Below are 144,179 nucleotides of genomic sequence, written 5' to 3' on the forward strand. Positions count from 1 at the left end.
AAATACCTAGGTATTCCAATTACGAACAGCTTAAATTGGAAGGAACACATGGAAAATGTTGTGGGGAAGGCTAACGAAAGACTGTGTTTTATTGGCAGGACACTTAGAAAATGTAACAGACCTACTAAGGAGACTGCTTACACCACGTTTGGCCGTCCTCTTTTAGAATACTGCTGCGCGGTGTGGGATCCTCACCAGATAGGACAGACGGAGTACTTCGAAAAAGTTCAAAGAAAGGCAGTATGTTTTGTATTATCGCGAAATATGGGACAGAGTGTCACAGAAATGATACAGGATTTGGGCTGGAAATCATAAAATGAAAGGCGTTTTTCGTTGCGACGGAATCTTCTCACGAAATTCCAATCACCAGCTTTCTCCTCCGAATGCGAAAATATTTTGTTGACACCGACCTACATAGGGAGGAACGATCACCCCGATAAAATAAGTGAAATCAGAGCTCGTACGGAAAGACTTCCTCTGATCTTGACTGTAGAAGTCTGCATTTTGGCCCTTTAGGGAACATTCTACGTCGGAACTCACCTAATTGTTAATGAGGAAATGCCAGATACGATTACGAAGGATGAGGCAAAATTTGATAGCACAAAGAAGCAGCTTGTGTGTCTGTGCCATATACGGAATGAACTGCGACTTTATCGTTGTACCAACGACATCTGATTTGACAGCTTCCTGCCGTAGTTCGCGTTGACAGCCCCCGTAACCTCGTCTGCAGATTTCGGTGGTATGGTCCTGTGGCGGTTTGCCTCCCGCGAACATGGTCCGTTAGCACCATTCCATGACAGTCCCGAACGACACTCAACAGCACCTTGTCAGCGAATCCACAGGTTATGATTGCTTTCCCCGCTCCTTTGTTTAGGAATCAAAGTGATATACACAGCACTCGTTCGTGGTTATCAGGCGGCTAATGAACTCATTTGGAATGGCCCAATACAGTCGCAACATTTCCGCTGCTAGCACGACTCCGTGTACTTTTTGAAAGGTTGTGAGTAGTTGTGGAACGGAGCGAATGGTGGCCATTGCCATATTCAATATGTCGTAAAAATGTTGGCTATTGATCCATGACTGATTTTCATTTTTCCATCGTCGCATCGATAGTGACACGCCGGCCTTCCAACACGAGGCCCTCCACTTCTCTTGCGGTTCCCTATTCTTCACAGAGTGAGATGGTCTGCAGCTTCGTTCTTCACCATTCAAACTTACTTTGACCACACTGGAAGAGTCTGCGGCCCCCTAAGCACTGCGCCATATTATGCAACACTGTTGTCGTTCCGTTCCACCAACTCGGCATGGATCGTAGCAGTGTTGTTTCCCTTAGAATGCAGAAAATGAATTATCACAAGATACACTACCGGCCATTAAAATTGCTGCACCAAGAAGAAATTCATATTATAAACGGGTATTTATTGGACAAATATATTATACTAGAACTGACATGTCGTTACATTTTCACGCAATTTGGGTCCATAGATCCTGAGAAATCAGTACCCAGAACAACCACCTCTGGCCGTAATAACGGCCTTGATACGCCTGGGCATTGAGTCAAACAGAGCCTGAATGGCGTGTACAGGTACAGCTGCCCATGCAGCTTCAACACGATACCACAGTTAATCAAGAGTAGTGCCTGGCGTATTGTGATGAGCCAGTTGCTCGGCCACCATTGACCAGACGTTTTCGATTGGTGAGAGATCTGGAGAATGTGATGGCCAGGGCAGCAGTCGAACATTTTCTGTATCCAGAAAGGCCCGTACACGACCTGCAACATGCGGTCGTGCATTATCCCGCTGAAAAGTAGGGTTTCGCAGGGATCGAATGAAGCGTAGAGCCACGGGTCGTAACACATCTGAAATGTAACGTCCACTGTTCAAAGTTCCGTCAATGCGAACAAGAGGTGACCGAGACGTGTAACCAATGGCACCCATACCATCACGCCGGGTGATACGCCAGTATGGCGATGACGAATACACGCTTCCAATGTGTGTTCACCGTGATGTCGCCAAACACGAATGCGACCATCATGACGCTGTGAACAGAACCTGGATTCATCAGAAAAAATGACGTTTTGCCATTCGTGCACCCAGGTTCGTCGTTGAGTACACCATCGCATGCGCTCCTGTCTGTGATGCAGCGTCAAGGGTAACCGCAGCCAAGGTCTCCGAGCTGATAGTCCATGCTGCTGCAAACGTCGTCGAACTGTTCGTGCAGATGGTTGTTGTCTTGCAAACGTCCCCATCTGTTGACTCAGGGGTCGAGACGTGGCTGCACGATCCGTTACAGCCATGCGGATAAGATATCTGTCATCTCGAGTGCTAGTGATACGATGCCGTTGGGATCCAGCACGGCGTTCCGTATTACCCACCTAAACCCACCGATTCCATATTCTGCTAACAGTCATTGGATTTCGACCAACGCGAGTAGCAATGTCCCGATACGATAAACCGCAATCGCGATAGGCTGCAATCCGACATTTATCAAAGTCGGAAACGTGATGGTACGCATTTCTCCTCCTTACACGAGGCATCCCAACAACGTTTCACCAGGCAACGCCGGTCAACTGCTGTTTGTGTATGAGAAATCGACTGGAAACTTTCCTCATGTCAGCACGTTTTAGGTGTCGCCACCGGCGCCAACCTTGCGTGAATGCTCTGAAGAGCTAATCATTTGCATATCACAGCATCTTCTTGCTTTCGGTTAAATTTCGCGTCTGTAGCACGTCATCTTCGTGGTGTAGCAATTTTAATGTCCAGTAGTGTACTTCGTTTTATCAGTGAGCTGCACCATTTTGAATTTGCTCCTCTAGCAGCATGCTGCAGAACAATGCCAATGTAATTTCGATGTGTACCAGTGTTTGGAGACATGTACCTGGAAGTAAAGAAGTAGTAAAAAATGGCCGGGCGGTCAATGGACTCGTGGGCTGAGATGGCAATTAAATTTATTCTACCGATTATGGACATGACACTATTCAAATGATTAGCATTACAGATTAGTACATGCACAGTGACTGTGGAAATTCAGTTCAGATTAGCGCCGTCCTTTGTTGCAATCAGAGTGGCTAGACGTCGTGGCATAGAATGAAAGAGCGCCTGGATCTGCTGCTGGGGAATACTCTGCCACGCGGTTTGTAGGCGCGTCTCCAAAGCATCAACTGTGGCTGCAGGAGGGACTGAACGAACAAGCTGCCGACTGATCGTATCCTAGACATGTTCGATAGGCGATGTGTCAGGCGAACGTGCAGGCCATAGAAGCTGTGGTACATGTCGTTTTTCGAAAAAGGCTTCCGCATTCCTTGTCATACACGGCCGGGCGTTGTCCTGCTGAAACATGGAATGTGGAAGGCCTGCAGCAGGAGCGTGCCTCGGACTGTGAAACTTCCATGATGACGCTCATCTCAAGCTGTGGTCACACTGTCTGTTCCAGCACCCTTTTATCGCCGTGTGGGGTTCTGTTCTCTCCTTTCGTTACACATACGCCTCACTGTTCAAGCAGCGTGCCCTGTACGGAAGGATAGACCCGCCTGTCGGAGACCAATCGTTCGCATGCCGATGTTCCACCATGTGTTGGAGGCCAGGCCTCTTGCCACTTGGCTACACGTTTCCTCTGCGTATGACGGCTCCACACCCTCTAATCGTTGAGTACCACTGACCTGTCCGGCCATACAAAAGAGCGTGCTGTTGGGACTAAATGCTCGCCACCTCTCTGCCTTTTAAATTACTTATTATGGTTTCTCTGTCCTACACGTTCTCTCATCATGGCGTGTTGCAAACTATTTTGAGTGTTCCACTTTTTACAAACAGAAGTGCATACAAACATTTCATCCGTTCTGAGAATCGAGAGTCTCGACAACTTTTGACTATTATCGACAATGACGCAGGTGAGATATCGGTCCCACGGATTCCAAGACTGTCACGAATGTTTTCCATTTGAAGTCGTCTGCCTGTTCCAGAGAAAAATGACTCTTAACAGGTGGACCGACATACAGACAGACAGACAGCTAGATAGCAAATGAGAAATTTTTTTTCCTGTGGCATAATTACATATTCTCTTGTTTCGAATTTTTTTCCTACACTTTCCCAGTAAAATCTTACTTCTTGCCAAATTTCATGATTCTAGGCCAGCGGGAAGTACACTACAGGTTTTGATGAGTGCGTTTGTATCAAAATATCTGACATAAATAGCCGTATCTTTTGATTGCGTTGACTTAGATACTTCACTTTTTTTATATCGCCAAGGAGCAGTGGATCTTAATATGTGACATAATTTTCAACTTGATATGTCTACCCATTCCCGAGCAAAAGCACTTTCAACAGTCGGACAGACAGGCACACAACCAAGTAGTATTATAAGGGTTCCTTTTTTTCACGTAAGGATACGGAACTCTAAAAATTAATTACGAAACATTAGGTTTTCGAGATCATAATTAAAGCTATATAACTGCCCCTTGTATTACTTGACAATCGAATATGCTGTTTATAGAGTGAAATTACTGTCGTCCAAACGAATTTTGCGGCAAATCTCCTGAACATAAAGCAACTGGGTTACAAATCTTAGAAAGTAGTACAGCTAAAACCCCCATTTCAGCGGTTTTTTCCCGTCTGTATTCCCATCATATCAAGTGGCAGTGAGAGTCACTGCCTGTCAGTGCTGCGGTAGTAGTGTACACAGCTGACTGTCTTCACCAGTTGTGTCATCGGATAGGTGATGAGGATGTGACTCACACAGATCTTAAGTGCGGTATGTGATGTGAGGTCTAATGCATCAGGTGCGCGTCTCATCCATTCATTAGTGTCACATATTTCGAGCACATGCTGTAACCATGTAGCTTTGTCACATAAAAGACAATATAAATAAAACACAATGAAAAACTTGATTAGTTCGTTTTATGACAAGACACGTTCTATACATGCTTTACCTACACTACTGGCCACTAAAATTGCAACACCACGAAGATGACGTGCTACAGAAACAAACTTTAACCGACAGGAAGAAGATGCTGTGATATGCAGAAGATTAGCTTTTCAGAGCATTCACTCAAGGTTGGCGCCGGTGGCGACACCTACAACGTGCTGACATGAGGAAAGTTTCCAACCGATTTCTCATACACAAACAGCAGTTGACCGGCGTTGCCTGGTGAAACGTTGTTGGGATGCCTCGTGTAAGGAGGAGAGATGCGTACCATCACGTTTCAGACTTTGATAAAGGTCGGATTGTAGCCTATCGCGATTGCGGCTTATCGTATCGCGACATTCCTACTCGCGTTGGTCGAGGTCCAATAACTGTTAGCAAAATATGGAATGGGTGTGTTCAGGAGGATAATATGGAACGCCGTGCTGGTTCCCAACGGCCTCCTATCACTAGCACTCGAGATGACAGATATCTTAACCGCATGGCTGTAACGGATCGTGCAGCCACGTCTCGATCCCTGAGTCAACAGACGGGGTCGTTTGCAAGACAACAACCATCTGCACGAACAGTTAGACGACGTTTGCAGCAGCATGGACTATCAGCTCGGAGACCATGGCTGCGGTTACCCTTGACGCTGCATCACAGACAGGAGCGCATGCGATGGTGTACTCAACGACGAACCTGGGTGCACGAATGGCAAAACGTCATTTTTTCTGATGAATCCAGTTTCTGTTTACAGCATTATGATGGTCGCATCCGTGTTTGGCGACATCGCGGTGAACGCACATTGGAAGCGTGTATTCGTCATCGGCATACTGGCGTATCACCCGGCGTGATGGTATGGGTTGTCATTGGTTACACGCCTCGGTCGCCTCTTGTTCGCATTGGCGGCACTTTGAAGAGTGGACGTTAAATTTCAGATGTGTTACGACCCGTGGCTCTACGCTTCATTCGATCCCTGCGAAACCCTACATTTCAGCAGGATAATGCACGACCGCATGTTGCAGGGCGTGTATGGGCCTTTCTGGACACAGAAAATGTTCGACTGCTGCCCTGGCCATCACATTCTCCAGATCTCTCACCAATCGAAAACGTCTGGTCAATGGTGGCCGAGCAACTGGCTCGTCACAATAAGCCAGTCACTACTCTGGATGAACTGTGGTATCGTGTTGAAGCTGCATGTGCAGCTGTACCTGTACACGCCATCCAAGCTCTGTTTGACTCAATGCCCAGGCGTATGAAGGCCGTTATTACGGCCAGAGGTGGTTGTTCTGGGTACTGATTTCTCAGGATCTATGGACCCAAATTGCATGAAAATGTAATCACATGTCAGTTCTAGTATAATATGTTTGTCCAATAAATACCCGTTTATAATATGAATTTCTTCTTGGTGTAGCAATTTTAATGGCCAGGTGTGTTGATGGAATCGGAAAGAGACTACCAACATTGTCTGATTGTTGTGGTTTAGAATTCTTTGAAAACGTGGTTTCCGCATGCGTCCAGATGAAATGTTTATTTACATGTTTATTTTTTCTGTGAGCAATATTATTTACGTGATTCTTCAGTTTCTGCCGACATATTTGTTGGTCGAACAGTCCATAGGGTACTGCTGGTTCATGCTGTCCAATGGGCGCAATATTTCGGAGATCGCACATGTCGACATCATCGGGTGCGCTAACGAACTGAGCTCCTGAGGGCACGCGGCCGACTAATACCCCCTTGTCCCCCATAGCCGCTCCCACCGCGGTCCGCGCCCGCAGCTGCGCGTCGGCGGTCGCGGAGACAATAGCGTCGGCGTCTATGATAGTGTCGCTAGAAGTGGTCCGTCCGTCCCGGTCGCCTGATCGTTTTGTTTACTAACTCTCCTCTTAATGAAACTCAGCGCTGGTTCCCAAGCCTTGCCAAGACTATAGTCGCAGTCTCGGGTGATGAGAATTTCTGTGGCATCTTTGACGCCCAGTATTTGGACGTCTGTGCCAAGATACCAGTACGTTCGTATTGCATCGCCTGATTCTCGGACAAATAGTACTTTGCGACCGCTCACGTGCTGGGATACATCAGTCGAATGTGCCTCCGGTGTTCTCGGCAGCGATCTTCGACGGTGCTCACTGTCTGTCCAATATATGTCGCACACTGACACGGAATCTGGTATACGCCAGCCATCCTCAAACCGAGATCACCTTTTACGCTTCCCAGTAATGTTCGTTGTTTACTGGGCGGCCAAAATACAGTTTTTACTCGGTTCATCTTGAATATGTGTCCGTTTTTTCCCCACAGTGCGCCAGTGTACGGTATAAAGGCAGTGGCTGCCTCTTCCTACATGACTTCTTCCGTCTCCACAAGTTGTATCGGCGTGGTGGTGCGGAGAGCGCGCGTGATCTGCCCTACTGGGTACGCGCTTTTCCGGAATATATTTCTGAGGTGTTCCAGCTCCTGAGGCAGACTCCCAGCGTCTGCGATGGTGCGCGTTCTGTGAACTAGCGTTTTTAGTACTCCATTCCTCCGCGAAGGGTGGTGACAGCTGTCTGCATGCGAATACAGATGAATGTGCGTTTTCTCCCGATACACACAGTGGCCCAAGACGCCATCAGCTCTTCTCTTGATCATGACGCCTATGAATGGTAATCTTTCTCCTACTTTGGTCTACATGTTGAGATGTATGGATTTCAAATGTTTAAGGAAGTCAAGGAGTCTCTTCCTTCCATGGTGCCAGATGACGAACGTGTCATCCACAAAACGGAAAAAAACACATGGTTTTGCATTTGGATGACGCCAGGGATACTCCGTATACAAATGCACGACCACAGGTGAGAATGGGCAGCCCATTGCGAGTCCCTTCGTTTCTCCATTAAACAGAAAATACATGGGGGTCAGGATACGCCTAAAAAGGTCGGTGATCTTATAGTCAAATTTCTGACCAATAAGCTGAAGTGATTCTCGTAGAGGGAGCCTGGTGAATAACAAAACGACATAAAACTCGCCATGATATCTGAATATTTCACCCTGTAGTTTTCGAGGCCGTAATGAGAGCATTTCGCCACATATCGTGGGTATTTACGTCAGATATTTTGCCAGCAAATATGTAGGTGCGATAATGTTGCTGGTTCAAAATGGTTCAAATGGCTCTGTGCACTATGGGTCCCCTAGAACTTAGAACTACTTAAACCTAACTAACCTGAGGACATCACAAATATCCATTCCCGAGGCAGGGTTCGAACCTGCGACGGTAGCGGTCGCGCGGTTCCAGACTGTAGCGCCTAGAACCGCTCGGCCACCCCGACCGGATGATGTTGCTGGTAATGTGGCGCAACGGCACCCTATCTTTAGGGACTTAGGGAGACCATAAAGTCTTGGCGGTACAGGAAATTGAGATAATAGTTATTTGGCGACTGCCTCTGGTAAATCCACGTCCTCGTGTTCGTCAGAACACTTGACGATGGCGTCATGTCTGATCACCGAAATATTGTGCCCGCTGGACACTATGAACCGGCAGTACACCCGCGAACTGTTCAATCAATACTATTTATGCTTGAAGAATACATTTTCCTTTCTGCAGCAGAGTGCGCGCTGATCTGAAACTTCCTGCAAAATTAAAACTGTGTGCAGTATGGGGACTCGAATCTCTGCAAACAGTCGAAGGCTTAGGTCCCAGTTTCGAGTCCCGCTCTGGCGTACAGTTTTAAACTGTCAGGAAGATTCATTATATACGGTGTCTGAAATATGTATGTTTTATATGTCTATAAATGTTGTATACGTATATGAGCGTGAATACTGTACGTGTAAATTTCTGGAATTTAAGTACTATTCCCAGATAAATTAATAAGAAGTGACGTTAGAGGAACGGGGAGACGTAGACGGCTGGACAGTGAAGTCAAGAGAGGAGGAGTGTTTTCGCAGACTGATTGATGACTTGTTGTGCGAGAGACAAAAATGGTTCAAATGGCTCTGAGCACTATGGGACTCAACTGCTGAGGTCATTAGTCCCCTAGAACTTAGAACTAGTTAATCCTAACTAACCTAAGGACATCACAAACGTCCATGCCCGAGGCAGGATTCGAACCTGCGACCGTAGCGGTCTTGCGGTTCCAGACTGCAGCGCCTTTAACCGCACGGCCACTTCGTCCGGCCTGCGAGAGACATATTATTGGTTGGTTGAAATGGCTCTGAACACTATGGGACTCAACTGCTGTGGTCATCAGTCCCCTAGAACTTAGAACTACTTAAACCTAACTAACCTAAGAACATCACATACACCCATGCCCGAGGCAGGATTCGAACCTGCGACCGTAGCAACAGCAGCGGCTCCGGACTGGAGTGCCTAGAACCGCATGGCCACCGCGACCGGCTGACTTATTATTATAGAAGACGTTAGCAAATTTAATAACCTGTGCGGAAAATGATTTAAAATGAGTCTACACTTTCGTAGGTCGAAAAGTAGCATTTAAAAGCAATTACTAAAGAGTTATTTGAAAGATCATGCATACAGTGTTGCGCAAAGAAGAGCACTTGTAAGGCAAGGAGTAGTACGTGGAATTCAATACAGTTCATAATGAATAAATCATTTTATTTTGAAAGAAACTGTATGTGTGACATGTACCAGTCAAACCAGTGCTTGTCTGAGTTTAATGCGCAGCTCAGTGAACATCCTGGCATAATCTGCACTTCATATAACTGACTTTCAGAAAATGACAAAATAAAGAGATTCATCACTCATTTACCAGAAATCCACAACTTTAACAGCGAATTTTATAATATTAAAAACGTAACTTGGCTACTTCTTTGGTCACCGAAAATTACACTACCGCTCATTAATTTCAATACACCCAATAAACGACATAAAATTCTCTTTAGATAAGGTCTAATACCGTGGGAACGGTTGAGGAAGCAAAGGAATAGTACAACAGTTGTATATATGTCATGATTTTTGTTTGTGGTAATCGAGATACAATAGTATCCAACAAACAATATTGTGTACATAAAAGTTACGTACCTATCTGACATGTTTGTTTACCTATTTGCCGACGGAGATCGCTTGGTGCACCTGTGTTGTTCCCTGTAGTAATGTGATATCCGCAGTGAACGGCAAGCATTCAAAAAAATGTTCAAATGTGTGTGAAATCTTATGGGACTTAACTGCTTACACACTACTTAACCTAAATTATCCTAAGGACAAACACACACACCCATGCCCGAGGGTGGACTCGAACCTCAGACGGGACTACCCACACAGTCCAAAACTGCAGCCCTTTAGACCGCTAGACTAATCCCGCGCGGCACGGTAAGCATTGCTACGATACATAACATGTGGTTCCTGTACGAAAGTTCCTTCCTGACATTGCATTGTGCACATGGCTCCACGAATGGAGATAACCATAGAAAAACGTGCTGCAATTTTATCACTTAACCAAGCAGGTTTATCCATGCGCCAAATTGCGAAACAGTGTAGTTTGTCTATAGGGGGAGTGCAATACACCCTTCACCGCCAGAAGGCAACAAGTAGCAATAAGGACATACCACGACCAGGACGACCTCGTAAAACAAATAAAAGTGATGATAAATATATCAGAATTATCAGTAAGAGAAATATATTCAAAACAGTGCCCCAAATTCGTGCAGAATTGGTAGAAATGAATACGACAACAATATCTGTTGCAACAATAAAAAGGAGACTGACTGAAGCCGGTTTAAAAAGATGTGTCACAGCAAGATAAACCCTTCTAAGTCCCATAAATAAACAGAAGAGACTTGAATGGGCTAGAAAACATTGTAATTGGACATCGGAAGAGTGGACGAAGGTGTTATTCACCGATGAATCGAAGTTCGTGATTTTTGAAACCAGAAGGAGAATATTTGTTCGCCGATTTGTAGGGGAAAGGTTAGCCCAGCAGTGTGTTCTACCCACAGTTAAACGCGGTGGAGATTCTATCATGGTTTGGGGATGTTTTGCCGGAGATAGAGTTGGCGACATTGTGAAAATAGAAGGATGTATGGATCAAAAGCAGTACCACCGCATCCTTCAGTATTATGCAATACGAAGTGGATTGCGTTTAATAGGGAAAGGGTTCACCCTACAGCAGGATAATGAGAAACAGAAAGTACTGAATGATATGGTATGGCCGTCCCAAAGCTCTGATTGTAATCACATTGAAATGGTCTGGGATGAAGTGGACAGACGTATCAGGGAAGTTAATACGCGCGGCCGCTACGGTCGCAGGGTCGAATCCTGCCTCGGGCATGGATATGTGTGAAGTCCTTAGGTTAGTTAGGTTTAAATAGTTATAATTTCTAGGGGACTGATGACCTAAGATGTTGAGTCCCATAGTGCTCAGAGCCATTTGAATCATTTTTTTGAAGTTAATACATCCAGCAAGAAACATTTCTGGAATATTGTTAAGGATGTGTGTAATCATATAGATTCACGATACCTACAAAAACTGAATGACCGCACGTCTCAAATTTCTGAGGCAGTCATTAAATCCAAAGGAGGATACTTTGATGAAAGTAATATATTAAGATTGTGATCGTATTATATATGTGGATGTTAATATAATTATATTTTGTGAAAAATAACGTTTGATTTGTGTTGTAAATCTGAAATACCAGGGTATACTGAAATTAATGAGCGGTAGTGTATGTCAGTAAGAAGAAGCGAACAAATTAAACTTTGCTATGTGTACTTCCAGAGTGTAGCAAGCATTTATATTTTGAACAATACACAATTTCAAAACTTCATTTTCTATTTAACAAAACAAGATATTTGCTTAGAAGCATTCTCTTTCGTGAAATTTGACGAATATCTATTATATTTACTTGCTCTTTCGGGAGTGCGGGTGATCAAATGGTTATAAAGACACTATCTAGAAGTTCGATAAAACCTTGTACCTGGTAGTAAACTAACGGTAAATTGTTAGTATCCAGCAAGAATACTGATTAATGACGCAGAGTATCAGAATTTTACCAGCAGATACTACACTCCTGGAAACTGAAATAAGAACACCGTGAATTCATTGTCCCAGGAAGGGGAAACTTTATTGACACATTCCTGGGGTCAGATACATCACATGATCACACTGACAGAACCACAGGCACATAGACACAGGCAACAGAGCATGCACAATGTCGGCACTAGTACAGTGTATATCCACCTTTCGCAGCAATGCAGGCTGCTATTCTCCCATGGAGACGATCGTAGAGATGCTGGATGTAGTCCTGTGGAACGGCTTGCCATGCCATTTCCACCTGGCGCCTCAGTTGGACCAGCGTTCGTGCTGGACGTGCAGACCGCGTGAGACGATGCTTCATCCAGTCCCAAACATGCTCAATGGGGGACAGATCCGGAGATCTTGCTGGCCAGGGTAGTTGACTTACACCTTCTAGAGCACGTTGGGTGGCACGGGATACATGCGGACGTGCATTGTCCTGTTGGAACAGCAAGTTCCCTTGCCGGTCTAGGAATGGTAGAACGATGGGTTCGATGACGGTTTGGATGTACCGTGCACTATTCAGTGTCCCCTCGACGATCACCAGTGGTGTACGGCCAGTGTAGGAGATCGCTCCCCACACCATGATGCCGGGTGTTGGCCCTGTGTGTCTCGGTCGTACGCAGTCCTGATTGTGGCGCTCACCTGCACGGCGCCAAACACGCATACGACCATCATTGGCACCAAGGCAGAAGCGACTCTCATCGCTGAAGACGACACGTCTCCATTCGTTCCTCCATTCACGCCTGTCGCGACACCACTGGAGGCGGGCTGCACGATGTTGGGGCGTGAGCGGAAGACGGCCTAACGGTGTGCGGGACCGTAGCCCAGCTTCATGGAGACGGTTGCGAATGGTCCTCGCCGATACCCCAGGAGCAACAGTGTCCCTAATTTGCTGGGAAGTGGCGGTGCGGTCCCCTACGGCACTGCGTAGGATCCTACGGTCTTGGCGTGCATCCGTGCGTCGCTGCGGTCCGGTCCCAGGTCGACGGGCACGTGCACCTTCCACCGACCACTGGCGACAACATCGATGTACTGTGGAGACCTCACGCCCCACGTGTTGAGCAATTCGGCGGTACGTCCACCCGGCCTCCCGCATGCCCACTATACGCCCTCGCTCAAAGTCCGTCAACTGCACATGCGGTTCACGTCCACGCTGTCGCGGCATGCTACCAGTGTTAAAGACTGCGATGGAGCTCCGTATGCCACGGCAAACTGGCTGACACTGACGGCGGCGGTGCACAAATGCTGCGCAGCTAGCGCCATTCGACGGCCAACACCGCGGTTCCTGGTGTGTCCGCTGTGCCGGGCGTGTGATCATTGCTTGTACAGCCCTCCCGCAGTGTCCGGAGCAAGTATGGTGGGTCTGACACACCGGTGTCAATGTGTTCTTTTTTCCATTTCCAGGAGTGTATTTCCTGTTAAGTAAATTTCACATATGTCGATGTTGCGATCTTGGGTACATTTTTATGTATGTGTCATAAAATAAATTTTATGTTACAATAAAGAATAGTGAAGGGCGGAAAAAGTAACGAAGAAAAGTACAGTTATATCCCCCCCCCCTCCTCCACCTTAGTGGCTTAATGGGAACTAGGAGAGATGAGCCTCTTCAGGGCGACACACACCTGTTAATTAGGAATGCCGATACATTTTGGTTGCTGACAACACATCTAGCAATGAACTCAAGAAGTTCAGAGTAGATATCAGAAATAGAAACACAGATGAGGTATGTTAACAGTCCAGAAGGGTGCAATGAGGAAGAAGATGCCAGTGATGAAGTGTAAACAGCTGCAATAACGCCGATGGCGAGGGAATGAGTGTCGTGATGTGAGATGCAAGGGATACTAACCACGAACAAATGACTGAATATTATTCAACAAGTAACGTGGAAACACTGTGAGATCATTGAAGTGTTATGTTGTCTATTATATAGCAGTAAACGTAATTGTAAAGTTATTTAATGTAAAAACATTAGTAACTAGTAATGGGATAGCATGGTCATCAACGACAACGGAGGGGTATCTGTTGAGAGGCCAGACAAACGTGTGGTTCCTGAAGAGGGGCAGCAGCCTTTTCAGTAGTTGCAGGGGCAACAGTCTGGATGATTGACTGATCTGGCCTTATAACAATAACCAAAACGGCCTTGCTGTGCTGGTACTGCGAACGGATGAAAGCAAAGGGAAACTACAGCCGTAATTTTTCCCGAGGGCATACAGCTTTACTGTATGGTTAAATGATGATGGTGTCCTCTTGGGTAAAATATTCCGGAGGTAAAATAGTCCCCCCATTCGGATCTCCGGGCGGGGACTACTCAAGAGGACGTTGTTATCAGGAGAGTCGAATTAAGTCGGGTGATGCTGAGGGAATTAGATTAGGAAATGAGACACTTAAAGTAGTAAAGGTGTTTTGCTATTTGGGGAGCAAAATAACTGATGATGGTCGAAGTAGAGAAGATATAAAATGTAGACTGGCAATGACAAGGAAAGCGTTTCTGAAGAAGAGAAATTTGTTAACATCGAGTATAGATTTAAGTGTCAGGAAGTCGTTTCTGAAAGTATTTGTATGGAGTGTAGCCTTGTATGGAAGTGAAACATGGACAATAAATAGTTGGGACAGGAAGAGAATAGAAGCATTCGAAATGTGGTGCTACAGAAGAATGCTGAAGATTAGATGGGTAGATCACATAACTAATAAGGAAATATTGAATAGAACTGGGGAGAAGAGGAGTTTGTGGCAGGACTTGACGAGAAGAAGGAACCGGTTGATAGGACATATTCTGAGGCATCAAGGGATCACAAATTTAGCATTGGAGGGCAGCGTGGAGGGTGAAAATCGTAGAGGGAGACCAAGAGATGAATACACTAAGCAGATTCAGAGGGATGTAGGTTGCAGTAGGTACTGGGAGATGAAGAAACTTGCACAGGATACAGTAGCATGGAGAGCTGCATCAAACTAGTCTCAGGACTGAAGACCACCACAACAACAACAACATTAAAAATTGTGATGACTGTGTTTTCCGGAAAGCTCAGTAGTTGGGGAACTCGTTATAATTACGATAGTAAGGTTACTCCAGTATCAAATTGATTTTGTATGTAAATCCTATGCGGAGCAGTGCTGGCTTACTGGGTCACATACGAACCGGAGGGCTACTCATACTGTAGTATACAAATGATCTACATAAGGATTACATTTCTAGTGAATGCACAGTTCGATGTAAGTGTACGCTATTTTTCCACTCGTTGCAGAGAAGACTCTAGGAGATACCGAGGCAAAAAGATCGAAAAGCAACATAAAGAAATCCATGTAGTCGGATACGTTAGAAGCAACTTAACAAATCGTTTTTGTTTCATTATTTATTTTCATTTCAAATTCTTCCTCATTAATTAGGACTTTTATAAAGACGGGAGGCTAGTATACCCAGTAGCACATAATGTTTCCTGGTCGGTGTATCAACCTAGTGACCGATTTTAGAATCAAATGAAGGAATGTGCACTCGAGACCGCCATAAGGAGTTTCTGAGATTTTCTACTGGTCGTTATGAGACATTAGACTTTTTGTGCAATATTTGTAAATACCTTCTAAGACAATAGAAACGACACAGCACGAAAGAATTATCCGAAGGGGACGACAACTGATGGACGCGACGTACATGTAGAGTCGAACAAATGATTACAATCTCAGAAAAATTGGGTGTTTTATCCAAGAGAAAGAGCATCACGAATTGAGCAACTCGGTAACGTGTTTGACCACCTCTGGCTCTTATCCGGGTAGTTATTTGGCTTGGGCAGTTCGGAACCGCGCGACTGCTACGGTCGCAGGTTCGAATCCTGCCTCGGGCATGGATGTGTGTGATGTCCTCAGGTTAGTCAGGTTTAAGTAGTTCTAAGTTCTAGGGGACTGATGACCACAGTAGTTATGTCCCATAGTGCTCAGAGCCATTTGAACCATTTATTTGACTTGGCATTGTTTAACAGAGTTGCTGGATGTTTTCCAAATTATGTCCAACTGGCGTGTTAGATCGTCAAAATCCCGAAATGGTTGGAGGGCCCCGGCCATAATGCTCCAAACGTTCTTGACTTGGGTGAGATCCGGTGAACTGACCGTGCTGGTCAAAGTAGGCTGTGGCGAACACGGATACAATCAGCAGACATTTTCGTCGTGTGCGGGCGAGCGTTATCTTGCTAAAATGTAAGCCCAGAATGGCTTGCCATGAGGTGTAGAATATCGTCGACATACCTAAGTGTTGTAAGGGTGCCGCAGATGACAACCAAAGTGATCCGGCTATGAAATGAAGTGTCACCCCATACAATCACCCCTGATTGTTGGGCCGTGTGGCGGACTGCAGTGACATTGGTGTCCCATGGCTGACAGGGGTGTATCCAGACACGTGTTCACTGGTGTCAGGGCACAGTCAGAAGCGGGACCGATCACTGAAGTCAATGACATTCCAGGCAGAATGTGCTCGACACCATTGCAAATGGGCTTGCACAGGGGTGCCATGAGCTCATCCCTAGGGTTACCAGACGTCCGGAAATTCCCGGACATGCCATACATTTTAACCGTTTGTCCGTCGTCTGGGAGGAATTTTTGAAAAGTCTCTAATGTCCTACATTTTCAGAAACAAACAGTGATCGTTAGAAATGAACTGGCAGCTGTGAAAATAGAAACGAATAATTGGTTATTAGCCGCAACTGCAAGTCGCTATGGCAACAAAGCTACAGTGATACAGCGTATACATTCCATAGTAACAAAAAACGATGGCTGTAGCTACACAGCGTTTGAACTCTGGGTTATAACGGACTTCGGTGTCGGCCGTGTCTGCGTGCTGTGCAGATGATGGTAACGGTGCGATGAATGACGGGAAATCGAGACAACGTATCATAATATAGACACGAAGAGCCAATGACTTGATTTTCTCTCTCTTCCATTTGCAGTTTGGTTATCGAAGATTAAGACTGTGGGAAGTCAACAGTTAATTCACAGTCCTTTCTTTACAATCCGAAATTCCGGAACGAAAACGCAAATTCAGTGACGCATTGTTGCTAAAGTACAAGTGTTTCAAGGCAGGAAGAAGCGAATACGAAGCACAATGCCTTATTTGTCCTCCAGAAACATATGTTTCTGTTGCACACAAAAGTAAGGTTATCAAATAGTTTTTTTTATCTTTCGTCTGACTTTGATCGGCATATTGCTATGGCGATTATTTAAAGAGTTTTAATTTATAATTGCCAATTTTGGTATATTATCACTATATTAAGACGCAAATGTTTCTTTTCTAGGTGCACAAGATTTGGAAGTACACTTGTCTTCCAAGAAGCATAAAACATCTCAAAATTCTGCCGGTACTTCAGATATTAAAGGTTTCTTTGCTCAGTCCACACAGTCAGCATATATTGTTAGCACTGCAGAGGCAACGCTTGAATTTCACGTTGTTAATCACCAGGCACCATACAAATCCATGGGCTACACGCCGAAAATAAACGCAAAACTATACAGTGATTCTAAAATTTCGAAGAAAGTTTCATGCGCTAGAGCAAAGACCGAAGTGATTATTAACAAAGTCCTTGCACCACATTCTGTTGACGTGGCGATACAACGTCTAGAAGAAATTTCCTTTTTGGGGGTTAGTACCGACAGCGGTAATCATGGTTCCCAGAAAGTATTCCCTATTTCTATGCAATATTTTGACCTTAAAGCTGGCGGTATGCAGACAAAGGTAATTGAAATTAAAACTACGTCAAATGAAAGTGCAGAAACAATATCATCAGATGATCAAGACACTTAAGTAGGGGTAGGAATAGAAAAGAAATGTGTCGCATTTGATGTTGAAAATACGAATACAAAGTTTGGTGGTGTAAGTCGACCAGAGGGCACAAATGTATTCACCAAACTAAAGTCCTATATTAATGAAAATTTAGTTGGAGTGTGTTGCCCAGCATGGGTCGGATATTTTAAGTGTAGATTTAGTGTGTATTGTTTTCAAGCTGTACACCTCCTTTTCTACATATACAGTAAGAACTGATGAAATCAAGCATTATTGTGAGTTTGTAGAAATCAGTTACAAACAGCTTCTTAGTCACAGTAAAACCAGGTGGTTATCTCTGTTCCCTGCACTTCACAGAATAATTGAAATGTATGAGGCTTTAAAATATTACTTCTTGTCTGTATCCAAGGCTCCTAAAGGTCTAAAGATTTTCTTTGAAAACACTTTGAGTAAGGCTTACTTATATCACATTCATTGATGTATGTGTTCCATCATGGGATACGACAACTTGAAAGTGAACAAACATCCATTGTTGACATGATCGCAATTTTAGATAATGTGTGTTGTCTTCTTAAGAATAGGTTAGAGAGTAATTTCATGCCACTAAAGACGAAAAAGGTCTTGATAAGTGCTAGGAAGGAGCACCTTGATAAAGAAGCTGACAATTTTGAGCAGGAGGCTGTTTCGTTGTATGGCGAATATCTGGGTTATTTAGATAAATGGTGTGTGTCCTTTTCAGAACTCGGTTGTTTTAGGTGGTTAAATTTAAATGATAAAGTATGCATGGATGATGTACAAAAGTGTGTACAGTTCTTGAGTGATAAAGGCACTGTAATATATGATGTCAAGTGTTGTGATAAGTAATATGAACCAGTTTTTGCCACATCATAGCTCTGAACTTGATTGTCCTGTAATGATAAGTGGGTTAGATATTTTAGTGGTAGCAAGCATGAGGACTGCCGTTCTGAACTGCTGAAACTAATTTAGTATTTTTTTGCTATCCTGCACATAATGATAATGTTGAAAGAGTATTTTCACTAATAAGAGCACAGTGGACAGATGACAGGAACAGATTACCTGTTGATTCAGTCAAAGGCATTGTTTTTGAAAGTATAATTTTAAAAACTTCAGTTGTTTGGAATTTTTTGATTGCATTTCAAACAAGCTAAATGTTTTGCACAGGATTAGTTCTTCAGATAAAGATAAATGACTTCTGTTGATTGTCATATTTAACATTGTATGTGCCAGAATTAAAAAATATATAAATGTATATGCCTGTGGGTATTATAAATAGCATTTAAATTTGAAATTTACGTAATTTTTTTCATTGAGCGATAATGTCCTACATTTTTGACGAATGTCCTACACTCTTTACCAATGTGTCCTACATTTCCATTAGATAATCTGGTAATCCTAAGTCATCCTCCTTTCTGTGAGCCGCCTATTAAGGGTCCCTGTGGTCACTGAAGCTCCAGCTTCACGTCGGATCGACCTTAGTAATGAATCCGGGGCTCTGATTGCCTTTTAGGAGATTGCTCGGTCCTCACGTTGTGTCGTCTCTCTAAGGTCTATCGCTTCCCTCTTGACCCTGTGTTCAATCATAGTTCACCCATTCCCGCCAATATCATCGAACAGTGTCATCATCACCTCTACTCAAATGTCGAGCGATTCGCCGATTACTTCAACTGGCTTCTCTGAGACCAACTGTACGCCCTCTCTCAAATGCTGGCATCTGCGTATATCGTTCACGTGCCTGTCGGCCAGGCATAGTTATTGTCCAACTGAGTACGCGGAATTAAATTTTCAAAGACTTTATGCCTGATGTCGACGTGTTCCCTGTTTACTATCCTTGACAACTGCGTGGTGAATTTGCGCTGCAGGCTCACAGTTCATCCATCGATCGCATTTTCCATCGATATGTGTATGAATATCAGTTTTTTGTCCAGTTTTCATGACTCCTTCGTGGTGCGTGTTTTTATTCTTCTTCTTCTCTTAAAGTGTGTTTTGAGCGCTACACATTTGCTGCGCTGTATAATATGTTTAAACTATTTGGAAGCTATTCTTAATTGCTTAGTTCTAAAATTTTATGGTGAATAAAATTCTGTATATTTTTAAAACCAGTGATATAACCAGTGGACGGTTAAGCGATCTTCGTCGATCGTGCTGTATTTTATACCTTGGAACGGAAGGTCTTCTACCAGTAACCATGTGATATTTGCATATGAATTGAGTTTCTTCAGATACTCAACACTTTTCCATCTCTTCAAAATGGAAATTTGTGATAGGTGCCAATAGCTTCCGTTTCAAAATGAATGACTTGTGACTGCTTTTTGATAATGCTTCTTCTTAAATGATTTAATTTACTGATTACTGGTGTCTGGTAAAGTAATAATGTAAGTAACAGATAGACCATTAAACACAGTAACGACAAGATTTTCTCGATTTCAATACTTTAAATTCAACAAAATATTTTTCTCCGAGGCACTGGAGCATATGGAAACTTGGAATATTTTTTCACATTTCGGAAAATCGTACTTTTCCGATGTAATTTCAGAAAAATGCTGCAGCAAAGAAAAAGTGAATACTATCACTTAAAAATGGAATAAGAAAGTACATTAATCTTCTATTACAGGGAGAGGCGAAAGTATGAAAATTGTTCCAAGGTCCAACACGGTCCACTACTTACTGTTAAGTTACATCCTATAAATTAATGACTTTAGTATTGCGTTATTAGACCTAATAACTTTAAAAAATACTATTATGCAAAGGACAATAACGTATTGTAGATCCTGTTTTAGTCACACAGCAGAACAAGTTTTTAGAAAATAGTAAAAATGTAATGATAATAATAATAATAATAGTAGGAATAATAATAAGATTATCTTCAATTCCACACTAATACTAGTTAACAAAGCTGTCATTTACAACATGCAGAACAAAACATAAGTCATGTTCTGGGTGGCTTAATAAATATCAGTTCACATTGTGTAAACCTGCTCCAAGTCCGAGATTACATAGATTTAAGCAATTTCGGGATGTGAAATGGTGAGATGTAATCTGCGTGCCGCGTTGTGTAGTAACATCTCTCATGAATATTTTGCCTGAGTGCCTATTTTCGTAGTATTATTAAAATGCTTGTAATTTATCACTGATAAACACTTACCAGTGAGCATCTCAACACTATTAGGAGCGCCTAGTTACCTCAAAAATCCTGCTAGGCGTTAAATCGATTGCTTTTTTGTCCTATATGTTTGTCTCCGGAATAGGCTCACTGCGAATCTAGCGTAAAATGATAAAACACCTTGAAGCTAATAACTGCAGCAATCCTTTCTCTATTGCTACTTCAATTATCTTTACCTTGTAGATGGACATAAATATCACGTATCTTTCTATGAAGTCAACCTAAACGCTCTGCCAGAAAACACAATATATCTCATATCAGAATACACCTCCAAACAAAGAAAGTGAGCCGCTCAGAAGGAGAGGAGGAAAAGCAATGAAATCTGACTGGATGAGTGGGTATCTGATGTTGCGATGATAACAAAATCAAGTAAAATTTACAAAGAGCTTGGCAGTATGTGCACACTTATCCGTTAGACGTTGTATCCACTCAGGCCTAGATGCGTATACTGGATCGGTCGGGGAGGGTCTGATAAAGTCGATGTACAGTGACCATCCAAAACATTTACTATCACAGCCCACCGGGGCGTTGGATGCCGCCTGTGGCGTTGCGGGCACATAACGCGGTAGCAAAAGTATGTAAGCCGAGCAGACACGGTCGGGGGACTACCCTAGCGCAGATATGGGCTGCAAATGTGGAAATCTTTCAGATAAGCCACTCTGACAAACGGCAGATTATTATTACGCAGAGTCTGCGAACGAGTATCTCGGAAATGACGAAGCTGGACAAATCTTTGCCTGCTAATGTCGTGAGCACCGATGGAAAGAGGTAGAAGGACAGTGAAACTATCACTAGGCGCTAAATAGTTGGAAGTCCACGACACTTCACAGAATGTGGCGTTCGTAGGCGTGGCTACTCTGTAAGGCAGAACAGATGGTGAGCTGTTGGCATCTCTGCCGAAACAGCACAATGGTGGCACACGCACAAGTGTTTCGGAGCACACCGTTCATCGTACACTGTTAAACACGGAGCTCCGGAGCGGACCACCCCTTTACGTGTTCACATGTTGAGGCAACGACACCGTCGGTTACCAATGCAGTGGGTGGGCACTTGACCATCGGGATTCAACAACTGATCAATAGAAACATGTCGGCTCTTAGGTGAATCACATTTTTCTACACTAGATAGCCGATCGTCTCCACAAATGCCGTCATGGAGGTGAACGGCGGCTGGAAACATGCAGCGCAGGACAGACGCAGGTGGTAGGAGCAGTCTTATGCTACGGGAGACAATCTCCTGCGCTTACACGGCACCTGTGCTACTGATCGAAGACATGCTGACAGCTGCGAACCACCTGCATCCCTTCACGCTTGATATCTTCCCCGAAGGCGATGTCATCTTCCAGCAGAACAATTGTCCCTGTCTCGGAGCCAGAACCGTGCTAGACTGATTTGAGGGACATTGTTGTGAACTCTCGTTGATGTATCGTCGACCAAATTTGCCTGATGTAAATCCTACGGAACCCGGCTGCGTCACTATCGGGCACCATCACCGCGTGCACAAGTCAGCGGGTCGTTGTTTACGTGAATTACACGATCTGCGCGCAGATATGCAATATCACATACCTTCGAAAACCTACCAACAATCTGTCAGATCGCTGATGCGCAAAATCAGTGATGCATTTCGTTCCAAAGTGGGAAAAGCAAGCTATGAAGCAGTTGGTTACAGTGTTTTGGCTCATCAGTGTAACCTCTCCTGAGTCAGACTGGCCCACAGCTGTTGTAAGTGGGCCGACCGGTGTGGCCGTGCGGTTCTAGGCGCTTTAGTCTGGAACCGCGTGACCGCTATGGTCGCAGGTTCGAATCCTGCCTCGGCCATGGATGTGTGTGATGCCTTTAGGTTAGTTAGGTTTAAGTAGTTCTAGGTTCTAGGGGACTGATGACCTCAGATGTTAAGTCCCATAGTGCTCAGAGCCATTTGAACCATTTTTTGTTGTTGTAAGTGGCCCTAGATATCCTGCCTACTGGTACTGGAATGGAATTGACGTCTGAGCTGGTCCCACACTAGTTCTACACATATGGGGACGTCGCTAGGAACGGCAGTACCTCAACACCACACAGACAGTTCACAGAGACACAATGCACACCATTCGTCGGCAGTCCATGCTTCACAGTTATGGCACCATTCCAGAAGTATGGCTGGTCGAAATGTGCAGTATCCAGATTTATGGGGCTTTCGAATGTGACGGTGGCGCCATGTTGGACTGATGGGAATGGATAGCACTCGTCAGGGTTCCCATCGACAACATTGCGCATGTCCAGAAGAGAATGGGGCCCAGGCTGAGAAGATTATTGAAAGAAAAGTCAAAAATAGTATTGGAAGATGTAAGAAGATAGGTGGTAGAGGTCGTCTGACAAATGTTGAAATAGATTACAGAATTATTATGGCTTGGCCACAAGAAGAAATGTAGCGAATTTAGAAAACATGAAAAAAGCTGTATGGGCTATCTTTTTCCATAAGCTTTCCACAAAGGAAATCCAGTGCACGGTCTTTGCCCGAATGATCCTCACACTTGGTGCAAGCACAGGAGAAGTGCAGATATGGCTACAAACATTCTCTACCTGCATCAGTAATTAATGAATTGAAACCCATATTTAGAGACATTTATAAAGATACCTTGTTGAAGAAATGTCTTCATGGGAAAACCCAAAATTTAAATTAATTTGTGAGTTCTGTCATTTGGAACTGGTTACCGAAAACTGTATTTGTTCAGTTTAGAACCCTCAAATTTGGTGTTTATGATGCTATTTTATGCTTCAGTGATGGTGTAATTAGAAACCTAAATGTTTTGGAATTATTTGGCATAAACTCTAGTGGAAATACTGCAAAATCCTTGGTGCAAATAGATAAAGAGAGAATCCGCAAAGCAGGTATTGCTAATTTAAAATGCACAAAAGAAGCCAGACAGAAAAGAAGAGGGACCAAGGGAAGAGAAGAAGACCAGTATGATTCAGATGATGCTCAGTATGGTGCAGGAAAATATTAGTGGAAAGTAATTCTCATCAATAACTATACTAGAATTACAACATTAAACTGTAAATGGATTTTTCTCAAAGCTACATTTTTTTACTTTCAGGTACCATTATTTGATAAACTAATGGGGTTAGAAACATGAAATTTAGTCAATTTGTACTATAAACAAGTAAACTGAGAACCACCAAATAATCATAAACTGTTTTATAATAATTAATGCACAAAAGAAAGTTAAATTTTACAAGTGAAAGAATAAAAAATTTTTCTTCAACACCGTAAAGGTATCATGTTCATTTTACTTGCAAATTGAGGCATATATTTTATATATGCGCAGTAAAAATTTCATTGCTTTATCACTTACGGCTCTTTTGAAAAGTGTACCTGTTCAAAGGGTAAAATAGCATTGGCAGAACAGGGATAAAAATTGCCTCCCGTCTCCCCTTAGATCAGGTGATCTGGACGGCCAGGCTGTAGCGAAACAACAGCTGATAATTGTGGCATTTCCAAAATTCCTCTGCTGCAGCCGCTTCACTGGTTGCGCAATATGCGGAGCAGCGCCAACGTGCATAAAAATGATCCTATCCCCACATGCATGCTGTTGAAGGGTTGCGCAAAATATTCTCATAGTGTGTACTAGTGATGGTACAGGTAACAGGACCCGCACTACTCATCTCCTGGAAAACATAAGGCCCTTCTACAAAATATGTCATCAACCCACACTGTACAGTCACCTTTGCAGAATGAAACGGTACCGGTTAATGCGCAGGCTGACTTGTGGCCCATATTGCGGAATTCGGAGTATGTCCTTCTTGGGGATGGCAATGGGCTCCGCCGGTTCCATGGCTGTTCATTGTCCGCTTTGATACGAGAAAGATATTCCAGGGCTAGCAGCTCGCAGGAAGAAACTCGTGAGCGTGAGCGATTTTGTACGGATAGCAATGCAGGATGTTTTGTGGGATTTTATGCACCGCCCTTGCAGACACGTACAACGTTCGCGCAATTTCCCATGCACACCATCGCTCCGCCCCTACTGCCGTGCTGTGGCCACATCTTCGACAGATATCGAAACAACTGCTTTCATCTCTCTCTGCCACATTGCACTTCAAAAAAACGTTGTCTCTTGTAATCATTTCTCTCGTCCCGCAGACGACATCGGACCAATTGTTCTTTTCATACCGTTGAGTGTCCGCAGGTTCTGCAGGAATAATGGCGCAAAGTCATCGTTCTTGTAAAGGAGTCTTACCAGCAGCTAGCCATCCTTCATGGGGCGAGTCATGCTGAGCGTCTCGGACGCAAACTGAGGAAGATCCGTGTGCCGCGCTTTTGTTGGTGTGCATATTCTGAGGTTTACAGCGTCATCTATTGGTCAAATTTATCATAATTTTTTTCTTGACGTTTCACCCTGCGTCCACAAGCTGCAAATTTGACGTCATTCTGAGCAGTGGTTCTCTTTCTACAGTTTTTAAAATATAGTTTTTGAAACTGGAATTTTCATTATGGAAACTGTGTATATACACTACTGCCCATTAAAATTGCTACACTACGAAGAAATGCAGATGACAAACGGGTATTGATTGGACAAATATATTATACTGAAACTGACATGTGATTACACTTTCACGCAATTTCGGTGCATAGATCCTGAGAAATCAGTAACCAGAACAACCACCTCTGGCAATAATAACGGTCTTGACACGCCTGGGCAATGAGTCAAACAGAGCTTGGATGGCGTGTACAGGTACAGCTGCCAATGCAGCTTCAGCACGATACCACAGTTCATCAAGAGTAGTGACTGGAGTATTGTGACGACACAGTCGCTCGGCCACCATTGACCAGATGTTTTCAATTGCTGAGAGATCTGGAGAATGTGCTAGCCAGGACAACAGTCGAACATTTTCTGTATCCAAAAAGGCGCGTACAGGACCTGCAACATGTGGTCGTGCATTATACTGTTGAAATGTAGGGTTTTGCAGGGATCGAATGAAGGGTAGAGCCACAGGTCGTAACACATCTGAAATGGAACGTCCACTGTTCAAAGTGCCGTCAATGCGAACAAGAGGTGACCGAGACGTGTAACCAATGGCACCCCGTACCATCACGCTGGGTGATACGCCAGTATGGCGATGACGAATACACGGTACCAATGTGCGTTCACCGCGATGTCGCCAAACACGGATGCGACCATCATGGTGCCGTAAACAGAAACTGGATTCATCCGAAAAAATGACGTTTTGCCATTCGTGCACCCAGGTTCGTCGTTGAGTACACCATCGCATGCGTTCCTGTCTGTGATGCATCGTCAAGGGTAACTGCAGCCACGGTCTCCGAGCAGATAGTCCATGCTGCTGCAAACGTCGTCGAACTGTTCGTGCAGATGGTTGTTGTCTTGCAAACGTCCCCATCTGTTCACTCAGGGATCGAGACGTGGCTGCACGATCCGTTACAGCCATACGGATAAGATGCCTGTCATCTCGACTGCTAGTGATACGAGGCCTTTGTGATCCGGCACGGCGTTCCGTATTACCCTCCTGAACCCACCGATTCCGTATTCTGCTAACAGTCACTGGATCTCGACCAACGCGAGCAGCAATATCGCTATACGATAAACCGCAATAGCGATAGGCTACAGTCCGACCTTTATGAAAGTCGGAAACGTGATGGTACGCATTTCTCCTCCTTACACGAGGCATCACAACAGCGTTTCACCAGGCAACGCCGGTCAACTGCTGTTTGTGTATGAGAAATCGGTTGGAAACTTCCCTCATGTCAGCACATTGTAGGTGTCGCCACCGGCGTCAACCTTGCCTGAATGCTCTGAAAAGGTAATCATTTGCACATCACAGCATCTTCTTCCTGTCGGTTAAATTTCGCGTCTGTAGCACGTCATCTTCGTGGTCTAGCAATTTTAATGGTCAATAGTGTATTTAAATTTGCGCCCTCTCCGGCTTCAAAACAACGTACAACGTAAGTATATAGTGCCACTTCCTTTCTCTTTTTAACCTCAATGGTTTTTGCTATGCTTAATAACAATCTCTAACCAAAGATAATGTTTGCGTGGTACTAACATCGTTGGTACGCGAGAACGCGCACGCAGAGAGTTGTCGAAAATGGTCAGTGGCTTTGGGCGGACGTGAGTAACGACGAAATCGAGAGCTGAAATTAGTGTGTGAACTCCATGGTGATAAAATGTTAGGCATGTCATCGTGAAGATAACGCACTAACGTAATTACTTGGGAAGAGTTTGAAAAGGAGTTCTGTGTGGCCAAATATATTTAATTCTGATCTTAAAGAGAAGTAGAGCATTCTACCTAATGACTGTCGTTAGCATATCATTACGTCACGTCTACAGCAGCTCCACCTCAAATTAACGCTGTGCCGTTTCGAAAGTTTAGAAATATGAAAGACTTGTCAGCGTATTTGATTCAGTTTACCGAACATTATATTTTTTGGTCCAATTTTATTCTCATAAACATGGACAACGTGGTTCAAAGGAGTAACAGCTATCGGATGCTACAACTGGGTTAATACGGCCTACTATTTTGTTAATGACCGGTTCCTACTTCATGTAGAAGTTATCTTCAGAAAATGGCTGTAGTGGTTAATAAAAAAAGAAAAGAGAGAAGAAAAGAAAAAGAAAAAAGGTTGAAAATGTGGGAAGAAATCGTAAGTGAAAATGGTTTTTTTTTAAATCTTTAATGACCATGAAAAAAGGGAAAGAATGAAAAGCAAATCGGACTTCGTATTACAGAAAAGCTATCGGACTTCGTTATTCGGAAAAGCTATTGTTGGGGTGGTCCTTGTGGCGTTTTTGAGCAAAAGTTAAACCAATTTCCACTACAAAAAGTATTGAAAAAGAACAGAGAATAACAAAATGTAACTGACAGGGGGAAATGACGTAGATAAGAGTTCATCCTTTACCAGGTAAACTTGTCTTCTTTCGTACGGCGTCCAGGTCTTCAAAAATCTCCTTCAATTCTGCGTGAAAAGTCTGCTCCGAAATCTTGCAATTAGTTTCATTGTCCAGGAATTTGTAATGTATACAAAACCGTCTGGATCTTAAATACAATTTATTTTAGTTGCTTCTCTCCATCCTCCGAATTTCGTAACAACTTCCACAATGTCTACACATTACAATCAGATCAAGACTAGTTATTAAGTTTTTTACGTCAGCATCAGATCACGTCTGCCTTCCGCTTCGGCTATCAAGAGACAATTAAGAAACGAATAGAAAACAAAAAAAAGTTACGATTTTAGTAGTTTCCCTGCCGTCGAGCGCTCATACCGCTGCGACGGGATATTTTTTATCTGAGGGAACGAGTGTAGCGCGGCGAAATTCAAAGTCCCGCTACATCGCCCCCTCGACTGTCACGCTAAAACATTTAGCGTGGCAGGCCAGCAAACCTAAAAGTCAATATATGCATATTTTCATTGGAAAGGCCACGTGCATCCATAGGGGATAATCTTTCCCAACACTTACTTTCTAAACCTATATACTAAATACAATTATTACAGTTTGGATCCTTTGTACACAATTAATATATATATTTACATACAATTTGTTTGAATAAGCTGCTCGCCAGCGCAGTTAATGTTGTGTGCTCCCAGCGTTGGTTTCCCAATGCATCTCTGGCAGCACGTAGTCTGTGCGCACGCGCAGTAGCATCACTGAATTTCGCGTGCGGCAGTTTCAAAATCGCTGTGTTATGACAGTCTCGAACAGTATTCACTCTCACATAGTGTTCATTACAAGTTGTTATTCCAGCATAAATGGCGTGTTAGGTCCGGTGACACCATAAGATTGAGAGTGTGCGTGATCTGAAGTAATGTCCATGTCTTCTGTTTCGACACGACACTCCAGGTCCTTGTGCGTTTTCATGACTATTGTTCCCAGGGCATATATGGTCGATGTAGTTTTTAGCCTCCACATCGCCAAGGACAGGTGCTGAGTTTATTGTCTCCAAAGCATCTGAAGGCCGGCCAGGAACAACGGCGTCGATGTTCGCAAAGGTAGGTGTTTCACCACGCTGTTTACACTTGCCAACAAACGTTCATTTGCAGTGTGAAAATCCTCATTATCGTAGCAGTAAATTGCAGTTTATATCGATTTACAAACAGTTATTTCGTTTATGCACCATAAGTTTCACAAATAACACAAAATTCGTCGTTTATAACGTTCACAGTTTAACACAGTTTGCAACACTTTTTTGCCATGTTTACATTTTAACAAAGTTCACTTTGTCCAAGCATGTTTACATCGTTAATTCTGAAAGCTTACATTTCGTGGTCACATTTCAAAATATGTTGACAATATGCAAAGTTTTAATACATATACAAATACATATAAATTTACAAGAATCTGCATGTGAAATATTTACACAAAAAAATTATACTAAGTCCCATTGACTTTCTTTTATTGGGGTATTAATTTTTTTTTTTCAGGTTTGGGCGTGCCAAGGGATATCAGACTTAACATTTAAAGCACGGGCTTTCCTTCATTTATTATTTATCTCTTTTTTTTTATTCCATATCTTGGCTAGTGGTTGATCAGGCTTGTAATGCCATACTCAGTTTTCTTCATGTCTTTTTATTCATACCTGAAAGTTTACTGTCACACAATATATTCTTACATTCCATAAACAAACAATACCCAGCTGCAGGAGGTGGTAGGATAATGGAGAAAGAAAGAATGATAGACTGGAAGAAACTATTCACTACCTAAAAACTACCAAATCCTACAGCTAATACATAAAAAAAGAGAACATAATACATTATAACGTTTGCATCACCTTCAACGGGTGTGTGAAAGGAGGTGCTTACAATTTACCAAATCATGGGTAAATGTAAGTGTCCTTACGTCAAGTCTGTGTAGTGTAACATCATGACAGATTCTCTGTTTGTGTTCTGACTGTCCATATGACTAAGTGTATTATACAGGGTGATTCAAAAAGAATACCACAACTTTAAAAATGTGTATTTAATGAAAGAAACATAATATAACCTTCTGTTGTACATCATTACAAAGAGTATTTAAAAAGGTTTTTTTTCACTCAAAAACAAGTTCAGAGATGTTCAATATGGCCCCCTCCAGACACTCGAGCAATATCAACCCAATACTCCAACTCGTTCCACACTCTCTGTAGCATATCAGGCGTAACAGTTTGGATAGCTGCTGTTATTTCTCGTTTCAAATCATCAATGGTGGCTGGGAGAGGTGGCCGAAACACCATATCCTTAACATACCCACATAAGAAAAAATCGCAGGGGGTTAGATCAGGGCTTCTTGGAGGCCAGTGATGACGTGCTCTGTCACGGGCTGCCTGGCGGCCGATCCATCGCCTCGGGTAGTTGACGTTCAGGTAGTTACGGACAGATAAGTGCCAATGTGGTGGCGCTCCATCCTGCTGAAATATGAATTGTTGTGCTTCTTGTTCGAGCTGAGGGAACAGCCAATTCTCTAACATCTCCAGATACTGTAGTCCAGTTACAGTAGCACCTTCGAAGAAAAAGGGACCAAAAACTTTATTGGCTGAAATGGCACAGAAAACGTTCACCTTAGGCGAGTCACGTTCATACTGAGTTGTTGTCCGCGGATTCTCAGTGCCCCATATACAGACATTGTGACGGCTGACTTTCCCGTTAGTGTGGAAAGTTGCTTTATCACTAAACACAATCTTTGAAACGAAAGATTCATCTTTTTCCATTTGAGCAAGGATAAAATCACAGAAATCGATTCTTTTAATATTATCAGCTGCAGACAGTGCTTGAACCAATTTCAGACGATAAGGTTTCATAACCAACCTTTTTCGTAGGACTCTCCATACAGTTGATTGTGGAATTTGCGGCTCTCTGCTAGCTCTGCGTGTCGATTTTCCTGGGCTGCGAACAAATGCTTGCTGGATGCGTGCTACATTTTCATCACTCGTTCTCGGCCGTCCAGAACTTGTCCCTTTGCACAAACACCCATTCTCTGTAAACTGTTTATACCAACGTTTAATACACCACCTATCAGGAGGTTTAACACCATACTTCGTTCGAAATGCACGCTGAACAACTGTCGTCGATTCACTTCTGCCGTACTCAATAACACAAAGAGCTTTCTGTTGAGCGGTCGCCTTCTTAGCATCAACTGACGATGACGCCTAGTCAACAGCGCCTCAAGCGAACAAATGTACAACTAATTGAAACTTTATAGCTCCCTTAATTCGCCGACAGATAGTGCTTAGCTCTGCCTTTTGTCGTTGCAGAGTTTTAAATTCCTAAAGTTGTGGTATTCTTTTTGAATCACCCTGTATTATGTTGTTTTAGTGCACAAAGGGTTTCAAATGTCTGTGGGGATGCAGCCCCCTCGGCTTGTGAGATAACGGGTATTCTAGGGAGTAACAACCTGGGTGAGGTATGCTTGCTATTCTGAAAGGACCTGAATATAATAGCTGCCATTTTCTGTTCAGTTGTTTTAACTTTGTAGACTTGGGATGTGAACGCAAAAGAACAAGGTCATCAACCTGATAGGTTTGTGTATTTGTAACATGTTTGTCATACTTCTCTTTCCTGATCTTGGCTTTATTGCACAACATAGTGTATGCCTGTCTTACTTTCTCTTCCAAATGTGTATGTGTTGTGGATGCGGTTAGCTTTGGAATGGGCATAGCCCACTTTTTCTGTTCAGGTTTGTTTAATAATAATTGCTGTGGTGGGTATCCTGTCGAGGCATGAGGCAAATTGTTCACTATCTGCTCAAAGGGTGCTAAAAATTCTATCCACTTTGTGTGTTTGTGAGGTGAATGTATTCTCATGAATTGACCAAACTCTCTAAAAATCCTTCTACGGGGTTCCCTTCCGGGTGAAATGCTGATGTAAGAATATGTTTGATGTTATGTGTGGCAACAAAAGATTTCCATTTTCTTCCCGTAAAATAGGGTGCGTTATCCGTGATAATGCTGTGGGGTTTCCAAACCTTGTAAAGTAACTGTTAGTCAAACGTCTAGTAATAGCAGATGCGTTGACAGTGCGAATAGCAAACAATTTTAAGTATTTTGAGAAGACATCAAATACAGCAACGATGTATTTCACACCTCCACGAGCTCTGGGATAAGGTCCGGCGATATCAAACGATACTATCTCCAAAGGTCGGGTTGGTACAATAGGATGTAATTCATTGAAAGATGATCAGTTGGAAAATTTTGCTTTTTGGCAGATGATACATTTACGAACAATTTGCAACACTCTCCGACGCAGATTGGGAAAATAACAGTACTGTACTATTTTATCAGTGCATTTGGTGACTCCGTAGTGTCCACAAGTTTTGTGTGTGAACAGAATAAAATCGTCAACATGCGCGTCGGGTAGACAAACACACCAATGGTGCGAGTCTGGGGTACGCCTATGAAAAAGTACATTTTTGTGTATTGTGTAATATTTTTGTAAATGTGAAGAAGGATCTGTACGTAATTTCTTTTTGATATTTGACCACCTGGGGTCGCTGTCCTGAATTGAAGCAAAGTTCTTGCACATATTGCGGTAGTATGGGGCGTATGTACCATCGTACATAAGTAAGATGTTAAAGTCTGATGTTTGCTCGGAAAGTTCCGAAAAATACTGTATGCCTTGGGGCAAACGGGACAGGGCATCGGCTACTACGTTTGATTTACCTTTAATGTAAATAATTTCGAAGCTGTATTCTTGCAGTGAAAGGCACCACCGGGTGAGCCGTGAATGAAGCAATTTGCATGATAGCAAGAAAGAAAGGGCTTGATGGTCTGTGTTTATGCGAGTATGTTTACCCCAAAGAAAGTAGCGAAACTTACGGAATGCCCAAATAATGGCAAGAGCCTCCCGCTCCGTCACCGAGTACGACCTCTCGCACTCAGTGAGCGTGCGGCTCGCAGAACTTATCGGTTTGAAGGCAGATTGTCTTGATTCGGATTGAATTTGATATAGAAAAGCTCCAAGGCCGTATGATGACGAATCCGTAGCTAGGCAAAAATCTGACGTCATGTCAGGGTGGCAGAGGAGGAGTGCGTTCACCAATGCATCTTTAATAGCCTGAAAATCAGCTTGGAAAAACTCTGTCCATCTCCAAATTGCGTTCTTTTTCAGTAGAGTTAGCAGGTGAAAGCTGTTCAGAAGCTGTTTTGAAACAAACTTCCGAAAGAAAGAAGATAAACCTAAGAATGCTTTCAACTGTTTGCGGTTTTGTGGAGGAGGGAAATTACGAATAGCATCAATCTTCTTAGAATCGGGACGAATACCTTCCGGCGAGACAATATGGCCTAAAAACTTGATTTCATGCCTTCCTACTTCGGACTTCGAAAGATTTACTGTGACTCCAGCTTGTGAAAATTTAAATAAAATTTGCTGTAACAGATCAATATGTTCCTCCCACGTATTTGTTGCCACGACAATGTCATCGACGTACGCCGTGACGCGTGATAACAAACACGGGCCGAGAACGGCGTCAAGCGCCTCGATGAACACGCCCGCGCTTACGCGCAAACCAAAAGGCAACACACAAAACTGATAACTGCGTCCTTCACAAAGGAAAGCAGTGTATTTACGACTGTCATTGTGAAGGGACACCTGCCAGTACGATAAGCGAAGGTCAATATTAGTTAGGTATTGTACATTATAAAATTTTAGCAACTGTTCATCCAAGTTGACGGGTCTTGTGTTAACTGGTATAATACTTTTGTTGAGTTCACGTGCGTCTAGCACCAATCTGACATTGCCATCTTGCTTGCCTACAGCCAGGATAGGACTACAGTAAGGGGAATGTGATTTTTCTATGACACCCCAGGTCAACATACGCTCGATTTCACGTAAAACTGCCGGTTTCTTCGCACATGGAACATTATGATGTGTCCTACAATAAGTCTTATGTGGCTTAACATCCATTTTGTAGCTATAACCTCTGATTACAACAGGCCTGTCACTGAAAACTTGTGCATAATCACATAATAATTTGTAGAATTCTTCTTGCTGTTGTTTCGTTAAATAGTCAGATTCGACACATTTCTGATACAATAAATCCCGATCAATCTCCTGATAGTGTATGTAATTTAACACTTGAAGATTCAGACTAACTATGGTAGGATATATCAATTGAAATTGACTTACTTCGTAATGTTTTTGTCGTGGTTCAATCGTCTTGTTAAGTTCAACATTAATTAGTTGTTCTCCTACAGATAATTGACATATTCCATTACTTAAATTTATGATTGCTTTGTGTTCATTCAAGAAATCCATCCCTAGGCTGCAGCGTACGATGAGCTTGTCTACAATCAGAAAATTACACTTGAACTGTGTATTGGAAAATGTGAAGTTAACAAGGGCTTGCATGCGTATGTTCTTAGCTTTAGTACCTGTGGCACTAACCACGTGGCAATTCTGTACAGGTAATGTAGGTATGTTTATAATTTGTTTCAATTCATTATAGAATGCGGTTGACATCACACTTGCAGCAGCACCAGTATCGAATAAAATTTGTACATCATAATCGTTAAACTTAACCCATGCCGTAGCTTGTATGAATTCCTTAACACAACTGTCTGATTTAATGTTTATCTCGTCGGTTAATTCCTGTTCTGCTGTCATTTTGTCATCGTACCTGAGGAAACAAACCGTCTCAGCCGTTGCGCTCTTACAACACCTCACGACCGAAGCACGAGCGCTTAGCTCGGTCGTCGACTGTTTTCCGTCGTCTGCTGTGTTTGGCCGGGTTCATTGACCAGCTCCACTATGTTTACATTCCGGCCGGTTGGCGCCCACGCGTCAGCTGATGGCGCGCCGCAATTGTTATTGCTACTTCGTGGCGGGGAGTGCATAACTGTACTGGGGAACGGCGGTGGATTCCGTGGAGGGTTATGATTTGTCATGCATGAATTTTGCGTGTTCCACATATTCTGTCGGTGATTGTTGGGATTGTTATTGTTTTGGTGGTAATTATGTCTGTTATATGTCATGTTCCTGTCAAAGTAGCCCGGGTTGTACCGGTTATTCTCACGTCTCCTATTGGGGTGGTTGTTGTACTGTCTGTGATTTTCATTTTGCATGTAGTTACCATTTTGATATGGGTGATAATTATTGTTGTTATTATTATTTCTGCGGTTGTTCCTACTGTCATACACGTATTCATTTGAATATGTTTCGCGCGCAGGCATCGTATTGTGTCGCGGCGCGGACGGATGGTCCCACCAACCACCGTCACTACGGTTCCTTTGGGGTGGGTGCTGATTTTGGTTACTAATATGAGTAAAATTTGAATGGCGTGAATCGCCTCTGTAAACTACGTCCATTTGATCTAAGAAGTTTAAGAAAGTCTTAACGTCATTCTCCGGTACTCCTATTAATCTGTCTCGGTATGGAAAGGGTAAGTGGCTCTTTAAAGTGTCAATTATCGCTGGCAAGTCGGCTGGTTTGGACGAGTACAATGTCTTGTCTAGGTACCTCTCAAAGTATTGTCTTAATGTCTCTTTTTTAGGGTCATAGGCCTCGGGGTTGCACACTTCTCTCCTTAGACTATGTTGCTCATTCTCGGACCAGAATTCGTCCAAGAAGGCTTGTTCGAACTTTTCAAACGTAAGGCACCGCCGCTTCATAGCAGCACCCCACTTAGCTGCTCGTCCTCTCATGAGATTGGTGACGTATCTGATTTTATCGACTTCTGACCAACTACGTGGAAAAACACCGTCAAATGATCTAATAAACACAGTAGGGTGGACTATGTGCTTGTCCTCACTGGAAAATGTCTGGAAATATCCATGTCTTACAAACGTGTCATCGGCCATGCCGGTTGGCATAACTGTATTGACGTAGTTTGTGTCACTTGCTACTCTAGGTGTCGTATCGTAATATTGCTCGTTTGGTGGAAAAGAAGGCGGCACATTGTAATTTTGATTGGAAATAGGTGATTCCACGATAGGTGTTCTGTCTGTGTCATTAGCCATGGTTTTAGCTGTTTTGTCGTTCCCTGACGATGCGTTTGCACCAATCACCAAACACGGCACAACATTGTCTCGTAATTTTGTCACTTCGTCTTCTATGTGTTTTGTCTCGTCTTTAACATGTTTTGAAAGTATATCCTGTGTAATTGTTTCAAGTTTTTTGTCCAGATAGTCGTCACACAATTTACATTCATGTACGATTCTTTCGGCCATGTTGGTGTCGTTGTTTAGTGACGCGAGGTCCGCTCGATCTTCTAATTTTTCTATCTTTTCTTTGAGGTGGGTTTGTTCAAGAACTACCATTGTGAGCTGTTGGGTAATATTTCCCATTTCTTCAGTCAGCTTTTCTTGGGTGGAGCTGGCTGAAGTGTGGGCCTGAGCTAACTCTTCCACACGAGTGTTCACTTCCTGCTGCACATTAACTATTTGAGTTAACTGATTCTCACATCGGGTGATATTGTTTTTTGTTTCATGTGTGAATGTAACCAAAGTTTCTTCCCGTTTAGTGACTCGATAGGACAATGTCTCAAATCGCTGGCTGAGCTGTTGAGTGGTGTTATTTAATTCTGTCAACTGTTTTGTCATCCGTTCAAAATTTTCGGTCATAGCATAGTTTAATATGTCAATTTTCTGACTAACGTCTCGTTTCATGTCTGCAAATAACTCTAATAGTCGGTCCAGTTTGTCAGTTTCCTATGTCCGATTTGTGTCAAATTGCTGAATTTGTCTCATATTCGGTTCTGACATTGATGTTAACAATGGCGCTGACGGTCTAGTCTCGCGTCCATTCCACATTTCGTCATTTAAAGTCGCCATCTGTGTATTATCACAAATGTTGCGAGTTTGAGGCAAAATCATTGCATTGATCTGTGAACTCGTCCATGGAGGGAAACGCGGACTTTCTTGTTGGTTGCACGATGAATCTAGTTCACTTAACTCATCTGCCGAAACTATCTCTACCTTACCACGTTGTAATAGGATGTATAATCGTAAGTCAAAAGGGAATAATATGAGTCTGATTAATAAAGATTTGACTCAAATTTAGGTTGAAATATTTTCTCGTCAATGTAAATGATTGCTCTACTGTAAACAATGCTTGAGAAAGATGCAGCAGGTCGGACAAAATTTTTCGTAACAAATGACTGTTTGGCGGTCAAATTCACGATCTTCATATGCAGCTACAACAATACTATAATTACCACAAACTAAAATAGAGATAGATAATTTTGGAAAAATCTAGAAGAAAACTACAGGATGCGTGGAAAGGGAAAAATGGATTGTGCAGTTGGCTATTGAATGTTTGAATGAAACATAATTGTGTGACTCACCATAAAATTTTCTCTCCTGCAGCGGCTGGTCAATCACTTCTGCGTAAATCGTATTCGTCAAAATATGGATTTTCTTAATACATCTCCATCGGATAATCACCAAAAGCTCTCAAAATAAGTTTTGCATCAATATATGCCATGAAAAGAAAAACAGATTGAATTAGTTACAAAAATTCTTTACAATATTGTTGTATAATCATTTGATTAGGTACAATAAAGTTGGTGTTTTCGTTACCCTTTAAACTTCAGGATTTTTGGTTATTCTCTGTTGGGAAAAAATACAAATTAAAGTTTCAAATTTGCTCAAAAACGACACATCCGAAAATTGCGTCCTGTCGCGGGAGCCAGTTGTAGTGGTTAATAAAAAAAGAAAAGAGAGAAGAAAAGAAAAAGAAAAAAGGTTGAAAATGTGGGAAGAAATCGTAAGTGAAAATAGGTTTTTTAAAATCTTTAATGACCGTGAAAAAAGGGAAAAGAATGAAAAGCAAATCGGACTTCGTACTACAGAAAAGCTATCGGACTTCGTTATTCGGAAAAGCTATTGTTGGGGTAGTCCTTGTGGCGTTTTTGAGCAAAAGTTAAACCAATTTCCACTACAAAAAGTATTGAAAAAGAACAGAGAATAACAAAATGTAACTGACAGGGGGAAATGACGTAGATAAGAGTTCATCCTTTACCAGGTAAACTTGTCTTCTTTCGTACGGCGTCCAGGTCTTCAAAAATCTCCTTCAATTCTGCGTGAAAAGTCTGCTCCGAAATCTTGCAATTAGTTTCATTGTCCAGGAATTTGTAATGTATACAAAACCGTCTGGATCTTAAATACAATTTATTTTAGTTGCTTCTCTCCATCCTCCGAATTTCGTAACAACTTCCACAATGTCTACACATTACAATCAGATCAAGACTAGTTATTAAGTTTTTTACGTCAGCATCAGATCACGTCTGCCTTCCGCTTCGGCTATCAAGAGACAATTAAGAAACGAATAGAAAACAAAAAAAAGTTACGATTTCAGTAGTTTCTCTGCCGTCGAGCGCTCATACCGCTGCGACGGGCTATTTTTTGTCTGAGGGAACGAGTGTAGCGCGGCGAAATTCAAAGTCCCGCTACATGGCTACTGCTGGGTGGTCCTCGGATGTTCACGTGGCAACACGATCATAAAAGAGTTAACGATCGTGTTGCTGCGTCATCATCCGAGGACCGACCAGCAGTAGCCAGATGGTTCTCATTTTCCGAAGGCGACTTCTGCGTGAAGTCGAAACCGGTCATTAATAAAATAGTGTTCCGCTCAAAACTGATGTTTTAACACAAATTTATTTCTGACACATCGTTGATCACTTGCCTAATTCATCACTACCAACATTGTAATGACCGAGAGTCACATTAATGAAAAATAAATGTGCACTAAATTCATGAAAGAGCCAGAAAATAAACCTTAAATTTTGCTGCTTCCATGACAACAGGATTTTTGAGACGTAACTGAAAATACTGTTTCAAAACTATAAATATAAGTACATTCATTATTTTTCTGAGGAAGCACTTATCAAATACTAAAATTAATTTGTGCGTCAAGGGAAACTTCATATTACAAAATAACAGCATTACATAATTGTAAGTCTTAATTAATGTATTGTACGATTATTGATTTTTGTACTTCCGGCGTTGCCAGTTTCCATTGATGCTGATTGTGACGTATTATTAGTGCTCATTTATTGCGCTTCTCATAATGAGTTTTGTTTACCGTTGAGAAATGGTCAGTAAAATTTGAAGACAGTAAATATCATAGTGAAGTGGCGTTCCTATAACGCCACCGCGTTACTTGTTCCAACTAGTCGACGACTACTGATTTTGAATTAGTAGAAAGTGTTCAATGTCATGTTGTCATGTTAATTAACTTTCAAACATTTTGTAACATCTTCCCATTTCAAACGAGGTTTCACCCGTGTGTTACCCGAAACAGTACATAGTGTACAAACCGACTATACAAGTGGCTGCCAACATAATTTTCAGTAATCGTTAACTAAATTCATATTTTCGCGCAACATAGCCAGTCTCGTAACTTTCATCCATACATAGTCTGAAGACTGTGTTACTTATTCAAACGACTACAGTTTTGCGAAATCTCAATATTCATAATTAATAACATTCTCGTTAACGCCTTGCAATCAGGACAAAAAGGAATTAATGACATCATCTGCTAGTAAGCACTGATTTAAATCAATGAGTGAAGTTGAAAATTTATGCCAGACCGGGAATCTAACGCTGGTCTCCTCCTTACTAGAAAGATGCGCTGACCATGAGTCGTATGGACTCAGTCGTCACTGCAGATGCATAGACTGTCCTAGTACGAGTCCCGTCAGACCCAAATTCTCAACTTACCCACACACTACTGATGTAGCGCCACCAGTCCATTGTCGTAATTACCTGCGGAATTTCGCCGAATTCGGTAAGAGTTCGGGCGTGTTGTGCGCATCTTCACTGTATTGATCATTTGCCCATCATCACCTGAATTACACAGGTTAGTCCATTGATCGTGACCGGGCCAAATATCTCACAAAATAAGCGTCAAACGGAAAAACTACAAAAAACGGAACTTGCCTAGTTTGAAGGGGGAAACCAGAAGGCGCCATGGTTGGCCCTCTAGATGGCGCTGCCATAGGTCAAACGAATATCAGCTGCGTTTTTTAAAATAGGAACCCCAATTTTTTATTACATATTCGTGTAGTAAGTAAAGAAATATGAATGATTTAGTTGGACCACTTTTTTCGCTTGTGATAGATGGCGCTGTAATTGTCACAAACATATGGCTTACAATTTTAGGTGAACAGTTGGTACCAGGTAGATTTTTAAAATTAAAATACAGAACGTAGGTATGTTTGAACATTTTATCTCGGTTGTTCCAATGTGATACATGTGCCTTTGTGAACTTATAATTTCTGAGAACTCATGCTGTTACAGCGTTATTACCTGTAAATACCACATTAATGCAATAAATGCTCAAAATGATGTCACTCAACCTCAATGCATTTGGAAATACGTGTAATGACATTCTTCTCAACAGCGAGTAGTTCACCTTCCGTAATGTTCGCACATGCATTGACGATGCGCTGACGCATGTTGTCAGGCGTTGTCGATGGATCACGACAGCAAATATCCTTCAACTTTCCCCACAGAAAGAAATCCGTGGACGTCAGATCCGGTGAACGTGCGGGCCATGCTTCGACGACCGATCCGTCTGTAATGAAATATGCTATTCAATACCGATTCAACCGCACGCGAGCTATGTGCCGGACATCCATCATGTTGGAAGTACATCGCCATTCTGTCGTGCAATGGAACATCTTGTAGGAACATCGGTAGAACATTACATAGGAAATCAGCATACATCACACCATTTAGATTGCCATCGTTAAAATGGGGGCTAATTATCCTTCCTCCCATAATGCCGCACCGTATATTAACCCGCCAAGGTCGCTGATGTTCCACTTGTCGCAGCCATCGTGGATTTTCCGTTGCCCAATAGGGCATATTATGCCGGTTTACGTTACCGCTGTTGGTGAATGACGCTTCGTCGCTAAATAGAATGGGTGCAAAAAATTGAAACATCCCCTTTGAACAATTATACAAGACTGTGCTTAAACTGATATACAATATTTTTAGCGCAACGCAATCTGACTTTCAAAAATCCCTGCAAAAGAATGGCCCTGAGTAACATTAAACTATACCTTTCAGAAATCACTTACCTCACAAAAATCTTCATTACTCGAACTACTGCAGTACAGCGAGCGCCACTACTGCCAGCTAAATAAAAGATTCAAACTACGGAAGGCACTAACTACTGATAGGGATAGTTAGCAAATGAAAGATATTAATAGAGAACAAACAATGTATTTACCTTAGTATCATCAAAAGTCATAATATATCTAGCAGTTCATGACAAATTACAAAACTCCGCCTTCTCTCTCCCCACATCCACCACTGCTGGCGGCTCACCTCCAACTGCGCAACGCTACGTGCTGTTCACATCCAGCTGCCCAACACTACAATGGCGAGTATTACAACAATGCAAAGCAGCCACAGACTGCACACAGCACAGCCAGTGATTTTCATACAGAGGTGGCGTTACCAATAAAAAAACCTAAACAGCCTACTTACAAAATGTGTCGCCGACCCGTAATTTCTCTTGTGCCCAGTGACAGAACTGTACACGACGTTCAAAGTCGTCGGCATGAAATTCCTCGTGCATAGAAATATGGTACGGGTGCAATCGATGTTGATTTAGCATTCTCTACACTGACGATTTTGAGATTCCCGATTCTCACGCAATTTGTATGCTACTGATGTGCGGATTAGCCGCGACAGCAGCTAAAACACCTACTTGGGCATCATCATTTGTTGCAGCTCGTGGTTGACGTTTCGCATGTGGCTGAACACTTCCTATTTCCTTAAATAACGTGTCTATCCGGTGAACGGTCCGGACACTTGGATGATCTCGTCCAGGATACCGAGCAGCATACATAGCACACGCCCGTTGGGCATTTTGATCGCAATAGCCATACATCAACACGACATCGACCTTTTCCGCAAATGGTAAACGGTCCATTTTAACACGGGTAATGTATCACGAAGCAAATACCGTCCGCACTGGCTGTATGTTACGTGATTTCACGTACTTATACGTTTGTGACTGTTACAGCGCCATCTAGTACAAAGCGAAAAAAGTGGTCCAACTAAAACATTAATATTTATTTACGTACTACACGAATATGTAATAAGAAATGGGGGTTCCCATTTAAAAAAAAACGCTGTTGATATCCGTTTGACCTGCCATCTGGTTTCCTCCTTCAAGCTAGACGAGTTTTGTTCTTTGTAGTTTTTTCGTTTGATGGTTATTTTGTGAGATGATTGGCCCGGTCACGATGAATGGACCACCCTGTATATGTGGTGCCTGTTCTTCCTGTGCTCCATAGGTCGTGTGTTAGTACTGTTCGTTGGCGGTCACGCACATCCTCCCGGCTGACACCGCATAGCGCAAACTACACTGGTGCCCAAAATTAAAGCAACAAACCACTATTTCCCCATCCTGTGTCTCATTCACGATGTAATCATACAAAGTGTCAACAGATGTCCGTACAATCGTGTTCTGCACCTAAGGTGTCATTCTGGTCCACCGACAACCACGCCAACGCCGACGTCAGGTCACCTATCAAACCTGGAAACGGGATAATGTTTGCCGGCTAGTCTCACATCCACAGTCGGTGTGTACACAGTCAGAGACGGGCAGTATTGCACAGAGAAGGCCAAAAGAAGAAAGCAAGCAGGATAGTAGAAAACTGATGTGGCCCGACGGCTTAATGAAACTTTTTTTTCCGGAAGTGGCGACAGTTTATAGAGACCGAAACTGCATCCCGAAGACCAGGTCAGGGCCGACCCTGTGTGAGTTTAGAAAAGAGGACCGTCATTTGGCTGTAAGGGCAGGACAGTACCGCCGTAGTGCTGCACGGGAACTGGCATGTGAGCTCGCAGCATCCACTGAACGTGTTGTATCGAGACAAACGCTGTGCAGAAGGCTTCGGCAGAGTGGCCTTTATTGTCGGAATCCTGCTGCATGTCTACCTCTGACTCGTCTTCACAGCAGGGAACGTCTAGAGTGGAGTCATAACAATGCCACCTGAATGGTCGAACAGTGGGCCAACGTTCTTTTCACAGATGAGTCCCGATTTGGTCTGGAGAGTGGTTCTCGACGGATTCGCGTCTGAAGGGAATGTGGGACACGATTGCTAGACCCGAACATTGTGGTAAAAGACCGACATCGAGGAGGATCGCGAATGGTGTGGGCAGGGATTATGTTGATCACTCGAACATCTCTTCATGAAATTGTACAGGTGAATCGGAAGGGATTAACTGCTGTCAGGTATCGTGACGAGATCTTGGGAGCTCATGGTCGGCCGCGGTGGCCGAGCGGTTCTAGGCTCTTCAGTCCGGAACCGCGCGACTGCTACGGTCGCAGGTTCGAATCCTGCCTCGGGCATGGATGTGTGTGATGTCCTTAGGTTAGTTAGGTTTAAGTAATTCTAAGTCCTAGGGGACTGATGACCTCAGATGTTAAGTCCCACAGTGCTCAGAGCCATTTGGGAGCTCATGTGTGATTGTTGCGAGGTGCTGTGGACCCAGACTTCGTACTGACGGGCGATAGTGCTCGACGTCATAGAGTTGATGTTTTCCTGGAAACGAAAGATATTGATTACATGCATGGTGTGGCCTGCGTGCTCTCCCGATTCGAATCCCAAAGAGAATATCTGGTATGTACTAAGGAGATGGGTTGCGTCACGTCAGCATCCACCAATCACTCTCAAAGACCTCCGAGCATATCTGCAGGAAGAATAGACGCTATTGCCTCAACATGCGACTGATGACTTCAGTCACAGCGTTCCCCGTTGTTGTCACACCTGTATTGCAGCCTGAGCTCTTTAATCAGTTTTCAGAATGTGTGTGCAAATTCGTTAAGTTGGAAAAAACTAAGAATATTTTTGTATACCGTTATGCATGTTGCAATCGTTTACGTTTCTACTTGCAACCTTGCAAAATTTCCGTTTTTGCTTTAATTTTAGACACCAGTGCACATTGATGTTTTGGCTGACACTCTATCGATACAAAGTGTTTGGTATGGATCTGAGTGACTGACATCTGCAGGTTTGCGTGTAAGTACAGTATGGCATGGCCAGCGGAAGGCTAAAGCGTACACAGCGGCCTTGCAACCAAAACATTACCTCTTTTGGCACTGGACTGGTCACCAGAGAGGTCACAGGCGATAGGTAGTACGGCTACGTAAGGCCGGCAGCAGCAGTCACACAACGGTCACCACTTTGCAATGGTCAAAGTGCACTCGGCCGAAAGCTCGTGGACATTAAACCACTTACTCCACTGGAAACTCGAGAGGAATTTTATCAACAAACTAACACAGTACCCGGCGTTGCCTGGGTACCTGTTTATTCAAATCTCCAAATAGTTCATATGGTCCTTCTCTCTCCCTCTCTCTCTTTCAACCTCCTCCACCCTTTATTCTGTGTCTATCTCATCCTAGCCCTCTCTCAGTTCATTCGTTCCTTCCTCTTCTATGTATTCATCAGCTCCTTCTCCATCCTTCTGACCATCGACCCCTCCCCCCTTCTATCACCCCACCCCTCATCTCCGCCACACCGTCTCTAAGTCCATTTCCTTCTCCCCTTCTGTCTCCCCAACTTCTACTCTTCCTCTCTAGGTCCAGCTTATCCTCTCCCTCGCTCTGTACATCTCTACTTCTTTCTTTTCTCTGTCCGTCCCCTCCTCTTCGCTTTCAGTTCATTTCCCTCTTCCTCTCTCTCTGTCCAATTCCTTCTCCTAACTAACTGAGCACCTCTCCATCCTGTCCCTTCTCTGTCCATCTCTTCCTACCGCCTTCCATCTCCACGTTATCATCCTACCCAAATAGGAGGTAGCTGGTTCCTACCCCCACAGCATTTCTTTCCAAATAGTAACATAGCAACCGAGCAACAACAGGGATACAAGGGTCATTCCATGTCAAATCACCAAATTTTGGAACATTTTCCTGGTCGACCACCACGGATTTTGGGCTTATGCCCCCAATGAACACCGGTAAAGTTTAAAGTTCGTCGAAGCAATAATAGCCGAGATATAGTCACTAGTTTGACTACATGCGCGACTTCGGGCAGAGCAAATGTGAATTTCTGGCGACTTATGAGTTGTTGTATCTCGGGCAATGTTTGGTTAAAAGAAATGAAATTTGGCCATTTTGTACAACTTCATACGTTCTCTTAGAAATAATGAAAAGAATTTTACTAATCATATTCAGCCAGAAAACTTTAGACAAAATCGTCCGAAAAATTTCTATATCTCAGGACTAAACGTGAAAGTTGACATGTAGTAACTTAACGACACGAAACTCTCATATAAAAAGTTGCATTTATGTACCACTTTCTAGTACTGAATAAATAAAGTGCAAAACTGAACATTTTGTGAAAGATATAAAATGTGATATTCTCAACCTGACCCGGCAGAGGTGGCCGAGCGGTTCTGTGCCCTACAGTCTGAAACCGCGCGACCTCTACGGTCGCAGGTTCGAATCCTGCCTCGGGCATGGATGTGTGTGATGTCCTTAGGTTAGTTAGGTTTAAGTAGTTCTAAGTTCTAGGGGACTGATGACCACAGCAGTTAAGTCCCATAGTGCTCAGAGCCATTTTTTTCTCAACCTGGTTTTGCATATAATTGTGCTCCGTAAAACTTTCCCAACAGTAAAATTAGAAGGACCATTGTTTTCACCGCCAAAAAGATATTTGGTTATTCCATTCGAGCTAACAATCTTGATAATTTGAATCGAAGTTGGCAGCGAAAGTCGTGGCACGAAAATAATGTAAACTTTGGATTCTATAGCTCGTAGAGTAAACACTTGCTGAATATGAAACTTAATATGCAATAGGTTGGTTGCATAAGGATATAAAATACAAAATTTCATTCATCTACTATTTCTCAATAATCTACAAATTCGTCGAAAAAAAATGAAGATTTTTGTAAAGAGGTAAAAATAGGGTATCAGTGGTGATAAGTTCCTATTGGACCAAACTGCTGAGGTCATCGGTCCCTAGGTTTAGACACTGCTTCATCTAACTTAAACTAACTTACGCTAAGAACAACACACACACCCATGCCCGAGGGAGGACTCGAACATTCAATGGGGCGAAAACGCGCGTACTGTGGCAATGCGCCCTAGAACGTGCGACTACCCAGCGCGGCAAATACGGTATATTCGACACTTCTTTTACAAATGCCTTTTTCTAGAAAAGCAAAGCTTACCAATGTTCATTGCGGCTTGGGCGAATGTTCACATAGTTTCATCGAAAACCGTGATAGTCGACCAGGGAGGCCTAGGTGAGTTGACATGGAATGACCCACAACTAAACAATCCAATATATGTGGGAAATCGACTTCTTAAAGAATTAAGTCTATGTTGAAATAGTGTAAGCTTCCGCTAAGTTTCCAGTAACTGATCTTGGCAGTAAATTCCATTATAATTTTGGTGCAAGTTGGGGCACTTCACACGTATTTATCAGTGACAGACTAAACGTGTGCCAAGATTGGTTGACATCGATCCAGGAGTTTAGGAGAAGCTTTTTACTCATGGCTTTGCCCGCATACTCACCTGTCACGCACATTTCACATATATTTAACGTATTTCACACTAATCTGCGGACATATTGCAACTGTACCACTACCGAGTTTCGGCTTAAAGTTTCTTCTTCACGCAGCTCAGTGTTTATGATATGTTATCTTGTGGACTATGTCTTGTACACTACCGACCATTAAAATTGCTACACCAAGAAGAAATGCATATGATAAACGGGTATTATTGAACAAATATATTATACTAGAACTGGCATGTGATTACATTTTAATGCAATTTGGGTGCATAGATCCTGAGAAATCAGTATCCAGAACAATCAGTTCTGGCCGTAATAAGAGCCTCGATATGCCTAGGCATTGAGTCACACAGAGTTTGGATGGCGTGTACAGGTACAGCGCCCATGCAGCTCCAACACCATACCCCAGTTCATCAGGAGTAGTTCAAATGGTTCAAATGGCTCTGAGCACTATGCGACATAACTTCTGAGGTCATCAGTCGCCTAGAACTTAGAACCAATTAAACCTAACTAACCTAAGGACATCACACACATCCATACCCGAGGCAAGATTTGAACCTGCGACCGGAGCGGTCGCTCGGTTCCAGACTGTAGCGCCTAGAACCGCACGGCCACTCCAGCCGCCTCATCAAGAGTAGTGACTGGCGTATTGCGACGAGCCAGTTGCTACGCCACCATTGACCAAACGTTTTCAGTTGGTGAGAGATCTGGAGAATGTGCTGGCCAGGGCAACAGTCGAACATTTTCAGTATCCAGATAGGCCAGTAAAGGACCTGCAACATGCGGTCGTGCATTATCCTGCTGAAATGTAGGGTTTCGCAGGGATCGAATGAAGGGTAGAGCCACGGGTCGTAACACATCTGAAATGTAACTTCCACTGTTCAAAGTGCCGTCAATGCTAACAAGAGGTGACCGAGACCTGTAACCAATGGCACCCCATACCATCACGCCGGGTTATACGCCAGTATAGTGATGACGAATACACGCTTCCAATGTACGTTCACCTCGATGTCGCCAAACACGGATGCGACCATCATGATGCTGTAAACAGAACCTGGATTCATCCGAAAAAATTACGTTTTGCCATTCGTGCACCCAGGTTCGTCGTTGAGTACACCATCGCAGGCGCTCCTGTCTATGATGCAGCGTCAAGGGTAACCGCAGCCATGGTCTCCGAGCTGATAGTCCATGCTGCAGCAAACGTCGTCGAGCTGTTCGTGCAGATGGTTGTTGTCTTGCAAACGTCTCCATCTGTTGACTCAGGGATCGAGACATTGCTGCACGATCCGTTACAGCTATGCGGATAAGATGCCTGTCATCTAGACTGCTAGTGATACAAGGCCGTTGGGATCCAGCACGGCGTTTCGTATTACCCTTCTGAACCCACCGATTCCATATTCTGCTAACAGTCACTGGATCTCGACCAACGCGAGCAGCAATGTCGCGATACGATAAACCGCAATAGCGATAGGCTACAATCCGACCGTTATTAAAGTCGGAAACGTGATGGTACGCATTTCTCCTTCTTAGACGAGGCATCACAACAACGTTTCATCAGGCAACGCCGGTCAACTGCTGTTTGTATATGAGAAATCGGTTGGAAACTTTCCTCGTGTCAGCACATTGTAGGTGTCACAACCGGCGCCAACCTTGTGTGACTGCTCTGAAAAGCTAATCATTTGCATACCACAGCATCTTCTTCCTTTCAGTTAAATTTCGCGTCTGTAGCACGTCATCTTCGTGGTATAGCAATTTTAATGGCCAGTAGTGTATATTGAAATATTTTTACAGTTATATTCAGAGTAATATGTGAATACAGTTAAGGAAATGTGTGGCAAACAGAGTTAGTAGTAGAGAAGTAATAAATTAAAACGTGATGCCTGATGGGGCATTTTCGCTGCATGAACAGCGAAAATGTAAAGAGGTAAACATTTTTCTTCCATCATTTTGTGGAGTTTGTCAGCGAGAAAAAGTCTTGCGACGGTTTCAAATTATGTATCAAGATTGTTGCTTGTCACTGGATGCTGTCATTCTCGAATACTGGATGAATATCTTCCGGCTATTTGCGAATATCGAGCTATGCTCGTTTTCTCCCCCACTCCAACCCTTTTGAGAGGAAGAAGGTTTTACCTCCACAGTGGTTCTTTAGAGGCAGTAAATAATGTGTGTGTCAACTATGGTTGGAATGGATCAAGTGGTTTAGGACGAGATGTGAGACATATATACATACATTTATACACACATATATAAACTTTCATAGTACGAGTGGCGTTCGATAAGTAATGCTGCACTTTTATTTTCTGAAAGGAGGCTGATTTTATCCAGGATTCCAGCACAACATATTATTCCCCTCTGTTTCGGCTACAAGGGACTATTTTTCATTGTAATCTCCGTTCAATGTGACGGTCTTACACCACCTTATCGGGAGGGTCTGTGTGCCTGCATAGTATCATTCTACTTGTCGACATCCGAAACAACGTCTTGGTGAATCGGTAACCTCCCCATCATCCATGCACTGCGTCGCGCGGAGTGCATCCTCCATTGGGCCAGATAAATGGAAATCGGGAGGTGCGAGATCCGGGTTGCAGGGTGGGTGAGGTGGAACTGTCCAATGAAGGTTTGTGAGCTCCTCTCGGGTACGCGGACTTGTGTGAGGCCGTGGGTTGTCATGAAGAAGGAGAGGTTCGACACTTCCTGGCAGATTAAAACTGTGTGCCGGACCGAGACTCGGGACCTTTGCCTTTCGCGGGCAAGTGCTCTACCATTGAGCTACCCAAACACAACTCACGCCCCGTCCTCACAGCTTTAATTCCGACAGTACCTCGTCTCCTACTTTCCAAACTTCACAGAAGCTCTCCTGCGAAAGGCAAAGGTGCCGAGTTCGAGTCTCGGTCCGGCACACAGTTTTAACCTGCCACGAAGTTTCATATCAGCGCACACTGCGCTGCAGAGTGAAAATCTCATTCTGGAAGGAGAGGTTCCTTTGCATTTTTGTTGCGACGAACACGATAAAGTCATTTCTTATTTCCTGAGGGTAGCACAATTCACTTTATAGTTGATCGTTCCACTACGAGGGAGTAAATCAAACAGAACAACCCCTTCAAAGTTCCTGAAGACCATCGCCATGACTTTACCGGCTGAGGCAGCGGCTTTGAACTTTTTCTTCAGAGGAGAGGTTGTGTGGCGCCACTCCACGGACTGCCGTTTTGTTTCAGGTTCAAGCTGTTTAGTTGGTTGGTTTGTGGGGGTTGAAGGGACCAGACTACAGAGGCCATCGGTCTCTTTCTCCACTATCATGAGGATCACCCACAATGAACAAAAACAAGCAACGGAGATGACAAAGGATGACACAGAACAAGAAAGACATAGAGAAAGATCAGAAAAGAGGAGTTAAAAACAGAATGTTACAGTGGTTGGCCGACCATGGAAACAAAAAACGGAAAAACCAACCACCAAGAGACACACTAAAATGCCCAATCTAAAACCGTAGGCCAAAGGCCAGACTCAACACAAAAGAAACAGACAAACACTCAGATCGACCGATAAAAGCCCCCTGCACGAATAAAACTCAAAACTAAGCTCGCTATGGCAGCGTTATCCGTTAAAAGTGCAGGGAACGTATCAGTCTGCAACCGCGCGACCGCTACGGTCGCAGGTTCGAATCTATCCTGAGCGCAGTTAAAAGCGGACAATCTAACAAAATGTGGGGTCCTCGCGGCCCAATAAATGACCGTGCGTCATCAAGGTGTGGCCAATGCGCAGCCGGCAGGGTACAACAGAGTCCTTGCGAGAGGCCCGCAAGGAGCAGCGCCACACACCAGTAGTCTCCTTGATGATCCGAAGTTTGTTGGGCGAAGGCAGGGTGCGCCATTCATCACCACAGGTACCAAGGACCTTCTACCGCAGAACTAAACGGAGATCACACTCCGAAAGGCCAATATTCAAAGTCGGTGCACCGACAGCCTGTTTGTCCAGCGTGTCAACACGTTCATTACCGGGGATGCCGACATGACCCGCGGTCCACATAAAAACCACGGAGCGGCCGCATCGGGAAAGAGCATGGATGGACTCCCGGATAGCCATCACCAGAGCGAGGAATACACTAGTCGGTAGCTCGTAAACCGCTCAGGGAGTCACTACAGATCACGAAGGACTCACCTGAGCAGGAGCGTCGGCCGCAGTGGCCGAGCGGCTCTACGCGCTTGGTCTGGAACCGCGTGACCGCTACGGTCGCAGGTCCGAATCTTGCCTCGGGCATGGATGTGTGTGATATCCTTAGGTTAGTTAGGCTTAAGTAGTTGTAAGTTCTAGGGGACTGATGACCTCAGATTTTAAGTCCCATAGTTCTCAGAGCCATTTGAACCATTTGAATATATGTTTATATGTGTGTGAAATCTTATGGGACTTAACTGCTAAGGTCATCAGTCCCTAAGCTTACTCACTACTTAACCTAAATTATCCTAAGGACAAAAACACACACCCATGCCAGTTAGAGGATTCGAGCCTCCGCCAGGAACCATTTGAGCAGGAGCGGATATACTCTGGGGCGCGAGAGATGGTGACCAGTTCGGCAGTGAAAACACTGCAGCCAGCCGGCAATGAGCGTTGTTCAGAATGATCCCAAAGAGTAAGAGCATAACTGATTAACCCATGTTTCGTCATCTGTGACGACGTTAGACAGTATATTGCCTCACTCAGCCTCGTAACGCGCAAGCAGTTCCGCACAGATGGTCCTTCCTTGCTCTTCATGGTCTACTGTTAGGCGGTGAGGCAGCCAGAGGACTCACACAAAATTTTGAGTACCGCAACTGGGGTACGAGTGTGTCACCGCTACCAACAGAGACGTCCAGTTGAGTAGTGGGGTGTGTTGATTGTGATCTGTTTTCACCTCGAATGAGAGTTTTGGTATGTCCATCCTTTTGAGTGGAGGTCTTGGAGACCACGCCCATTCAATATTGTAAGAAAATTATACGCCTACAGCCGTCCTTGTGATCTTATTTATTCTGCAGCTACCACTTTCGGCGCTTCAATGCGCTGTCTTCGGCTCTTAGTAGGTGCTGAAGGGTTATCACGGTCCATACAGGGTGGTCCATTGATAGTGACCGGGCCAAATATCTCACGAAATAAGCATCAAACGGAAAAGCTACAAAGAACGAAACTCGTCTAGCTTGAAGGGGAAAACCAGATGGGGTTATGGTTAGCCCGCTAGATGGCGCTGCCATAGGTCAAACGGATATCAACATAGTTTTTTTAAATAGCAACCCCCATTTTTATTACATATTCGTGTAGTATGTAAAGAAATATGAATGTTTTAGTTGGACCACTTTTTTCGCTTTGTGATAGATGGCGCTGTAATAGTCACGAACTTAAAAGTACGTGCTATCACGTTACATTCCGCCAGTGCGGACGGTATTTGCTTCGTGATACATTACCCGTGTTAAAATGGACCGTTTACCAATTGAGGAAAAGGTCGATATCGTGTGGCTATTGTGATCAAAATACCCAACGGACGTGTGCTATGTATGCTGCTCGGTATCCTAGACGACATCATCCAAGTGTCCGGACCGTTCGCCGGATAGTTACGTTATTTAAGGAAACAGAAAGTGGTCAGCCACATGTGAAACGTCAGCCACGACCTGCAACAGATGTTGATGCCCAAGTAGGTGTTCCAGCTGCTGTCGCGGCTAATCCGCACAGCCGTAGCAGACAAATTGCGTGAGAATCGGGAATCTCAAAAACGTCGGTGTTGAGAATGCTACATCAACATCGATTGCACCCGTACAATATTTCTATGCACCAGGAATTGCATCGCGACGACTTTCAACGTCATGTACAGGAGAAATTACGGGACGATGACAGATTTTTTGCACGCATTCTATTTAGCGACGAAGCGTCATTCATCAACAGCGGTAACGTAAACCGGCATAATATCCACTATTGAGCAACGGAAAATCGACGATGGTTGCGGCAAGCGGAACATCAGCGACCTTGGCGGGTATGGTGCAGCATTATGGGAGGAAGGATAATTGGCCCCCATTTTGTCGATGACAATCTAAATGGTGCAATGTATGCTGATTTCCTACGTAATGTTCTACCGATGTTGCTACAAGATGTTTCACTGCACGACAGAATGGCGATGTACTTCCAACATGATATGTGTCCGGCACATAGCTCGCGTGCGGTTGAATCGGTATTGAATAGCATATTTCATGACAGGTAGATTGGTCGTCCAATTACCATACCATGGCCCGCAGGTTCACCGGGTCTGATGTCCACGGATTTCTTTCTGTGGGGAAAGTTGAAGAATATTTGCTATGGTGATCCACCAACAACGCCTGACAACATGCGTTAGAGAGCATTGTCAATGCATGTGCGAACATTACGGAAGACGAACTGCTCGCTGTTGAGAAGAATGTCGTTACACGTATTGCCAAATGCACTGAGGTTGACGGGCATTATTTTGAGCATTTATTGCATTAATGTGGTATTTACAGGTAATCACGCTGTAACTGCATGCTTTCTCAGAAATGATAAGTTCACAAAGGTACACGTATAACATTAGAACAACCGAAATAAAATGTTCAAACGTACCTACGTTCTGTATTTTAATTTAAAAAACGTACCTGTTACCAACTGTTCGTCTAAAATTGTGAGCTATATGTTTATGACTATTACAGCGCCATTTATCACAAAGCGAAAAAAGTGGTCCAACTAAAACATTCATATTTACGTACTACACGAATATGTAAGAAAAATGGGGGTTCCAATTCTTAAAAACGCAGTTCATATCCGTTTGACCTATGGCAGCGCCATCTAGGGGGCTAGCCATAGCGCCATCTGGTTTCCCCCTTCAAGCTAGACAAGTTTCGTTCTTTGTAGTTTTTTCGTTTGACGCTTATTTCGTGAGATATTTGGCCCGGTCACGATCAATGGACCACCCTGTATATATGCCGCATCAGTGGTTAACTGGTTTACACAGACTATCTCTAACTGCGATGTCAGAACTCTGTCAACTGCCAACTCACATTGATGCAGCGTGTATATGGATCGTGATATCCCCTTCGGCATGAATTAGGGCCTGAAGATGACGCATCGAAGCGCCGAAACTGGGAGCTATACAATGACTAAGATCATAAGGAAGGTTGTGGGCGTTTCATTTTCTTCGAAAGAGAGTGTCCGCACGTTCCAACATTGCAGGACTCGCAGCTGTATGTGGCCGGCCGGCAAGTGGGAGATCGGACTTTGTTGCGATGGCGACAGACGGTTCCCCCAACGACTCACTACGCTTTTGTTAACCGCCAGGTCTCCGTAGAGGTTTTGCAGGTGCATATGAATAACTGCGGTGCTCTGGTTTACCGCCAAAAGAAACTCAGTGGTAGCTGTTTGCTTGGAATCCAGCTCTGTTACAGGCGCCACTTTGGAGGCTACTTGTAGCACCGCCACGTATCGCAGTTTCATGAAATTATACGAGCTGAAGGTGGAATATTCCATGATGTTCCAGAACCAGTTTTGCATTTTATCAATCGAATTTGGCAGAGACAAAAAAATTGTTGCATTACTTATTAAACGCCATTCCTATGTATGGATATCGCAATAAAGCCATGTGTTTGTAGAAGAAAACACTTACTTTTGTTAATAGACCGGACGCTTTATTTAGAAGCTGCACGTCGCACGAGACCAACACGTGGAATCACACTGCGTTTTCGTCAATTGGCCGATCATAAATGACTGTAAATGTAGAGTCAAATGTGTGGGCAGACGGTTGAGTAATTTGAGTGGAGGAGTACGTCGCGACAGAGAAGTGGCTGCAGGAGTAGAAGAAAATCGACTCAGTGGCTGTATAGGCTGCGGAGGAACTTTTCCGCAGTTCTTTGCAAGTGTTTCCCCACTAAGGAAGCGCCGAGTAGAGGCACGCTAGACGCTGCGCGTGCACGTTATGGGACTCGGTGAGGCGGCGGGAGAATACGCGGCGGCGCACGAGAAGCGGCAAAAGGTCTGCCGGACGGAAGAGCCCCTCAGCTGACGACGGTGTGTGCGGAAGCGGCGGGCGCCTCCGGAGCGGAGGAGACGGCGGGCTGCCGGCAAAGTTTCGCAGAGGGGACGCTACGAGTCGGACCCGCTGCTGGCGCGGAAGTGGCTCGAGCGTTCGCGGTCGACCTCTGAGTGCACGGAGACGTCGTGCGTGGCCGGCGGTTGCAGCGGCCGCAGGTCGGGCGGCCTGTCAGTCCCCGCCGGCGGCGCCAGCAGCCGCGACGACGACTGCGGCGCGGCCACGGGGACGCGGTGCACTCGTGAATCGCGCGCCGTCTGCAGGGCGCTCGCCTCGTCCACCGTCAGAGAGCGCATGCGCGGCTCCATGGCGAAGAACGGCGACTCCAGCACCTGCGCAGCGGGCCCGATCACGTGGCGACGGCGCTAGCGTCAGGGCCGCGTCGCACGTAAAACAGTGAGGTGCGAACCGACGACGTACGTAAACGAGGGTAACACTACATTCACCACACGTGACGTCATTTCGACGGCACCCGTGGCCAACCATTAATTCAGGCCAAAGCACACGTCGGTGTGACGTCATCATTGTCATGTTCAACTGTCGGCCGGCACAAACACATGCTTTATCGAAGAATTCGTCGAGCTGTGTTGACGACGATGGTGATATTTGGTTTGTGGGGCACTTAACTGCGCGGTTATCAGCGCCCATACGAATTCCCAATATCTTCACTTTCCAGTCTCGCCACATTCCCGAATGATGATAAAATGATGAGGACAACACAAACACCAAGTCCTTAGGGGGACAAAATCTCCGACCTGGCCAGGAATCGAACGTGGGACTCTGTGTTCCAGCCGCAGCAATCCTAGCCACTAGACCACGAGCTGAGGACCAGCGTGGAGCTTGAAACAGTACAGTAGTTTCCGCTCTATAAGCAGCAGGTTTCGCTGCTCGCTCGCACTGAGAAATACAGAGGCGGCTCTGCCGCCAATTTTATTGCACGACGCAGCCGGCCGCGGGTGCAGCAGAACCCATGTGGACGGGTGGAAAGAAATGTGTCAGGCTTCATAATACGTATTTATATGTGACGTGTATTATGCATTTCTCGTACGTGAATGTGAATCTGCATATGAACTTTCCTAATCCTCCTCACACCTTTCCTTTACGGAAATCTTAGTTGGGAAGTATTTCTGTAGAATAGTAGTGCCAACCTCACTCCTGGGTAGGGGATCAGAGAGACATCACAGGCAGGGAAAAGTCAAAGACGTTCCAGGTCACAAGATTTGAGGTGGAGAGGTTGGTCACGGCCAAGTGGTTCGACCATCCCCTCCACCGTGGCCCGGGGAGACCGCCGGGTGCCCGCCGTATTCGGGAGGTGTTACAGAAGACAGGTAAGTGAGTAGACGTGCCCTCAGTGCGTCTGTCTCTATGTTCACGAATGGAAGAGAGGTATTTGAATATTTGTACTAATTCTTTTATTTCCAGCTTTGGATTGTGTAAGGAAATAATGTTCTCGTTTAATTTCGGAAATTTGACCCCCTGTGTTAATGTATCTGGTCCCCAGTTTGCCCGTTATCCTCCTCACATAGTGGATGTCCTATGTAAAATATTGGGAGACTTTGGTGGTATACATTTGGCCAACGCAATTCCGTCTTGCCCGTAGAAATGTGCGTGCAGATTAGTATATAATATACCCGATCTACAAGTTGTAAAATTGTAATATCTGTAAACTGGAGCAATTGCTGTAAAATAGAGTGATAATGATTAAAATAAATAGGTAATCAATTGTCATCAATCTTTATGATACCTTAAAAATCACAAAGAAGTCAAGTGTCATTTAAAATAAAAGATATAGAATGCAGGAACCCACACATCAGCGTGTGAGCCCTCCAGTCCCTTGCCTAGTATCGTACAGAAAGGGCGCGCTCTCTAGGTAGCGCTCTCAAGCTCCCCTCCCCAGTTATCCGTTGCGCAATTTTCATTCAGGGCTTGACGACATCAACTTTTATCTGGCGTCCCTAGAGAAGGAGGTTAGACGGGAAACTTTCAAGCTAAATCACTTTACTGGAGCCATCACGTGATCGCAAAATACTTCGTCGCAAAAGAAAAAAAAAAAAAATCAAATGAGCGTGTGGCATTGTTGGCCGGGAGACCCCATCCCGATAAGTTCGGCCGCCGAGTGCAAGTCTTATTTCAGTCGACGCCACATTGGGCGACTTGCGCGCCGGTGGTCAGGATGAAATAATGAGGACAACACAACATCCAGTCCACGAGCGGAGAAAATCTCCAACCCGGCCGGGAATCGAACCGGGGCCCGCTGCATGGGAGGCAAGCACGTTACCACTTTCTTTTTCATTTTGAAGTTCGTTGTTGATCCCTTCACTCAGTTTTTTTTTATTACAGAGAGCACGCAGCTCTCTGACCGAACAAGCTGAGCTACCGCACTCAGCTAACGAGGCAGACACTTCGTCACACTTGTTCGGAAATTGATGCCGAACAGTTGACGGCAGCATATGACGGTGGCAGACTGCACTGCTTGAAAAGAAAGATAAATGGAAACAATAGTGGGTGGAACCGCCGATAGACAGAGGAGGAGCTCGAAGTGTTCACCAGAACCAGCTGCGTGAAACACAGTGCGAGGACGTAAAGAACAACGAAAATTATTTGGAATCTGGCGACAAAACATTTCCATTTGCCCTCATGAAAATGGCCCCTCATATCCGCATACACGATACTCATTTATGAAATGCCATCCCTTAATTTCGTTCAACATAATTTCTGTACAGGGTGACAGTTACAAAACTACACACATCAAAAAACGTTTTGCATCACCTCGGTTCCGAGAGTTCCAGAATCTGTACAGAAAACTGGAATAGAGATCTACATAAACATCATTTCCGCCCTTTTCATTGCTCATGAAAACCACACATTCCATGTTGTACCACCATACAGCAAGACCTTCAGAGGTGGTGGTCCAGATTGCTGTACACACCGGTACCTCTAATACCCAGTAGCACGTCCTCTTGCATTGATGTAGGCCTGTATTCGTCGTGGCATGCAGTCCACAAGGTCATCAAGGCACTGTTGGTCCAGATTGTCTCACTCCCCAACGGCGATTCAGCGTAGACCCCTCAGAGTGGTTGGTGGGTCACGTCGTCCGTAAACAGCCCTTTTCAATCTATCCCAGGCATGTTCGATAGGGTTCATGCCTGGAGAACATGCTGGCCACTCTATTCGAGCGATGTCGTTATCCTGAAGGAAGTCACTCACAAGATGTGCACGATGGGGGTGTGAATTGTCGTCCTCGAAGACGAATGCGTCGCCAATGTGCCCAATATGGATGCACTGTCGGTCGGAGGATGGCATTCACATATCGTACAGTCGTTACGGTGTCTTCCATGACCACCAGCGGCGTATGTCGGCTCCACATAATGCCACCCCAAAACAGCAGGGAACCTCCACCTTGCTGCACTCGCTGGGAAGTGTGTCTAAGTCGTTCAGCCTGACTCGGTTGCCTCCAAACACGTCTCCGACGATTGTGTGGTTGAAGGCATGTGTGAAACTCATCGGTGAAGATAACGTGATGCCAATCCCGAGCGGTCCGTTCGGCATGTTGTTGGGCCCATCTGTAACGCCTGCACGGTGTCGTGGTTGCGAAGATGGACCCAGATATGGACGTCGAGAGTGAAGTTGCGCGTCATGCAGCTATTGCGCACAGTTTAAGTCGTAACACGATGTCCTGTGGCTGCACGAAAAGCATTATTCAACATGGGGGCGTCGCTGTCAGGGTTCCTCCGAATCATAATCCGTAGGTAGCGGTCATCCTTGGGCAGCCTGAGCGAGGCATGTCATCGGCAGTTCCTGTCTCTCTGTATCTCCTCTATGTCCGAACAACATCGCTTTGGTGCGCTCCGAGACGCCGGGACCCTTCCCTTGTTGAGAGCCCTTCCTGGCACAAAGTAACAATGCGGACGCGATCGAACAGCGGTATTGAACGTCTAGGCGTGGTTGAACTACAGACACAACACGAGCCGTGTACCTCCTTCCTGGTGGAATGACTGTAACTGATCGGCTGTCGGATCCTCTCCGTCTAATAGGCGCTGCTCATGCATGGTTGTTTACATCTTTTGGCGGTTTTAGTGACATACGAGTATCTAAACAGTCAAAGGAGCTGTCTCTGTGATACTATATACACAGTCAACGTCTATCTTCAAGAATTTGGGAACTGGGGTGATGCAAAAAAATTTTGATGTCTGTATATGAACAAAACGTAAATTAGTTACAAACTACGGCGTGCATAGGCTTTATTCTACATGTAAACGTCGCCACAGGTATTCTGATTTACATTATGACATGTTAGATATACCTGCCATCATTGGCGATGAAGTGTTGGAACATCGATGCTGTCAGTAACCTCCTGAACGGCTGGTTTCAGCTCGTAACGGTTCTAGCCTTATTGCTGTGCACCTTGCCTGTAGTATAGCCCGACAAAAAGAGGTCGCATGTGTTCAGATCTGGAGTATGTGGCGACAAATCGAGGCCAATGCCAGTGGCCGTTGGGTACCCCAGATCCAGAATGCCTTTCCTGAAGTGCCCCTCCATTACATCAGACACTCTCCTGCTTCGATGGGGTCGAGCTCCGCCTTGCATGAAGCACATCATGTCGAAATCAGGGTCACTTTGGGTAATGGGGATGAAATCATCTTCCAAAAGCTTCACGTACCATTCGGTTGTCACCATGCCATCAAGAAATGTCCCACCGATTATTCTGTGACTGGACATCGCACGCCACACAGTCATCCGTTCAGGGTGAAGAGACTTCTCGATCGCGAAATGCTGACTCTCAGTCCCCCAAAGGCGCCAACTTTTCTTATTGACGAATCCATCCAAATGAAAGTGTGCCTCGTGACTAAACCAAACCAACTGCGTATATTAATTGCCATCATGCCCCGTGGCCAACCGTGCAGTTTGAACGTCCTAACGCAAACCACTCAGAAGTTGTGGCGATTTTATTTCATCTAGTTCAATAATTGTCACCCTATATTTGGAGGGCCTTCAACTGTATCGTTCATGATTTAAATGATGAAACACTGCGCTAGTTACTTATTTCTTCATGCTTAATGACGCTTTTCGAGAATTTATTCCCTTTTTCAAAATGAAATATTCACACAGATATTTTATGTTGTATCTGTATGTGTGTTGCTCTGCCTTGCAGTCGCGTTTTATGTTTTACTGCAATCAGATAGATTTCTATGGTCCGATTTCCCGAAACACCACCTAAAATACCTATGTAAATATTCGTACTTGATCATGAGAATAAATTCTCGCAAAGCGTCGTGGAATAAAACGTAACTGGTATACTGTTTCATCGTTTAAATCATGAACGCTATCTCTGCTAAAGACCGTCTAATGGCTGCTAAGTTAGATTTTAGCAACAGATGAAAGCTATTCCGGCTTGCAATATAGTACTCGAATCCTTGTATACCATTTTACCTATTAGTCCAGAAACACACGAACCAATGTATACAGCGTGACTATATGAAATAAAATCGTCGTAACTCCTGAACGGTTTGCGTTAGGACGTTTAAACTGCTCGGTTGGCCGCGGGGCATGATGGGAATTAGTATGGTTTGGTTTAGCGATGAAGTCCATTTTCATTTGGATCAAAGTGGGCTTGATTCGGATGGGCTAGTAAGTAAGCAAAATTGGCGCATTTGGGCGACTGAGAATCCGCATTTCGCAATAGAGAAATCTCTGGTGTGCAATGTCCAGTCACGGAATAATCGGTGCGATATTCCTTGATGGCACGGTGACTCCGAACGGCACGTGAAAGTTTTGGAAGATGATTTCATTCCCATTATCCAAAGTAACCCCGATTTCGGCAAGATGCAAGACGGAGCTCGAGTCCATCAAAACAGGAGGGTCTTTGATGTCCTGGAGGAGCACTTTGGGGACAGCATTCTGGCTCTGGGATACCAAGAGGCCAGTGGCATGGGCCTCGATTAGCAGCCATGTTCTACAGATCTGAACACATGTGGGGATGTGTTAAAGACAAGGTGTACAGCAATAACACCAAAACCATTGCTGAGCTAGAAACAGCCATTCAGGAGGTCATCGACAGCATCTATGTTCGGACACTTCAACGGGTCATGCAGAATTTTGCTATTCGTCTGCGCCGCATCATCGCCAATGATGTCAGGCTTATCGAACGTATCATAATCTAAATCGGAATATCTATAGTGATGTTTATATGTTGAATAAATAGATTCATTTCACTTTTGTACTTTTAGAGCACACTTGGCTTTTCATCTCCATCTCCTTCCACATTTTATCTTTTTAAATGTAAGCTTAACATCGTCCACACTGCAGTAACTTCGAATGCAGTTGATTGCTGCAGCGATTTCTTTGTAAGATTCCAACAGCTTATTATGGTTTTTATAGTCAGAGTGCTTTGCGTTATGAACAATTTCGTATTCTTGACGCTTTGCAATGATCATGTGGTGGCAGCCACGCCACCAAATATACTTCGTTATTTTATAGCTTAATTACACTACAGCAAGCGAATCGACATGTAAACAACGGCAGTCGCTCTAGCTTTGATCAAAGATCTTTGCTAAAAGCTTACCTACTACACTGTCAAAGATATGACTACAGAGCTTTGATAAATATGTGTCGCTGGCCAGGAGCACTACGTCGCTGACGTCACGCAGACGTGCCTTCACGTCTGTATTTATCATTGGCCACGGACGGCACCGGTGTCAACGTGATATATGGGCGCTGCAACGAACTTGTGACGTCACACTAGTCAGCTTGTCCGTCACAATTCGCGAACTTCCTGGTCCATCAGGGACAACGGGAAATCAATATTCAATTGAAATAGTCTTAATTTTGTCGTGTGCTGTCGAGGACTAGCTTGCCTTTAAACACGCAGTCAAAAATTATTTAATTCGGCTGAAATAGTTAATCTCCCCCAGCCGGAGATGACTGCTGGCACTCGTGTAAGACCTGCAGTGTCACGTGCTGTGACGTAAACGCCATGGCCTGTCTTTCACGTGGGCCTCGGGTGCCATACGCTCTATTGAAGAGCTGCCTATCGACTTTCGTAGCTTGGAATTTTAAAGCTGTCACTGTTAAAGTAGAGCATATTTGCAGATGATGTGCTATTCTTAAACGCGATTGTCATCCACGTGAGTACTAAAAAGAATCCGTTAAACTTCAGGTACAAGAAAAATCACACGAATCTAAAGGCCGTAAACTCAGCTAAACACTTAGGGATTGTTGTTGTTGTTGTGATCTTCTGTCCAGAGACTGATCTGATGCAGCTCTCCATGCTACTCTATCCTGTGCAAGCTTCTTCATTTCCAAGTAACTACTGCACGCTACAGCCTTCTGAATCTGCTTAGTATATTCATCTCTTAGTCTCCTTCTACGATTTTTACCCTCCGTGCTGCCCTCCAATACTAAATTGGTGATCCCTTGATGCCTCAGAATATGTCCTACCAACCGATCCCTTCTTCTAGGCAAGTCGTGCCACAAATTCCTCTTCTCCCCAAATCTATTCACTATCTCCTCATTAGTTACATGATCTACCCATGTAATCTTCAGAATGCATCTGTAGCACCACATTTCGAAAGCTTCTATTCTTGTTGTGTCTAACCTATTTATCATTCACGTTTCACATCCATACATGGCTACACACCATAAAAATACTTTGAGAAAAGGCTTCCTGACACTTAAATCTATACTCGATGTTAACAAATTTCTATTCTTCAGAAATACTTTTCTTGCCATTGCCAGTCCTCATTTTATATCCTCCATGCTTCGACCATCATAAGTTATTTTGCTCCCCACATAGCCAAGAACACCTGCTACTTTAAGTATCTAATTTCCTAATCCAATTCCCTCGGCATCACCTGATCTAAATACACTACATACCATTATCCTCGTTTTGCTTTTGTTAATGTTCATCTTATATCCTCCTTTCAAGACACTGTCCATTCCGTTCAGTTGTTCTTCCAGGTCCTTTGCAGTTTCTGACAGGATTACAATGTCATCGGCAAACCTCAAAGTTTTTATTTCTTCTCCATGGATTTTAATTCCTACTCCAAATTTTTATTTTGTTTCGTTTACTGCTTGCTCAATGTATAGATTCAATAATGTCGGGGGTAGGCTACAACACTGTCTCACTTCCTTCTCAACCACTGCTTTCCTTTCATGCCCCTCGACTCTTATAACTGTCATCTGGTTTCTGTAGAAATTGTGAATAGCCTTTAGCTCCCCGTATTTAGCCCCTGCCACTTTCAGAATTTTAAAGAGGGATTATAGTTACAAATAACTTAAATTGGAACGATTACATATATTATGTTGTGGGAAAAGCAACCCAAAGACTGCGAGCACTTAGAAGATGTAGCAGGTTTACTACAGTGCACTTGTCCGCCCTCTTCTGGAATAATGCTGCGCGGTGTGGGATTCACGTCAGATAGGATTGACAAAGGACATCGAAAAAGTTCATAGAAGGGAAACTCGTTTTGTATTATCGTGAAATATGGGAGAGAGTGGCACTGATACGGTACAGTCATTAAGATAAGGGCGCTCATCGTTGTGGCAAGACTTTCTCATGAAATTTCAATTACCAACTTTCTCCTCAGAGTGTCAGAATATTCTAAGCTGGTCATGCCATTTTGATTTTTGTATGTCATCGATATGTGCGTCAGAGAGAGAGAGAAAGGAAGTTATGTTACTGTTAAACAATCTTTGGTCTTGTTGTGGCACAGTCTTCTTCTCTGCGCAGTCTGATACATTCTTAGTTGAATTTTGGTAGGTGATGGACGTATTCAGTAATGCTGTTGACTTGTGATTTATATGTTAGATGAAGAAAGACTGATTTTAAAGGATAGCAAGGATGAAAATGATGTATACACTGAAAAGTGAAAGGTGAAAGGAATATAAATTTTGAACAGTCTTTGCGTCTGCGCAGTCTGATACATTCTTCTTTAAGTGTGGTAGGTGATCTACGTATTCTGAAGTGCTGTTTTGACTTGTGACTGTGTATATCAAGTGAAGAAAGTTTGATTGTAAAGGACAAAATGGCCCTGAGCACTATGCGACTTAACTTCTGAGGTCATCAGTCGCCTAGAACTTAGAACTAATTAAACCTAACTAACCTAAGGACATCACACACATCCATGCCCGAGGCAGGCTTCGAACCTGCGACCGTAACGGTCGCTCGGTTCCAGACTCTAAGGCCTAGAAGCGCACGGCCACTCCGGCCGGCTGTAAAGGACAGCAAGGATGAATATAATGTATACAATGAAAGGTGAAAGGAATATAAATTTTGAATGATGTTATTATTTTTTGAAGAGAAGTAGTGTGAGATTATTGTCAGCTAGTTAACTTGCTCAGAGCTGAAAGATGACCATCGCGCTTCCCTGAGTCATGCATTAACATATTAATCTATTAAGCTGTTTGATTTTATAGACATTCTCTGTTAACATTGTACCCATTTTAAATCATTGTTCGCATTATTAAGCATAGTACTGTTCAGACAAATGTTATGTGTGAAGATTAGCGAAGTTTTACTCTGTCTTTTTTGAATACTTACTTCATTCTAAACTCATTGTCTTCGAATAGTTACTCTCCCCACCCCAATATTTATCATGCAACAGTTTGAATATGTTTTTATAAACAGAAATCTAGCTTAGCCGCTGTTTGATTGCTGTTTGCTGTTGTACTTTCAAGAAATCTGCAACAATGTTGTCAAGATGCGAGCTAAGTGGAAATTTTGATTAGAGCCAGATGACTGTCTCATTTCAGTTACGTATTTAATATGTATTAGTTCCTGATCAGTCAAAGGTTAGCACACGGGTTTAATTTGGATAATAGTTTGTGGACTTTTATAGAATGGGAGGTAAAGATGGGCTACATTCCAGACTGGTGCAAATGTAGTGGGGAGGTTATAATATTTTGTTGGCATCCACCCGCATCGGGAGACATAATCAACATAATAAAATAAGAGAAATCAGAGCTCGCACGGAAAGACTTAAGTGTTCGTTTTTCCCGAGCGCTGTTCGAGAGTGGAGCGGTAGAGAAATAGCTTGAAGGTGGTTCGATGGACTCTATAGTATGCACTTAACTGTGAGCTGCTGAGTATTCCTGTATATGTAGATGATTTAATAAATTAAATCATTAAATTCATTTCGTAATTATTATTCAGTTAATTAGGTTTATTAATTCTGATTTTGAGGCGATAACATCAGTACAAGAATACTGCCAAACTAGGTGGCGCAGTGGTTAGTACATTGGACTCGCATTCGGGAGGAGAATGGTTGAAGCCGGCGTCCGGTCATCCTGATTTAGGTCCAAAGATGATTCACGAGCTCTACATTTAGACTCGTCTCTCACTCCGACGGAATAGCTGGTGGCTCCGCGTTTCCTTCGACTGGTTCCTCATATTGCACTCATGTGCGCGATCAGTGTTTCAGCGCTATCCACCCCAGAAGGTACTGTCCAGCCACCAAAACTTTTCCCCAACTGAAACAAGCGATATTAGAAATCATTATGTGGTAACCAACAGCATGCTTGTGCACGGATGGGATGGAAAAGACACCATAGATGTACTCTAATAATGAGCATCACAGTTGATGATGCGAACAATTTTAGCAATTTTACAGTAACTTCAACATCGGCCAATGATGTGACAGCATGTTTCCCCAATTTCAGTATCATAGCTAAACCAACCCCTCTACACTTTGCGAGTATCATTGCGAACATGATTAGATGAGTGTGCAGCACGCCCATTCAGTGTTAATTCTCGAACACATATATCATCAAAGTATACAAGACATGGCTCCACATATCTCTATCACCTCGAGCATAGTGTTTAATTTACGACCTATCTCTCTGTCACAGAGCACTCTCGCTGTCTTAGGGTGAAATTAGAGAGTGAAAGACCCTCCTCACACTGCCATTGACCAACCCGCCCTGCAGCACATTTAGCGAATTAATCTGCAACCGACCAGAAAAAGACAGCTACACTCCACCTTTCGTGAATGAATAGAGCTTTCGATGGTGTCTTTGCCATCCCATCTGAGCACTGGTACGCTGTTGGTTACCACATCATGATTGACTGATATCGCTTGTTTCAGTTGGGGAAAAAGTTTTGGTGGCTGGACGGCACCTTCTGGGGTGGATAGTGCTGAAACACTGATCGCACACATGAGTGCAATATGAGGAATCAGTCGAAGGGAAGGCAGAGTCATCAGCTATTCCGTCAGTGTGAGAGACGAGTCTAAATGTAGAGCTCGTGAATCACCTTTGGACTGTAGTTTGGAAACCTATGTCAACGCCTTAAAACTCTTCCAATTTTCTTACGTTGTAACTGTCTTTAATTTAAAATCAGCCAATGTGTGGCGTGTTATGCTATCTGCCGTAAGAATATGATTCACACTGTGCAACGTCTACTTTCCTGTGAAAGGCCATGGATCACAACTTCTTAATATCAGTTTAGAACCTGACACTGTTCTCGAAGTCATAGCAGAAAAAAGGAAATGTTTGGCATGTGTCTCATGCGATTTAGTATAGTCTGTAGTTATGATCATTCGCCAAGAGTATGCGTGATCAAACTTAAAGTGGCCTCTGTGATGCCTGTATATTTAACAGGATCGTGCCATACAGGCAGCAGCAGTAGCAGCAGCAGTTTGAGGTGTAAATTCGGTGAGGTACTGGACATACCGTTAGCAATGCTTGGATGGCTGCATGCTGCGCTATTCTGGGGAGCATTGTGAAATCTCTTCCTCCATGCTGGACCGCACCACAGCTGTGCGTCATTGTGCTAGCATCGGTGCCATGTTAACTTTTAAATCGGATGAGCTTTTATGGTTTTAATTTTCCTCTGTTGAGGGTAGAGAATAACGATGATAGCACGTTGGGGGTGACAGATTTGAATGGACGCAGATCTGCTTTGGACTGTGGTATCTGTATCTAGTTTGGAGACGTAACACATTGCACGCATTTCACAGTACAGTCAAAATACGGTCCTGTTGCAGTAACTCAAGTCGTTCTGTTTCTACATGGGTTACAGAAGGTGGTGGATATGTCTTTCTCAGACTTGTGTACAGTTCCGACTTAAATTGGAACAATCACATGCAGTAAGCTAAAGAAATGGGAGCAGTTGCAAGATGCATAGTGAGTGACTAAAACCACATTGGAATTTTACTGTAGCAGCTAGTTTGGGGAAAGGTAACTCATTTCGAGATATGACAGTGCCAGAAATATGGTTGAGTAGTGGTGGTAATTAAACGAATTGTCTATAGGATCCAATACAGTTATGTGCTTGAATGGAAAGACACGATTCGAAATCATGGACATCATTTCTAGCAGATAGCGTAACACTAGAGATCTGGGAAGCTAGTGTACATTTTCTTACGACCTCAATCGACACATTACCTACTACTACTGTTTGTGCTCTATAACTCAGGGGGTATATCGGTTAACCTCTGGTATGGTATGGTCTCTAGACAGAATGTGCTACAAATACTATAGACTTATCTAGATGGGGCCATGTGTGGAAGTAGCATATATCGCTTACATAACACGTTCCTTAGTGCATCACTTTCAGTTGTGGTTACTTTATCACGAGGTTGCATCGTAGGCTGATAATACACATTACTATCATCACCATCACGGTATTCGTCCAGAAAAAAACAACCTCATTCAGAGGTAATGGTGCACCCCCATTCATTAAGTGGGTATTGCTTTTAACATGGATACTTGTGTGAACCTGTAGAACCAAGATCGCTTGTGACAGTAACATGCAGTAGTTGTTGGGATCGGGTATTTTTTAACATCTGGCTGATTACGTCTCGCTTTGTAAGACACAGTCACTCTGCGGGGGTTGCTGCTAACCTCCTGTGCACTCTATTGGACAGGGGATGGCGGACAGTGTCTGTGTGCATTGATTGCATTATTTTGCAAGTGGTTCAAAATGGCTCAAATGGCTCTGAGCACTATGGGACTTTACTTCTGAGGTCATCAGTCCCCTAGAACTTAGAACTGCTTAAACCTAACTAACCTAAGGACATCACACACACCCATGCCCGAGGCAGGATTCGAACCTGCGACCGTAGCGGTCGCGCGGTTCTAGGCTGAAGCGCCTAGAACCGCTCGGCCACCCCGGCCGGCTTTGCGAGTGGTCCTGTAGGTTGTGCCATGCGGTATTTGGACAGTTTAGGAGTTGATTTCGTGTCTGCACATCTGTGTACTGCGTTATTTAGGAGCAGTTTGCATGTTTGTAATGAAATTATTTCGGAAAATTAGGGGTTGTTTGCGTGTCTGGAGAGCGTTATTTAGAAGTAGTTTTCAGGTCTGCAGACTGTGTATTGTGACCCAAAGCACATCAGGGTGAGTGTTTTGCGTCAGTGATAAATATACTCCATCCCTAAATAAAATGTTCAAAAATAAATAGAGTACACTCTTCCCTTACTCTGCCCAGCAGTCCAGATCAGGCTGAGTCATTTTCGCGACGTTTTCCCCCTCCAGACCACCATCTTAGATTACATCACAAGAGGGATGACAGCACACTCTGGTGGCAGTATTGTGTGTACTAGGTCAGTTGGAGTCCAGGTCTTGTGGTGGAGACACTGCTTACAAAATAAAAACTTAGGTCCATCACAGGCAGAGTCGTTTTCACGCCCCCCCCCTCCCCACACCATCCTTGATTACGTCACAAAACGGACGACAGCGCTCTCTGGTGGTGGTACTGTGCAGTACTAGGTCAGATGGAGTCTAGATTTCGTGGTGGAGACACTGCCTGCAAAATAAAAAGTTATGTCCATGATAGGCAGAGTCGTTTTCCCACCATTTCCTCCCACCATCTTGGATTACATCACAGAATGGACGACAGTGCTCTCTGGTGGTGGTACTTAGTACTAGGTCCAGATGTGTGGTGAACACACTGTTTGACACCATCTTGGGTAACTGTACTTGCGTCATCACCTGACATCATGGCCGCCATCTTGGAAGACAGTGCCATCTGGTGGTGGCGCTGTGTACTAGGCCAACTGGAGTGTAGACCTCATGGCGAACACACTGGATGGTGGTGCTGTCTCTAATTGTTTAATAAAGACTGGTGCATGATTTCGACAGTTGACGAATAGCAAGCATGTTTGGAGAGACTTTTAGATGGATTATTATTTAGACAATTTACGAGTTGTTGGGCCCTCTGGATGTAAATGTATTGCATTATTTATGAGTGGTTTGCATGTCTGTAGGTTGTGCAATGCATTATTTTTAACAGTTTACAATTAGCAAGTGTGTGTGTAGAGCATTATACATGAGTTATGTGTTCTGTATCACTGTGATAAATATACTCCATCCCTAAATAAATTACTCCAACATAAATAATGAAAACTCCTTCCTCTCTCCATCAGGCAGGGTGCAGGCTGAGTCTTTTCCCCACCAACCCCTAGGAAGAGGTGGCGGCTGGCTGACTGAGGTTAGTGGAGGTGAGCTTTGTTTCCCACAATTTTCCTAGGTTGGTAGCGAAAACCAAAGTGACCTTTCTTTACTGTCGAAATTCAAACTTGGTGCCAGTTCATAGGAAGAGGTGGTGGTCGGGTGGCTGAGGTTAGTCCAAGTATTCTTTCTTTCTCACCATTTTCTTAGCTTAGTAGTGATACCCGGATTGACCTTTGTTTACCCCTAAAATTCAAACTTGGGCCAGTTCATAGGAAGATGTGTCGGTCAGATGACTTAGGTTAGTGAAGGTAGCCCAAGTGACTTATCTTTCCGTGATTTCCTTAGTTTAGTATAGATAACTGTGGTGTGATGCATTATCCTGTTGGAATTTGAACTTCCCATCATATTTCTGAGGGAGGGGGTGTGGCACTTTACAGCCAAAAGCCGCCATCTTGGATAATGGTACTTGCGTCATCATCTGACGTCATGGCCGCCATATTGGATTACATACTGCGCTGTTGGCAAGTCTACATGCTGCCATCTTGGATGACGTCATCGCCGCCATCTTCGATACATCTGGCAACAATGGAAACTGGGGTGAGACCGCCCTAGCCACAGTACTCAAGTGATGAAATTTGTAGTTAAATAGTTAAAGAAATGAATCTTTTTACAATGGTATTTCTGCAGATACAGTTTGTCAAGCCACATCCCCATAAAGGAGATAAAACATCAGTAAAGATTTACTGACTCAGACCATTACTGCCGCTGCTTTTAGACATTCCAGAATGAGATTTTCACTCTGCAGTGGAATGTACGCTGATATGAAACTTCCTAGCTGACTGAAAATGCATGCCGGACCGAAACTTGAACTTGGGACAATTGCCTTAGGCGGGCAAATGCTGTACCAACTGAGCAACTCAAGCACGAGCGACGATCTGTTCTCAATGATTTAATTCCTCCAGTACCTCGTCTTCCGCCTTCCAAACTTCACAGACGTTCTTCTGCGAAACTTGCGGGACCCGAGTTCGAGTCTCGGTCCGCTTCACAGTTTTAATCTGTCACAGAGTTTCATAAAAGATGAGTGAGAAAAGTATTGAGACTGACAACACTGTGAGCGATCTGGCAACTCTGTGTTGTTCTGCTTGAGTAGACTGGTGTGTTCATCCCTTCCAGAGGCTCAGTCCGAGTTCCAGCTTCGTGTACAGTCATCATGTGATTTTCGAGAGGGCATAGCTGAAGTTGTATTTTTGCTGTGTGTTACGCAAATGGAACAGCAGCGTTTAGAGCAAAGTTATACCATCGCATTTTATGTTAAAATTGGGCATTCCACGAGTAGAGTGTGACCTTTGAAAAGTTGAAACAGGCCTAAGGGAAACATTTCTTATCAAGAGTACAAGTTTTTAGCTGGCACAGATCGTTTTTGGAAGGACGAGAACACGTTGAAGATGAACCTCGTTCAGGGAGACCTTTAACTTTAAGAACAGACGGAAACGTCGAACGTGTGCGTGTTCTTGCGAGATCAGGCCGACGTTTAACAGTAAGGATGATGAGTGACCTGCTAAACTTAAACACCTTCACCACACATCAGATTTTGACCGAAATTTTGCACATGCGAAAGATTTATGCCAAAATGGTGCCGAATAACCTCACAAGTGAGCAGAAGGACAATCGAAGAAACGAAAGTGTTGACTTTCTTGAGAGGAAAGCCAGCCAATGACTACGAACGGTTCTGTCATGTGATCACAGGTGACGCCTCGTGAACTTTTGAGGACGATTCTGAGACAAAGCGGCAAAGTAGTGAGTGGCACACAAAGACATTTCGTCGACCGAAAAAACCTCTAACGAGAAAATCAAACATCAAAACAACGCCGATCTGCATTTTTTACAGTCGTGGTATTGGGCATAAACAATTGGTTCCTCCAGGAACCAAGCGTTTTACAAAGACGTCCTTGAAAGGCGCAGGAAAAGGGGTGAGAGGAGTGAGATCGGACACCCCAGACAAGTGGATGGCACATCATGACAGCGCCGCACGTCACACAGCCACTTCCATCACGGAGTTTTTAACTTCAAAAGGCATTCCCCTCCCCCCCATCCTATTCACATGATCTGAAGCCTTGTGACATTTTTCTTTTCCAGAAATTGGAAAATGCCTTAAAAGAACGTCGTATGGTCTGTGAAGAACGTTCAAGGGAATGTGACTGATATGTTCAAAGCCGTACCAGCTGAAGCCTTTTACTGCTGCTACCAGGAATGGGAACATTGTCTCGGCTAGGGTATAGTTGCTGAATGGAAATGCCTTGAAGGGGGCAATACTGTTATTTGAAAAAATAAAATAAAAATTTTGTTCGATAAATAATCAGTCTTTTTACACGAATAAAATATTCACTCTGCAGTAGAGCTTGCGCTGATATGAAACTTTCTGGCAGATTGACTCTCTGTGCCAGACCGAGGCTCAAACTCGGCACCTTTGCCTTTCGCAGTCAAGTGCTCTGACAACTGAGTTACCGCAGCACGACTCAGGACCCTTCCTCACAGCTTTACTTCTTTCAGTATCTAGTCTCCTACGTTCCAAATTTCACACAAGCTCTTCTGTGGACCTTGGAGTACTAGCACTCCTGGAAGAAAGGATATTGCTGAGACATGACTAAGCCACAGCCTGTCGGATGTTTCGAAAATGAAATTTTCACTCTGCAGCGGAGTGTGTGCTGATATGAAACTTCCTTGCAGATTAAAACTGTGTGCTGGACTGACATTCGAACTCAGGACCTTTGCCTTTCACCGGCAAGTGATCTACCGTTTTTTTTAAATTATCAGAATGACTTGGTACTATCATGACACTTCAGTAGACCATAGTCAAATCATCATGTAATAAAAGCTCCAAATAGGAGAAAAAATTAATTATCATAAAAAAACGAGAACATAGCTAACAAACCACCACCAAGCTCACATGATATGTATCAACAATTATTATTGTATGGTTTTTTAGTAATTTTTAATTTTTTGTTTTTTTATTTATTTTTATATTTTGTAATGGAATCTAAAAGTAGAACGAAAATGAAACCAGATTACATTCGAAATAGCAAACTAAGAAAAATCCCAATTTGACTACAAGGATTGTAGACGCTCATGTGTATCTATACTTCATATATACAAAAAATGGTTCAAATGGCTCTGAACTCTATGGGACTTAATATCTGAGGTCATCAGTCCCTTAGGACTTAGAACTACTTAAACCTAACTAACCTAAGGACATTACTCACATCCATGCCCGAGGCAGGATTCGAACGTGCGACCGTAGCAGTCGCGCGGTTCCGGACTAAAGCGCCTAGAACCACTCGGCCACCGCGGCCGGCTCATCTATACACATTTTACAATAGAACTGGAGCGACGCTGAGTTAATACACAAAACAAAACTAACAGGGAAATCAGGAAAGGACAAGGTGAAGCAAATCAGATGGGAACATATGTAAGTAGGCTGTTTAGGTTTTTTTATTGGTAACGCCACCTCTGTATGAAAATCACTGGCTGTGCTGTGTGCAGTCTGTGGCTGTTTTGCATTGTTGTAATACTCGCCATTGTAGTGTTAGGCAGCTGGATGTGAACAGCGCGTAGCGTTGCGCAGTTGGAGGTGAGCCGCCAGCAGTGGTGGATGTGGGGAGAGAGATGGCGGAGTTTTGAAATTTGTCATGAACTGCTATATTTATATATGATGATATCAAGGTAAATACATTGTTTGTTCTCTATTAATATCTTTCATTTGCTAACTATCCCTATCAGTAGTTAGTGCCTTCAGTAGTTTGAATCTTTTATTTAGCTGGCAGTAGTGGCGCTCGCTGTATTGCAGTAGCTTGAGTAGCGAAGATTTTTGTGAGGTAAGTGATTTGTGAAAGGTATAGCTTAATGTTAGTCAGGGCCATTCTTTAGTAGGGAATTTTGAAAGTCAGATTTCGTTGCGCTAAAAACATTGTGTGTCAGTTTAAGCACAGTCATGTATAAATTGTTCAAAGGGGAAGTTTCATATGTCGACCCTTAGCCGAGGATACCTCACTGAAATCTTCAAATTTTTTTTGTAGTTTGTGTAATTAGTGTAGATTTTGTTTATTGCTACTGCGTAATTGTAGAGAGAATCTCCTTGGTAGTTGTGGTTTTTCATTGTTGCACAGTAAAACAGTTGTGGCATGCATGTAGATTTGCACCAAGTATTTCGCAGCTGCAATTAACTAGATATTATTTTCAGTTCTATGTTAATGTGTTCTCTTGTTTTTGCTCTTAAAATTGTGCTTTTCTGTGTTGTCGTGTGAAATATTGTGACAATAATGGCGTGTGAAAAACGTAATACTAGGCTCCAAAGTAAACTGAGAAATGACAGTGAAGAAAGCAGTGTGTTAGCGCCACCGAGTAATGAATTAACTAATGTTCAAAGTAGTAATTTGGTAATTGTACATAGGGAAATGGAGTGGGCTGCAAACAATGGTGTAGACAGTGAAACAATTAGTGAACAGGGAAGCATTATCGATCGATCGGTCGGCAACAGCTCGCCTCAGGAATCCGAAATGACAGGACACAATCTTGCAAATACTGTAGATTCAGGTTTTGTGTCCTCACCCTTTTCTCAAATAAGTCAAGACACATTTTCTGCTATTCAAACTGCGAATATTGCCGGTTCAAATGTGTTGCCGAATAGCACTGAGGAACATGTTTCAGACACCAGTGCACTGTTATTACAGTTAATGCAACAAATGGGACAAAGGCTACAAAAGTTAGACACAATAGAGCAGAATCTTCAAAAGTTAGACACAATGGAACAACACCAGAGACAAACACAACAACAGTTAGACGCAATGGAACAAAATCTTCACACCACGCTTGAACAAACACGTGAAGATTTAACTAGTGAGTTACATAACATTGAATCGAAATGTCAAAAAGTCTGTAATGACGTACAAACACAAATTTGTGAGCATTTTCAACCCATTTTTTCGCGGCATGAAAATGTATTACTGAATCACGAAGCAGCCATAAAAGAACTGCAAACCATTGTTCATGAAAATCACGACACCTTGCAAGCTAAAATTGACTCAGTTGCATCTACCGATTCGGTTACGCAACTTGCAAAAACTCAGGAAAACTTAAAGGACACAGTAGATACTCTGAAACTTGGTTCAGAAAAACATACAGAGGAAATAATTTCACTATCGGATAAAGTAGCCGAACTTTCAGATCAGTTCACTAACTTATCTACAAAGGTAGATGATGATCTGAATAACAAAACACCTGTAGCCTTCACTGACACTGAAGAGTATGTAGAAATTAGAAAATTCAAACAAAATCAAAATCAAATCAATACACAGTACAAAAGAGAAATCCGGGAAGTGCAAGATCAGTTGGCACAAGTAGTACAAGAATTACATATTTCAGAGGACACCCGCGCCCCAATACGGGAAGAGGGACACAGAAATACGGAACAGCCACAAAATAATAACACAGGGCATTTCGGAAGTAATGAAAGAAATTGGCAATGTGCACCGAATTTTGAGATGGAACGGCCGACACGACCTAACAATGACCGATATGCGACTCGCCGACATGATGATTTTGACTATAAGCTGTTCATTACTACACGTAAATTCAAAACATTTAAGAATTCTGGCAACGACATTCATCCACAAGCATGGCTCCATCAATTCTCTCATTGTTTTCCTCCCAACTGGTCATTAGAACACAGATTAGAATTTATGTGTGGCTACTTGGAGAATGAACCAGCTGTAAGAATGCGATCGGTAATTCACGATTGCCACAGTGAAGGAGAGTTTTACCATGCCTTCCTCTCAGCATATTGGTCTCAAGCCACACAAGACCGAGTAAAACATAGCATCATAATGATGAAACGATTCGAACAATCTGAATTTTCCAGTCTTATGAAATATTTTGAAGACATGTTGCATAAGAATCGGTATCTTTCAAAACCATACAGCCCCTCAGAACTCATCCGCATTTGCTTAATCAAATTACCTGAAGATTTACGACATATTATTTTGGCAGGACGTTGCAAAGACGACATTTAAGCTTTTCAGGGACTGTTACAAGAACTGGAAAGTGACACTGACAATCGCGGAACGCAGGAGCACAACAACTACAGATCACATCAGTCGCAATTCCGCGATGAAAGAAATAATAACTGGACGTGACAAGGCTATTCTCACAACACAAATCGTGACCGAAACAGACACCACCCGTATTACAACCGTTGGCAGAGTAGTAATAATTACAGGGAAAGATCACCTCTCCGCGGTAGTGACTATCACAGAGACAATCAGAGAAACAGACAATATGGGAACCAAAACAATTATTATCAAGGGAGACAGAATAACTTTAGACGCAACGGTCCAGTGCGCAGTTACGATTCAGGGAGAAATTCTCCACCACTTAACCGACAAGAAAGAAACTACAGGAACTACCGACATGACGACAGACGATGTGATCGTAACAACAGACCTGAATTGCATCAGAACTGGCGGGATTTAAACAGGGCAGGGCCCTCTCGTCACGGTGAATTTGTAGAAGTTAGATCTCCAAATCCCAATAACGACGCGCGCCAACAAAGAGACAGACAATGACTTGCACCGCAGGCACCCACGTGCGCTGGCTGGCTCAGAGAAAAATAACATAAAAGCTAACCTTGAGAAAAATTCCAGTATTCTTTACCGACGTATATTGCATGATAATTGCGTAGAAGTTGAAACTCTGCGTACTAGGAAGAGTAAAGGTTTATACCACATTTCACATGTAAAACCGTTTATTGAAAGATAACCTGCTTTTTAACTTTGTCATTGCCATAAAACTTTTCACTTTACATTACTAGTATGCTTGTCAGACTTAGAATCTGTTAACATGCAACAATGTTTGAAGTTAAATATCCAGTCAAGAACCAAGAAAACTTATTTAAACAGGAATTACGAATGCATTGTTATTGCGAACAGACGACACAGTGTAATTGTGTGTGTACATTCTTGCTTGTTAGTTGCACGATTAGAACATTTACCAGTACTGCTAATGATATTTTAATGCAACATTTTGGTTTACTTGAAAATATATTCTGGATTTAAAGTACTTTCAGTGAGATACCAGATGGCACAGTGGTTAGTTTACGTGACAGCTACACGATTTTATCACGACGCTACTAATGAGTGACAATTTACAATGTTGCTTTTGCAGTGTTTCTGTTTTATATCTGCACAGTTTTTCTGAATTCTTCTGGAAAGTAACACATGTTTTAGTAGTAATTTTTGTAGTATAGCTACAATGAGACAGGGTTTTCCGTAGCACAACAATACGTTACAGTACAGTACTTTCTTCATCACAACAATAAGCGTAATCACTACGATATCAATACACAAAGCATTTCACTTTTGTTTATCATGAGGTAAGTACATTGACTTCTGCAGAACTTAGCTTTTGGAGGACGATAACTACGACACTTCCACAGAGATTATGTTGCAACAAGACGCACATTTAGCGCTACAGGACACGTATTTGAGTGATTAATTTTGTACTTAAAACATTTATTTTTAAAGATTTTTGAATTACAAAGAAAGTTTTCAGTGATACATTTCATTCCATTGCTGTAATCTGTAACACCTGAGGGTATAATTACATCAATCCTCAGGGGGGTACACGCTTACTTTGTGTACCATGTGTTTGGCAAGCACAAGGAGCCCTAGCTAATGTGGTATTTGCTTATATAACTTTACACATCGGTACCATATTTCTCTAACACACAAATTACACAGCTATCTGATCATTTAACTGAGAGAGACAAACATTATTTTTACTACATCAGTGACAGATGTTTACGTAATTACACAGTTGGATAACTTCACACTTATGAAATTGTATTTTGTCTGTACTTTGTGAAATGCTAATATTTTTTGGAACCACTGTGATACTGTGAGAGCTCTGAATGATGTACTTGGTAAGGGAGCATGATTTTAAAGTACGTTTGAGGTAGATGACACTATTGAAATGAGCAGAGAATTTTCTTTAGGTTTTGACATTGTTGCAGGAAGCTACGACGATTTTGAGATTTGACTGAGGTGTTATGATGTTATTTTTACGACGACGATGTGTATTATGCTGTTGAGGTATGTTTATGATCAATAAGCTGATGCTAAATGAGGAATTTGATTATGCTACGTATTTATTATGATAAAATATTGAAAAAGTGTCGACGAATATGTATATGTGTAATAAGGTAAGGAATAATGAGTAGTGGTTAGGGACTCTGATTTATGAAAAGGATGTTGGAAACGAAGAAACGTACTTTAAGAGTTATGAAATGTGTGTGTATATGCGTGAATGTATTACAATGCAGACGAAAATTTTTTGGACACTGTTATATCAATAGCATTTTGTTTCTACAGATTTGTAACGCAAATTCTTGACCTGTGAAATATTTTTATGTGAGACTGTCACTGTAGCGGAAACTGCTGTCGTAAATATTTCCGTAAGAAAGTTAAGTGACCACCTGTACGTAATGCGTCGTGGGCACGCAGCTGTGTCAGACGCCGGGAGAACAAGTCATTAGTGAGTGCCTCACCAGAAGCACAGGTAAAAAAAAAAAAAAAGAAAGGGGAGGCCATTGTCCTCGCTATTGACATTTCCTTGTTGAAAGCATACTGTGGAGCTCGTAATTTATGATATTTACTAAAATGCCTAATGAAATGATTAGAAACATTTTACATCTATTGTCTTTGTAGTTAAGAGATTGCTCATTTTGTTTAATATCTGGTTTCCAGCTGTGTTGCAGCATTGGTTTTATAAAATAAACTTAAATGCATCTGCTAATGTGAACACTTTCTGTCAACAGATTTATTAAATAAGAATTTTCTGATCCACATTCTTCGAAAAAGGAGCTCTTGGAATGGAGAGAACAATAAGAAGGGACTAATAACAGGAACTGCATACATAATTTACTTTTCAAGTACTTGGTAACGTTTTTGGTAGAATAACTTCTTGTGGTGCACCACTTTAATTACATAGACATTAAGATGTGAATATACATTTCCCTTATCTGCATTGTTGTTTTTACTGTAATATTTTTTCTGCTTGAGCTATGTCATGTTTAGGTATAAGTTACTGCTGTTTGCCAGGCATAGTGTTACTGAATTTGACTTTGTGTTACTCAGCTAAGCCAGTTTTACTACTCATTTATTTTTCTTGTTGCTGCACATTGGCTCCTATTAGTTGTAATGTTGCATTGCTTGGTAATTTAGATTTACTGTAGCTTGCTTTGCAATTTTCCATTTTTTTGGTCATTGCTGTTTGTGTTACTTATTTTTTGCTGCTGCATTGCCTCGTCCCTTAGTTTAGCATCTGAGCTCAGTAGATTTAAGTTAGCTTAAGAGGGGGTAGCCTCTAAGAGAATGAGTTGCGATGAATTGGAAGAAATGCATTGAGAAGTTATACAAAAAAAAGTACAGAAAACAGGTTTAGGTAGGATTTTCTTGGAAATAAATGTTAAGGTAAGAAATATATGAACAGAATACAGAAAGCAGGCTTAGATAGGACTTTTTGGGAATAATGATGAACAAAGGGAGATCTCCATGCAAAATACTGCAGTAAAACAAACCCTGTCCTTTCCCTTTTGTGTTATCCCACTATATGTTTGTGTACCCTTGTGTATTTGTTTTCTTCCTGTCTCTGTGTACTGTTTCATAGAACTTTTTTCTCTTCTAATACTAAGTTACATTCACTATGATGAGGAATACTGTTATCCTCAAATACAATTGGCAGTAATAATGTGTTATTTACTTTGTAAAGATGTTTAGACATTATTTATTTTGTTTTGTGTTAATGCTCATGTGTGAAGTTGATGTTTCGAAAGTTATTCTGATCTTTTATGTATGTACTCATGTCATAATTCCTGTAACACTGACGTATATGTCTATTTCTATTCTTTTGTAACGCCTGTTTTACTACAAATGTTATCTGTATTGTTATGTTCTTTAATGATGTATTTTGTACCTTTATAATTGTATTCTCATGTTATAAAATTGTAATTGACACCAGTTCATCTTATTATTAACTTGTAAGTTACATTTCACTGCACACGTTTCTGTTGGTCATAGTATATGGACAATATGTGAGAAGTAGGGACTGTTAGTGTTTGCACGTGTGTTAATAATTCAGCAAGGGACTGGATAACACCATTGTTGGTTCTAAGGACATTTCAAAAAAATTTTTTTGTGAGTGGTCAAGTGGTGGTTTATGGACTTGCTGTATTCTCCGCAAGACTGTTCGATGGTGATTGTGCACCTGCACAGTCGCATCAGATGGCTGCTGGCCGTCTCTACATGGACTACAGTGGGTCTGCACCTTCGATGGCTCACCAATACCATTATTTCTACAAGGACTGCAGTGGGTCTGCACCTCTGGTGGCCCACCAATACCGTAATCTCTACCAGGACTACAGTGGGTCTGCTCTGTGATGACCTACCTACCAATACTCTTCAAAATTTCGACTGACTCTGCTGTGGGTTTGCTCTATTGTGGCCCATTACCTGTCAGCATGTCAAGAGTCAGCACTGTCTTTCCGTTGGAAGGACAACACTACTTCTTGAAGACTGCATGGAAATCCACTACTTCTGTATGCAATTTCTTTTACTAATGAGACTTTGTGAAAAAAAACTGTAATTACTAGTATGATGAATGATCAGGACTATCTTTATGGACTGTGAGAAAATTCTAGCTTTTGACCAACATTGTATCAATAAGTGTGTGCTTTTGATTTCTTTGTTATTGTAATTATGAAAAATTTTATCAAATCATTATTGGCCACTGCCCAAAAAAAATTTTGTAAAATTTTTTGTGGGGAGCATGGGGGCTATGTATGTAGGCTGTTTAGGTTTTTTTATTGGTAACGCCACCTCTGTATGAAAATCACTGGCTGTGCTGTGTGCAGTCTGTGGCTGCTTTGCATTGTTGTAATACTCGCCATTGTAGTGTTAGGCAGCTGGATGTGAACAGCGCGTAGCGTTGCGCAGTTGGAGGTGAGCCGCCAGCAGTGGTGGATGTGGGGAGAGAGATGGCGGAGTTTTGAAATTTGTCATGAACTGCTATATTTATATATGATGATATCAAGGTAAATACATTGTTTGTTCTCTATTAATATCTTTCATTTGCTAACTATCCCTATCAGTAGTTAGTGCCTTCAGTAGTTTGAATCTTTTATTTAGCTGGCAGTAGTGGCGCTCGCTGTATTGCAGTAGCTTGAGTAGCGAAGATTTTTGTGAGGTAAGTGATTTGTGAAAGGTATAGTTTACTGTTAGTCAGGGCCATTCTTTAGTAGGGAATTTTGAAAGTCAGATTGCGTTGCGCTAAAAACATTGTGTGTCAGTTTAAGCACAGTCATTTATAATTGTTAAAAAGGGGAAGTTTCACATACATTACAAAGAAAAATACATATCAGAAAAATTAAATTAACCAACAGCTTGCTGACGGAAAACAAGATTCGACATGTTGGCGAAGAGGTCTCGATATAGAGGCATTGGCAAGCATGTCCAATAGGTAGTGATCATGTATTGCATGAAGTTCATGTGATCTTCCTCATCGCCTTCTACAACGTAATGAACGAAGTGTCCCAGCAACCACATAACGATATGGGTTTCCGACCGTAGAAAGAAAGAGGAATCTGGGCGTAATATAATGTCTGTATTGTACGCAGCCTCAGAAGATCGAGTAAGGAGAGGCTAATTGTGTCCTGATCCAAGACCAGTTTGCCATATGACCTCCACAAGTAAAGCGATGTTGTATCGTATCTGGAGACGTACAACGACCACATAAATACCGTTTGAGCTTCAGAAACACGACTCACGACCACTCCTCACAGCTTTAGTTCTGCCAGTATCTCGTCTCATACCTTCCAAATTTCACAGAAGCTGTCAGTCGTGCTTGGATATTTCAGTCGGGCTGCCGGAATGGTATCTCAGCGTGTTCAGTCAGAGACCTGGCTAGTCTCTGTAATAATAAAAAAAAAACTGAGTGAAAGAATCAACAACGAACTTCAGTGGATGTCATGTGACGTCCGCTACAACCAAATACAACAAAAAAACGAACAAAATGCAGAAAAAGGTCGGTAGAGCACTTGCCCACGAAAGACAAAGGTCCTGATTTCGAGTCTCAGCCCGGCACACAGTTTTAATCTGCCTGGAAGTTTCAGTCTCTTTACTTTTATCATACACATCGTACTAGCGGACACTCTGGTGCAGAGTGAAAATTCATTCTGGAAACATCCCCCAGCCTGAGCTGAGCCATGTCTCCATAATATTCTTTCTCCTGGACTACTAGTCCGCCAAGCTATGAAGAAGAACTTCTGTGAAGTTTGGAAGGTAGGAGACGAGGCACTGGTGGAAGTACAGCAGTGAGGACAGGTCTTGAGTCGTGTTTGGGCAGGTTGGTTGGTTAATTCGGGGGAGGGGACCAAACAGCGACGTCATCGGTCCCAACGGATGGGGAAAGGAAGAGGAAGGAATTTGGCCATGCCCTATCAAAGGATTCACCCCACTATTTTCCTCATGCGATTTAGTGAAATCATGGAAAACCCAAATCAGGATGGCCGGACACGGGTTTGAACCGTCGTCGTCCCGAATGCGATTCCAGCGTGCAAACACTGCGCCATCTCGCTCGGTTGCTTGGGTAGATCAGTCAGTAGAGCCGTTGCCCACGAAAGGCACAGGTCATTTTTTAGACATTACCAGTAGGAAAGGATGAAGCCACGGCCCAAAATCCACAAGGGTGCTGCCTGGTACAGTAGACACACCTGGTCGATGGTGGGCCGGCCCGTGGTGATGGGCTCGAGCATCTGTGCAGCGAGCAGCTTGACGTGGTCGCTGAGCAGCGGCACCACCTTGGAGCGGAAGCGCCAGTCGCGCGTCACCTGCTGCAGGTGCTGCTTCTTGGCGCTGGTCGTGTCGAAGGGCAGCGCCTTGTTGAGGATCACGAACAGCACCACGCCCAGCGACCACACGTCCGCCGACTTGGGGTTGTACGGCTTGCCCTCGAGGATCTCCGGCGGCGCGTACGCCAGCGAGCCGCAGTACGTAGTGCTCGGCATCAGAATGCCCTGTGCAGCAGCAGAGGTGCGGTCCAGTCACAGTCTGCAGTATCCCAGAATTCGGGAGGGCTGAGACTCCCTGGCTGGGTGGGGGGGGGGGGGGGGGGGAGGCTCGCGGCCGACGTGTAAATTTATGCGTCGACGCTTCGTCACCGTCTCTGGGTGACAAAGGATCTCGCATAAAGAACACTACTTCTAAAATGCCCGCCATTTCTGTTCCAGTGAAATGGCAGCAGTTAATGTTTGGTCGCTAGATTCGACCAAGTCTCTGGTGACAGTGCAGCCCTGTCTGAAAGTATCTGCACCTGGAGGAGAATGGCCAGTAGCCCATTCACCCCCCCCCCCTTCCGCCAAGAGCACTCAACAGTAGATTCGACGCGGCGGGAGTCAGAACAGTGTGTGAAACGACTCACAGTCACTTCAGTCCTTAGCTTGTGGCCGCGTGCACTGCAAAGCGTCAGATATGTGTATCTTGACTCGTAAATATTAATCTGATTGTGAAAATGTATAATTATCTCAACTGCCGTCATTCATTACAACCTGGATAGATACAAAATGTAATACCGTCTTCCTTAATTCATGGTGCTCTGTTACATACGAGGGGACACCCAAAAGTAACCAGAATCATAAAGCTGCACATCGTGTACTTGTAGTAGCGGGTTGTAGCAGGAGCTGTGCTGAGTCATTCTGCCACGCGGCGTCACCCAACAGTGAGAAGTGTGATTTCTTTGGCAGTTCTTTGAGTGTGCATACAGTGCAGACGTGACACGAGGAAATGGCTAGTTCTTACGAACAACGTGCGGCAGGGAAGTTTTGTTTCTTGCTCGGCAAGAAGGCAGCAGAAACTGGTGCGATGATTCAGACAGCCTACAAAGACCATGCTCTTAGTAAAACGCAAGTGTACGAACGGTTTTGTCGGTTTAATAAGGGAGAAATGTTGGTTGAAGATCAGCCCCGTTCCGGTCGACCTTCAACTGCTCGAAGCGAAAACAATATCGACAAAATCCGTGATCTCATCAGTGAAGATCGACGCAGGACAATCGACCAACTCGAGAACTTGTCCGGGTTGTCCTGGAGCTCAATTCAGCGCATCTTGGCCATCGATTTGGCGATGCGAAGAGTGGCAGCAAAATTCGTGCCGGAGATCAAAGGGATCGTCGCGTTCAAGCCTGCCTCGGAATGAAGGACGCGTTCAAAGATGACCCACATGTTTTCAACAAAATCATTATAGGTGATGAGTCCTGGTGCTTTGGGTGTGATCCAGAAAGTAAACAACAGTAATCACAGTGGAAGTCACCTGGCTCACCTCGACCAAAAAAAGCTCGACAAGTGAAATCGAATGTGAAAACGATGTTGATCTGTTTTTTGACATCAAAGGGATCGTACATTCTGAATTTGTCCCTGAAAACCAGACAGTAAACCAACAATTCTATTTGGAGGTTATGAAACGGCTTCGCAGGAGTTTGTCGCGGAAACGTCCGGCTTTGCGGGATTCTGGCGTGTGGTTCCTGCATCACGAGAACCCTCCCGCGCACACGGCTCTCAGCGTTCGCCAGTTTTTGGCCTCACCGAAGACGACTACCGTGATCCACGCACTCTATTCGCCGGATTTAGCGTTTTGTTGATGTGGAAGACGTAAAACGCAGTGTCATGAAAATGCTAGCAGGTATCAAAGAGGACGAACTTAAAAGGTGCTTCGAACACTGGAATGAACGTTTGGACAAGTGTATTAATGCTAATGGAGAGTACTTCGAAGGAGATTAAGGTTGTATTTGAAAACAATAAAGTATATGCTTTCTAGAAAGAAATTCCGGTTATTTTTGGGTCTCCCTCGTACACGCGTTACATTTTCGTCTTCAGATGCTAAACGCTTAACGCTGCACAATTTTCATCTATCTTCTCTGTGGTTAGTAATGGAGTGCTTCGCGATGGAACAGCATGTTGTCATAGTGAAAACTTACACTGAGATGATATAAGTCATGGGATAGCGATATGCACATCTACAGATGGCGGTAGTATCGCGTACACTAGGTATAAAAGGGCTGTGCATTGGTGAAGTCATTTGGCAGCACGACGGGAGTTAAAAGATTTTGAACGCGGAGTGCTAGTTGGAGCTAGACACATGTGACATTCTGTTTCAGATATCGTTAGCGAATTCAGTATTGCGAGATCCACAGTGTCAAGAGTGCGCCGAAAACACAAAACCTCAGGCATTACCTATTACCATGGACAGTGCAGTGACCGACGGGCTTCACTTAACGACCGAGATCAGCGACATTTGCATAGATTGGTCAGTACTTACAGACCAGAACACTACTTGATGTACGCACAGAAATCAGTGTGGGACGGAGCACAAACGTATCGATTAGGACAGTGCGACGAAATTTTAGCGTTAATGGGCTATGCCAGGAGCCGAGTAACGTGAGTGTCTTTACTAACAGCACGAAATTGTTTAAAGCGTCTCTGCTGGCCTCATGACCACATTGGTTTGATCCAAGACGAGTGTAAAACTTTTGCACGGCCAAGTGATTCCCGATTTCAGTTGCTAAGAGCTGGTGGTAGAGTTCGAGTGTGGCGCAGATCCTCGAAGCTATCGAACCAAGTTGTGAACAAGGCACTGTGCAAGATGATGGTCTCCATAATAGCATGGGATGTGTTCCATGAAGTGGACGGGGTCCTCTGGATGTTCAACTAATTGGACACCATTACAGCCATTTATGCACGTCATGACGCCAAACAACAATGGAATTTTTATGGGTTATAATGCGCCAATGTTACTGGGCCACAATCTAGACAATTGGAGCGAACAATTTGGCCACCCTCATCGCCCGACATGAATATCATCGAACATTTTTGGATCGTAATCGAGAGGTCGTCGATGGGATTTAAGTCGGGGGAAATGGGCAGGCTAGTCCATTCGCAGAATACCTTCTCGTTCCAGGAGCTCCTCCAACTTTGCTGTTAGATGCGGTCGCGGATTGTCAACCATAACTATGAAGTCAGAGGCGAATACACCACTGAAAAGACTTACATGGTGAAAGGGTACAGTGTCGCAATAACGTTGAGAGGTGAGTTTACAATGTTCAAAGATTTGTACGTCAGTATGCAAATGCAAGATTGTTCCTCCCCACACCATAACACTCGCACCACCGAAACTATCATATACCACTTTTTTCCTGGGTTCATTATGTGTTCTCACCTCTCGTCATATGATATTGAATGTAATCTTTTTTGTGGCCCAGGTGTTATCGTACCTCCAAATTTTTGAACACTATAAACTCACCTTCAGCGTTGTTCTGACATTACAGGGTGGTCCATTGATAGTGACTGGGCTAAATTCTCACGAAATAAGCGTCAAACGAAAAAACGACAAAGAACGAAACTCATCTAGCTTGAAGGGGGAAACCAGATGGCGCTATGGTTGGCCCGCTAGATGGCGCTGCCATAGGTCAAACTGATATCAATTTCGTTTTTTTTTTTTTTTTTTTTTAATAGGAACCTCCAGTTTTCATTACATATTCGTGTAGTACGCAAAGAAATATGAATGTTTTAGTTGGACCACTTTAATCGCTTTATGATAGATGGCACTGTAATAGTCACAAACGTATAAGTACGTGGTATCACTTAATATTCCGCCAGTGCGGACGGTATTTGCTTCATGATACATTACCCGTGTTAAAATGAACCGTTTCTCAAATGCGGAAAAGGTCGATATCGTGTTGATGTATGGCTATTGTGATCAAAATGCGCAACGGGCGTGTGCTATGTATGCTGCTCGATACCCTGGACGACATCATCCAAGTGCCCTGACCGTTCGTCGGATAGTTACGTTGTTTAAGGAAACAGGAAGTGTTCAGCCACATGTGAAACGTCAACCACTACCTGCAACAAATGATGATGCCCACGTAGGTGTTTTAGCTGCTGTCGCGGCTAATCCGCACATCAGTAGCAAACAAACTGCGCGAGAATCGGGAATCTCAAAAACGTCGGTGTTGAGAATGCTACATCAACATCGACTGCACTCGTACCATACTTCTATGCACCAGGAATTGCATGGCGACGACTTTGTAGGTCTGTACAGTTCTGCCACTGGGCACAAGAGAAATTACTGGACAATGACAGATTTTCTGCACGCGTTCTGTTTAGCGACGAAGCGTCATTCACCAACAGCGGTAACGTAAACCGGCATAATTTGCACTATTGGGCAACGGAAAATCCACGATGGCTGCGACAAGTGGAACATCAGCGACCTTGGCGGGTTAATGTATGGTGCGGCATTATGGGAGGAAGGATAATTGGGCCCCATTTTATTGATGGCAATCTAAATCGTGCAATGTATGCTGATTTCCTACGTAATATTCTACCGATGTTACTACAAGATGTTTCACTGCATGACAGACTGGCGATGTACTTCCAACATGATGGGTGTCCGGCATATTGCTCTCGTGCTGTTGAAGCGGTATTGAATAGCATGTTTCATGACAGGTGTATTGGCCCACACGTTCACGGATCTGACGTCCCCGTATTTTTTTTTGTGGGGATAGTTGAAAGATATTTGCTATCGTGATCGACCAACAACGCCTGACAACAAGCGTAAGCGCGTTGTCAATGCATGTGCGAACATTACGGAAGGCGAACTACTCGCTGTCGAGACGAATGTCGTTACACGTATTGTCAAATGCATTGAGTTTGACGGACATCATTTTGAGCATTTATTGCATTAATGTGGTATTTAGAGGTAATCACGCTGTAACAGCATGCGTTCTCAGAAATGATAAGTTCACAAAGGTACATGTATCACATTGGAACAACCGCAATAAAATGTTCAAAAGTTCCTAAGTTCAGCATTTTAATTTAAAAAACCAACCTGTTACCAACTGTTCGTCTAAAATTGTGAGCCATATGTTTATGACTATTACAGCGCCGTCTATTACAAAGCGAAAAACGTGGCCTAACTAAAACATTCATATTTCTTTACGTACTACACGAATATGTAATAAAATATGGGGGTTCCTATTTAAAATATGGGAAGCGCCATCTAGCGGGCCAACCATAGCGCCATCTGGTTTACCCCTTCAAGCTGAACAAGTTTCGTTCTTTGTAGTTTTTTCGTTTGACGCTTATTTCGTGATATATTTGGACCGCCCTGTATAGCTCTTCACTATGTGCATGCAACTGACTTATTTTTCATAGATATCACTGCTCAACCACATGAACCAACGGCCATCCAGCAGTTATGAACCGCGCTGGTGCAGAAATGGAACGCCGTACCAAAAGAAATCCTCAATAACCTTGTGGACAACATGGGAGCACGCTTTAGAACATACATTTCCGTTCGTGGTGATCGCACAAGCAATTAACTACTATGTCATGCCGTTTGTAATGTCCAGGGGAGCACCACACATCATAATGACTTCAGTGTAATTATTATCTTTGGATATAAGTGCCATATTTCTTTTCGTTCCATTGTGTATTACTTCCAGTTGCCTTCTGTACTGTACTGTATTGTACTGTACTGTAGCTATAGCTGTTCTTCCTACACTACTGACCATTCAAAATGCTACACCAAGAATAAATGCAGATGATGAACGGGTATTCATTGGACAAATATATTATACTAGAACTGACATGTGATTACATTTTCACGCGGTTTGGGTGCATAGATCCTGAGAAATCAGTACCCGAACAACCACCTCTGGTCGTAATAGCGGCCTTGATACGCCTGGGCATTGAGTCAAACAGAGCTTGGATGGCGTGTACAGGTACAGCTGCCCATGCAGCTTCAACACGATACCACAGTTCATCAAGAGTAATGACTGGCGTATTCTGAAGAGCCAGTTGCTTGGCCACTATTGACCAGATGTTTCCTGTTGGTGAGGGATCTGGAGAATGTGCTGGCCAGGGCAGCAGTCGAACATTTTCTGTATCCAGAAAGGCCCGTAAAGGACCTGCAATATGCGGTCATGCATTATCCTGCTGAAATGTAGGGTTTCGCACGGATCGAATGAAGGGTAGAGCCACGGGTCGTAACACATCTGAAATGTAACGCCCAATGTTCAAAGTGCCGTCAATGCGTACAAGAGGTGACCGAGACGTGTAACCAATGACACCCCAAACCATCACTCCGGGTGATACGCCAGTATGGCGATGAATACACGCTTCCAATGTGTGTTCACCGCGATGTCGCCAAACACGGATGCGACCATGACGATCCTGTAAACAGAACCTGGATTCATCCTAAAAAATTACGTTTTGCCATTCGTGCACTCAGGTTCGTCGTTGAGTACACCATCGCTGGCGCTCCTGTCTGTGATGCAGCGTCAAGGGTAACCGCAGCCATGGTCTCCGAGCTGATAGTCCATGATGCTGCAAACGTCGTCGAACTGTTCGTGCAGATGGTTGTTGTCTTGCAAATGTCCCCATCTGTTGACTAAGGGATCGAGTCGTAGCTGCACGATCTGTTACAGCCATGCGGATAAGATGCCTGTCATCTCGACTGCTAGCGATACGAGGCCGTGGGGATCCAGCATGGCGTTCCATGTTACCCTCCTGAACCCATCGATTCCATATTCTGCTGACAGTCATTGGATCTCGACCAGCGCGAGCAGCAATGTCGCGATACGATAAACTGCAATCGCGATAGGCTACAATCCGACCTTTATCAAAGTCGGAAACGTGACGGTACGCATTTCTCCTCCTTACGCGAGGCATCACAACAAAGTTTCACCAGACAACGTCCGTCAACTGCTGTTTGTGTATGGGAAATCGGTTGGAAACTTTCCTCATCTCAGCACGTTGTAGGTGTCGTCAGCGGCGCCAACCTTGTGTGAATGCTCTGAAAAGCTAATCATTTGCACAGCATGTATTTCCTGTCGCTTAAATTTTGCGTCTGTAGCACGTCATCTTCGTGGTGTAGTCATTTCAATGGCCAGTAGTGTATGTAAGGTTCCCGTTTCACAGAGCTATGACAGTTGTCAATGACACATCACGCGAAAGTTATATTCCTCCTTAGGTTTTTCGCACCAGTGTACTACAAAGGTGGTACATGTTGTACGGAGAATGTTCGACAGATACTTGTAATGTTTGGTCAACGTAATGCACCTAACAAGGTAGCCGTGCTGAGACTGACTGCTAAACCTGTGAGAAGAAGTTCGATTTTAGGCCCTTGGCGAGTACTCGAATTGGTCGTTCTGAAGAAAACATCGCCATTGTGAGTGATGAAGTTGCTGCAAGTCCGGTGAAATCTAAGATTCGCAGCTTTGGGTCTGCAAAATCCAGCTGACGAGAGAAGTGAAACTAAATGATCACAAAAAGCGCTTGAGCACTTTACCTCTGGATGCACTTTTGTGAGGCAGTGGGTCGCGAGAAAAAACATTCCTAAAATGGCCTGACCTTACGCGGTTTCGGACCAAAACATCACTTCTTCCTCTGGTTTCCACTTTTAAGGAAGAATGGGCTGTTACTCCTCCATAGCCAATCAGAACACCCATTACAAGTGCCTTAACCATAGTTCAAGCCATCATGAAGACGAAGGGTGGACACACCTTACAGTGAAGTACTCTAATTGCATCTGGAGACTTTGATCAGACAGAGTAGCCGCGGAAGTGAAGATGGCTACATGACGCTAGTATTTCCAAGAAACGAAGAAAGACGCTGACAGCGGGCAGTGAAAGTTAATTGTGAAGACGCGATTTGTAAAGTTTACCTGTGGGTACCGACAACGCTGTGGCTGAGCGGTTCTAGGCGCTTCAGTCCGGAACTGCGCTGCTGCTACGGTCGCAGGTTCGAATCCCGCCTCTTGCATGGATGTGTGTGACGTCCTTAGATTAGTTAGGTTTAAGTAGCTCTAAGTCTAGGGGACTGATGACCTCAGATGTTAAGTCCCATAGTGCTTAGAGCCATTTGAACCATTTTGATACCTTCAAATTATTCTATACTGAGAAGTACTTCCATTGTGGCCTGATATGCCATTACTAACAAATTAGTCTTTCCTTTGAAGTATCTCCATTGTGGTAAGATACGCCACAACTAATTTCTAATCAATAACATTTCGTTCTATCCGCCATTATTCAGGGAACTGTTAGTGTTGTGGTGCACAATTTGTATGCCACTGTTGTTGTTGTTGTGGTCTTCAGTCCTGAGACTGGTTTGATGCAGCTCTCCATGCTACTCCATCCTCTGCAAGCTTCTTCATCTCCCAGTACCTACTGCAACCTACACCATTCTGAATCTGCTTAGTGTATTCATCTCTTGGTCTCCCCCTACGATTTTTACCCTCCACGCAGCTCTCCAACGCTAAATTTGTGATCCCTTGATGCCTCAGAACATGTCCTACCAACCGGTCCCTTCTTCTTGTCAAGTTGTGCCACAAACTCCTCTTCTCCCCAATTCTATTCAATACCTCCTCATTAGTTATGTGATGTACCCATCTAATCTTCAACATTCTTCTGTAGCACCACATTTCGAAAGTTTCTATTCGCTTCTTGTCTAAACTATTTATCGTCCATGTTTCACTTCCATACATGGCTACGCTCCATACAAATACTTTCAGAAACGACTTCCTGACACTTAAACCTATACTCGATGTTAACACATTTCTCTTCTTCAGAAACGCTTTCCTTGCAATTGCCAGTCTACATTTTATATCCTCTCTACTTCGACCATCATCAGTTATCTTGCTCTCCAAATAGCAAAACTCCTTTACTACTTTAAGTGTCCTATTTCCTAATCTAATTCCCTCAGCATCACCCGACTTAATTCCATTACCCTCGTTTTGCTTTTGTTGGTGTTCATCTTACATCCTTCTTTCAAGACACTGTCCATTCCATTCAACTGCTCTTCCAAGTTCTTTGCTTTGTCTGAGAGAATTACAATGTCATCGGCGAACCTCAAAGTTTTTATATCTTCTCCATGGATTTTAATACCTACTCCGAATTTTTCTTTTGTTTCCTTCACTGCTTGCTCAATATACTGATTGAATAGCATCGGGGAGAGGCTACAACCCTGTCTCACTAACTTCCCAACCACTGCTTCCCTTTCATGTCCCTCGACTCTTATAACTGCCATCTGGTTTCTGTATAAATTGTAAATAGCCTTTCGCTCCCTGTATTTTACCCCTGCCACCTTCAGAATTTGAAAGAGAGTATTCCAGTCAACATTGTCAAAAGCTTTTTCTAAGTCTACAAAGGCTTGAAACGTAGGTTTGCCTTTCCTTAATCTAGCTTCTAAGATAAGTCGTAGGGTCAGTATTGCCTCACGTGTTCCAACATTTCTACGGAATCCAAACTGATCTTCCCCGAGGTCGGCTTCTACTAGTTTTTCCATTCGTCTGTAACGAATTCGCGTTAGTATTTTGCAGCTGCGACTTATTAAACTGAAAGTTCGGTAATATTCACATCTGTCAGCACCTGCTTTCTTTGGGATTGGAATTATTATATTCTTCTTGAAGTCTGAGGGTATTTCACCTGTCTCATATATATTGGTCACCAGATGGTAGAGTTTTGTCAGGACTGGCTCTCCCAAGGCCAACAGTAGTTCTAATGGAATGTTGTCTACTCCCGGGGCCTTGTTTCGACTCAGGTCTTTCAGTGCTCTGTCAAACTCTTCACGCAGTATCGTGTCTCCCATGTCATCTTCATCTACATCCTCTTCCATTTCCATAATATTGTCCTCAAGTACATCGCCCTTGCATAGACCCTCTATATAGTCGTTCCACCTATCTGCCTTCCCTTCCTTGCTCAGAACTGGGTTTCCATCTGAGCTCTTCATATTCATACAAGCGGTTCTCTTTTCTCCAAAGGTTTTTTTAATTTTCCTGTAGGCAGTATCTACCTAGTCAGATAAGCCTCTACATCCTTACATTTGTCCTCTAGCCATCCTTGCTTAGCCATTTTCCACTTCCTGTCGATCTCATTTTTGAGACGTTTGTATTCCTTTTTGACTGCTTCATTTACTGCGGTTTTTATATTTTCTCCTTTCATCAATTAAATTCAATATTTCTTCTGTTACCCAAGGATTTCTACTAGCCCTTGTCTTTTCACCTACTTGATCCTCTGCTGCCTACACTACTTCATCCCTCAGAGCTATCCATTCTTATTCTACTGTATTTCTTTCCCCCATTCCTGTCAATTGTTCCCTTATGCTCTCCCTGAAACTCTGTACAACCTCTGGTTCTTTCAGTTTATCCAGGTCCCATCTCCTTAAATTCCCACCTTTCTGCATTTTCTTCAGTTATAATCTACAGTTCATAACCAATAGATTGTGGTCAGAGTCCATATCTGCCCCTGGAAATGTCTTACAATTTAAAACCTGGTTCCTAAATCTCTGTCTCACCATTATATAATCTATCTGAAACCTGTCAGTATCTCCAGGCTTCTTCTATGTATACAACCTTCTTTTATGATTCTTGAACCAAGTTTTAGCTATGATTAAGTTATGCTCTGTGCAAAATTCTACCAGACGGCTTGATCTTTCATTTCTCACCCCCAATCCATATTCACCCACTATGTTTCCTTCTCTCCCTTTTCCTACTCTCGAATTCCAGTCACCCATGACTATTAAATTTTCGTCTCCCTTCACTACCTGAATAATTTCTTTTATCTCATTATACATTTCATCAATTTCTTTATATCTGCAGAGTTAGTTGGCATATAAACTTGTACTACTGTAGTAGGAATGGGCTTCGTGTCTATCTTGGCCACAATAATACGTTCACTATGCTGTTTGTAGTAGCTTACCCGCACTCCTATTTTTTTTTATTAATTATTAAACCGACTCCTGCATTACCCCTATTTGATTTTCTATTTATAACCCTGTATTCACCTGACCAAAAGTCTTGTTCCTCCTATCACCGAACTTCACTAATTCCCACTACATCTAGTTTTAACCTGTCCATTTCCCTTTTTAAATTTTCTAACCTACCTGCCTGATTAAGGGATCTGACAATTCACCCTGGTCAGGGATTTTCTCTGCCTCGTGATGGCTGGGTGTTGTGTGCTGTCCTTAGGTTAGTTAAGTTTAAGTAGTTCTAAGTTCTAGGGGACTGATGACCTAAGATGTTAAGTCCCATAGTGCTCAGAGCCATTTGAACCATTCCACCCTCCGATCCGTAGAACGCCAGTTTTCTTTCTCCTGATAACGACGTCCTCTTGAGTAGTCCCCGCCCGGAGATCCGAATGGGGGACTATTTTACCCCCGGAATACCCTACCCATGAGGACGCCATCATCATTTAACCATACAGTAAAGCTTCATGCCCTCGGGAAAAATTACGGCTGTAGTTTCCCCTTGCTTTCAGCCGTTCGCAGTACCAGCACAGCAAGGCCGTTTTGGTTAGTGTTACAAGGCCAGATCAGTCAATCATCCAGACTGTTGCCCCTGCAACTACTGAAAAGGCTGGTGCCCCTCTTCAGGAACCACACGTTTGTCTGGCCTCTCAACAGATACCCCTCCGTTGTGGTTGCACCTACGGTACGGCCATCTCTATCACTGAGGCACGCAAGACTCCCCACCAACGGCAAGGTCCATGGTTCATGGGGGGTGTTTGCCACCAGCTCAAGAATAAAAATGAAAATCAATATTTTTGCTAAAAGGCAGTTAACATACTGTAATTTTCGAGACCTACACTCATCGCTAAAGGTATTCATACAATGGATAACACGTTTTATATCGGGGTAACTCATGCTATATTTCGGCGTGTGGTTAGTGGCGCACTGGCTAAAATTCAGTCCTTAAATTTAGTTCTTAGATTCAGTCTGTGGTGTCACCGCCAGACACCACACTTGCTAGGTGGTTGTTTTAAATCGGCCGCGGTCCATTAGTACATGTCGGACCCGCGTGTCGCCACTGTCAGTGATCGCAGACCGAGCGCCACCACAAGGCAGGTCTCGAGATACGGACTAGCACTCGCCCCAGTTGTACGGACGACGTAGCTAGCGATGCACCCTGACGAAGCCTCGCTCATTTGCAGAGCAGATAGTTAGAATAGCCTTCAGCTAAGTCAATGGCTACGACCTAGCAAGGCGCCATTAGCCTTACATAGCTTGTATCTAAAGAGTCTCACTTATATCGTCAATAGCGATGTACCAAGGATGGATTAAAGTTAAGTATTCCAGAAGCTACGTACTTTTCTTTATAGCATTCATTACGTATCCTGTTACAGACCTATCTCTTGCCTGCGTGATCTAAACGCGTGCCTTTCGGCTACTTCCGTGGCGTGGCTGTCTTGCTACGCCACAACACAGTCCATGCTCATATCCATTATTTTCTAGGTATTTATCACTTTCTTAATCTCTGGCCATGATTTATTATTGTGAAAAATTTAATTTACTGCGTGTGAGGCATGTCTATTACAGTAGATCCAATGTAGTATTTTGCTGATGTGTATAACGTCGATAGTCGTTTAACTGTTATTCTTTATTATTACCATGTCAGTGTAGCAAGTATTAATGTTCGTTTCCGAACTACTTTAAAACTGTTTCTGTCTTTCCATTTTTTATGAGCTAGCGTTTCTGAATGTCAGTGGAGAAATACTTTTGTGCTCCACAAAATAATATACGAATATTGGTGCAGCCATGTAAAAGATTCAGACACCTTCCCTCGCAACGCAACGAGGATAAGATAGCGCGCCAAGCCATAATATTCGGGTTGAGATTTCAACAGGGAGGGACCACTGACATTGCAGCTATTACGGCCTCACTACCGAGCCGATTGCTACACACCGTATGATCTGGGCGGTCTGAAATGCCAATGCAGCAAAACGACGTCATAGGAGAGAGGTACTGTAATTATGGCGACAGTGCACGGTTCAGTGAAAAAGCGTAAGTCGGTCGCACGACGAACTGTTCAGCACAGACACTGAAAGATGTACCAGCCATAACCCCTGAAGTGTAAAGTTGGAACATCACTCGGCATTCTGGGAAGCTGTCCAGACGGGAAAAGGATGTGAAGTGATGTAACTGTTCCCTCACCGTAAGATAAGGAATGAGAGCCAGTCCTCTATCGGTCATCTACGGTGCAAATACTTTCGGGACAGCCACGCATGAAAATACGATTTTTCAGAGGGTCATCTCTCGGATTCTATTGAGGAAACATATAAGGGGTCAAGTGTTTTGGATAGCCCATTTCTTAGCGACCCCTTGTATAACTATCGGAAGAGTGCGTGGTCAAAATTAAATATTGCGTACTTCCTCCAACCCAGGAAAACTTGGCGAATTGGTTGTTTCTTTTCATTAGGTGTGCTCTAGGGTGGAAATAAAATAGCTCATAAAAACACCGATTGTTCATGGACGGTTCCTGATAAAACCCGAAGAAACCATGATTTTTGGGTACGGAAAGTACCAGTTGTGATGGCCACTTTTCCAATTTCTATTCATAGCAGAACATGGCAATTTTTACCACTTGCTCAAAGGATAACATTCTCGCGGAACTGGGATACGTTTTTCGATATCATTACCCGTTGCCAACATTGACAGATTCAGAGTTGCCGTACTTAAGTAGAAAACCGCAAAAACCGGCTATAACAAGTTTTGCAACGTTAGACACAATTGTCTCGATAACTAATGGTAGCAAATGCTTCAAATTTTAACTGTACATTCTTTAGCTATTCAACAAAAACGCCATTCTCTCCTTTTCGAAAATCTGTATCAGTTATCAAGATACACCCGAAAAATCTTGATTTTTGAGTACCAAAAGTGCTAATTGAGGGGATGACCAATTCTACAATTTTTATTCGTGGTATATCGTCGAAATTTTTACCATATGTTGTTCAGATTATGTTCTCGCAGAATCTTAAAACATTTTTTGATATCATTGTCCGTTACAGAGACCCGAGGGCCAAAGTTGTCGTATATACGCACTTACACAATACGCACGTAACATCCGGTCTAATGCGTTAACATAGTTTCAACTTACGTATTGAAGAAATGGCTATGGTTCTGGTGTCATCACAGTGGTTCCGAGGTCACTAAACCATGTTCCGAGACAGAATTTTTTCGCCAATAAAACTTTATTATGCGCTGTCTCTATACAATGGGCATTTCTTACCTATGTAAATAGGCCCAAATTGGTACTACAGTGACAATAAATTGGCTAAAAACGGACTTAACATGCCTGAAAAAACTTAAAATGATTTTCAAAACTTAGATAACATTGGAAAGACTGGAAATGCGCCAATATATTTGTAATAACATTTTTACTCTTTTATGACAGAAAGCATTATCAGGGCATATTCGATGAATTGCGACCGATGAACGAAGTCTCCAGGAAAGATGTAAAGAAAACAAGTTTGTCTTAACCTTTCATTATGCACATTTATTTGTTGTTTATATCTGTCAAAGTATAAAAATGTGTCGAAGTACGTAAATTAACTGTCAAACCTTCACTGACCTACAGTTGTTTCATATAAGAAGCACACACTGCTGTAACAGGGAAAAGAATGGAACCAGCTCAAAATGCCCCTGTTGGAACACAAAAAGGCGAAAATGCTCCTCTTTGAAATACTAACAGAAAAGCGTGGAACCAGCTGCTTCAATCCGCATTCCGCCTTCCTTACTAAAAATTGTGACATTCTTACATATTCGCACTTCCTTTTTCTGAAACAAAGTACCAGAGAGAGAGAGTGAAGTTGGAAAAGAAAGGAGACGGTGACAGTGGGAGAGAAAGAGAGAGGAAACAGTCATGGTGGCAGAGAAAAAGTGGCAGTGAAAGAGAAAGAGAAATGGACGACGATAGCGCTGGGAGACAAGAGAGAGGAGGTACTGACGATTAGTGAGAGACAGGGGCATTAAAAGAGAAAGAGAGATGGATGAGACAGTAGCAGTGGGAGCAAAAGAATGGGACAAGGACAGTGGGAGTAAGACAGAGAGACATTGAAAGTTATAGAGAAGGTGACAGTGGCAAGGTAGAGTGGGAGAATGGGATGAAGACAATGATAGTGGGAGAGACAGATAGTAGAAAATACAAATGGAAGAGAAAGGAAACAGTAGGAGAGAGACATACGAGTATATAGACAGTGGCAGTGAAAGGGAGATGCTGAGTATGAAAGCTTCACTACAAAGTGAGACTGGTGAAAATGATTTAGAATATCTTCACATGCAAAAATTTTTGGTAAGGAAGTTGGAATGAGGATTGCACCAGCTGGTTCCCAAATTTTCTGTCAGAGTCTTTTCACGATGAACATTTTCGCCCCATTTGTGCTCCGACAGGAGCGTTTTTCAGCTGGTAAATGTTGCTCATTCCCAATCGAAGTATCCCAATCTGCGTTGAACCATCCTTGTGGAGGACCGATGTCTATCTAACACTTACTCATCCATCTGTCTACCAGCTACTATGAACAGCAAGTCCCATATTGAGGACTTTGATGGTATTAGCCACAGCACTCCCCATCCGTGTCGTGGGAAGGACTTAGGCACCTTCGATCAGGGGGTCACTTGAAAGCCCTACAGACCCTAAGGGGGTCTGGTTCCCATCTGAGGAGGCGCAGCTGTACCTCTGTCATCACGGGGGTGCATAGCCTTGGCTTGCCCACCTCCCGCTCCCGTATAGAAACTCTGCTCCCGATGGCTGCCTTTCATGTGTGCAGTCTACAGCGTGGTCGTGCATGTCCTGGTCACTTGTTTCCGAAGCTATTAGCGACCCTGGATAGCGCGGTCGACTCTGCATGTTACTTGTGCATGGCTAGCGGCTTGATGATGTCACTCGAACAGACACGACTGACTCTCCCATTACCTGTGGCTGAGAGCCACGAACCAGTCAGCACATGCTTAGTGGGCACCTGCTGGTGCCCCGCCAGTGCCCATTGCTTGGAACGACCGCGCATTATTTTGTTGGTTGATTGGTTGATTTAGGGGAGGAGACCAATCAGAGAGGTCATTGATCCCATCGGATTAGGGAAGTAAATCAGGCATGCCCTTTCAAAGGAACCATCCTGGCATTTACCTCAAGCGATTTAGGTTCAAATGGCTCCAAGGACTATAGGACTTAACATCTGAGGTCATCAGTCCCCTAGACTTAGAACTACCTAAACCTAGCTAACCTAAGGACATCACACACATCCATGCCCGAGGCAGGATTTGAACCTGCGGCCGTAGCAGCAGCGCAGTTCCGGACTGAAGCGCCTAGAACTGCTCAGTCACAGCAGCCGGCTGAAGCGATTTAGGAAAACCACAGAAAATCTAAATCGGGATGGCCAGAAACGGGTTTGAACTGACGTCCTCCCGAATGGGAATCCAGTGTGCTAACCACTGCACAACATCGGTTGATGCATCATTTTGTGTACTGTTGAACAATAAATATTTTGTTCAGTAATACTGTTTTACTAAGGCCTCTCGGGCGCCAGACAGACATCCGCCCATTCCACATGGCCCCACTGCACTCTGCAACAGTACATGTCACAACGGTGGCCTCTTCAGTTTTCTGGTTGATGTCAAGGCTGTTGTTGTTGTTGTGGTCCTCAGTCCTGAGACTGGTTTGATGCAGCTCTCCATGCTACTCTATACTGTGCGAGCTTCTTCATCTCCCACTACCTACTGCAACCTACATCCTTCTGAATCTGTTTAGTGTATTCATCTCTTGGTCTCCCTCTACGGTATTTACCCTCCACGCTGCCCTCTAATACTAAATTTGTGATCCCTTGATGCCTCAGAACATGTCCCACCAACCGATCCCTTCTTCTAGTCAAGTTGTGCCACAAACGTCTCTTCTCCCCAATACTATTCAATACCTCCTCATTAGTTACGTGATCTACCCATTTAATCTTCAGCATTCTTCTGTAGCACCACATTTCGAAAGCTTCTATTCTCTTCTTGTCTAAACTATTCATCGTCCATGTTTCACTTCCATACATGGCAACACTCCATACAAATACTTTCAGAAACGACTTCCTGACACTTAAATCTATACTCGATGTTAACACATTTCTGTTCTTCAGAAACGCTTTCCTTGCAATTGCCAGTCTACATTTTATATCCTCTCTACTTCGACCATCATCAGTAATTTTGCTCCCCAAATAGCAAAACTCCTTTACTACTTTAAGTGTCTGATTTCCTAATCTAATTCCCTCAGCATCACCCGACTTAATTCCATTACCCTCGTTTTGCTTTTGTTGGTGTTCATCTTATATCCTTCTTTCAAGACACTGTCCATTCCATTCAACTGCTCTTCCAAGTTCTTTGCTTTCTCTGACAGAATTACAATGTCATCGGCGAACCTCAAAGATCTTCTCCATGGATTTTAATACCTACTCCGAATTTTTCTTTTGTTTCATTCACTGCTTGCTCAATATACTGATTGAATAGCATCGGGGAGAGGCTACAACCCTGTCTCACTAACTTCCCAACCACTGCTTCCCTTTCATGTCCCTCGACTCTTATAACTGCCATCTGATTTCTGTATAAATTGTAAATAGCTTTTCGCTCCCTGTATTTTACCCCTGCCACCTTCAGAATTTGAAAGAGAGTATTCCAGTCAACATTGTCAAAAGCTTTTTCTAAGTCTACAAGTGCTTGAAACGTAGGTTTGCCTTTCCTTAATCCAGCTTCTAAGATAAGTCGTAGGGTCAGTATTGCCTCACGTGTTCCTACATTTCTACGGAATCGAAACTGATCTTCCCCGAGGTCGGCTTCTACTAGTTTTCCCATTCGTCTGTAACGAATTCGCGTTAGTATTTTGCAGCTGCGACTTATTAAACTGAAAGTTCGGTAATATTCACATCTGTCAGCACCTGCTTTCTTTGGGATTGGAATTATTATATTCTTCTTGAAGTCTGAGGGTATTTCACCTGTCTCATATATATTGGTCACCAGATGGTAGAGTTTTGTCAGGACTGGCTCTTCCAAGGACAACAGTAGTTCTAATGGAATGTTGTCTACTCCCGGGGCCTTGTTTCGACTCAGGTCTTTCAGTGCTCTGTCAAACTCTTCACGCAGTATCGTGTCTCCCATTTCATCTTCATCTACATCCTCTTCCATTTCCATAATATTGTCCCCAAGTATCTACCTAGTCAGATAAGCCTCTACATCCTTACATTTGTCCTCTAGCCATCCCTGCTTAGCCATTTTCCACTTCCTGTCGATCTCATTTTTGAGACGTTTGTATTCCTTTTTGCTTGCTTCATTTACTGCATTTTTATATTTTCTCCTTTCATCAATTAAATTCTATATTTCTTCTGTTACCCAAGGATTTCTACTAGCCCTCGTCGTTTTACTTACTTGCTCCTCTGCTGCCTTTACTACTTCATCTCTCAAAGCTACCCAGTCTTCTTCTACTGTATTTCTTTCCCCCATTCCTGTCAATTGTTCCCTTATGCTCTCCCTGAAACTCTGTACAACCTCTGGTTCTTTCAGTTTATCCAGGTCCCATCTCCTTAAATTCCCACCTTTCTGCATTTTCTTCAGTTATAATCTACAGTTCATAACCAATAGATTGTGGTCAGAGTCCATATCTGCCCCTGGAAATGTCTTACAATTTAAAACCTGGTTCCTAAATCTCTGTCTTACCATTATATAATCTATCTGAAACCTGTCAGTATCTCCAGGCTTCTTCTACGTATACAACCTTCTTTTATGATTCTTGAACCAAGTTTTAGCTATGATTAAGTTGTGCTCTGTGCAAAATTCTACCAGGCTGCTTCCTCTTTCATTTCTTAGCCCCAATCCATATTCACCTACTACGTTTCCTTCTCTCCCTTTTCCTACTACCGAATTCCAGTCACCCATGACTATTAAATTTTCGGCTCCCTTCACTATCTGGATAATATATTTTATGTCATCATACATTTCTTCAATTTCTTCGTCATCTGCAAAGCTAGTTGGCATATAAACTTGTACTACTGTAATAGGCCTGGGCTGCGTGTCTATCTTGGCCACAATAATGCGTTCACTATGCTGTTTGTAGTAGCTTACCCGCACTCCTATTTTTTATTCATTATTAAACCGACTCCTGCATTACCCCTATTTGAATTTTTATTTATAACCCTGTATTCGCCTGACCAAAAGTCTTGTTCCTCCTGCCAGCGAACTTCACTAATTCCTACTATATCTATCTTTAACCTATCCATTTCCCTTTTTAAATTTTCTAACCTACCTGCCCGATTGAGGGGTCTGACATTCCACTCTCTACTCCTATAAGTGGTGAGGTACTGGTGGGGTATTCTAGTGTGAGATCAGCACTGTTGCTAGCCTCCCTCAACCCTCACAAAACATTTGAAAACAACAGGTAGCTATCTCGACTTCACGCTTACGTTTGAGTTCACGACTCTGCGCGCGAATCCAAAGTCCGCCAACTTGGCATTGTAGTTCACGCTGATGAGGATGTTCTCGCACTTGAGGTCGCGGTGCGCCACGTCCATCTCGTGCAGGTACTGCACGGCCAGCGACACCTGCCGGATCCAGATGCGCGCCTGCTCCTCAGACACGGCACCATTCTTCAGCACGTAGTCCAACAAGTCGCCACGCTCCACAAACCTCATAAAGATGTAGTATTTGGCACGACGCTGAAACACCGGTATGAGCGCATCACATGTAGGTATGAAGTACACTGAAATCAGCGAATAGTTTGCATTGTTGCATTTATTTTAATTTGCATCGTCTCTCAGAATGCGGGAGGAAAATAAAACGAAACTTCATTGGTTGAGAGAGTATGTGATGTTATTTCAGCGATGTTATGCCACAGGGTAGAAAAGGGATAGCCAAGCCAACAACAGGACAACATAATTTCACCATGTCACTGGCATGAAGCATCGGCAGAGGCTGACAAGAAGTCACACAACTGTAAATCTGAATGAATAAGTATTAACTTCCTAAATATGTTTTATTGCTGCCAAAAGACATTCTGCAGGTTCCACGACACCACCCTGACATCATAGAAGTGTCTCCATTCGGCCCCCATAGAGCGCTTACAAAACCGAACATCTTTACAAAGAAGTGCACAGTATGAGCCCACTTGTCAGTATAACGTTGCACCCACTCCTACCTTGATGCATACAATGATAGATTGGGGTAGGTATCATAAAGACGTTTTATTCTCTGCTGAGGCCAGTAACTAACTGATCATTTAAGTCCCTGATACTGCCTTGTGAAGGAGTTGTCACCCAAACTGGTCCCACCCATGTTCTACCTTGGACAGACCTGGGGATCTTGTTGGCCTTTGGAGTACATCCACATCAGGCGGCATTCTGTCCCACAGTGGGCAGAGGTCAGAATGTTTGGCTCATTGGTGCAGGTGGGTATGTATAATAGGAGATGATTGAGATGTCAGCTGGAGTAGGTAAAGAAGTTGGGTATTTCATCTAGGATGTATGGGTTAGGTTGAAAGGAAGGATACATTTCAGGGATAAGATCATGGTGTAGAAGCGGAAGGCGACTGATATTACGCTGGGAAGGACATATAATGTTTGGCGATGAGAGGAAGGTGGAACACGTTGGTAGAGGCAGGGCATCAGCCCAGAATTCTCAAGAAAGGAGGAGACTATAGGGTTTATGGGAGATGAAAAAGAGGTAAAAGTGTTCTGCGTATCTGATGAGGTGCGTCAAATTTTTGAGCTGATACGGGATAGGAGTAGGAGAAGGTAGTCGGATTCAGAAATAGTACATGTCACTCTAGGATTTGGAGAGACTGATAAAATTTAATAGAGTAGAGGTACATAATTCCGGTCTTGTAAACTGATATACGGCCGCGAGAGCGGTGTGCTGACCATATGGCCCTCCATATACGTATCCAGGGACGCCTGTGGTCTGAGGATGACACGGCGTATGGTCGGTACCATAGGGTCTTCATGGCCTGTTCGGGCAGAGTTTAGATTTAAAGGTACATACTACATCGGCGTTAGTAAGGATGGGATGGATGAGGGTTTCTTTATGTATGATAATGGTCACAGGGCTTCAACCACATGTTCATAGGGTTAACAGTATTAGTCAGTCAAGGACTTTTTTGGATGGACAGGGGGATGAGGGTTTTAGGCTATTTTTTGATCGAGTATTTGTCCATGATAGTTTAGTGTTTCAATTAAGTGGACTGGATGCTCAGGTGACTGTTCCTATAAATATTACCTAGATTGTTGCATGACTGATGGGGAGGTAATACAGGAGGTGAAGTTGCCGAGACAGAGTTAGAGGAGATTGTTGGCATGAATGGAAGGTAGGATGAACTGTAAGGATGACGGTGTCTCCAGTACATTGGAATAGTTACATAGGAGGACGTCTTTAGAAATGTCAGTTCTGTGCTGGAGATATATCAGCAATGATAGTACGTATCCTTGAGACACATCTGTATTTGGAAGATTATTCCAGGAGTTTTGGTTGTTATGTAGGATGGATGGCTAGTGAGAAAGGACTCGACTATATGGATGAAATTGACTGGGAGCGCGAAAGTGTGTAGTATGAACTGTGAACCAGAATGCTAGGCAAGATCGTAGGCTTTTTAGATACCTGAAGAAAGGAGCAGAAAAACCAAGATACTCTCACAGGTTTTATCAGCTTATATACATAAGAAACTATCAGCCTGGATTGCGGTAATGAAACCAACCTTTACCTAGGTTTCAGCCCAAATAATTGAGCCTTCTTCAGAAGATATTACTGAATCTATAATTTGTGTAAGAGAGCATGGTCTAGAAATAAAACTAAAACAGCCTAAATAGGCGTAGTCACATTTTAAAAATGCGGTGCATACGTACTAAGTCAACATAAAGACTTCAGCTCTGGCGTGCGCCTCGTCTCCATGGACGCCATTCGGTGGGCCTCGGGAGCTCACGTGAAACTAAGTAGGACTAGATGGCACTTATTACGTATGTACCCCTTTTCTAAAATGTGACTACGCCTATTTAGGCTGTTTTAGTTTTATTTAAAGACCATGCATTCCTAGACAAATTATAGATTCAGGTATATCTTCTGAAGAAGGCTCAATTATTTGGGCTGAAACTGCAATCGAGGCTGATAGTTTCTTGTATATTAGATTATCACGATTGCTGACTGGGCTGTAATGTCGAAAGTACAAAAATGTATCAACTTATAACAAGCGCTCTACGATTTAAAGTGCTGCAAGTGGTTCGAAAATCTTAGGACTGCTGCCGCAAGCTGTAGGGAAAGACGGGTATTATACAACATGTACGAGAACTAAGAGGGAACAATGAATGTGGAAGACTAAGAATGAAGTGCTTGGATTAAAAATGACATAACAATGGACAGCAGACTTTCGCCCCAACTGAAGCATTGGCAGAAATACGAGTAAAAGCAAGTCTTAAAAACTGGATTAAAATTCATGACGAAAGGTTGTAACCAGTGGTAAGATCCGCTGATAACATTGCTACTGTTGGTGAGAGTGAGGACGAACTCCACGACTTGCTGAAAGGATTCGATAGTCTAATAAGGACGGAATATGGACTAGGAATAAATCAAAGAAAGATGGAAGTAATGAGGGATGGCAGAAATGAGGTTTGCGATAAACTAACATTAAAATTTGGTACCACAAAGGAGATGAAGTGAAGGAATTCCGCTACCTGGGGAGCAAAATAACGCATGACGAGGTAAGCAAGGAGGACATAAAAAGTAGATCACCACAACAAAGAGGGCATTCCTGGTCAAAGGAAGACCTCTAGTATCAAACATTCGCCTTAAATTGGGGAAAAATTTCTGAGAATGTGCATTCTGAGTACAAGATTATATAGGATAATAAGTGTGGAGGTTCTCTACAGAATCAGTGAGGAGAGGAATATGTGGAAAACAATGACAACAAAAAGGGAAAGGTTCAAAGAATATGTGTAAATACATCAAGGAGTAAGTACTGTAGATCTTGAAGGAGATGTAGAGGGTCAACTGCAGCGGAAAACAGAGTGAAGAAGAGGTTGACAAAGGAGAGGAATTCGTGAGGAGTCACATCAAATCAGTTGAAAAAAGGGTGGTCCAAAAATAAATATAAAAATGTATGGGACAAGTGTTGTTAGTATAGGAGTTGAATTGAGTGAAGGAGTTGATCTAAAGCGAAAACACTATGACGGATACCACAGCGGCTGGCAGAGTTGCGAGGGGTTGAGTTTAAGATGCTTGTGTGTGTATTTGGAGAGACGTGCTCAAAATGGTGAAGGGATTAAAAATATACAGTTGCGGACAAATAAGTAAAACAGCCAGAAGACGTGCTTGGATGTTAAGGGAACTACATACACTTACACACCATAAATATGAGTCCACCCCATTAGCTGAACCGTCAGTGCGTTGGAATGCCATGCACAGGGGTCTGGGTTCAATTCCCGGCTGGGGTGGGAGATTTTCTCCCCTCAGGGACTGGGCATTGTGCTGACCTCATCATCATCATTTCATCCGCATTGTCAACGTGCAAGTCGCCCAATGTGGCGTCGCAGTCAATAAGACTTCCTCTTGGCGGCCGCACCTGGGAACTCTCGGCCACTGACGCCAAACGATATTTTTTTTACCATTAATAGGTAGATAAATGATTATATATATGCCTGATGCGCATCTGAACTGAAGAGATTAGCCATTTTTGTCTTAAGTATACATATGTGGTGACTGTTGTCTGGGACATGTCCAAAAGAAAAGACACCAACTCACACACATGAAGACAGCCAACAATTTTTTCAGTGTAGATGCACATCAGGCTCGAACTCACACGGGAATCAGCAAAACGCTGCGGGTAATGGGCAAGGGGCATTACATCAGTAGTGTGTGTGTGTGTGTGTGTGTGTGTGTGTGTGTGTGTGTGTGTGTGCAAGTTGAGAATTTGGGTCTGACGGGAGGTGTGCTAGGGTACCCTCATGCAGTTGCAGTCACCACTGTCACCACTGTGTATGGATGGTGGAGTAGTCAGTGTATCTCCCTAGTACGCAGGAGAGCTGGTTTCGAATCTCCATGTGGCACAAATTTTCAACCTTTCCTATTGATTAAACCAATTCCAACCCACATCCAATGTTTGGAGAGAGCCTCAACGACAAGGCTTGTACGAAAATCGGTACAAAGTAATGTGGTTAAAATGGCTAAAAATGTCTAACAAAAAGGAATAAACACTCACTCACTCCCAGTATCAATCACAGACAGCCACAAAATCAAACTACGTTACATGACTTAAGGTAAGGTAAAATCGATTGAATGTAGTAGAAATGCAGTTAAAACATATAAGAGAAGAGCTAAAATAATTGTGCAATTGAATTTGGCTGGCTGACCGTATACAAGAAACATGGATGACCGAGTCACCCTGATAATTCATAACTTCCCCCTAAAAGTTTATAGAGCTAGTCAGAAATTGGTGTTATTCGAATTTAGTTTTGTTACTGGGCCTAGTGGAGTATATAAGGGGGCTGAACACCATCAGATGCTGAGTGACAAGGAGATGCCACATGCTTGTGAGACAGCATTGTCAACACCTAACAGAGTTCGAAAGGAGCCTCGTTGGGGGTATCCATTTGGCCAGTTGGTTGAATCGTCCCATATCCAGATTTGTGAGGCATTCAGACGTGATAATGGCCCAGTGTTAGTCTACTTGCAAACTTAACGGGAGGAATACTCATCCTTAAGTTACCAGTCGACCACGTCTTACCATCTCAAGGGATGATCGTTGTATCGTGCAGCAAGCACATCATAACCTATTGACGTCTGAACCTGCCAGTAATGGAATACCTGTAACGTTCCGTATAATCCCGCATCATGAATTGGATGTCAGCAGCAGCTGGAGAAGGAAATTGCCGTATAAAGTGTAGGCTGCCATTAACACGACATCACAAGCGGCTGCTTTTGGAGCAATGCCATGACCAGGAAGAGTGGGCTGCTGGTGAATCACAGTTCTGCATTACTCCAGATGATACTGTCGGTGACTATGTAATCGACCTGGGGTAAATCCGATTCTTGCAATGTTTTGGGGAGGCACAGCAGCGTTACTCCTGGTGACACGATGTGGAGAGCCATTGAGTGTGACATAAGATTACGGCTGGTAGTGATTCAGGGAAATCTGTTGGCAGAATTGTGTGTCACAGGCATCCTGCATCCTTACGTGATACCTCTCATGCGACAGTATCATGATACCATTTTTCAATAGTATAACGCTCATCCAAAAATGACACGTTTCTCTACGAACAATCTGCATGATTCCAGGTATTGCCATGGCCAGCAAGTTCCTCTGATGTGTTCCCAATAGAAGGTGTCCAAGTGGAGGTATCCAACTTATCAAGGACCAGGTACCTTAGTAGTGATCTGGCTTGCCTCGGGACAGAATGTAATGACTTTATGACACCCTTCCCAACTGAATCAGTACATGATTCATGGCAACAGGGGGTGCAACGTCACGCTGATAAGTGGACTAATACTACCAAGTTCTTTGCAAATTTGACTCGATTTTGTAATCACTGCAGTAACACTGGGTACCCTCTCAACTGTAAAGTTTTATTTTGATTGCTCCTTCCCTCCTGGGTGCTTCAGAGTTTTTGTGAGGTAGTGTTTCATTATTACAGAAGTCGGAATCAATATAAAGGCAGGGCTACTAAGAAACTAATACACAACGTCTGAAGCATACATTATCGAGTTTATTATGAAAGTAGTAGAGACATATAAGGTATAAACATTCATGGTGGAATTAAATAGTTTCTTTCATAACACAAGCCAGAAAATAAGGCGTTCGCAATTCCTGGCTGGAAACTGGTAAAAGGCACTCACTGTACCGTTGTGTTAGTTGTTAGTACTGTGTCCAACCCTCGTTCTTCCTAATTACGTGAAAAAGTTTCTTCGGCATTAATTTTGTTAGGGTTTGTCGTTCTCGCAGTGAAATTGTCTCTCACTCTTCTCGTATCGCTCTTTTCAGCTCACATACGGCCTCAAATTGCCATTCATTCCGGTATACACGCCTTGCTAGTACCTCCCAAAAGGTTTTCCAAGGGGTCCAAATCTGGTGTACTTGTAGGCCAGGGCAAGACGTCGATGTCCTTGTCTTCAAACCAATTTTTGGTTGAAGCAGAAACATGTACGGATGCATAATCTTGTGGAAACATAAGCCTTTCGTTTCCTAGGTCCTCATACATTCTAATCCATTCTGTCTCTAGCATCTCTGTGTATATATTAGGGTTCATTCTAGCGTTCACCCAAGCAATGCGTGAGTTACGTTTAGCACAGAAGGCTGGCCGCTTCCATTTCTGCTCATTCTTACCTGCTGCTCTGTTCTCAGATCGTGCCAGTCATACTGAAATCCATATGCATCATCTAAATTAAACTTCCTCTCATCACTGAAGAACACTTTATCCCACTCTCAGTCCATCACATACGTTTTTCAGGAAACTCCAGTCCAGCCTATTGATGTTTGGCTGTTAGGACAGTTCTCTGAAATTATTTCTTGAATGCGAGGTGTTTGTCACGTGACAAAATTTGACGTACACGTCTAGCAGGTACTGCTACCTGTAACTCAGCATCAGGTTGAGAAGAACAACAGTTTGTGGCCCTTGCTTTATGTAAAAGAAACCGCTTCGATGTCTCAGATAATATTCTACATTGTTGAAATTTTCCGTTTTGGCCATATCGTGCACCCACTGTAACGAAATTATAAATCACTGTCCTTGAAGGTTCGATATCTTGGCGCTTTGACAAGTAGAAAACCTCATTTCCTTCTACAAACCGATTTTTGTTTTTTCCTCACGTGATAACTGTTTTCCATGTGGCATTATCACAACCACGGTTTACGCACACAATAAACATTGTCACTCTTGGTGTCTGTGTCCTGTCTGCAGGAAAGCCACACACACACACAAACACACACACACTAATAATGCACACAGCTGACTGCCTTTATACCGAGTTCCACCCTGTATCACCTGAAACATTAATGTGCTGTTATTCAGAGTGGCCATTAATAAAACCGACAAACTGCAGGGACGGATTCTTGACTGAAAATGGAGGACAAGAGGCCCTATGAACATCTGTCCAAAAATGGACAGCGTATATGCAACGACAACAAATCGTCACAGATCACAGTACAGAGCTGCATCGCATCCACATCACAACAGATGTTCAAAGTGGCCTCCGTGATATGCAACGAATGCGTTCACAGGTCGCATCATGGATTTCAGCGCTCTTTTACGCGTTCCGGCCTCTTTCTGAATAGCGTCACAGGCGTTGTGTGCGCACTGTTCAACAGTCTGCACATCAGGAACTGGTTCAGCTTACACAACGCTTTTCAGATGCGGCAAAGGTAAAAATCAAGAGGGCTTAGGTCGAATGATCTAGCAGGCCATGCCACGGGGCGTCCGTGTTCTATCCAACGTCTGGGGAAGATGTTGCCGTGTCGGCAAACTGTAATGCGGAAGTGGGTTGGTAATCCATCATGCAGAAACCACATCACATGTCGTATCGATAAAGGCACATTCTGAAGCAGACCAGGGAGAGTATTCTGCAGGAAGTCCAGGTTCGTTTCTCCATTGAGGCATTGTGGAACAACAACTGGTCCAAGTATGTCTTCGCCAAGAACCCCTGCCCATACATTGATGCTGAGCTGATGCCGATGATATGCCTCAGCCATTCTCTGAGGACTGCCTGTAGCCCACAGATGACGACTATGCAAATTTATGATGCCAGTTTCTGGTAAAAGTCGTTTGGTCGTTAAAGAGGGCTGATAACAGAAATCCTATAATTGTGTGGTCTGGTGCAAACGCCATTGACAGAATCCTCCCCTAGAGAGAAATCCTCTGCTGATAATCCTTGCACTTATTGCAGGTGGTAGGGGTAGTAGTGGTTGATATGCAGAGTACTCATAACCGTATTTTGGCTTACACCATGTTGGCGGGCCAGTGGCCTGGTTCTTGTACTGGGGATCATCTCAATATTCTATAGAACCCGGCCCTTCAAAGCTGGTGTGTGCACAGTCAGCCACCTCCCTGCACTTTCTTCTATCTGAAAGGACCCATGATCACACAAACGCCCAAAAGGGGCTTGAAGTGTACTGTAATATTGTTGTGTGTGAGGATCCTTGTTTTGGTATAGCCATGCTGCCTCTCGATCGTTTCCACCTGCTTGGCCGTACACAAACACGATCTCAGCTTGTTGCCAGCATGAATACCGGACCATTCTGCTGCTTACAGTAGGCTGGGTCAATCACACAGCCTGCAACACACAAGGCACACATGGCACGTGGTCACACGAACATTCATTTGTCAGCGCCATCTACAGAGTCAAAGATACACTTCTGGACACATGTGTCCATTTCCAGTCAGGAATCTGTAGCTGCAGTTTGTCGGTTGTATTAATGTTCGCCCTGAGTACTGTACTACTGATATCAAATGCAATACCATTTGATTGCGTTGGTCAGTATACTTGATCTCATACTATTGCGTATACAAGGTGGTCCATTGATAGTGACCGGGCAAAATATCTCACGAAATAAGCGTCAAACGAAAAAACTACAAAGAACGAAACTCGTCTAGCTTGAAGGGGGAAACCAGATGGCGCTATGGTTGGCCCGCTAGATGGCGCTGCCATAGGTCAAACGGATATCAACATCGTCTTCTTAAATAGGAACCCCCATTTTTATTACATAATCGTGTAGTACGTAAAGAAATATGAATGTTTTAGTTGGAATATTTAATTCGCTTTGTGATAGATGGCGCTGTAATAGTCACAAACGCAGAAGTACGTGGTATCACGTAACATTCCGCCTGCGTGGACGGTATTTGCTTCGTGATACATTACCCGTGTTAAAATGGACCTTTTACCAATTGCGGAAAAGGTCGATATCGTGTTGATGTATGGCTATTGTGATCAAAATGCCCAACGGGGCCGGCCTGGGTGGCCGAGCAGTTCTAGGCGCTACAGAACCGCGCGACCGCTACTGTCGCACGTTCGAATCCTGCTTGGGGCATGGATGTGTGTGATGTCCTTAGGTTAGTTAGGTTTAAGTAGTTCTAAGTTCTAGGGGACTGATGACCTTAGAAGATAAGTCCTATAGTGCTCGGAGCCATTTGAACCATTTTTTTTGCACAATGGGCGTGTGCTATGTATGTTGGTCGGTATCCTGGACGACATCATCCAAGTGTCCGCTGGACGACATTATCCAAGAGTCCAGACCGTTCGCCGGATAGTTACGTTATTTAAGGAAACAGGAAGTGTCCAGCCACATGTGAAACGTCAACCACGACCTGCAACAAATGATGATGCCCAGGTAGGTGTTTTAGCTGCTGTCGCGGCTAATCCGAACATCAGTAGCAGAAAAGTTGCGCGAGAATCGGGAATCTCAAAAACGTCGGTATTGAGAATGCTACATCAACATCGATTACACCAGTACCATATTTCTATGCACCAGGAATTGCATGGCGACGACTTTGAACGTCATGTACAGTACTGCCAATGGGAACAAGAGAAATTACGCGTAGATGACAGATTATTTGCGCGCGTTGTATTTAGCGACGAAGCGTCATTCACCAACTGCGGTAACGTAAACCGGCATAATAAGCACTATTGGGCAACGCAAAATCCACGATGGCTGCGACAAGTGGAACATCAGCGACCTTGGCGGGTTAATGTATGGTGCGGAATTATGGGAGGAAAGATAATTGGCCCTCATTTTATCGATAGCAATGTAAATGGTGCAATGTATGCTGATTTCCTACGTAATGTTCTACCGATGTTACTACAGACGTTTCACTGCATGACAGAATGGCGATGTACTTCCAACATGGTGGATGTCCGGCACATAGCTCGCGTGCGGTTGAACTGGTACTGAATAGCATATTTCATGACAGGTGGATTGGTCGCGAAGCACCATACCATGGCCCGCAGGTTCACCGGATCTGATGTCCCCAGATTTCTTTCTTTGGGGAAAGTTGAAGGATATTTGCTGTTGTAATCCACCGACAACGCCTGACAACATGCGTCGGCGCATTGTCAATGCATGTGCGAACATTACGGAAGGCGAACTACTCGCTGTTGAGAGGAATGTCGTTACACGTATTGCCAAATGCATTGAGGTTGACGGACATCATTTTGAGCATTTATTGCATTAATGTGGTATTTAAAGGTAATCACAGCATGCGTTCTCCGAAATGATAAGTTCACAAAAGCTACATGTACCACATTGGAACAACCGAAATAAAATGTTCAAACGTACCGACGTTCTGTATTTTATTTCAAGAAACTACCTGTTACCAACTGTTCGTCTAAAATTTTGAGCCATATGTTTGTGATTATTACAGCGCCATCTCTCACAAAGCGAAAAAAGTGGTCCAACTGAAACATTAATATTTATTTACGTACTACACGAATATATAATAAAAATGGGAGTTCCTATTTAAAAACCGCAGTTGATATCCGTTTGACCTACGACATCGCCATCTATCGTGCCAATCATAGCGCTATCTGGTTTCCCCCTTCAAGCTAGACAAGTTTCGTTCTTTGTAGTTTTTTGGTTTGACGCTTATTTCGTGAGATATTTGGCCCAGTAACGATCAATGGACCACCCTGTATACTGTGCACAATTATTGGAAGTGACAATGTTAATTTTCCTACAACTGTGCATTCCCACTACTGTACTGCGAGCGCAGAGCCAGGGCGCTGACCTGCCAGATGCTGTGTATGTGCACGATGTGTGGGTGGTGCACGTGGCCCAGGATCTCCAGCTCGCGCGGCAGGAAGTTGCGCACGTAGTCGCGGGGCGCGTGCGTCGTGTCGATGACCTTGCACGCCAGCTGGGGGTAGGGCCGCGCCGCGGGCGACCGCGACCGCCGGGACGCGCCACTGCTGACACTGGCGCCAGCCGCGCTGGCGCTGCCGCCGCTGGCGGTGGTACTCACCGCCGTGCGCAGGCGCTCCGGCTCCTCCGACAGCCTCGCCAACTCCGCCAGCAGCACCTTGGCGTACGTGCCCCTGCCCAGCAGCCGCCTGACGCGGTAGCCCAGCTCGGCAAGCACCTCGTCCTCATCCTCGCCTTTCAAATGCTCACTCATTCCTCACAAAGCCATCCCAGTGCCACCTGCAGGAGTGACGCCACTATATTAGTTCACACAACTGCTTTGAATCATACTTAACGACCACAATGTCGAAAGGAGAGAAATTTTAGAGACTCGGGAGAAATCACGAAGGAAGTCCCACAAGGTTAGCGTAAAGCCGTCGGCACTCGGACCGTGCACCCGAACGTTGAGCGTTGAGCGTGCCGAGTTTCTGACGTCACAGCATAGAATAGCACGCTCTGGAGTCTTTCCGAACGTGCAGAGCAATATCTGGCATGTCAGATATTGTGAGCGTGCCTCTGAGCGTTGACCAATGCGATGGCACAACGCCGCCTACGTCGCAAGCACGCCGTCTCCCTTCAGTACGGAGTTGTGAGGCGCCATATTGGCATTCAAAATGGCTCTGAGCACTATGGGACTTAACATCTATGGTCATCAGTCCCCTTGAACTTAGAACTACTTAAACCTAACTGACCTAAGGACATCACACAACACCCAGTCATCACGAGGCAGAGAAAATCCCTGACCCCGCCGGGAATCGAACCCGCGAACCCGGGCGCGGGAAGCGAGAAGAGAGAACTCTACCTCACGACCACGAGCTGCGGACATATTGGCATTAATTTCAAGCCTATATGTATACAGGGTGTTACAAAAAGGTACGGCCAAACTTTCAGGAAACATTCCTCACACACAAAAAAAAGAAAATATGTTATGTGGACATGTGTTCGGAAACACTTACTTTCCATGTTAGAGTTCATTTTATTACTTCTCTTCAAATCACATTAATCATGGAATGGAAACACACAGCAACAGAACGTACCAGCGTGACTTCAAACACTTTGTTACAGGAAATGTTCAAAATGTCCTCCGGTAGCGAGGATACATGCATCCACCCTCCGTCGCACGGAATCCCTGATGCGCTGATGCAGCCCTGGAGAATGGCGTATTGTATCACAGCCGTCCACAATACGAGCACGAAGAGTCTCTACATTTGGTACCGGGGTTGCGTAGACAAGAGCTTTCAAATGCCCCCATAAATGAATGTCAAGAGGGTTGAGGTCAGGAGAGCGTGGAGGACATGAAATTGGTCCGGTTCTACCAATCCATCGGTCACCGAATCTGTTGTTGAGAAACACTTCAACTGAAATGTGCAGGAGCTCCATCGTGCATGAACCACATGTTGTGTCGTACTTGTAAAGGCACATGTTCTAGCAGCACAGGTAGAAATCATGACGGTGAATCGAGGAAGTACAGTACATACTGACGAAACTAAAATGAGCTCTAACATGGAAATTAAGCGTTTCCGGACACATGTCCACATAACATCTTTTCTTTATTTGTGTGTGAGGAATGTTTCCTGAAAGTATGGCCGTATCTTTTTGTAACACCCTGTATATGCCGTTCCGAGCACCAGCAAATTGAGAATCACTGCAAAACCCGTTGTTAACTGTGTGATCCGTTCCAATAAAATAATGAGAAACATCATATTCGTGCCAAAAGAATTATTGTAACTTCCGTATAATGAGAGTAGGCTATTTGGAGGCAGCTACACCCTCAAGATCCACCCAAATCGCATTGTTCTTGGTACAATTTCTTATAATTAAATTTCAGTTAGCAACATACCTACGATTAACGTTTTTAGCAAGCGGTAAGATACTATGATTAGATGCGAAAGGTGTCACGTCGGTTTTGCGTAATGAATAGCGTCCCTGTCTCGTTATGAGTTTTTGTTGGGCGCTGGTTCTCGTCCTGACACAACCAATTTTTTTTGCCTAACATTCGCGTTTTTATTACGTTCTGATACTTTATTATTAGTTTAATATAAGTATAGACTATAATATTTAATGTTATGTAAATACAATTTCACCTTTTTTTGAGGGGTGACTTTGTTCGATTGGCTTAATCTAAAGGACAGCTTGCGCAACTTATTTAAAAATATTTTGTTTTTTCTTCTTTTACGCTTCGTACTTCACATGTTGCAAAGATTCTGCTACTGGGTAGGAACAGTGATCAAGTAAGACTGACCTTTGGGTTTTACTAAAAAGTGGGAATGATGAAATAATGTTTATCTTATGCGGAGAAGTATTCCAAATTTGTAACGAACTGTTTGTAATGGAACTTTTGTAAGCCTGTGTCGTTATTGACTGGACATGGTACTTTCCTTTTCGTGGACGAAATGTGCGTTTTAATAGAGCCAACGTGGGAATTTTACGCGCGCCCGTTGAGTAAACAGTGTGATTTACGAACTAGAAACATCCTTCAACTGCCGCTGGAGTGCGTTGCGATCGCGTATACCACGTTGGGGCCCACGTACCGTATGCACAAGTCGCATCGTTCCTGAGCGTTCAGCAGCACGTTGAACTTGGCACGCTCATCGTTAACGTTCGACAGCACGGTCTGTGTGCCCATGGTTTAAGGAGGGCTATGCGTGAAGCGTTCAGTGAATTCGAAAGTAAAATTCTATGTACCGACTGGACAGAAAATCTTAGGAAGTTCTGGTGTTACGTTAAATCAGTAAGTGGCTCGAAACAACATATCCAGACACTCTGGGATGATGATGGCATTGAAACAAAGGCTGACACGCGTAAAGCTGAAATACTAAACACCTTTTTCCAAAGCTATTTCACAGCGGAAGACCGCACTGCAGTTCCTTCTCTAAATCCTCGCACAAACGAAAAAATGGCTGACATCGAAATAAGTGTCCAAGGAATAGAAAAGCAGCTGAAATCACCCAACAGAGGAAAGTCCACTGGACCTGACGGGATACCAATTCGATTCTACACAGAGTACACGAAAGAAGTTGCCCCACTTCTAACAGCTGTGTACCGCAAGTCTCTAGAGGAACGGAAGGTTCCAAATGATTGAAAAAGAGCACAGGTAGTTCCAGTTTTCAAGAAGGGTCGTCGAGCAGATGCGCAAAACCATAGGCCTATATCTCTGACATCGATCTGTTGTAGAGTTTTAGAACATGTTTTTTTGCTCGCGTATCATGTCATTTCTGGAAACCCAGAATCTACTCTGTAGGAATCAACATGGATTCCGGAAACAGCGATCGTGTGAGACCCAATTAGCTTTATTTGTTCATGAGACCCAGAAAATATTAGATACAGGCTCCCAGGTAGATGGCATTTTCATTTACTTCCGGAAGGCGTTCGATACAGTTCTGCACTGTCGCCTGATAAACAAAGTAAGAGCCTACGGAATATCAGACCAGCTGTGTGGCTGGATTGAAGAGTTTTTAGCAAACAGAACTCAGCATGTTGTTCTCAATGGAGAGACATCTACAGACGTTAAAGTAACCTCTGGCGTGCCACAGGGGAGGGTTATGGGACCATTGCTTTTCACAATATATATAAATCACCTGGTAGATAGTGTCGGAAGGTCCATGCGGCTTTTCGCGGATGATGCTGTAGTATACAGAGAAGTTGCAGCATTAGAAAATTGCAGCGAAATACAGGAAGATCTGCAGCGGATGGGCACTTGGTACAGGGAGTAGCAACTGACCCTTAACATAGACAAATGTAATGTATTGCGAATACATAGAAAGAAGGATCCTTTATTGTATGATTATATGATAGCCTGGTAGCAGTTATTTCTGTAAAATATCTGGGAGTATGCGTGCTGAACGTTTTGAAGTGGAATAATCATATAAAATTAGTTGTTGGTAAGGCGGGTGCCAGGTTGAGATTCATTGGGAGAGTCCTTAGAAAATGTAGTCCATCAACAAAGGAGGTGGCTTACAAAACACTCGTTCGACCTATACTTGAGCATTTCTCATCAATGTGGGATCCGTACCAGGTCGGGTTGACGGAGGAGATAGAGAAGATCCAAAGAAGGGCGGCGCATTTCGTCACAGGGTTATTTGGTAAGCGTGATAGCGTTACGGAGATGTTTAGCAAGCTCAAGTGGCGGACTCTGCAAGAGAGGGGCTGTGCATCGCGGTGTAGCTTGCTGTCCAGGTTTCTAGAGGGTGCGTTTCTGGATGATGTATCGAATATATTGCTTCCCCTTACTTATATCTCCCGAGGAGATCACGGATGTAAAATTAGAGAGATTCGAGCGCGCAGGGAGGCTTTCCGGCAGTCGTTCTTCCCGCGAACCATACACGACGGGAACAGGAAAGGGAGGTAATGACAGTGGCACGTAAAGTGCCCTCCGCCACACACCGTTGGGTGCCTTGCGGAGTATAAATGTATATGTAGAAGGTTCAATTTTGGGTCCACTCCTATTTCTTAAACACCGACAGGTAAAAAATTACAACACCAAGAGGAATTGTGCGACATAAACGAAAGTTGGTAGTCGACTTTCTTGTCTGAAAGATGATGTCCTTTCAAATTTCGCGTCAGTAGCGTAAGAGTGACGCTAGTGAGACCGCTACAAGGTTGCAAATAAGGTTTGTTTTAAATACACGCTGCAACGGTCATGAGCGTTAGATATCTTTGAGACTGGATGTGGTGAATTGATCTTGGTCAAGAATGCCTCTAAGGTGACAAAGACGTCATTATGAAAACCTCACTGAGATTGAACGTGGTCGTGTGATAGGACTAAGAGAAGCTGGATGTTCCTTCTACAATACTGCAAAAAGACTTAGTAGGAACGTTCTCACTGTACATGACTGCTGGCAGCGGTGGTCACGAGAACGTAAAGTCGCAAGAAGATCGGGTTCTGGACAGCCACGTGGCACTGCCGAGAGGGAAGGCCATTATGTTTGGTGTATGGCTCTAGCACGTCGTACTGCATCTGCTGCAGCAATTTGAACTGCAGTGGGAACCAGAGTGACGCAGCTCAGTGCCAGACCCCTTGTAGCGGACATTCCACTGACCCCAAACCACCGCCATTTGTGACATTGGTGGTGTCAAGCGAGAGGCCATAGGAGGACAGGGTGGAGGTCAGTTGTGTTTTGTGTTGAAAGCTGATTCTGCCCCAGTGCCAGTAATGACTGTCTATTGGTTAGGAGGATTTGCAACCAACCTGTCTGCGTGGTAGACACACTGGACCTACACCAAGAGTCATGGTCTCGGGTAAGATTTCATATGACAGCAGCAGCACTGTCGTGGTTATCGCATGCACCCTGACTGAAAATTTGTATGTCAGTCTGGTGATTCGACCAATCGCGCTGCCATTCAGTGATCAGTATTCTAGGGGGCGTTTTTCAAAAAGATTCCGCTCATCCACATACTACTGTTGTAACCCAACATGATCAACAGAGTTTCGACACGTTGCTTTGGCTTGCTCGATCACCAGATCAGTCTCCAATCGAGCACACGTGGCCTGTCTCCAATCGAGCACATATGGACGATAACTCTAGCGTCATCCATAAGCAGCCTTAACCGTCCCGGTATTAACCGACCTAGAGCAACAGGTATGTTGCTTCATCTCACAAAGTGACATCCGGCATCAGTAAAACACAATGCATGCTTGTTTGCATGCCTGCATTCAACATTCTGGCGGTTACACAGTATTTTAATGAACTAGCATTTCATATTTGCAAAGGCTTTTCTCTCTCTTGCATTAACACGTTTTCTTACCAAGTTAATCACTTACATATGGTACCTAGAGAAATATATTCCCGGAATTTCATTACACTACATTAATTATTTTTTATGAGATGCGATTTTCTTTTTCGGCAGCGTACATTTCCGAAAAAAAATGCAGCATACTCAAGGACATGGGCATTCTGTTTACAAATCGTTCAAAATGGCTCTGAGCACTATGGGACTTAACTGCTGAGGTCATTAGTCCCCTAGAACTTAGAACTAGTTAAACCTAACTAACCTAAGGACATCACAAACATCCATGCCCGAGGCAGGATTCGAACCTGCGACCGTAGCGGTCTTGCGGTTCCAGACTGCAGCGCCTTTAACCGCACGGCCACATCGGCCGGCTAATTACAAATCGTGTGATAGGTTGTTCATCTCTGAGAGATGTAAAGAAACTGGTCCTCTACTTCTGAAAAAAACCTTTTAAATAATAAAACATGACCTGTACAAGGAATCTGATTACCCCTGTTAGTCATGGACGAAAAGAAAAAAAAATTGGCATAGTCTTTGTCAGAACGTGCAGAATCTTATGTGAGGCCAATAAGACGTCAATTTCAATCTAAATATGGTATGCCAATGTCTACGTAATAAAAAATAAACTAGGTAATTCAGCACAATTATTATATAGATGCGATAAATCACTTTAATGGGTGCCAAATGAACAGTTAAAGTCAATATAGTCTAATTCCAGTAAACCTGCAAAAGTAAAAACAAATTATTGGAGGGGCCTACATAGACATCGCGCATCTGCTAGATGCCCACGAAATACGTAATTTTGTTTTGAAGCTGACAGCCAATGAGAAAATAGGTGCAGTTTTCAAGCAGTAATGGCGGACAGCATCAGCTGGTAATATACGTAATTTTATTTTACTACACAAAAAATAAAATATGTACTCCTTCCAAAAGAAGTTACAAACAAACATTAAAATAAAATTATAATGAGCAGCAAAAAGTCTGAGAAGAATTTTGAAAGAAAATTATTAATTGAACTTTAATTTGGCGGGTTTTTAACACCGTCAACAAAACGAAATAATGGATAGAATATTTATTGGAACGAAACAAAATTGAGATATTGTGACAGTATTTTTAAAATAGATAAGTTAACTGCAATTGTCTCTCATTTTGAAATGAGAGAGAGCGTAATAATTTTCTTTTAATGTCTTAACTGTTGCTGCAGGCAGTGCGATGACGTCAGCGGTTGTCCGCGCGGACGATGTGTGAAGTTAATCCCGGTTCGTGGCGTGAAGATAATGATGGATCCTCCTGTTTCATTAATATTCCAGTTACGGCGGTGGTTCACGTTTCCGTTGTAGTCGAATCAGCTGACAGTACTGGCGCGATAATAATAGTTCCAGTGTGTGCGTTGTCGTTACGCGCGCGACGTTTTATTATTAAAAGTTTATTAATCACGCGGTGCGGGTAGCCGGTTAATGCCAATACTTCGCCCAGTTCTTTCACCGTGTTGCCACAGGAAAACAGTCACATGTGTTTATCACTATAACAGTCCGTTAAACATCAGCTCAATTTACGTCGTCGTCTTTAAGACAGTTTGTATGATATAATAAATCTTTCTTGATCAAATCACAGCACTGTTCTTTTACTTAACATTTTGGTTTGTTCAGCTTTCACGCAATTCTAACAGTTAGTATCTCCACAGGACAATGGTGTCTTGTTCACGGCTAATAGTCACAAGTTCACACAGTATGTAAAATCGTCACCGGAAACACTCGATATACATTTCAGGTTTTACTGTTCACTTAATAATGCACGATCTCCTGTTAACACAGCGGACGTACTGCAATTAACTGTTCCTCCACGTATCACCGTCTTTCACGACGAACTTTGCAACGTTTTTCACCCGCGAACTGGCCACGATACCACACAAACTCGCACATTTTCTCTCGATAGTCGTTCGCTCTCTCTCTGACACAGTACTTCTCCTAGCCTAACCAAAGATTTACAAAACATATAAAACCAGAGCATTGATATTCGTACAATATAAAATATAAAACAGTAGCAAAATGAATGAAGAAACAATGTGACTTATTAACAAATAAAGAATTATTGAAATAAATGATACATACGTACTATGACAAGGTAATGCACAAAAGAAAAAAATATTATCGACTTTCGGGGAATGCAATGTCTTTACAGAGAGTGTACTGTATGATAACAAATTTAACTCGCATGTCACGGTAAAGGGTGCCCACACAGTTGTATCATTAGAAAGACTAGCCCCCTCTGGCTTTCTGCGAGGGATTGTCTCAAGTATCTTGGGCCTTTTGGCGCATTTCGGCAATGGCTCTTGCAGGCCCTGGAGAGCAAGTACGTTCCCCCTTCACATGCCCCATATGAGTTGAATTAGTGAGGGAAATGGTGATCTTGCTGGCCAGGGAAGTTGTTGTACACCAAGAAGAGCAAGATCTTTCGTAGCAGCCATATGTGGATGTGCATTGTCCTGCTGAAAATGGACACGACTCTCCTGTCGCAAAAATGTAAGTATCGTGGAGATGACAGCCTATGCAATGTAGCATGCACCGGTTACTTTATCCTGCAGGAACAACAAGTGTGACCGCGAGTTGTAACATTTGCCCCCCCCCCCCCCCCAATGAAATCTGGGATGGGACCTGTGTGTCATGCCAAATACACTCTGGGACAGGCAGCTCATCACATGTACGGCACACACGTTTACGTCTATCACTTGCATACAGATAGAACCTATTCTCATCACTGATGACAACAGAGTACCATTCCTCTCTCCAGTCACTCTTTCACGACACCAGAGTCACCGTGATTGGCATTATTGTGGTATCAGCGGTAGCCCAGCCACATTCACTTGTGTTAAAAAGTCCTACTGTGTGCAAACGGTTCCCAGTTCTACCCAGTGACAATGCAGTTGCGTCATGTGCGCAGATTTCGTCGATGGATGACGATGATGATCACATTGCATCTGTTCCGGCGCATCGACAAGCGCCGGCACGAAGATGAAGAATGCAAGAGCCGAGAGGGCTGTGAGGCGAGGTCAGCCAATAGCCTGCCGACTAGGACCGCACCACGACGGGTGCGGCCTCTAGCCGAAGAGCATAAAAGCGCCAGCCTCGGCCGGACAGTAGAAGACGGACACTGGTAGAACAGGCATTAGAAGAGGCCATAGAAGAGCGTCATCCTACCTGTTATACTGAGACTTGTGCCTTACATTAATTGATTGTATGGACATTTTATATAGTGAAGAACATTGATTATTTGCATGTCACCCATCGCTTGCGACACCATTGTAAACCGAAGTTAAGTATTGTCAATTGACTTTATTTTAATAAAACAAAACTATTAATGTGATTTGCCTGATTTGTTGTATAACTATATGAGAAAGCAGCATTTTTAGGCACCCTATAAGAGACAAGTGGGCAGGATCCCACAGCATCGATGACTGGGAGACCCCACTGGGGACAGTCGGTAAGTGAGTTGCAAGTCTTTTCAGTTTACACAAATACATGGCGACTTGTGTGTCGATGGTGATGAAATGATGATGAAGACAACACAACACCCAGCCCCTTGGCCGGGAATCAAACCTGAGACTGCTGCATGGCAGTCAGATGTGCTGAGCACTCAGCTAAGGGGGTGGACCCTGGATGATGTCCGGATGGTCAGTGCTGCTCACACAATGAATCGACCTTGACGTGCGTCTGTACGACGCGGACGTCCAGAACCTGGTCTACAGGTGTGAGAATGTACTACAGGGCACTGAACACCACCAGTACAATGTGTCCACCAACCCGTCGATACACCTATCCAGCTTTCTACAGGCCCGCAATGCGACCACGTTCAAATGTCTGAAGCTGATCAACAGGAGTATGTACTCATCAGTGGGGCATGGCTGTACCCTAGAATGAAAGTTGTAAACACTGATTACCTCTAAACCCACCAGAGTTGTTGCCTGAAAAGTCAAAACAGACGGTCAACAGAGAAGTATCTTGAACGCCAACCAATCGCCGATGACCATGACAAATGAATCACTAACACTACAACCGCTCAGTATGCACATATTATACCCCCGTGGCACTGAACACTGTCGTTGACGGTGTTGCATTTTTTTTCCGGTAGTGCATATGTGAATGATCTTCCACTTGACATTCATTCAGAAAAAAAACTGATGGTACTATAGTGGCTGTTACCAAAACAGGTGGTTCAGTGTCAGACCTGTGTCGTGACGTCTTCAGGCACGAAGCGCTGTGATTTGTCTGCTTCGCAGTTTTGTTGCCACACACATACTGTAGCAGTGAAGGAAGTCACCGCGGTGTAGTTTCAGCGATCCCGTGCGATATCGTGTGTTCTACATCTACATCTACATGATTAAGCTCCAATTCACAATTAAGTGCCGATGATACAAGTATAGCTATCACACCCAACAGACAAGAATTAACTGGTGAAATTGTAAACGATGTTTTTCAGAAAATCATTAAGTACTTCTCTGCAAATGGGCTCTCATTAAACTTTGACGAAACACAGTATATAGAGTTCCACACAGCAAATGGAATGACACCATTGATAACTATAGGCTTCGATCAGAAATCGGTAGCTAAGGTAGAATATTCCAAATTTCTAGGTGTATGCATTGATGAGTGGTTGAACTGGAACAAAACACACTGAGGATCTGCTGAAACGTTTGAGTTCAGCTACTTATGCTATTAGGGTCATTGCAAATTTTGGCGATATACATCTGAGTAAATTAGCTTACCATGCCTATTTTCATTCTCTGTTTTCCTATGGCATCATATTCTGGGGTAACTCATTATTGAGTAAAAGAGTGTTCATTGCACAAAAGCGTGTAATCAGAATAATTGCTGGAGCTCATCCAAGATCATCCTGCAGACAGTTATTTAAAGAGCTAGAGATCTTCCCTGTAGCCTCACAATATATATATTCACTTATGAAATTTGTTATTAACAATCCGAACGAATTCAAAAATAATAGCAGTGTACATGGCTACAACACTAGGAGAAAGGATGATCTTCACTACTCAAGGTTAAATCTAACTTTGGCTCAGAAGGGGGTAAATTATGCTGCCACGAAAGTCTTTGGTCACTTACCTAATAGCATCAAAAGTCTGACAGATAGCCATATAGCATTTAAAACGAAATTAAAAGAATTTCTTAATGGCAACTCCTTCTACTCATTAGATGAATTTTTGGATATAGTAAGTGGGTAATTTCCCCAACCCCCACAAAAAAATATATTAAGTGTCATGTAATATTTTGTGTGATGCAATATCTTGCATAGACACTTTTTATTAACCTGACGCGTTACACATCATTACGAAGAGTCGTATTCATGATCTATGGAACAAGTACTAATCTAATCTAATGTCTAAATCTAATCAGAGGGTTCATCGAACCATCATCAAGCCGCTTCTCTACCGTTCCACCCTCGAACACCACGCAGGAGAAAATGAACACTTACGTATTCCTGTGCGAGATCCAATTTCTCTTGTTTTATTACGATGATCATTTCTCTCTGCGCACATGGACACTAACAAAATATTTTCGCTTTCGGGGGGAAATTTGGGGGTTGAAAGTGTATGAGAAGGTCCTGCTGCAATGAAAAACTGCTTTGTTATAATGACTGCCATCCGCACTCGTGTATCGTATCCGTGGCACTCTCTCTCATATTTCGCGATAATACAGAACAAGCTGCCGTTCTTCGATATACTCGTCAATCTTATCCGATGCAGATTCCACGCCAAGAAGGAATACTGTAAAAGGGGGCAGAGAAGCGTAGAGTAAGCAGGCTCTGTGGTTGACTTATGGCATTTTCTAATCGTTTTCCCAATAAATAGCGTTCTTTGATTCGCTTTGCCCACAACATTGTCGATGTGATCGTTCTGATTTAAGTTATTCGTAACTATAGTCCATAAGTATTTAGTTGAATTCAAAGTCTTTGGATTTTTGAGATTTATCGTCTAACTAAATTTAGCGCATTCCTCTTAGTATTCATGTGGATGGCTTCACTCCTTTCATTATTTAGAATCAATTGCCACAAGTCGCACCACACAGATATCTTGTGTAAATCATTTTGCAATTGGATTTGATCATCACGTGACTTTAAAAGACGGTAAATGACAGCATCATCTGTATAACATCTCAGAGGGCTTCCTAAATTGTCTTCTAAGCCGTACCGGCCGGAGTGGCCGTGCGGTTCTAGGCGCTACAGTCTGGAACCGAGCGACCGCTACGGTCGCAGGTTAGAATCCTGCCTCGGGCATGGATGTGTGTGATATCCTTATGTTAGTTAGGTTTAATTAGTTCTAAGTTCTAGGCGACTGATGACCTGTGAAGTTAAGTCGCATATTGCTCAGAGCCATTTGCACCATTTTTCTAAGTCGTTTACGTAGGTCACGAACAGCAGAGGGACTTTAACAGTTGCTCGGGGCACGCCAGATATCAAATCTCTTTCACTCGATGACTTTTCGTCAGTTAGGAACGAACTGTGACCTTTGTGACAGGAACTCACGAATCCATTCGCGCAACTGAAACGGTACTCCGTGGGCACGTAATTCGCTTAGCAGTCGCTTGTGAGTAATAATGTCAAGAACCTTCTGGAAATCCAAAAATATGGAATCATGTTCACATCCCCTGTCTATAGCGCTCATTACTTCTTGTGAATAAACAGTTAGTTGTGTCTCTTAAGAAGGTAATTTCTGTATCCGTGTTGGCTGTTTCTCAATAAATCCTTTTCTTCTAGGACATTCATAATGTACGAACATGTTCCACAATCCCACTGCAAATTGACGTTAGTTTTATGGGTCTGTAATTCAGCAGGTTATTCCTATTCCCTTTCTTGAGTACTCGTATGACCTGTGAAACTTTCCAGTCTTTTAATACAGATATTTCGACGAGCGAGCGGCTACATATGACTGCGAAGTATGGAGATATTGTATCACCATATTCTGAAAGGAGTCTTATTGGAATACAATCTGGATCGTAGGCCTTGTCTTTATTAAGTGATTTAAATACTTCACTATGTCGAGGATATACGCTATGTGATCAAAAGTATCCGGACACCACCAAAAACATACGTTTTTCATATTAGGTTCATTGTGCTGCCACCTACTGCCAGTAGCTCCACATCAGCGACAACAGTAGTCATTAGACGTCATGAGAAAGCAGAATGGGGCGCCCCGCGGAACTCACAGACTTCGAACGTGGTCAGGTGGTCAGGTGATTGGGTGTCACTTGCGTCATACGCCTGTACGCGAGATTTCCGCACTCCTAAGCATCCCTACCTCCACTGTTTCCGATGTGATAGTGAAGTGGAAACGTGAAGGGACACGTACAGCACAAAAGCGTACAGGCCGACCTCGTCTGTTGATTGACAGAGACCGCCGACAGTTGAAGAGGGTTGTAATGTGTAATAGGCAGACATCTATCCAGACCATCTGACAGGAATCCCAAACAGCATGAGGATCCACTGCAAGTACTATGACAGTTAGGCGGAAGCTGAAAAGACTTGTATTTCATGGTCGAGCGGCTTTCATGCGCTACACTTTACGCCGGTAAATGCCAAACGACGCCTCTCTTGGTGTAATGAGCGTAAACATTGGACGACTGAACAGTGGAAAAACTTTGCGTGGAGTGAAGAACCACGGTACACCATGTAGCGATCCGATGGCAGGGTGTGAGTATGGCGAATGCCCGGTGAACGTCATCAGGCAGCGTGTGTAGTGCTAACAGTAAGATTCGGAGGCGGTGGTCTTATGGTGTGGTCGTGTTTTTCATGGAGGTGGCAAGCACCGCTTGTTGTTTTGCGTGGCACTATCACAGTACAGGCCTACATTGATGTTTTAAGAACGTTCTTGCTTCCCACGTTGAAAAGCAATTCGGGGATGGCGATTGTATCTTTCAACACGATCGAGCACCTGTTCATAATGCATGGCCTGTGGCGGAGTGGTTAAGCGTCAATAACATCCTTGTAATGGGCTGGCCCGCACAGTGTCCTCACCTGAATCCTATAGTACATTTTTGGGATGTTTTGGAACACCGACTTCGTGCCTGGCCTCACCGACCGACATCGATACCTCTCCTCAGTGTAGCACTCCGTGAAGAATGGGCTGCAATTCCCCAAGAAACCTTCCAGCACCTGACTGAACGTATGTCTGTGAGAGTGGAAGCCGTCATCAAGGCTAAGGGTGGGCCAACACCATATTGAATTCCAGCATTACCGATGGAGCTTGTATGTCATTTTCAGCCACGTATCCGGATCCTTTTGATCACATAGTGTATATGTCTAAGATTCCGATGTTGGCAATTGTTCTTGATTCGAATTCTGGAATAGTTACTTCATTTTCTTTGGTGAAGGAATTTCGAAGAACCCTGTTTCGTAAGTCTGCTTTAGTGGCACTGTCATCGGTAACATTAGGTTTGCTATCGCGCTGAGAACGTATGGATTGGGTCTTGCTGCGGTACACTTTCCATAGGACTAGAATCTCCTAAGCTATTAAAAATATCTGACATTGAAATTCGTGCTAAATTTCAAGCTTCTGTAAAACTTCGCTAATTTTGGAGATTTTGTGTGTTTTCAATTTTCACGTGTTTTTTTCGTTGCTTCTTCAACAGTGTACTGACCTGTTTTGTGTACCATTGGGGATCAGTACCATCCCTTATTAATTTTTTTGGTAAATATCTCTCAGTTGCCATCGATACCATTTCTTTTCAATTCAGACATCTAGTCTACGCTCACGCAGCCAGATTCGAAGGGCCGGCCGCTGTGGACGAGCGGTTCTAGGCGCTTCAGTCCGGAACCGCGCTGCTGCTACGGTCGCAGGTTCGAATCCTGCCTCGGTCATGGATGTGTGTGATGTCCCTCCGTTAGTTAGGTTTAAGTAGTTCTAAGTCTAGGGGACTGATGACCTCAGATGTTAAGTCCCATAGGGCTTGGAGCCATTTGTAGATTCGAAGGGTCGAGCGGTTCTAGGCGCTACAGTCTGGAACCGCGCGACCTCTACGATCGCGGGTTCGAATCCTCCCTCGGGCATGGATGTGTGTGATGTCCTTAGGTTAGTTAGATTTAAGTAGTTCACAGCCATTTGAACCATTTTTTAGATTCGAAGGAGTGGGGACATTCTGTTAGGAAGGCGTGAAGAGTATTTTTTATCTGATTTTCTAAATAGATATATTTTGCGTTTATATTCGGTGGATTTGGCCGCCACAGTTTTCAGTCTTGCTACAAAGGCCTTGTGCACACTAATACCTGTATCCATCATGATGCTTGCTATTTGCTCAGGATTATTTGTTGCTAAGACCAACGGCATTGCAGCAGTAGTAACATCGGTTCTCATTAGAGCACCGAAGTTAAGCCCTGTCTGGGTTAGCTAGCAATACAGAAATTGAAGTATAATTTTTTTCACTAGTCAGCTTTTGGAGAAGCCTTTTGCACGTCGTGGACGCGAATTGTTTCACACCACTGTAAAATCTGTTTTCTTTGTACCCTACCCGAGTGGTCCCATCGATTAATACCAACTATTACTCTTGCCACGTTGACGTCCATTAAATTTCGTTATGGCCTTGCGTCAGCAGTAGTGCTAGCAATGTGCTTTGCAAACAATTTCCAAGCAAATATCATGTAAATGTAGGAAACATGTAGCATAAGAAACGGTGTATACTACAGTATTATATGGCAGAATGAAATTGGCAAATAAAAACAAATGTGCCTCGACCCAGAATCGAACCCTCCAAAGCCACGCGGGATTAACAGAGCGGTCTAAGGTGCTACAGTCGTGGACTGTGCGGCTTGTCCCGGCGGAGGTTCGTGTCTTCCCTCGGGCATGGGTGTGTGTGTTTGTTCTTAGGATAATTTATGTTAAGTAGTGTGTAAAGTTAAGGACTGATGACCTTAGCAGTTAAGTCCCATAAGATTTCACACACATTTGGACATTTTTTGAACCCTCGGACTCCTGCATACTAGCCCAAAACGCCACCCACTGCACCAACTACACAGCACCACAGCGATATCCTGTCAGAGGTAGTTACCATACATTTGATAACAGTGTTGTCAGGTTGTCAATCTTTAACGTCCGTTTACTGCCGGAAATATGCGCAGGGTGAAATTTTGTGAGAGCCTTTTTCGTATTGCTATTATGTGAGGAATCACGCTGTGAAGTCAGAGTGCGCGTATTTTTCTAAACCCTGTACATCAAAATTCTAAAAGTTTATAGATGCAGGTGATACGCATTTTATAGCGAAAATATTAAATAATTTCGGGGAAAAAAATTAAAATACCGTAAGGGGAGTGAAACTGTTTCGCCTGTGAAATGAAAAATGTCATCACAGATTAATTTTGCGTTCTGGGTGACCGTCCGGATCTACCGAGTGCTGTTGGCAAGCGAGGTGCACTCAGCCCTTGTGAGGCAAAACTGAGGAGCTGCTTGATTGAGAAGTAGTGGCTCCGGTCACGAAAACTGACAATGGGTGGGGGAGCGGTGTGCTGACCACATGGCACTCGATATCCGCATCCAGTGATGCCTGTAGCCTGAGGATGACACGGCGGTCGATAGGTACCATTGGGCCTTCAAGACCTGTTTGGATGGAATTTAGTTTTATTGCTAAGAGGTCAAGTATGTTTTCGCAACCATTCTCGCTAGTTCAACAGGTTTAGTTGTGCTTTCAGTCTTCCCCTGGAAAGTGCATTGTCTTGTGTTTTGCAGTGAGCGTAATCTAGGAGCAGGGGCATACATATAGTAGGCTACTACAGCGGTCAGTGTGCGTAAAGGGCGACAAGACATCCGACAAAAACTAAAGTTGTCGTATACAAGATCGTGAAATTTTTATCAACTGATCTGGTTAACAACGAAGACGCCAAGAATTGCACAAATTCATAAACTGATAGCAAAATCTAGTGATAGTTTCGAATCGACTGTATGTCATATTAGCAGTGCAGTAACACCGGCAGAATCTCCGGATGTGAGCACGTGTTTTGGTTCTCCAAGAAAGGGATATAAATGAGAACAGAAATCTAGGAAGGGTGATCTCCGTGAAAAAAAAAAATTAATTGTGCTGGCTCAGAGACCTCTGTTCTTCGTCTTCTCCACTCACTTGGTTTTCGATTCAGAAAATGTAATGACGGACAAATATTTTTAATGGAATGCAGAGACATTACAATGACAAGAGCGCAGTCTTTGAGTGCAATGCTCTTCTTGTGTGCTGAGAACAGTAGGCTTGTATATACTTACATAAAACTTGGGTTTCACAAAACTACAGAAACAGATATATTTTACTTGACATCAACGGAAATAGTGGCCGGAAACTACATACAATTACTTTCCTACCGAGCAAGGTGGCCCAGTGGTTAGCACACTGGACTCGCATTCGGGAGGACAGCGGTTCAATCCCGCGTCCGGCCATCCTGATTTAGGTTTTCCGTGATTTCCCTAAATCGCTCCAGGTAAATGTCGGGATGGTTCCTTTGAAAGGGCACGGCCGACTTCCCTCCTCGTCCTTCCCTAATCCGATGAGACCGATGACCGCGCAGTTTGGTCTCTTCCACCAAAAACAACATAAAGAAAACAACTTTCCTGACCGTATATCAGCGTCTTGTATGATGGATGCAGTGATTAAGAGTCTGTAGCAGCTGAAAATGAAAAACAATCTTCAGGAGGTAGGGAATATTCTCGGTGTTACGATGGCGAGCCGTCGTAACAGAAGTCCTACCGTTGACATACAAGTACTCGAACGATGCCACACACAGAGTCTCTCGTAAATAAATTGCGCCCATAGCTGACACCATACGGTAAAGATGTCTCAGATGTTACCAAAATTAATTTTATAGTTTTCTTAACAACTTTCTCCCTGAAAGTTTCTACAAGGTCCAACAGAACTCAAAATTAATCTGTGACGACATTTTTCATTACAATGCAAAACAGTTTCACACTTCGTACGGTATTTTAATTTTTAATACGAAATTATTTTATTTTTTTAATACAAAACACATCCATCTTAAAACTTCTAGAAAGTTGACTTTTTCCACTCTAAATATGTTAATGCTCCTGTTGTTTCCACATTTTGAAGTAAAAAATTATTTTCCCTACAAATTTCTTGTAACGTTAATTTTTTTCTCGCAACGACTGTCAAGAATTCTCTACTGTAAAATTATCCATCATATTCTAAGCTAAACATGCAGATTGATAATATTTTAGGACTTTTTATTAACGTTTTGATATTATCTCTAACTGACAATGCTGTGAGATGGTGAGATGATCATCTGTCTTGTTTCGTGACGACCACTATGGTGTTATAATACATCCCATTAGAAAGAAAGTAACAGAATAGATTATTAATGGTGTTTTGCAAAGAACTGTTACGTGATTCTCTCAAAATGAGCTCTCCCTTAATTTTGAGAAAACACGTTATATTTAGTTCTGGACAACAAATAGAGTCATACCAATAATTGATGAATCACGTGAACAGCAGTCAGTAAGCAGAATAGAATGCTCCAAATTTTTGGGTGACCTTATTGATGAAAACCTGAACTGGAAGAAAAATATTACTAAGGGGCTCCTACAATTAAGTTTTGCCCGCCCGGTTAGCCGTTCGGTCTAACGCAGAGCTTTCCGGACTGAGAAGGAGCGCCTGGTCCCCGGCACGAATCCGTCCAGAGGACTTGTGTCGAGGTCCGGTGAACCGGCCAGTCTGTGGATGGTTTTTAGGCGGTTTTTCATCTGCCTCGGCAAATGCGGGCTGGTTCCCCTTATCCCGCCTCAGCTACACTATGTCGGCGATTGCTGCGCAAACAAGTTCTCCATGTACGCGTACACCACCATTACTCTACCACGCAGACATAGGGGTTACATTCGTCTGGTGTGAGACGTTCCATGCAGGGTCCACCGGCGGCCGAACCGCACAATAACCCTGGGTTCGGTGTGGGGCGGCGGAGAGGTGAAGTGGACTGGGGTAGTCGTCGTGGGGTTGTGGACCACTGCGTCTGCGGCGGGCACCTAGCCTCTCCGTCGTTTCTAGGTCCCAGGTTAACATACAATACAATACACTACAATTACCTAGTTTTGCTCTTCGTATAATTGGTTGTCTTGCAAACAAATGAATCAACCTCATGACATATTTTGCATATTGCCACTCAATAACGTTTTATCGAATAATTTTCTGGGGTAAATTATCAGTAGGAAAGAAAATATTGATTGCAAAAAAGAGAGCGGTAAAAATTCGCCCGCAGTCCTTACGTAGGTACCGCTTCAAGGAGTTAGGCCTTTTTACTGCACCATCACAATACACATATATTCGTTAGTTAAAGTGGTCATAAACAATCCATCACAATTTGAGAACAATAGTGATGTCCATACCCACAATTCTAGAGGAAAATATGACCTTTATTAGTCGTTGTTATAGCTGTCAGTGGCTCAAAAATAGGTCCATTGGCAAGAACAAAAAATTTTATACTTAACTCCTTTTATTCCGTGGGCGAAATTTTATTTGAAAACTGGTAGTTTGTAAAACAGACTAGTTATTAACTGTAGTTGTATGAGGAGAACTAAAAATAATATTTTCATTAATTTTAACACTAATCATGTATACATATCCTGTGAGCTGACTCGTTCCACATCATTTCGATAAAAGATTGGTTTAAATGATAGCTGGAGCATGCAACCTGTGTAGTAGTTAGTAGTAGTATGTAGTAGCAGTTGTATTAGTAGCAGTAGTAAGTAGTTTTATTCATCCGTGGATCACTATGGACAACTTAAGAATAAGAAATTACAATTCATATAATTCATTATATCTGTTGTACATGACAAACTGAAACTACTATTTAAATTGCCAGTTTGTAGAAATGATATGCAACTTGTACCGTTAACTAGTTTTCAGAGCACTGCAGGCTGATTATCAGATGGAGGTCATACAGCAACATTATAGCTTGGATCAGGTGCAGCTGGGCGCTAAGTTCGTGATGCTGGAGGATGTAACGAAACAATTACGAAACGAAAGGATCGTTGTGTTGTAGGACACAAGCGTTACACTGCATCGTGACATCCACGACAAATTCATGAGTAGAGTAATTTGGGACATTCTATCGAATGGGTCGGTGGTAATTCACCTAAAAAATCATAGGAAACATACTGTTTGTAACAAGTGGAAAGACAGACCAATAATTCCTACACAGTGAACGCAATATTATCCTTCCCTAAAAAGAGTAATTGAACGCATCTCTGGCTCTCAAGCAAAGCTTGTAGAACTTCTGCATCTACATTTATACTCTGAAAAAAACTGTGAAGTGCGTGGCAGAGGGTAAGTCCCACTGTACCAATTAAACAGCTTTCTCCCTTTCCATTCACATACGGATCGCGAGAAGAATTTATGCTTAAATTATTCGGCGTGCGCTATAGTTACTCTAATCTTCTCTTCATGATCCCCGTGGGAGCGATAGCACGGGGCTGTAATGTATCCCTAGATTCATCACGTGAAATTGGTTCTACAAACTTCCTAAGTAGGTTTTCATGGGATAGTTTGCGTCTGTCTTTACGCGTTCAGAATCTTCGTGACACTCTTCCACAGGTCGAACAAACCTGTGACCATTCGTACTGCGTTCGTTGTATTCGTTCAGTATCCCCTGTTCGTACTACTTGGTGTGGAACCCCCATTCGAGGATGGGTTTCGTATGCAGTCTCCTATGCACACTGATTGCATTTCCCCGGTATTCTACCAATGAATGGAGCTCTCCCGTCTGCTTTACCTACGACTGACAATATGTAATCGTTCCACTTCATATCGCTACATCACGTTGCGCCCACATGAGTTGACCGAGCAAAATGTGACTTACTGATATTACAGCCGTAGGATACTACGATTTTCCGTTTTGTGAAGTCCACAATTTTACATTTCTGAACATTTAAAGCACTATGCTGAATTCTGATCAAGATCTAGTTGAATATTTGCTCAGCTTCTTTCAAATAGTACTTAATTATAGATAACTGCATCGTCTAAGAAAACTCTGGAGTCACTTTTAATATTGTACGCAAGGTCATTAATATAAAACGTGAACAGCAAGGAACCCAACACACTTCCCTGGGGCATATCTGAAGTTTCTTCTACATCATCCGATGGCTCTCCATCCACCACAACTTCTTGCACCCTGCTAACAAAAATCCAAATTCCAGTCACAAATTTCGCTTGATAACCAGTACAACTGTGTTGGCACGATAGAACAGGAACAAGGGGCGACCTTTTCTTTGGAATATATTAACGAATTCGTTAGTGCTAAGTAAGTTATTGACCAAATCACTTACAAAATACAGGAAGTTGAAAACTGTATTAAAGATGAAAAATTGGTTGACATAACAAATACTGAGACAACTGAAGAATGCGGTACAACCCGTCGGCTTTGACCAATGACGTCATAGTTTACTCACAGATATTAATGTCTTTATTTCCGAGCCATAGACAATAAATCGGTTATCTTCTGTGGCGTAGCGTCATTATTACAAATTGAAATAAATGAACGTGTTTTTAAAAGACAGGGCTAGACACTGTGTACGATTTTTTTTGTATTGTATTAAATCATTTGATCGTTCTAGTACATTCGGTACTTGTTTTCAGTCTTAGTGAGATTGAGATATTTTGGAAGAATAGTTTTTCATTCTGCACAATTTTTATTTTTTTATTTTTGTTTGTAGGTATGGATTTATATGTTCCTGTGAATATGGAAGACTTAAAGCAACTGCAGTACCGAATGCAAACTTTACAGTTGTCGCTTTTTTTCGCCTTCACTAACACTACTGTTACTACGATATTTTTCAGTCGACACTAGTACTATCGAAGGCGAAAAGACAGGCATACGAAAAGTTTGTATTCCGTACTTCAGTGGATCTGTATAGATCAACTGAAGAATAGGATACTTGTACTAGCAGAGACGAAAAAAGCGATATACGTAAAATTGGTATCATGTACCTCAAATGGTTCAAATGGCTCTGAGCACTATGGGACTCAACTGCTGAGGTCATTAGTCCCCTAGAACTTAGAACTAGTTAAACCTGACTAACCTAAGGACATCACAAACATCCATGCCCGTGGCAGGATTCGAACCTGCGACCGTAGCGGCCTTGCGATTCCAGACTGCAGCGCCTTTAACCGCACGGCCACTTCGGCCGGCTCATGTACCTCAGTTGAACTACGAAGATAGTATTTTGTTCTTCAGTTGAGCTGTATAGCTGAAGTAAGGGACACAAATCTTACGTACGTCGCTATTTTTCGTCTTCGCTGGCATTGGTACCCTATTCTTCACTTGACGTATATAGGTCAACTGAAGTATGTGATACAAATTTTACGTATGTCGGTATTTTCGCTTTCGCCAGTACTAGTATCGACTGACGAATAGGATGCTAGTAGTAGCGGAGGTGAAGAAAGCAACGTCTGAAAAATTTGTATCCCGTACTTCAGTGGACCTACAAAGGTCAACTGAAGAATTTAACGACATACGTTAAATTTGTATCCCATACTGCAGCTACCCTATAAAGATCAGTTGAAGTTCGGGATACAACTCATATATGTCAACTGACTGCTAACGTTACTTCTATCCCTTTTTTTTCTTTCTTTCTTTTTCGCACTAGTATCCATTCTTCAGTTGAGCTATATACGTCAACTGAAGAATACGATACTAGGACTCAAAGAAGCGATATACTAAAATTATATTCGAAATATGAATGCACGTGATATGTGTCTACCATCTGTTTTGTCTGTCCTGCAGTCTTTTGTTTGTCAACATTCGTCTTAGCTGTTAAATCTGTTCAATACGTAATCTGTGGTAACTTCTACGTCATTGGTCAAAGCTGACGGGTTGTATCCCATTCTTCAGTAATTCCCAAACATCTACGACATTAGGAAAGAAACAGACACCCTTTCTGTTGTCGTGTAAGTCTTGCCAGAAACGGCTCCGACATTCACGAAGATCGTGTCACGTCTGAGTGCCACAAACAGAATCCTCGTGGGAGCCGCTCAGTATGTCTGATACGTGCTGCTAGCTACCAAAACAAAACAAGCTACGGGTGCTATAAGAGAATGTCTTTACCGAGCAAATGGAGACAGGACGAGATCCGTCAAGACGTCAACGAGCTTCAGTTTCACGATGCTTTCGTGGAAAGGAACGTTCTCTCAAGCAGTTCGAACTGTAAGCGAAACTTCTGTAAACGTCGACAATGGATGACTGGTGCGTTGCCACGCAACTGCTTCCCCTCTGGACGTGTCCTACTGCACGGTCAAATTTTCGCACGTAAACTGTCTGCATACACGCGTAAGATCCTAGGAGTCTACATCTGCATTCGAACTCTGCAAACCACAATGAAATGCATGGTAGAGAGTACTTCTGTTTTAGCTTGTATTAAGGTTCGTGTTACAATAACGTGTGAGCCGCCAGAAGAACTGCTGTTTGATTGCATTTGTGTCCGTTGTAATTAAAATAATCTTGCATTTACAGTCCCCAAAGGAGCCATACGCAGGTGGTTGTACTGTGTTCCTAGATTCTTCTTTTAAGACAGTTTCTGGATGCTTTGTAAGTAGGGTTCTGTGGGACTGCTGACGTCAGCATTTCGAGTTTATCACCCTCTAAGACATTCTCCCGTGTGTCGAACAATCCGTTGGTCATTCGTGCTGTTCTTCTTTGCATACGTTCAGTATCTCATGGTAGTCCTGTACGCTATGTGTCTCTAATACTTGAACAATATAGTAGGACCGGTCGCACGCATGTGTATCAATGTAGATGTAGATGTCTTGCGAGCAATGTGCTTTGCATTTTCCGACTAGCCTACCAACAGAGCGAAACTCAGCCTTTCTTACGGCATACGTAGTTATTTCATTTCACATACCTAAAACCAGTTACACCAAGCTATTTGTAAGGGTTGAGTGAGTCCAGCTATAACTCACTGATATTGTATTCACTTAGCGTTTAGAAAAGCGCACAATTTAATTTTTACAAACATTTAAAGCAAGCAAGCAAGCAGTGGTAACGGTACGAGTAGTAGGAGGTAGTTGCATTAGTTTGAAATTTCTAAAGATCTGATTGAAGTCCGCAGCTCGTGGTCGTGCGGTAGCGTTCTCGCTTCCCACGCCCGGGTTCCCGGGTTCGATTCCCGGCGGGGTCAGGGATTTTCTCTGCCTCGTGATGACTGGGTGTTGTGTGATGTCCTTAGGTTTGTTAGGTTTAAGTAGTTCTAAGTCCTAGGGGACTGATGACCATAGATGTTAAGTCCCATAGTGCTCAGAGCCATTTGAACCATCTGATTGAATATTTGAATCGTAAATATGCAAAATGACCTAGGTTCCTAGAGATAAATTTTCAGAAGCAACAAAAAACTGTTTATTATATTACGGAAGCGAGTATTGCACTACATTATTGTATGACATGAAGTAAATTACGTAAAACTGTGATTAAAAATTACCTTTTACCCTCATCACGTTTAAATTTGGTTCCAAAAACTCAGCACTTATCCCGTTTTTCAAATTGACCTCAGTTAAGGTTTTTATCTAATAAATACATAATACATATTTTGTTTACTAAAAAACACATTCTGAATTTACACCAGCAAATCATCGGGAGAAGTGAACACATTTTCCGAAATGAAATTGCAATTTTACATATTTATCATTGTTTCCCAAGCTGAAATTTTTTAGTTAAAATGCTTTGGATTTATCTTAGTAGGCAACGGACTTTATCATTTTGTGTATATCTTTTAATTTTGTTTCCGATGGTTAGACACACACCGTTTGGATAAGCACGATTCGAAGTACTAGGATATCTGGATACGTTGCCCCATGGATGAAAGTATGTTGAATTATTCCGCTTATGTAGGGTTTTCCACAACTATTCCAGTGTGTTCCTCAGAAAAGCGACGTTCTACAAAAATTGGAATTTTGAACGACATATTTTTATGTCTAGCGATGTCCTTAACAGAAGTCTCATGGAACCGTCATTTCTTTTGTAATAATATGGCCACCTGGCTATAGTAACAGTAAAATTTCCTTAGGTACTAGAGCTAAATAATTGTGTGTTCACTAAAGTGCCCCATTATGCAGAATCTGTCGATATGCCACAGTCTTCTTTTCACTACTGTAGAGCACTCATATGAAGGTAGAAAGGAGTGTCCTCTGATATGGAAAAAAGTCTGACGTTCAAAAAACGCCTCTGTGCATTTATAGCCGTTAAGAACCTGATAAGAGTGTGGTTCTTGTTCTGGACCGGACAGCCATCACAAAACAACCAGAGTTATTTAACCCTTGATGAAACACAGGAAGGGGGTGAAAACTGCATAACTCATTTGCACTTTTTAAGATTATCTATGGGTAGTCAGAAAAGGATACTGAATCAGTTTTGATGTTATGCACGGATAATAATAGGTATCTTGTACTGGTATCTTAAGCACACATTTGACATATATTCAAACGTTACAGTAAGAAAATCCCCTCTCTCAGTGTATAACTTAGCTGCATCTTCCAGTGTTTTGTAGAACTTTTTGCTGTGGCCTTTGTGAACTAGGAACTTTGCTGCAGTTATACGTTTCTTTTTTCTTTTTTTCGTCAACTCCAGTACATAGAGCACTGCTATTAGACGCCATTTTCATTCTGAACTTTTCATAGCGCAGGTGTACCTCACAAACAAAAGTAATATAGGCATTTTATCAACTTAAAGCCGTGTATGGATTTTTTAAGCAAAACAAATTAAGTCCTGGACTAAGGCTGTTTTGCCAACAAACGCTAATATTCTGTTACTGGAAATAATGTATAGAAAGTGCGGAATAAACTAATTTTGGTACTAAACGATACGACTTGAGCAACTGAACGTTGCTATACCCATAACTCAAAATCATAAAAATGTGGACTTCAGTCGTTTTGCAATTTAACCGTTCATTTGTGCAGTTTTTTTTCAAACAGTACTTTATTATGGATAAATGCATCATCTGCAAAAGGTTTGTGGCTATTATTGTCAGCCAGGATAGTACGATAAGACATTTTTCAAAGGCAAAGTTGTGAGAGGCTATGACACAGTATTATTTGTTATGGCTGATAGGAAGGGTATAAATAAGGATGGATTTCGAGATTGGAAATGTGTGTGTGTTTTTAGACATAGTCATCACGGTATACGGAATTTAAAATATGGCTTAGGAGGGTACCTAGGTTGGTGACTAGGAGGTATGAACTTTAATGTTGGTTCTGGGCATTCTGGTTAGTTTAATTGGTTCGAGGACACACTTGGAAGAGAATAAAATGTGTGTAATGGGTTAATAAGTATAAGAGGCGAACCGGGGAAGGCAGGAAGATGTGGAAGCGAGGCGAATCGTTATCTTTCTGCATATTCAAAGAATTCTATAACCCAAGAAAGCCGAAGAGCAAGGCAACTTTGATATAAACTAAGATGGGACGAACGTGTAATTTATGTGTAACCGTATTGGTAGAAGACTGTAGATTCTAAGTATGGCTTGCCAGTAATTTTAGTACTTCTAATCAGTTTCGGGTTTTGTGTTGCATAATGAAGAGTGTTTCTGATTTTATCTGCGAGTCATCGTCATTTCACTTCATCCCTTCGATTAAATAGTGATCCAGAGCTCCAATACTCGTAACTGCTGGAAGTCGCGATCTGTGCACGTGATTAGAAAATTACCTGTATAGAAAAGTACAAAAGCTTTACGAATGTGAGTTGAAACAAAGAGTTCAGCAGACGAAAAGCTTTGTTGGTTCACATTTATTTAACTAAATGTGTCTCATAAGTTTCTATCACCAAGTGATAAAGGAGTACAAAGCGCTAAGTGTAAATACACTAAATATATGAATCACAGAAACGTTTTTTATTATCCTGTAATGAATTTCATAAGAATAACATTACAAAATGTGATATACTCTGTGCTGTGGAGACTCACACCTTGTAAAGCAAACGAAAATCATTCCTATTAATGCGTGGCAAATTTGTGCTGCACTGTATGAACCGTGCGTATGGATATAAGTAAAATACTGCTGTCTTCGAAGCTAGAGTGTGATACTGGACATCCCCCTCCTCCCTCACACACACACACACACACACACACACAAACTCCCCTCCCGAAATCGTAGTTCTGAAGCGCAGCCCGAGGTCTAGGATAGGTTGAAAGATGATAATTTGGTTGAAAATTGGTGAAGCCAGCGAATGTAATTACCAAATAAAAGATGTGTAAAGAGACTGAGCTATAGCGTAATCTAATGTTTACCTTTGTGTCATATTTCAACACACTTAACGCACTTTCCCTCATAAAAAATAAAGTTGCAAGTAAATTCAGGAAATGTATGTTAGCTAATCAACAAGGCTCCGACGAGTATTTTGATGCGTGTTATACACGTATATCGATATAAACCACGGAAAATGTAAGCGCGGGGTACACAAAGTAACTGAAATCATTTCCGAGATAAAAGAACAGTCAAGTTGCTTACGAAAAAGCAATAATCGGTAGACGTAAATCTAAAGTATCAATCTTCACAAATTATCGAACAAAATAAACTGTTTCGACCCTAATAAGTTAACAACTGTATCCAATAGCTTATAAAAAATAATAACAAATTTGTTTACAATTGTTATGTAATTTCAGATCCCTAAAGATACATTTAGGAATAAAAACTTGAAAAGAATAAATATATCTGGTGCAGCTCTGTATATAAAATTCATTTCCACAAGAAACGGTGGCAAAAGCACAATACATTATGAAATATGCTACTGAGGCGAAAACGGAACAAAAACTCTCGGAAACCAAGGTACACTTTTTGACAAAAACCACAATCATAACCACTTCACCACACTACACTTCACCTGTGACGGCCTTTACTGTGAGTAACATTTCCGACATCGGTAATACGAATCGCGTCTTACAACGTTAATACATCGGCGATATGAAATTTATTGTGAAAGCCGCCACACCTCACTGAACATAGAGAAGGAAGAATAGTCAGGAACTAAATACAGTTATTCATATATGACCAAACGATACCTAATTCTGAATGGCCCTCGCACAAATAAACCTCTAGCAAGAAGACAATGATCGCAATTTCAAGGCGTGTCATGCGAATGTTAGACTTTAATTACATCTTTGCTATTGCTTTCAGGCGACAGGTACCATTATGAAAGCTGCAGAATGTGGCAAGCACGTGCGGTACCAGTATAACGGAAATAATATTACTTGCATAAACCATACCTCGAGGATACAAGTCCGCCACGGCGTGTGTCGGGGCGAAACCGTAATTTCCGTCGAGAAGACATTCCGTTGAGCACTCGTAGATGCGAGTGATTTTACTTCTTTACTAAAATTTTATGGCATTTTGAGGTCCAAATATACGTTGCTAAGCAACCGCCGTGTTCCGAGATGACGTGGGCCCTGAGAACGAAAATAGGAAGTACCGCATCACTCTCAACCGGATGACGACAACTATTAGACTGTAGATATGAATCAGTGTGAGTTGATTTCCTATAAACGACATGTTACAGTGTACCCTCAGTTTTTCTCACGATCAACACATCAAGGAACGGACGACAGCTATCCTTTCCCAGACCCATCGGGAAGCGAATACTCTGTAGACTGAACTCAGACGTCGTAAATAGCCGTTTAAACTCTCACCTTCATGAGGATAAACAACAAACGTATCGTATACATATCTGAAAAACACACTGCTTTCAACTTCGTCGGCTCCAAGCCACGTTCATCGAAACGTTCCATGAACAAATTAGCTGTAATACGACGCCCAAGGGTTTAGCAGCCGCTGATTTTGTAACTCTGTCGAATGAAGTGTTTTCAAAACTACCCACTGTTGTTGCCAAAGAGATTAGGAGAGAAGCATGTCATCGGTTGACTGGGACAGGTTCGTCCAAGAGTAATACAATGAAGAGCTAAAGTAACTGGTACACCTGCCTAATAACATGTAGAGCCCCTCGAGCACGCAGAAGAACCGCGACACGACGTGGAATGTAGTCGGCTAATAGCTGAAGTAGTGCTGGAGGGAACTGACATCATGACTCCTGTAGGGCTGTCCATAAATCCGTAAGAGTACGAAGAGGTGGAGATCACGTCTGAGCAACACGTTGCAAGGCATCCCAGATATTCTCAATAATGTTCATGACTGGGGAGTTTGGTGGCCAGCGGAATTGGTTAAACATAGAAGTGCGTTGCTGGAGCCACTCTGTAGCAATTCTGGGCGTGTGGGGTGTCGCGTTTTCCTGCTGGAATTGCCCATGTCCGTCAGAATGCGCAATGGGCATGAATGTGTGCAGGTGAGCAGACAGGATACTTACGTACGTGTCACCCGTCAGACGTATCAGGAGTCCCATATTACTCCAGCTGCACACGCCCCACACCATTACAGAGCTTCCACCAGTTTGAACAGTCCCCTGCTGACATGCAGGGTCCATGGATTCATGACGTTGTCTCCATACCCGTACACGTCCATCCGCTCGATACAATTTGAAACGAGACTCATCCGATCAGGCAACATGTTTCTAGTCAGCAACAGTCCAATATCGGTGTTGACGGGCTCAGACGAGGCGTAATGCTTTGCGTCGAGTTGTCATTAAGGGTACAAGAGTGGGCCTTCGGCTCCAAATGGTTCGCACGCTGACACTTTTTGAAGGCCCAGCACTGAAATCTGCAGCAGTTTGTGGAAGGGTTGCACAGCTGTGTCGTTGAACGATTCTCTTCAGTCGTCTTGCAGGATCTTTATCCGGCGGCAGCGATGTCGGAGATTTGATGTTTTACCGAATTCCTAATATTCACGGTACACTCGTGAAATGGTCATACGGGAAAATCTCCACTTCATCGCTACCTCGGAATGCTGTGTCACATCGCTCGTTCTCCGACTATAGCACCACGTTCAAACTGACTTAAATGTTGATAATCTGCCATTGAAGAAACCATAACCGATCTGACAACTGCGCCAGACACTTGTTGTCTTATATAGACGTTGCCGACCTCAGCGCCTTATTCTGCCCGTTTACATATCTCTGTATTTGAATGAGCATGCCCGTACCAGTTTCTTTGGCGCTTCAGTGCATACATACTTTTGGCGCTAGTAGTCAAGTTGAGCTGTTAACGTTAAATATCTCGAAATCTTGTACCAACAGAGGTGAGAGTCTTGCAACTTGGTACACTCCTCAGTCTATCGCCTCTAATCTGACCTGTAACAGAAGTTTAATATATTTCATAGTTCCATATTTTTTTAACTGTGGCATTCACTTTTTATGTGCTGCAGTCACTTTTTCAAATTACAGAAATTGCATATGAAAATTAAGGTTTTTTTTTCAAATATGAAAACGTGTTCGAAGGTACAGTATGGCTATGTACCTAGGGACGAATATTCAATTGAAATTCCAAAGTGTTGCAGTCGGAAAAAATATTTTCTATATTGTATTTAATCATCTACTTGTTACGTTATTAATCCATTGCACGCTAATAAACAGTAGGTGAAATGAAATGAAGAAGAAGTATTATCAAAAACCAGTTATAACTTAAACACAATTTGAAACAGAAGCTAGTGGCAACAAACATAGTTTTTTACTTTCAAGACAGGTGAAAGTGTCAAGACATTAAAGAAACTCAGTTTATTTGCAAATAACACATGCTGCATGGTAGAAGACTTTCTTCCTTTATAAGATTCGTAGTGGTACACGACCGACGAAGTATGCCTCAACAGCCCACAGGTTGTGTAAGTAGTTCTGAAATTATAGAGAATTTTACCTACCGTGAAACTGTCACATACTATACAGTATGAGCCAGTGGTTGTCAGTTACTGCTTAAGCAAATATCTCTTACCTTTCAAACAAATGAATATTCTGCACAAACGATATCCTAAATTTGAAAAAATCACAGCTGCTGTACAGCATGGCCACGGTCTTCCGGTACCAGCCCATCGATTTGCCCTGTAAAACTGACAAGTGAGTAGCCTTTAAGCGCCGGGTCTGTAGACTATTAATTGTGGATATGATGAATCGACAGAAGAAACGACTGGGGGCTCTGTTTCAGCAGTGTTACCCGAAGTTTGGCATCTGCCTTGAGTTTAGGTCAGCGCAAAGACGCAACGGGGCCGAAGGAAACGGTGCGTTAGTCGACCACAATATTATTGCATCTCCAGAGTGTGGGTGCTTCGGTAGGCTTATCGTGAGTTTTTATCGTAATCTTTCACGAGAACACGCTGGACCACTTCGTGTTGTATGCACAACTGTCTTAAAATCATTCGAAGTGAGATGGGCTTTTTTTAGTCGCCACCCTACTTTTTCCTCGCCGTCTCTTTCTGATAACGATCACGACAGGCCAAGTGCCATAATATCGTGGTCGCGTTGTAGTTTCCCTTAAAAGGTGTTACAACCAAATAAACAACACTGAGGCAAAAATCATGGGACAGTGATATACACGCATACAGATGGCGACAGTAGCGCGTACACTAGGTATAAAAGGGCAGTGCATTGGCGGAACTGTCATTTGTACTCACGTGACTCATGTGAACAGGTTTCCGACGTGATTATGGCCGCTCGACTGGAATTAACAGTCTTTGAACGTGGAATGGTAGCTGGAGCTAGATGCGGGGCATTCCATTTCGGAAATAGTTCTGGAATTCAGTATTCCGAGATGCACAGTGTCAAGACTGTGCCAAGACTACCAAATTTCGGGCATTACCTCTTACCACGGACAACGCACTAGAGTTGTCAGTGCTGACAGACAAGCAACACTGCGTGAAATGAACGCAGAAATCAATGTGGGGCGTACGAGGAACGCATCCCTTAGGACAGTGCAGCAAAAGTAACTGTACCACATCGACTCGTGACCATATCGGCTGGACCTTAGACGATTGGAGAATCATGGTCTGGTCAAATGAATGCCTATTTCAGTTGGTCAGAGCTGGTGAAAGGGGTCGAGTG

General features: G+C 43.3%; 1 protein-coding gene across 1 annotated transcript; it reads right to left on the minus strand.

The window, feature by feature from the left end:
- Positions 1 to 54,377: 54,377 nt before the first annotated feature.
- On the minus strand, positions 54,378 to 112,734 carry LOC124606444 (testis-specific serine/threonine-protein kinase 6-like). The gene is made up of 5 exons (XM_047138426.1): positions 112,625 to 112,734; positions 112,348 to 112,534; positions 101,062 to 101,313; positions 81,533 to 81,835; positions 54,378 to 54,689 (listed from the first exon to the last, which is right to left on the minus strand). The coding sequence occupies exons 1-5, from the start codon at positions 112,732 to 112,734 to the stop codon at positions 54,378 to 54,380; spliced, it is 1,164 nt and encodes a 387-aa protein (XP_046994382.1).
- Between the last annotated feature and the right edge of the window lie 31,445 nt (positions 112,735 to 144,179).

Source organism: Schistocerca americana, chromosome 3 (assembly GCF_021461395.2).
Source record: "Schistocerca americana isolate TAMUIC-IGC-003095 chromosome 3, iqSchAmer2.1, whole genome shotgun sequence".
Lineage (NCBI taxonomy): Eukaryota > Metazoa > Arthropoda > Insecta > Orthoptera > Acrididae > Schistocerca > Schistocerca americana.

Bases quoted from the DNA above. Each gene is read 5' to 3' on its own strand.
- LOC124606444 (XM_047138426.1), bottom strand. From the start codon at position 112,734: ATGAGTGAGCATTTGAAAGGCGAGGATGAGGACGAGGTGCTTGCCGAG. The intron at 112,535-112,624 runs GTTGGCGAGGCT...GGCTGGCGCCAG, and splicing joins GCCAAGGTGCTGCTGGCGGA to TGTCAGCAGTGGCGCGTCCC. The intron at 101,314-112,347 runs GTCAGCGCCCTG...CCGGTGTTTCAG, and splicing joins ACATACACAGCATCTGGCAG to CGTCGTGCCAAATACTACAT.